Source organism: Myodes glareolus, chromosome 18, assembly GCF_982192425.1.
Source record: "Myodes glareolus chromosome 18, mMyoGla1.1, whole genome shotgun sequence".
Classification (NCBI taxonomy): domain Eukaryota; kingdom Metazoa; phylum Chordata; class Mammalia; order Rodentia; family Cricetidae; genus Myodes; species Myodes glareolus.
Window position 1 is genome coordinate 70,649,875 of NC_142043.1, and position 136,825 is coordinate 70,786,699.

General features: G+C 49.6%; 9 protein-coding genes and 5 long non-coding RNA genes across 22 annotated transcripts in view; 5 read left to right on the forward strand and 9 right to left on the reverse strand.

The window, feature by feature from the left end:
* Positions 1-3,464: 3,464 nt before the first annotated feature.
* Positions 3,465-15,497, reverse strand: Abcf1 (ATP binding cassette subfamily F member 1). 2 transcript variants are annotated; one of them, XM_087898601.1, is made up of 25 exons: positions 15,323-15,497; positions 11,757-11,803; positions 10,942-11,031; positions 10,716-10,842; positions 10,362-10,399; positions 10,175-10,282; positions 9,680-9,754; positions 9,485-9,601; positions 8,411-8,509; positions 8,123-8,245; positions 7,792-7,892; positions 7,634-7,719; positions 7,119-7,258; positions 6,882-7,030; positions 6,587-6,670; positions 6,357-6,481; positions 6,106-6,218; positions 5,849-6,020; positions 5,644-5,718; positions 5,490-5,560; positions 4,764-4,796; positions 4,513-4,681; positions 4,313-4,377; positions 4,148-4,220; positions 3,465-4,048 (listed from the first exon to the last, which is right to left on the reverse strand). In XM_087898601.1, the coding sequence occupies exons 1-25, from the start codon at positions 15,480-15,482 to the stop codon at positions 3,882-3,884; spliced, it is 2,607 nt and encodes an 868-aa protein (XP_087754727.1). In that variant the 5' UTR covers positions 15,483-15,497; the 3' UTR covers positions 3,465-3,881. The 2 variants fall into 2 exon arrangements, with proteins under 2 accessions (XP_087754727.1, XP_087754726.1); XM_087898600.1 differs by having other exon boundaries at positions 10,716-10,845.
* Positions 15,498-18,005: 2,508 nt separating this feature from the next.
* Prr3 (proline rich 3) lies at positions 18,006-23,353 on the reverse strand. 2 transcript variants are annotated; one of them, XM_085680027.2, is made up of 5 exons: positions 23,127-23,187; positions 22,707-22,784; positions 22,392-22,454; positions 19,655-19,945; positions 18,006-19,161 (listed from the first exon to the last, which is right to left on the reverse strand). In XM_085680027.2, exons 3-5 carry the CDS (start codon positions 22,423-22,425, stop codon positions 19,055-19,057), a joined length of 432 nt encoding a protein of 143 aa, XP_085536153.1. In that variant the 5' UTR covers positions 22,426-22,454; positions 22,707-22,784; positions 23,127-23,187; the 3' UTR covers positions 18,006-19,054. The 2 variants fall into 2 exon arrangements, with proteins under 2 accessions (XP_085536153.1, XP_085536152.1); XM_085680026.2 differs by lacking the exon at positions 22,707-22,784 and having other exon boundaries at positions 23,127-23,353.
* Positions 23,354-23,801: 448 nt separating this feature from the next.
* On the forward strand, positions 23,802-33,453 carry Gnl1 (G protein nucleolar 1). 2 transcript variants are annotated; one of them, XM_087898602.1, is made up of 12 exons: positions 23,802-24,240; positions 24,607-24,772; positions 25,089-25,225; positions 25,523-25,674; positions 25,783-25,854; positions 27,210-27,417; positions 27,908-28,003; positions 28,326-28,523; positions 32,198-32,376; positions 32,452-32,614; positions 32,791-32,931; positions 33,127-33,453. In XM_087898602.1, the coding sequence occupies exons 1-12, from the start codon at positions 24,168-24,170 to the stop codon at positions 33,366-33,368; spliced, it is 1,827 nt and encodes a 608-aa protein (XP_087754728.1). In that variant the 5' UTR covers positions 23,802-24,167; the 3' UTR covers positions 33,369-33,453. The 2 variants fall into 2 exon arrangements, with proteins under 2 accessions (XP_087754728.1, XP_087754729.1); XM_087898603.1 differs by having other exon boundaries at positions 28,329-28,523.
* Positions 33,454-38,975: 5,522 nt separating this feature from the next.
* LOC125404716 (uncharacterized) lies at positions 38,976-71,964 on the forward strand. The gene is made up of 2 exons (XR_007233345.2): positions 38,976-39,089; positions 71,295-71,964. It is a non-coding gene; the product is annotated as an uncharacterized LOC125404716 (long non-coding RNA).
* LOC125404704 (class I histocompatibility antigen, Non-RT1.A alpha-1 chain-like) lies at positions 49,462-57,144 on the reverse strand. 2 transcript variants are annotated; one of them, XM_048440819.3, is made up of 6 exons: positions 56,990-57,144; positions 53,779-54,054; positions 52,738-53,013; positions 51,665-51,940; positions 51,470-51,561; positions 49,462-50,665 (listed from the first exon to the last, which is right to left on the reverse strand). In XM_048440819.3, the coding sequence occupies exons 1-6, from the start codon at positions 57,039-57,041 to the stop codon at positions 50,609-50,611; spliced, it is 1,029 nt and encodes a 342-aa protein (XP_048296776.3). In that variant the 5' UTR covers positions 57,042-57,144; the 3' UTR covers positions 49,462-50,608. The 2 variants fall into 2 exon arrangements, with proteins under 2 accessions (XP_048296776.3, XP_085536154.2); XM_085680028.2 differs by lacking the exon at positions 51,665-51,940.
* On the reverse strand, positions 61,360-61,820 carry LOC148119237 (uncharacterized). The gene is made up of 2 exons (XR_015735525.1): positions 61,717-61,820; positions 61,360-61,653 (listed from the first exon to the last, which is right to left on the reverse strand). It is a non-coding gene; the product is annotated as an uncharacterized LOC148119237 (long non-coding RNA).
* Positions 71,965-78,813: 6,849 nt separating the features above from the next.
* LOC148119238 (H-2 class I histocompatibility antigen, D-37 alpha chain-like) lies at positions 78,814-82,710 on the reverse strand. Its single transcript, XM_087898613.1, is given in 9 exon segments — positions 78,814-79,313; positions 79,650-79,682; positions 79,863-79,913; positions 79,915-79,976; positions 80,107-80,382; positions 80,916-81,191; positions 81,410-81,679; positions 81,860-82,128; positions 82,419-82,710. Coding segments are annotated over 6 exon segments (975 nt in total). The 5' UTR covers positions 81,921-82,128; positions 82,419-82,710; the 3' UTR covers positions 78,814-79,313; positions 79,650-79,682; positions 79,863-79,883.
* Positions 82,711-88,542: 5,832 nt separating this feature from the next.
* On the forward strand, positions 88,543-93,588 carry LOC148119239 (uncharacterized). 2 transcript variants are annotated; one of them, XR_015735527.1, is made up of 4 exons: positions 88,543-90,795; positions 91,945-92,220; positions 93,003-93,050; positions 93,198-93,588. It is a non-coding gene; the product is annotated as an uncharacterized LOC148119239 (long non-coding RNA). The 2 variants fall into 2 exon arrangements; XR_015735526.1 differs by having other exon boundaries at positions 88,544-90,795; positions 93,003-93,588.
* Positions 93,589-103,181: 9,593 nt separating this feature from the next.
* On the forward strand, positions 103,182-107,166 carry LOC148119240 (H-2 class I histocompatibility antigen, D-37 alpha chain-like). Of its 3 annotated transcripts, none has more exons than XM_087898608.1 (8): positions 103,183-103,464; positions 103,951-104,032; positions 104,194-104,463; positions 104,709-104,984; positions 105,693-105,968; positions 106,097-106,204; positions 106,384-106,416; positions 106,760-107,166. In XM_087898608.1, exons 2-8 carry the CDS (start codon positions 103,969-103,971, stop codon positions 106,762-106,764), a joined length of 1,032 nt encoding a protein of 343 aa, XP_087754734.1. In that variant the 5' UTR covers positions 103,183-103,464; positions 103,951-103,968; the 3' UTR covers positions 106,765-107,166. The 3 variants fall into 3 exon arrangements, with proteins under 3 accessions (XP_087754733.1, XP_087754734.1, XP_087754735.1); XM_087898609.1 differs by having other exon boundaries at positions 103,327-103,464; positions 103,795-104,032; XM_087898607.1 differs by lacking the exon at positions 103,951-104,032 and having other exon boundaries at positions 103,182-103,464.
* Positions 107,167-110,424: 3,258 nt separating this feature from the next.
* Positions 110,425-113,383, reverse strand: LOC148119241 (H-2 class I histocompatibility antigen, D-37 alpha chain-like). Its single transcript, XM_087898610.1, has 8 exons — positions 113,305-113,383; positions 112,883-113,218; positions 112,383-112,658; positions 111,595-111,870; positions 111,354-111,467; positions 111,140-111,172; positions 110,954-111,001; positions 110,425-110,809 (listed from the first exon to the last, which is right to left on the reverse strand). The coding sequence occupies exons 1-7, from the start codon at positions 113,366-113,368 to the stop codon at positions 110,958-110,960; spliced, it is 1,143 nt and encodes a 380-aa protein (XP_087754736.1). The 5' UTR covers positions 113,369-113,383; the 3' UTR covers positions 110,425-110,809; positions 110,954-110,957.
* A 150-nt stretch (positions 113,384-113,533) lies between these two features.
* LOC125404701 (H-2 class I histocompatibility antigen, D-37 alpha chain-like) lies at positions 113,534-115,866 on the reverse strand. Its single transcript, XM_087898612.1, has 5 exons — positions 115,661-115,866; positions 115,231-115,500; positions 114,730-115,005; positions 113,921-114,196; positions 113,534-113,793 (listed from the first exon to the last, which is right to left on the reverse strand). Exons 1-5 carry the CDS (start codon positions 115,719-115,721, stop codon positions 113,549-113,551), a joined length of 1,128 nt encoding a protein of 375 aa, XP_087754738.1. The 5' UTR covers positions 115,722-115,866; the 3' UTR covers positions 113,534-113,548.
* Positions 115,867-126,131: 10,265 nt separating this feature from the next.
* LOC148119242 (uncharacterized) lies at positions 126,132-127,086 on the forward strand. The gene is made up of 2 exons (XR_015735528.1): positions 126,132-126,548; positions 126,696-127,086. It is a non-coding gene; the product is annotated as an uncharacterized LOC148119242 (long non-coding RNA).
* A 987-nt stretch (positions 127,087-128,073) lies between these two features.
* Positions 128,074-128,922, reverse strand: LOC148119243 (uncharacterized). Its single transcript, XR_015735529.1, has 2 exons — positions 128,768-128,922; positions 128,074-128,358 (listed from the first exon to the last, which is right to left on the reverse strand). It is a non-coding gene; the product is annotated as an uncharacterized LOC148119243 (long non-coding RNA).
* Positions 128,923-135,900: 6,978 nt separating this feature from the next.
* The window catches only part of LOC148119244 (H-2 class I histocompatibility antigen, D-37 alpha chain-like), a 10,726-nt gene continuing 9,801 nt past the window's right edge, over positions 135,901-136,825 (reverse strand). For both annotated transcript variants that reach the window (XM_087898615.1, XM_087898614.1), the window contains one exon: positions 135,901-136,825. This exon is cut by the window's right edge and continues 6,391 nt beyond it. The gene's annotated coding sequence lies outside the window, so the exon portion shown is untranslated.

Here is a 136,825-nt window from a genome sequence, read left to right on the forward strand (position 1 = left end):
CAAGCTTTAATTTATTAAAATACAAATGAAATGTCACTACAAAGGAGGCGGGAACAGGATCAGCACTCCCATGGCCTCTGTTAGCTCCTGCCTGTTGGAGTCCTGCCCTATTTGAGTTCCTTCAGTGATGGACTAGGTACAGAAGTGTAAGCCAAGCAAACACTTTCCTCCTCAAGCTGCTTTTAGTTGTATTTCATCACAGCAGTAGAAATGCTCACTAGAACAATCAACCCTCTTCTGACCTCGACAGACACACGCATGTGTGTGATGCACACATACACAAGGAGATAAAACAGTCATATACATAGAGTCTAAAAAGAAGAAAAAGTTGTTTTGTCGAGTTTGAGCTCCATATGGTGGAAGTAGAGAATGGCTCCCGCAATTGTCCCCTAACCTCCATAGACTTGCTGTGGCATGTGTATGCACCATACATGATAGAACTTTTAGAGTTCAGGTATGACACACATCTTTAATTCCAATATGCAGGAGGCAGAATCCGGCAGATCTCTGAGCTTGCAACCATCCTGGTCTGCATAGAGTTTCAGGTCAGCCAAAGGTTCAGAGTGAGACTTTCAAAACCAAAAGTGTTCCCCAGGATGTCTAGCTGATGGAATAGGATTTGAAGAGAGGCAAAAGACCTTGAAGGATTAACTTTGAAGAGTTAAGGAAGGAGGAGAAACTGGGATGTAAGCAGCAGGAGAATGCTGGTCCTGAATGCTTGGTGTTCATCGGATCCCAACAGGATCCTAGGCACACAGGACAAACAGGTAGGAGGATCCTGAGACTGCAATCCTACCAAATTGGCAGGTGTCTTGACTGTTATTCTGTGTATTGGCCACATGAGGGCAGTGACCTCTTAGCCCTCACATAGCTAAAAATTATCCTCTTCCACCTTGAGGGGAACTAACCAGCCTATGGTCACAACTCTTCTTGTATCTCTTTCTTCAAGGCTACATCGCTTCTTCTCTTCATCTCCTACAAGCCCAAGATTCACTTTCTTTTTCTTCCTTCTGCCAGCCTTTCCTCCCTCCCTCCCACCTTTCCTCCTCTCTTTCTGCACCCATATCAGGTAACTCACAACTGCCTTGAATTCCAGCTCCAGAGAATCCAACACCCTCTTCTGGCCTTTGCACACCCTACACCCCTATCCCAACATATGCAAACTCATGTACAGATATGTAAGAATGAGAAAATTATAAATTAAAAAAAATCTAAGGGTGGTCACTAGTGCGGTAACTGACCCTAGAATTGTGAAGTTAGACACCCATATACACAAGATTGATTTTTTTTTTCTTTTTTCCCGTCACAAAGACAGGCTGAGCACATCAACTCCACCATCTTTTGGTCCAAGTGTGGTTTCTTGTTTTTTGTTGTTTTGGTTTTGGTGTTTTTTTTTCGAGACAGGGTTTCCCTCTGTAGCCCTGGCTGTCCTGGAACTCACAGAGATCCGCCTGCCTCTGCCTCCTGGGTTACAGTGTGTGCTCTGAATCACTGAGCTATCTCTCCAGCTGCCCTCCCCCCACACTTTAAAGATTTATTCTTTCATGCTGTTATCTACATGTAAGTGTACCACATGCATGGAAGCCAAAAGAAAGTGCTGGACCCCCTGTAACTGGAGTTAGCTGTGGTCTGCTATGTGGGTGCCAGGGCTGAACCTGGATCCCCTGTAACTGGAGTTAGCTGTGGTCTGCTATGTGGGTGCCAGGGCTGAACCTGGACCCCCTGTAACTGGAGTTAGCTGTGGTCTGCTATGTGGGTGCCAGGGCTGAACCTGGATCCTCTGAAAGAGCAGCAGGTGCCCCTAACCGTCTGCAAGTGCTGCAGTGGGCCCACAACATCAAGGTTGGCCTGAGCTACAGAGTTAATTGAGGCTAGCCTAGACTACAGAATGACTCCTTACTTCAAAGAACCCCAAAATTTCTGTGATGCTCATTATATGAAACATTTCCACATCCCCTGCAGGTGTCTAAAAGAAAAGCTGGGCACAGCGGCACACTGGTGGGAAGGGGTGCCGGTGCCGCAAAGGCAGACAGGTCTAGATAGCAAGTAACAGGCTAGCGAGACCCACACAGAGACCCTGTCTCAAACACTTAAATTCAGCTCATGAATAAACTATGACTGTTAACAAATTTTGTTTATTCAGACTCTCAGTGACTGTCTTTTTCTCTTCTGTTCCATTCCTGTTTATTTTTACTTTTTAACGATTTATTTTATGTGCATTGGTGTTAAGGTGTCAGATCCCCTGGAAGTGGATTTACAGTTGTGAGCTGCCATGTGGGTGCTGGGAATTGAACTCAGGTCCTCTGGAAGAGCAGTTAGTACTCTTAACCACCGAGCCACTTCTCCAGTCCATTTTTCTTTTTGAGGGACAATTTCCCACCCACATCTAAGGAAAGTCATTTCTAACTCCACACACACTGTTCATGGGGGAAACTGGTGGACAGCCTGGGCTTTGTGCAGCTGTCCAACTACACACCAAGTTTCTCTTTAGCTTTTCCAGACAAGGTTTTTCTGTGTAGTGTTACTTGCCTCTGCCTCCAGAGTACCAGACTCATACCCATGTTCTTAGCAATCACTAGGTAACCGTCATTTCTGCACGGTCTCATTTAGATGTGAGGGCATGTAGTGTTTTCCCCGGACAGCAGCTTAGGACTGACTACCACCTATACCTCAACAACCTCAAGAGGACACCAGCTCCACTGTCCAGATGGGTACCAGGTCAGTCAGGGTTTCCAGTCACCTGGCAAGCACTCCATGGTGGCTACACTGAAAATCCCTTCAAAGGGGCACAGCCCCCAGTCTCCACTGCGCCCTACTTCTGATTGGAAGACTTTTCTAAAGTGGACTACTGCTGTGGAAATGTTCCACTCCTCTCCCCAACACTGCACAGCTCACCACGCTGTCCACTTCTGGACTCCCCATGGTGACATCCTCTACAGCAGAAGCCTTCCTCTCTTCCCTTCGCTCCCAGCCATGCTTAAGTGAGTGAGTGGATGGATAAACCCCAGCAGCTGTTCCACACCACTGGATCTGCCCCTCTCAGGTGTGGACTGGCTTTGGTCCTCACTCCAGCCCCATGAGCTGTCACCAGATAACCCATCTCTGGGACTGTCCTTTCTCTGAACACATGGCAGTCAGTTGTATCATAAATGTCCTTAGTTTTCAAGTCTTCTCTAACCATTCACGGAAGCAGAGCCTTTCTCTTCCCCAGTCTTCCGCAGTGCCACAATTTTAAGGCATGACTCATGTAGCCAATGGGCCTCCCTGCACCCTCTGGGTGCTGGAGTTAGAGCTCTGTGTCCTGTGCCCACAGGGTCTGTTGGCCTTAGATCAGTGTTCTGGAGCCCTAAGCACAGGGTGGAGCACCACTTCATTCAAAGGGTGGGCTTGGTCATTTTCCCTTCCCTGAGGGTACAGCAGGCACACTGGCTGGGGAGGAGAGGAAACTCCACACAGGGACAGGGCACTGCACCCTCTCCTTTATTTCACCCCCTCTAGAAGGAGCTTCCAGTTCAGCAGCTCTCCTTTCCTGCCCAAGTCCCCACCAACAAGTGACCACAGGCCTCAGACGCTCGCCTCCAGCCGTCTGTGGTTCCGACTATGACAGTGAGTCAGGACCAGACCTCCTTTCAGAAGGACTGGACAGTGTCAGTTCTGAGTGGCAAGAGGGGACTCTACCACGGCAAAGGTCCCCTCAGCTACCTGAGGGGGCAGCCCTGCAGTGGGAAGGACACAATCCTCACAGCAAGTCAACACTCCACCTCCATGGCCCATGGGCTGCAGTCGGCAGCAGACACAGCAGGCTTCTAGGTGGATAGAAAGGGGGTGGGCAGAGATTCCAGTCACAGGAGCTTGTCTCAGCAGGCTTCCAGGAGGGGAGCTCAATCCCGAGGTCGATTGATCATGACTTCACCCAGGGCCTCCAACACCTCTCGCTTGTAGTCATCGAAGTCACCATCGATTTGACTGACACTCTGCTCCTCCACCACCCACAACTGGCAGTTGGTTTCTGTGATGAGTCGGGCATCGTGGCTAACAACGATCACAGCTTTGGAGAAAGATTGTAACAGAGGAGAGGGGACTCAGAATAGAAGAGGAGAGCCCAGTTCACACTTTTCGGCTGCTCCTCCCATCTGAGCAGACTTACCTCCTTTGTACTCATTGATGGCCTCCCCCAGGGCATCGATAGACTCTATGTCCAAGTTATTGGTCGGCTCATCCTGTGGAGAAGGAGCGTTCCATGGCCGAGCACTGCGGCCCTGTGTTTGCAGCGCTCACCCTCAAGCCCCCTTCCTGTAACCGGCCCACTTACCAAGATGAGGACATCAGGCTCCCGACAGGCCAGCTCTGCAAACACAACTCGGGCTTTCTGCCCACCTGCCACAAAAGGAAAGGTATTGAGACTCCCGTTATGTGCTTAGGACATGCGGGTTCCCCATTTGTGCGCCTCCTTCTACCAATCTCCAGGGAGTCGATGAGGTCACCTCCTTGGGCACCCAAGAGTAGTAGTACCGGAGAGTTTGCAGATCTGGATAGTGTGGGCGTGGCTCTCCAGGCCAAAGCGGCCCAAGCACTTCCGGGCATCCTGGTAGGGCAGGTTGAAGCTCCTCTGCAGGTACTCGGTGGGCGTCTCCTCCATGTGCAGCTGCTCGGCGTACTGCTGGTTAAAGAAGCCAATTTTCTGCCCAAGAGGAGAGGGAGGTAGTCAGTCGGAGTCCTGTTTCCTGCCAGACTTCCACACCTCAGTCCCAAGGCCAGCTTACCAGGCGATGGTTCTTTCTCATTTCCCCATTGGTCTGCAAGGAAAAAGCAAGAACAGGAAGGTAGAAGGGTTGTGACACCGTAGCCAGTTTTTCCTTTTTCCTTCCCTTCCCTCCTTCCCTTCCTTTTTGAGATGGCCTTATTCTGCAGCTCAGGCTAGCCTTGAATCCACCGCAATACCCCATCTCAGACTCCACAGAGCTACGTTTATGAGTGCGAGCCACCAGGTCTACCTCAATGTTTTCTTAAGAGAAACAAGTATCAGAGTTGGGCTGGGAATAAATGAACCCAAGAAGGTGAAAATGGGTGCAAGGGGGTGAGGAGGGCACTGAGGGAGACACCAGATTCCCCTGCAGTGACCCAGAGTCGAGCTGGATGGTGGCATCACTGCAATCCCAGCTACCTGAGAGACTAAGAAAGGACAGGGTAATTTAGCAAGACCGTATCTTAAAACAAGATGGAGGATACAGTGTGTCAGGGGTTCCAGGTTCACTCCCCAGCATTACAAACGGCAAAAACAGCCCTACTCTGGAGTGAGGATGCAGCCCTCAGCAGTGCAGAGAGGCAACAGGCAAAATACAGACTTGTTAAGCTGGAGGAAAACAACACACAGTTCCAAGATAAACGGGATGTCCCGGGACTGTGTGTTCCCCCAGCTTGCACACTTCTATCAGCCTACAAGGGTGAACACTGGGCCCTCTCCTCTCCCTTCTGGCTTTGGGACTCACTGGTGTCAGCTTGCCAGTCAGCAGCAGCAGCAGCGTGCTCTTCCCCACACCATTGGGGCCCACGATACAAACTGGAAGGAGACAGGCGGTCAGAGAAGCAGCCTCAGTCTTGAGACTCACGCTCCACATCCCATGTCACCCACGACCAACTCACTCCGCGAGTCCATGTCGATGCCAAAGTCCAGGTTCTTAAAGAGGGGCTTCTGCCCCTCATAGCCAAACGTCACACCTGAGAAAAAGCAGCCATTTATAACTTCCCAGTCGCCACAGGGGCCTGGCCTTGGAGGAAAGGGCCTGAGCTTCGGTACAAAGCTAAGGCTCGGGGCTCTGCTGTCCACATGGCAGCAGTGGTCACTCACCGTGCAGGCCGAGCACAGGTGGGCTGAGAGGTGGCGGGTCTGGGAAGGTGAAGCGCACGGTGTATTCCCTGGGGCGCTTCAGGAGCTCAGGGGGCTCCTGAGACTCCTCATCCTGGTTTTTCCGACGGCATTTCTGCTGTTTTCGAGTAAGGACTTCCTTTGTTTGCTTTTCCTGGATGAGGGAAGAAGGCAGCAGTCTATGCAGGCTCAGGCCCACAGGCTCTCCCACCCTGCTCTCCAGAAGCTTGGGCACGCACTGCCTGCTTGGTAGACTTGCCCCCAGCCTTCAGCTCCTTCAGCTTCTTCTCCTGCTTCTCGTATTGCTTTAGCAGTTCTTTCTGCTTCTGCTGGTACATCTTCTTGAAGGTCACTGGGGGCAGAGGACAATCAGGGACAGTTGAATTGGGGAGAGAAGCCATGTATGGAGGTTTGAAGACACAGCACATCGCCAACCCAGGGCCTGCTACTGAGGTCCTGCCCCCCCCCCCCCCCACGAGAGCTTCCTTACTGTAGTTGCCCCTGTAGTAATGGAGCCTCTGGGCATCGAGGTGGATGATATCAGTGCAGACGTCGTCCAGAAAGCCCTGGTCGTGCGAGACGATCAGCAGCGTCTTCCTCCAGCCCTGAAGGTAGCTGCAGTGTAGAAAAGGGTATGGGGGTGTTATAATAGGGGGCGGGAACAGGGAAAGCAGCCAATGGGAGCCAACAACACAAAGGTGGAGAACACAGGCCGCGCACTTATTGAGCCAGATGACGGCGTTGAGGTCCAGATGGTTAGTGGGCTCATCCAGCATCAGCAGTGTGGGTTCCATGAACAGTGCCCTAAGGAGGAATGGAGGGCAAGGTCAGCAGACCCAGAGCCCCTGGCTGGCAAAACTTAATGAGAACTTTCTATTAAACAGGGACCACAAGGGAGAACGCCCCGAGTGCTGCACAGTGGGGGCAGTGTGCCATGGCCTCTAACCTGCTTGCTAAGTGGCCTTGGAAGAAAGGAAAAGGAAAAAGAAACGGGCAGAGTAGCAGTAGGGCCCACCTGGCCAGGGAGACACGCATGCGCCAACCCCCAGAGAACTTCTGTGTGGGACGATTCTGCATCTCAGGGTCAAAGCCCAAGCCAGCCAGGATCCGCCTTGCCTTGGCCTCTGCAGCCGCTGCCCCAGTAGCCCTCAATTCCTCATAGACCTGGGAGGAGGGAGAAGAGAAGAGGACACATGTCCAAGGGTCCCAAGACCCCTGGGCTCACCCTGCATCCCCGTGGCAGCTCCTCTACCTTTTCCAGCCTCTCAGCGGCCGTGTCATCCCCCTGTTCCAGCTGCCCCTGAAGCTGCCGCTCTTCCTCCAGCAACTTGAGTCGTTTGGTGTCCGCACGAAGCACAGCCTGCACTGCTGGCGTTTCATCAGCCACCACCTCTAAGGAAGGGCAGGTCCAAATGTCAATGCCAGTCCCGGCCACCTGACTTAGGCAGCGCACCTAGCCCCCAGCCTCCCCTGCTCACCCCTCCCCCACACCCCTAGCCTCCCCCTACTCATCCCTCCCCAACACCCCTGGCCTCACCTTGCTCACCCCCACACCCCTTGCCTCACCCCCCACACTCCTCACTCCCAGCCTCACCCTGCTCACCCCCCACGCCCCATGCCCCCAGCCTCACCCTGCTCACCCCCCCACGCCCCATGCCCCCAGCCTCACCCTGCTCACCCCCCACACCCCATGCCCCCAGCCTCACCCTGCTCACCCCCTCACCCCTTGCCTCACCCTGCTCACCCCCCCCATGCCCCTCGCCTCACCTTGCTCGCACAGCAGCACATCAATGTTCGGGGGGATGCTCAGGGCACGGTTGGCAATGTGCTTCAGTAGTGTGGTCTTGCCTTTGCTGGAGAACAAGAACCATGAGGACCCACCCACCCAGAGCATCCTCCTTTCCCCGTCAGTCCCATCTTCTCACCCATTAGGTCCCACCAGCCCGTAGCGGCGGCCGGCGACGATGTACAGGTCAGCGTTGACAAACAGCTCCTTGCCATGGGCTGAGATGCTGAACTTTTCCAACTGTAGCCGACAGATTGGATGAACCCAGGACACACATGCACACAAACACACACATGAGAAATCTTTACTTTCCTCAGTGTGGCCAGCCTTCTACCGCTTCCCTCCAAGCACGGGTCCTCCCAGTGCATCCACTCTTTTACACACCTTCTGGAGCTACCAAGAGCCCGTAAGAAAGTGAGGACAGGCCTTTCCTGAAGTGAGTAAGTGGGGCAAAGGCCCACAGATCTCACCTTGATGTCAGATGCATTTTCTAGCATTGCCTGGCGGGAGGACACCTCTGCCTGGGACACTGAGAAGTCATTTTCTGCAGCATTAGCTGCTTTTAAAGACTCCACCTGGCGTTCATAATCCATCTGGGGAGGGAAAGGATGCTCATGTCACAACACAGTGCTCCACCCTGTCACGGCTGAGGGGCCGAGGGACACATCCCCCCCACCCCTTCAGCCACTCTGTGTCAAGCAGCTCTCCTCTTACCTGGCCTTACAAACCCACAGACACCATGAAGAGCAATGGCTGACCTGTTTCTTTAGCTTTTTCTTTTCCTTTTTGCTAAGGTGGGCATAGGGGTCATTTGCCTTCGACTCCCCCTCCTCCTCTTCTCTCTCCTCCTCTCCGCCCTGTGAGAGCGCGTGGTAATGAAGAAAAATCAGAAGCAGCAGCACACATCAAGGACTGATGTCCCAGAAAGCTGATTCTGGGTGTGGTGGCTGAGACAGTGGGTGCTACCTCCTGGTCTACAGAGTGAGATCCAAGACAGCTAGGACTACACAGCGAAATCTAGTCTTGAAAAACCAAATAAAAAAACAGTAACAAAAACAAAACAAAACAAAACAAAACAAAAAACCCAAACCCAGAAACAAACAAATAAACAAAAGCTCCCTTCGGGCCTGCCATGCATCCATGTGGGGCAGGGAGCTGACCTCTCCACCCAGCCCGGCCCAGCTCATGGTCCGCTCTCACTCATTCCAAGCCACTGTCTGCATACAGTCCTTGTTCAACACTGCCACCAGGAACCACCGGTGTGAAATGTGTGGTGAGTAATGAAAGGAAAGGCCTGTAACTAAAGAACTAACTTCCAAGTGTAACTGAGGGTGAGACAAACAAATTTCTGTCACTAATATGCAAAGAAAAGACCGCGGTGTGCAGCCTGAGGATGTCAGAGAGAGATGACAGCATCCAGACGCGATAACTGAGACCAGCACATGACAAGGCGTGTTCTAGATCACGGCCAGCGAATGACACACACAGAACCAAGATTATCAGAGGCAAACTCCAGGCCTTTTCCTCTTCCATCCAGTGCTGCAGTTCCAGCCTCTGGGCCAAACCTGACCCAATGCCTGTTTTCATGTGGCCCATGGGATAAAATGGCTGTCACTTTCCAAGAGTTGTAAAAAGATGAGACAGAGATACAAAACTAAAAACTACTTCAGTGCCCTTTTCTACAGTCCCGGCTGTGCTAAAACTCAGTTCTGCCTGTCTCCCGAGCACTGGGGTTAAAGGTAGGCTCCACTGCTCTGGGCATCACTGCCTCACAGGACAAAGTCAGCAACAGACTTCACTCCTCCCGCCCTGGGCCCCAGCAGAACACAGACCTGCTCTGCCTTCTTGGCTTTTTCTCTATCCTTCCCTTGCTTGGGAGGTTCCTTTTCTTTAGGTAATTCTTCACCATCTTCTCCTTCACTGTCTGGAGCAGCACATTTATTTTGAGGCTAACAAGGGAAAGACAGGCGTGAGGAAACGCTCCACTGACAGAGCCATCACCTGCAGCCGTCACCTGCAGCTCTCACCTTGGCCTTCCCTTTGGACTTCTCCTCCTTTCCCCGTCTGTTCTTGAGCCCAGGCTGCTGTTCCTCAGACACAGCCTGCAGGACACACACAGATGACTTTGCTACTCTGCCACTTACAAACACATTTCCAGAGAGGCCACCATGGTTCAAAAGGGCTGCGGGGGGACATGACACCCGGAAAGTGCCACTCAAGCCCGAGTAAACCAGACAAGAGCTGGAAGGCTAGGGGGGAGCAGCAGTAGCAGAGCGGGCAGCAAAGGCTTAAGCAAGGACGCAGCCAAACTGCTGCAATGCCATGGCAGAGTCCCAAGGGGAGAGGCAGGCGGAGGGTCTTTGTTTCAGATTTGGAGTTTTAACCTCTGAAGACTACGGCATGACAGACAACTCTAAAGATGAGTTCTGGCGGCACGACTGGGGCAAACTTAGGCGAGCTGGTTTACAAGCAGGAAACTGCACGCCTGTGAGGAGGCGCTGGGCTGTGGGGCCGCGCCTCACCTTGTTGATGCGATTCTTCTCCGGCTTGGCAGGCTTGGGAGCATGTTTTTCTTCCTCCTCCTCATCGTCACTGTCATCCTGAATCAGGGCTTCAAAAACATTCCCGCCCTGCAGGAAAAGGCCATAGAAGTCAGCGGGGCGGTGGTGCTTGCCCTTAAGAGTCTCTGCTCACCTACTGATGGCTCACCTTGGCCTTCTTCCCTCCTCGGGGAACCGGTGCAGGCACTGAAATGACAAGAAGAGGAAGTGGACAAGAAGATTCCAGTGTCTGGCTCCTTCACTTCACCAACGCAAAGACCTTGCAAGGAATGAGGCCTTACTCCCCACCAACCATAAATTTTGGATGCCTCCCTGCACCTCAGGTTCCTTTCCTTTTCTTTCTTTCTTTTTGAGAGAGTTCCTCTGTGTAACAGTCCTGGCTGTCTTGAACTTGCTTTGTAGACTAACCTGGCCTTGAACTCAGAGATCCCTGCCTCTGCCTCCCGAGTTTGGGGTTAAAGACGTGCGCCACCACCGCCTGGTGTCCCCTCCAGAAACTTACCCTCGTCCTCCTCATCACTGGCTGGCACCGAGAGCTGCTTAAGACGCTCCATGAGCTCCTTCTCCTCACCATCGTCGTCCACATCCTTCTTCCGTCGGCCTTTTCGGGTGTCTCGCTTTTTCTTCTGCTGCTGAAAGAATGTGGAGTTCGCTGAAGTCCTATCAGCCGAGGGCTCAGGGGCTGGTGGGTCCAAGATGTCCCGGGATTCCCAGCCCGCCATGGGTACCTGCTGCTGCTGCTGCTGCTGCTCCTTCTCCTTCTGGGTTTTCTCTTCTTCCCCAGCTTGTTTATCTTCTACTGCCAGTTCCTCAAAGAACTGTAATGGGGACACAGCAAGCCGCTCAGAGGCCGCCAGCTGTGTGCATGGAGGCCTCCTCTTGCTTCTCTCTCCTTTACAAAGTGCCAGTGGTCATCTCTCTCTTTTTTTTTTTTAAATCTGAATCCACCATGCCTAACTCTCACTCATGTTTGCTCTCCAAGAACGCCTGGCTTCCACTTTCGTACAAGGATGACACACGCGTGCCCACTGAAGCCATGAGCCCACTGACACTCCCCAACCTCCAGACCGTAAGACAGCAGTATTTGTTCTTTTATATTTTTTGTTTGTTTTTTCTAGACAGGGAGTTTCTGTAGCTGGAACTCGCTCTGTAAACCAGGGTGCCCATTTCTGCTTCTCGAGTGCTGGGATTAAAGACATGTGCTACCACTGTCTGGCCATTGATTTTTTTTTTCCTAGACAGGATTTCTGTGTAGCCCTGGCTGTCCTGGAACTTACCCTAGTGGACAGGTTGGCCTTGAACTCAGAGATTTGCCTGCTTCTGCCTCCTGAGTGCTAGGATTAAAGGCGTGCAACACCATCATCGCTGCCCAGCTCTTTCTGAATTCTTTGAGACTCTCCCAGGAGCCCATGTGCCTCCTGCTTCCCGAGTGACAAAACCACCCAGCGGCCCAGAGTCCCTTTCCCCCCTCAGACCTCACAGGTCCATTTATACACATGGAACACCCACAGCCACTTCTCTTCCTGGACCCTCATTTTCTCACCGTCTTTTTGGTCTTCTTGTCCTTTTTGCCTTTTTTCACTACTTTGTCTGGAAGGTGAAACAGAAACACAACATTAGGTTGTTATAAACACCCAGCGGCCTGAGCTACCGCGAGAAAACAGTCTCACAAACGCAACTGTCCGCTTTTGTTCGCTCATCCAAACACTGCCTCCCTAAAACATTTAAGCTGGGCAGAGGTGGTGCACACCATAATCCCTTTAAGGAGGCAGAGGTAGGTGGATCTGTGAGTTCAAGGCCAGCCTGCTCTACAGAGTTCCGGGAAAGGTTGGGCTGTTACTCAGAGAAACCATGTCTTGAAAAACAAAACAAAAGAGCAAGGGCCCTGAGAAAAGGTAGATTTTGGGGGGAAGAGGAGAGGATAGCTAGCCTCACGCCTAGTGCCACACACGGCTCCTATGGAGGAAGCTTAAAGGAGAAGGCACAAGTGGGTCACAGTGTCGTGTCTAGATCAGCTGTGAGAAGAAACACGCATGTGGAAACACGCGGGTCAAATGGGACATGGTCAGGCTGCAGGGAGGGCTTTAGTTGGCCGAGGAACAGTGCGTTATTGGTGTGACCTTTGGTACCTTCAAGCCTTGCGTTCACTTCAGAGTGGGGCAAGGATGGGAGGGAAAGTCTGCGGAGAGAATGCTACAGTATTTTCAGGGTGGTCTACTCTGGTGCTGGCAAGGGGAGGGACGGGCAGAACCCACAGGTGGAGAGCACGGAGAGGCAGAGAGACTTGCAGCATGAAGGACATTCAGGGAACAGCGGAAGAGAATGGCTTACCCCTACCCCACTGTACTGTGTGTGTGTGTGTGTGTGTGTGTGTGTGTTTGTGTGTGAAGGCTGCAGGCCATGACAATGACCATCTGTGGATGAACACCCGGGCTATGCTGAACCTACAGTGTAAAAGACAACTGGTCACTTTCCCATGCAGTCTTCCAGCCTAAAAAGTGACCCGAAAGACTATTTGTTTCTGAGGGCGCAAAGGAGTCTGAGTCCACTGCTCACTTCTGCCCACTGTTACACATGCAACCCTCCACTCTCCGTGCACAGAGGAAGGGTTAATCACAGGACTTCCCTCCATGGCTGGGCCACTACCATGGCTTCTGATGGCCACACTCACTCAGAGCCACCATCAGTCACCTGCTAGCTGTCATTGCTTCCTTTCTAAAAGAGGACTTATTTTAAGCACAGGGACATCAATCTGCACGTGTCTTTTTTTTTTTTAAAGATTTATTTATTATGTACACAGTGTTCAGCCTCCATGTATGTCTGCATGCCAGAAGAGGGCACCAGATCTCATTACTGATGGTTGTGAGCCACCATGTGGTTGCTGGGAATTGAATTCAGGACCTCCTGCATGTGTCTTTTCTTGTGTGCTTGGTGCTCAGGATGCCAGCAGAGGGCACCAGTTCTATGAGACTAGAGTGACACCTTGCTGTGGGTGGATGTATTCTTAACTGCTGAGTTCCAGCCCCACAGTAAGCAACACTGCATCCGAATTCCACGTGTTCCACACTCATTTATCAGAAAAGTCTTACTGAATATCTACTTTGCCAAAATAAAGAAACAAAACAGAACAAAAAAAAACCCCTGGAGATAATAAAAGACAGTCTCTATTTTATATAGTCTCAGAGGCTAACAGAAGCCCTACCCATCTTTCCTGCTTCCTGCCCCAGCTATGCTGTGGACTCTAATCCTCCCAGGTACCTCGTTAAGTCCAGACATAGAAACCTACGCTAGTCTCTGCTCTATGTGTCCTACCCAGAGCACTTTTCGAGCCTGAGCCTGGTACTCACTGGGTGACTGGAGCCCACAGGTCAGAGGTGTGCAAGGACCTCTACATGCCAGCCAGTCCATGGAGCCCAATCCCAATGACCTAGGGCCTCACACACACTAACTCGTCACAACTCAACTACATCTCAGTCCTTTATTTCCACCTTTAATTTTGAGACGGAGTCTCACTAAATTTCCCAGTCTGGCCTTCAGCTTTGGTCTCCCACATATTTGGAATTACAGACCTGAGCCACCAGGTTCTGTCTTCCCCCACATACACAGACATGCACAGACACACACACACACACAGACACCCTCTTCTGACACACGGTACGCTTTTATGTTCACACAGGCGAACTGTTCATACACAGCCAACAAGACACCAACACCGTCTTTGCATGTTTTCCATCCTACAGCCCAATACCACTCTCTCGCCTTCTTCCTTGTTAAAAACTTTATTTTCAATGGGTGGTGGTGCCACACACCTTTAATCCCAGAATGTGAGAAACAGAGGCAGAGGGATCACTGAGTTGATGACTACCGTGGTCTACAGAGTAAATTCCAGAATAGCCAGGGATACACAGAGAAATCCTGTCTCAAACAAACAATCCAACAAGCAAATTTGAAAACAAGTTTATTTTCAGGTCTGGAGAGATGGCTCAGCAGCTAAGAGCACTGACTGCTCTTCCAGAGGACCTGGATTCAATTCCCACCTAACAACTCTTTTAACTCCAGTTCCAGGAAACCCTCTTCTGGCTTCTGAAGGCACTGCATGCATGCAGTATAAAGGCAAAATACCCAACACATAAAGTAATTTTCACCAGCATTCAAGAGGCAGAGGTACAGGGATCTCTGTGAGCTCCAACCAGTCTGGTCTACATAGTGAGTTCTAGGCCAGTAAGGCTACAGTAAAGTGAGATCCTGGCTTAAAAAACAAAACACGAAAAAAAACAACAACTTTGAATTAGAAATATATTTTCTACGTACTACTGTCAACCAACATTCTGTCACCTCCTCCTCTAAGGCATCTGGATGAAGAGCGGAGCTCTGTCTTCACCTCTGTCTAGTCAGCCTCCAGGTCTGTGGACACTGAACTACTATTTCCTTGCCCCTTCTTACAGAAGCCACTGCCAGAACCTGGTATAAAAGGTGTTTTCGAGTCTATCTTGACCAAGGCCCTTCTCCCATTTTCCACTATTACCGTAATAAGCCGATCATAAGAGATTCAGGACAGTTTTGACTACTTAAGACTGAATTAAACTGAGGTGTGGCGTCGCACGCCTTTATTCCCGGCGATTGGGAGGCAGTGGCAGGGGGATTCTAGAGAACAGCACGATCTACAGAGTGAGTCCCAGGGCAGTTTGGGCTACGTAGAGAGACTGTTGTCTTTTAAAGAAAAAAGTTTGTTTTAACTAAAACAAATCAAATGTGAAATTACTGTAGTCTTTCGTGTCTATGATCTCCCCCAAAGTGACTTCAAGCCCCTTCTTGTTCCCTTCATTCCACACACACAGCACATCGCACAAGTACTAAAGTAATCCCTGACCACAGACCCTATTCTAACTCAAAAGCTAACACTCGGGCAGTCCCGTCCGACCGAGTCCCGGCTCTTGTCCTCTAGTCCCTCCCTCGGTGCCATATGCTCCGGCTTGCCTCCCGTCGGCCTCCCGGGGCTCTGGGACTGCCCCGTGCACGCGCGGCCTCTGCCTCCGGCGCACATGCGCAGGACCCACGTCCCACGGCGGCCGCCGTCGCCCCGGCCGTCCCCGCCTCCTCCCCGCTCACCCGCGGGGCTCGTGCCCTCGCCGTCCCCGATCCACTCGGGCTCGGGGGGCTGCTGCCTGGGACCCTTCGGCATCGCGGCGGCAGTTGTGAGTCCTCCGGAGGCGTCCGGTGCCGTTTCCGCTTCCGGCGGCGTGGGGCCGCCAGTGGGCGGGCTCTCCATTAGTCACCCGCCCCGCCCCCGGCGAGCCCACGCCCTGGGCTGGGGGTGTGGCCTGCGGTGGGCGGCGCCCTGTGATGGTCCCCACGCCTGAGCTGCTGATGGCGACGCGGTGACACCCGAGGAACGACATAATTTCTGGGTAGAGAGAAGAGGCTGAGGCATCTCTGATCTCACTGTGTCACCCTAGCTGGTCTGGAACTCGCTGTGTAGACCAGGGTGGCCTCCAACCCTGAGGTCCCTCTGCTTTTGGCTCTGGAGTGCTGAGTTGGTGGCCTGTGTCACCACATCCTGCTCTGAACCTTTTGGTTGTCGTTGAGACAAGGGCTCACTGTGTAGTACTTGTCTGGTAAACTCACAATGTAGACCAGGGTGGCCTGGAGCTCATAGAGCTCCGCTTGCCTCGGCCTCTGGGAGAGCTGGGATTACAGGTCTGCACTATTACGCACGAGGGGTTTCTTTACTAAAACATAACACCTCCAATCATTCCCCACTACTTTCTAATCTTTTATTTTAGACAGGGCTTCTCTGTGTAAGTCCTAGAACTCCCTTTTAGATCAGGCTGGCCTCAAACTCAGAGATCCAACTGTCTCCCCTGCCTCGGCCTCCCAAGTGCTTGGGATTAAAGGCGTGCACCACCACCACCAGGCCTCCACCCTCTTCTTTTTAATACTACATACTGCAAACTGTACTTAAAGACAATTTAATTAATTTAGGAAAAAGAAACTGCCTGGCCCTTGGAGGACAAGTCACAAAATACTCAGGTGTACAGATATAAGCAAGGAACTCCACCCCAACAACCAGAAACCACTGGAGTTTTTTGGGTGCAGGCGTGGGATCAGATTATTTTGCTGTAATTGGCCTACTATAATCGCACATCAATAAAACGGCAAGTGAGGAACACTTGGTAAGTTTCGAGAAGTATATACCTTTTCAGGGGGGAAAGGGGTTTTGACTTTGGCTGTCCTAGAACTGGCTCTGTACACCAGGCTGGTCTTGAACTCAGAGATCCACCTGTCTCTGCCTCCCAAGAAGCATATGCCTTTTAAACCACAATCAGGACTTAGCTGTGCTTCTAACTCTAAGGAATGGCAGGCATAGGAGCTTGAGGGAGGCATTTCTACAACTGGGTCAGCGCCCATCCTTCGGCATCCTTTATACAGTCCAGGCTTGCCTCAAGGCCATTAAGTAGCCAAAGAGGACATTGAATTGCCCCATTTTCTTGTCCCCATCTCCCAAGTATTGAGATCACACAAACATGTCTGATTCTTTTTTATGTGTATTGGGGTGTTTTGCTTGCATGTACGTCTGATCTCCTGGAAGTGGAGTAAGAGACGGGTGAGTTGCCATGTAGGTGTTGGAACTTGAACCCAGATCCTCTGGAGAGCAGCTGGTGCTCTTAACTGCTGAGCCATCTCTCCAGCCCCGATTTATGTTCTAAGAATTGCACCTAAGGTTTCATGCACACTATTCAAACACTCGACCACCTGGGCCACACCCCCAGCCCCCATGATGCTTCTGTCCCCATCAACTTTCTAATCTTTCTAATACCAACAGATCAGAAGAAGCCAATGCTGGCTTTGTCCTAATGACATAGTTGGGTCACTTTCCACTTTCCCTCCATTTCTCCGGAGACTTTTTTTTAGTGGAGTGGTCCTCCTCCCTCCCTGGCTCACCTCTGCTGCTGGGGTAGAGATGTTCTTCCAAGATGTTCTTCTTTGACATTCTTAAAAAAAAAAAAAAGCTTTTATGTGTGTTTTGCCTGCATGTGGGCACTGAGTGCATGCCTGGTGCTCTCAGGCCAGAAGAGGGCGCCAAATCCCCTGGAACAGGAGTTACCTGGAGTGGTGAGCTGTAGTGGGTTCTGAGCACGGAGCTCAGGTTCTCAAGAGCAAAGTCAGAGCTGTGCCTCCAGCCCCAGATGCTTTCGATTTGATTGCTCCACACACTGAAGTTCCTCCAACTATTCAGGTCTGTGCCACCATTTTACTAAGCGTTATTTTAATAACTTAAATACTCATTTCTGGGGCTGGAGACATTGCTCAGTGTTTAAGAGCACTTGTTGCTCTTGTAGAGGACCCTGGTTCAATTCCCAGCACCCACATGGTGGCTCACAACTGTCTGTAACCCCAGTCCCAGGGGATCTGATACCTTCTTCTGACTTCCAGGGGCACCAGGCACATAATCACACAGGCAAAATAGCTATACACATAAAATAATAAATTTTAAATTCTCGTTTTTTAAATCTCCATCTCCAAGTCTGATCCCCGACCCAAATGGACAGGCATGTCCAGTCTCTTCACAGTGAAACAGGAAGTCCTCACAGTCCGACATCATCAGACCCGGGTCTGAGGTCACTCTGCACTCTCCTTGGCCATTCCTGCTCCACCTGTGTCTCCTTCAGACTGCAATCCTTGTCATTACCTGATCTGCTCCCCATTTCCAGAGTGAACTACGCTGCTGCCTCTGATGAACTAAGTGGGGTGAGGGGACCCTGGTGACCGGAACACAGAAACAAGGGAAAAATACCGGTTTCCACTGTGTTTATTACTAATATAAAAGAAATTAAAAAGAAAAAAAAAGTCACTCTTAGTTCTCCAACAACTCTCGCCCTCCTGCCCACACCTCCTGACCCACTTCCTCAGGGCCAGCTCAAAACCAAACATGTTCACTGTCGTTTTCACAGAAAACAACCAGTGTCAGGGACGTAAGAGAGGAGGGTCAGAGGGGACAGTACTCACTGTCCAGGTGGAGAGTCACAGAGTTCAAATGAAAGGGCTGGTGGTCCCACAATGATAGCCAGGCAGGAGCTGGGTGGGGAGGCCTGCCTGAGGCTTTGCAGGACATCACTGGCTGTGTTAGACCCAGAATAACTGACACCAGGGGAAAGGGCACGACAGGAAGTCTCACGTTCTCCCATGCTGGGAGGTAGGTGAAATCTGGAGGGCACCAAGAGCCTCCCTCGATTTGGCCGAAAAACTTATCTAGTGTTGGGAAGTCACAAAAATGCCACAGACACTGAGAAAGGCAACAGGGGGATGCACAGTTTCACAAAGCACAGTGACCACAGGCCTCAGCGGTGGGGCTCATGCTACCGACAAGAAGCTAGGACGTCCAAAAGCAGGGGTAGGCTGTTCGGGGAGCAAGCCTGGACCAGTCACTCAAACCTGACCCCAAGTCCAGACAACCTGGTGCGCTTCTTGGGCAACTGCAAACACTGGGGCTTCCCGTCAAAGGACTGCAGGCTGCTCCAGGGTCCTTAGGAACTGAGGGCAATACCGGGGGACAGGCCGACAGATGCACAAGAAACAGCACCAAAGGTTTCCTGTTCAGCAGTCACTTGGCATGGGGGAAGATCCAGGAGGCAGTGGAAGGGAACAAGACGGGGTCCCAAAGGTCTCTGGAGCCTGGATCAGAAGACAGTGCACACTGCACACCAGTGACAACCACAACTCTGGACCCCAAACGGGGGAGGTGATGAATGGGGTGGACATGTCGATGACTGAAGGTGATAGAAGAGCCTTCAAGTAGCTATGATGGGGCCACAAGGTCAGCCTGTGTGGGAAGGCACAGTCTCACAGAGGAGGTCCATTGACGCCTGGATGGTAGAAGGCACAATGGTCTTCATATCGACAGTGGCCCTTTTTGGAAAAGTGTCGGCAGACAGGGCGGTCAGATTTGTCTGTGAACAAGGGAAAACAGCTTAACACCTGAACGAGTCCCCCAGCATTCAGGAGGCTGAGACAGGAAGACTGCCACGCGTTTAAGGTCAACCTGTCCACTACTCCAAAAAACAAAAACAGCCTTCCTTCCCTAACCCGCCAAAAACCCTAAGGAAGAAAATGAAATAGGATGCTGTGTCCAGTTCTCCACCACACACACTCCTTTCTAGTTCTGGTGTCAGGGGCAGAGCATGGAGCTCAGGGACGCTATGCAGCTTGCTCAATCACTGCCAGACTACCAAGTATTTTGGGAAGGCATTCTTTCTGAGGGAAGAAAGGTTTAGTGCTACAAGTATCCGCCAGCTAAGAGGCTTGCAGCTCAGTGGTAGAGGAATCCTTAACCTGGGAAAAGCCATGCATTAATTCTCAATGCTGCTCAGAGAGCCCAAAGGAGTAGAGACTGGAGCATGCCGGCATGCAGAACAGGCACAGGCATAACAAGGTGGGCCTTACCTTCCATCACCGAGGGAACGTCTGGAGGTGGGCAGGTGTTCTTGACAAGAGACCAGCTTTTGAGCCTTCGTGGATTTCTTGGCTCTTTGTAAAAGCTTTCCCTAGAGGGACCCCCATGGCCTGGCCCAGGAAAAGGAGGCTCAATATTGACACCCCACCAACCACGACCATACGGACTAGCTCTAGGACCAAGGCCTCCTCGAATAGGGCCTCTACCCCGTGGAGGAGGTGGGAGACTCAGCAGTGGTGGAATCATTGGTCCCCTTGATCCTGGAGGACCCCTGTGAAGAGCTACAGAGAGAAAGACAGGGAGGGTGATTGCTGAGCAGCTAACCCCTGACAAATGCCCCTCCCCAATCCATGGGGGCAAAGCATTCTGCCACACCACTTGAAGTGCACAAGCCAACTATCACAGCTCTACCTGGGCTTCCATTACCCAGGCAAAGAAACTAGTTTTCTTAGTGCTTCTTAACCCCATGCTGGGAATTGAACCCAGGACCCTGTGTATGCTAGGCAATTAATATACTACTGAGCTAAATCCTCAGCCCCAAAAAGAGCCATCCATCTATGTGCCCTTTCCTCTCAATGAAGGTAGCCACTATCCTGACCTTTTTTTCCCCCTCTGAGATAGGGTTTCTCTGTGTAGCTCTGGCTGGCCTGGAACTCAAGAGATCCTCCTGCCTCTGAGTTCCAACTGTTGGGACTAAAGGCTTAAAGGTTTGCACCACCACACCTGGCTTACATCAGCTACTTTTTAAGTATATGGTTCAATACTCTAAGTAAGTTCATGTGCCATGACACAGAATCCCAGAACCAGAACGGGTTCCTCGGAACAAGCCCTTTCCTTATATATCCAGCAGCCCCAGTAGCCCGCATTCTGCTCTTTCTATGAATCTGACTTTAGACAGCTCACGTACTTATCTTTCTGTGCCTGCTTTCTTAGTACTGTGTTCTCAAGGTTTGCCCATGCTGGGCCCTAACATTTCCTTCCTTTGTAAGGTGAAACAATATCCCATTGAACAGATACATACTGTTATGTATACAGCATATATATGTTATGTATACAGTATATATGCCATACAGATATGGCAGCCTGGGCTACATAGCAACCCTCTCAAAAACACCCAACCCCAAAAGACCACGCTTTTAATTCTTGTAAATATAAATCCTGAAATAAACTGTTGGCTTGTGTGGCAGTTCTGTACTTCTGCTTCCTTACACAGGGGTCTGTAGCTCAGGCTAGCCCCATAACTGCAATCCTCCTGACTCACCCTCCAAAGTGGTAGACATTCGCCACCACGTGTCTTATTTTTAGTTTTCTTTTTTTTTTTCTCTTAAAGATTACTTGTTAGGGGCTGGAGAGATGGCTCAGAGGTTAAGAGCACTGATTGCTCTTCCAGAGGTCCTGAGTTCAATTCCCAGCAACCAAATGGTGGCTCACAACCATCTGTAATGAGATCTGGTGCCCTCTTCTGGCCCACAGGCACACATACAGACAGAACACTTTAAACAAAATAAATAAATAAATCTTTAAAAAAAAATTACTTGTTAAGTATACAGTGTTCTGCCTGTATGCATACCTGCAGGCCAGAAGAGGGCACCAGGTCTTATTACAGATGGTTGTGAGCCACCATGTGGTTGCTGGGAATTGAACTCAGGACCTCTGGAAGAGCAGCCAGGGCTCTTAACCTCTGAGTCATCTCTCCAGCCCCATATTTTTAGCTTTGTAATAAATCTCTGTACTGCTTACACAGTAGTTATATGGTCTCAGGGCTAGCTTACAGTGTTATCTGATTAACAGAAATTCGTATTGTTTGATGCAACTCCTTTATGACTAGCATAACGTGTGTATGATAGAGGCCAGAGACTGGTAGGGTTTCCCTGAACCTGGCCCTCACTTCTTCAGCCACACTCACAGTCAACAAGCCCTGGAGCCCCCACCTCTGCCTCCTCACCACTGCACTGTACCCAGCTCCTGACATGGCTGCTGCGGTCTTACATCAGGTCTTGTGCGTGTGAAGCAAGCACTCTGTCAACTGGGCACCTCCCCAGTACGTCTCCTCCCCAGGGTCTCATGTAGACCAAGCGGATCCTCAACTCCTACCCCCTTTGCTGTCACTATGCTTGCCTGGTCTGGGTGTTGTTTACAAACTCTTTTATTTCATTCCTGTTTATTTTACAGTTTACTTAGACTTGATTTTTTATTTGGTATTTCTACAACGTCAAAGTTCATAGTTTTCCCTACACGTCCAACTGAGACATCATCAGTTACCGACAGAACCGCTTCCTTGGTTACATCTTTATACGTAAATGTTCATATATTAACAAGCCCCCGATTGTCTCAGACAGGGTCTCATGTATCCCATTTGCTGTGAAAGAGAGGCAGAAGCTCCTGCCTCAGTCTTTCAAGTATTACAAATTACAAAGAATGTCGATCATTCTATGAAATCCACAATGTCATAGCTACTATAGCTTTACACCAAATCTTCCTATGCCCTTCCATTTAAAGTCTATGTTTCCTTATAACGGAAGTTCATTTCTACACACGCGGAATAGACAGGCTGTGAAAAGCCTCAGACTTAGGAGTTAATTTGGAAAGAAACCGACACTTTGACAGCACCATGTTTCCAATTACACACACAATCACTCATTGAGGTACACATCCCTGGATTTTTGAAGACTTTGATGGGTTTTCTTTTTCCCCATCACACACACATCAGGGCCCGTTCCTCCTCACCTGACTTGGGGTCACCAGGCTTTCCATTAGCCATGGGGGGAGGGCCCAGAAGGCTGGGTGGTCCTAAGAGCAGACGTGAAAACACGGTCATCAGAGTGGTGAAAAGGACTGATCATCTCGTTCTTACGTGGTCTTTAACACTCATTTTTTTTAACCAATAAAGTCAGATATATCCACTCAGCAGTGCCGCAATCTCTCACCCCGTCCATCTGCCCGTCCCTCTGCAGAGTTGTCCGAGACTGAGCAAACAGTGGAGATTCCATCACAGCTGCATCCACAACATGCCCAGTGATTCCACAAACCCCAATCCCTCACCTTAACTGTTGGCCCATCATAGTTTTTTTCTCCTCTCCTTCCCTCGGGGGAGTAGTTCACAGAAGGCTGCACTTTCACCTAACCAGTGGAAGTGTGGTCACAAATTGTCTTCCCGGTCATCACAATCTGTAATAACGCTGCCGCCCCTCTCCCCCCCGCCATCCTGCGGCTGCGCAAGCCAGATCTTTAGCCGCCACCTCCCCTGCCTTCTCCGGAAAGGGTTAGGAGCCAGACTGAGGTGGAGGGTTCAAGCAAGCAAACTCCTCATTTAAGGTTCCCCCAGCAGCCTTCCTCTAGCCCGCCCCCGCCCCACCTCCACGCGTGCGCCCTTCCTCCTTCCGTTCGAGCCCCCTCCCCCGCACTGCAATCCTCGCCTAGCCCCCGGCCCGCTGCCAGGCGTGTGCACGCCCTCTCCCTCACCAAGGGGACTCTCGTCCTCTTCGTCTCCGGGATCTTCCCGGTCGGACAGTGAGGGATGCTGCGGTGGCTGCTGCTGCTGATTCTGCTTCTTTCGTTTAGGCATCGTGGCTGCGGCAATGGCTGCAGCAGGATTTGGAGGGCAGTGAGGAAGGGGCACACTAGGTTTGTTTCCGCTTCCGGGTGGGCGGTGGGCCGGGAGACCGAGGCTTTCGCCATGCCACTTCCGGCAGGTTGTGGATCCGCGGCAGCATCGTCCTACCCGGGGCCTCGCTCGCTCTGCCGCGCAGCGGGAGGCTTTGCTACCCCCCGTGTAGCCCCTCTTCGCTCGCGCACGTGGAAAAGCACCTCCGCCGCGTTACCGGGAGGCACTGGCCGGACTTCGGGCCTCTGGCGGCACGCGAGCGGCCCGTCGCACCCTGAGGCCGCCACATCCGGTCTCCCGGTTACCATGGCAACAGCTGCAGTCACAACTCGGCGCTCTCTGACCTCCTCTCCAAAGTCCTTGCCCCGCTTGCGTTTTCTCCTCTCCCGCCCGCGCTCGCACGCGTGGCCCGTCGGCCGCCTGCCTCTCGGCATCCTCCGCCGCCAGTCCGTGCGTCGCGGACGGCCAGCCCCGCGTCGGCTCCGCAGCTAGGGGCCATCCCGGTGGCTGCCGGGCAGTGAGGCGTGTCCGGCTCGGCTCTCCCGCCCTCCCGCCCACCCCCCGTCCGCCAGGTGAGTGGCAGCTCCGGGGGAGCTCCAGGCAGGCGGGGATGACACTCGTCCCCCCTCCCGCGACTGCCACTTGGTAGCGCCCGTGACGGAGACGGCCCGGGCCTCCCACGCGCGCCTCCAGCTCCGCGCCGCGCATCCCGGAGCCGCCGCCGCCGGCTCTCACGTGCAGATTGCAGCCCGGCCGCCCCGCTCCCCGCCGCCCGCCCGCCGCTGACGTCACCGCGGCCCCGCCTCCCCAGGGCCCGGGGCCGCCGGCGGGGGCTGCCCGGGGGAGTCAGTTGCGGCGGCGGGGAGCTCCGCGGAGGGCGGGCCGGGGACGCCGGGGCCATGCCGAGGAAGAAGCCCTTCAGCGTGAAGCAGAAGAAGAAGCAGCTGCAGGACAAGCGGGAGCGGAAGCGAGGTCAGGGAGGGGGCGGGGCCGCTGCGCAGCTCGGGAGGAGGGGTGTGCCGCCGCCGCCGCACCGCGGGCGTGAGGGGTGGGGGGGGGGAGTGGGCTCTCGCGGTACCGCGTGGGCTGCCACGGTGGGGGTTTCCCGCAGCGGCGCGGGTGTGTGCGGGGGCTGGTGAGGGGAAGCCCTGCCGCTGCCGCCGGGCGCGGTGACGATTTACAGGCCCATCCGGGAGGGAACTGGGGCGCGCGGTCCGGAGGATGGAGGAGCCTCTGGAGAAGTTGGGGCGGCTGAAGAAGGGCTTGTCCTACCGGCTCGGGGGACTTTGGGTATCCCGAGAAGCGGTCTACACTGGCGTCACCGGTCCCTCCCCTCAGGGCTTCAAGATGGGCTTCGCTCCAGTTCCAACAGCCGCAGCGGGAGTCGGGAGCGGCGGGAGGAGCAGACCGACACCTCGGATGGGGAATCCGTGACCCATCACATCCGCAGGCTCAATCAGCAACCTTCCCAGGGGCTGGGGCCAAGAAGCTACGATCCCAACCGGTGAGCGAAGGAGAAGGGCGCCGGCCCCCGATTCCCCCGTCCTGAGCCTTGAGGAAAGCTTCTGAGGAAGGCTGGAAAGTGGAGCTAGTGAGGCCGGAAGCCACGGTGGTTCTCCCAGGGATAGGCCACAGTCGTGCTTTCCAAGAGGGGCTGTCAAGAGTTTGTTTTCGGAGATGGGGGCCGGGGGGGGGGGAGGTTACGGAGAGATCTGAACAGCCAGGGGAGGAGGTTTTGTAAAGTTGTCTGTTCTGGTGAGGAGGCGACGAGATTATGGTCAGAGGAGTCCACTAGATGCGTGTGGTCCCTCTTCCCTCAGATACCGGCTGCATTTTGAAAGGGACAGCCGCGAGGAGGTGGAGCGGAGAAAGAGAGCAGCCAGAGAGCAAGTGTTGCAGCCTGTCAGTGCTGAAATGCTGGAGCTGGATATCCGGGAAGTCTATCAGCCTGGCTCAGGTGAGTGAGTGCCCTCAGCTTGGGGAGCTCGCTGGCCGAGAGGAGAACTGGGATCCGAGATGCACGATTGAGTTTAAAAAAAGACCTAGTCGTATGGTGGTGGCACATGCCTTTAGTCTCAGCAGAGGCAGGCAGATCTCTGAATTCGAGGCCAGCCTGGACTATGGAGTGAGATCCAGAACAGCCAAGGATACACAGAAACCCTGTCTTGAAAAACAAAACAGAGAGAGGGAGAGAGAAGGAGAAGAAGAAAGGAAAGAGTCCTCAGGTTTGTCCGCACTTTCTCTCATTTCCCAGTCTTGGACTTTCCCCGCCGTCCTCCGTGGAACTATGAGATGTCCAAGGAGCAGCTGATGAGCCAAGAGGAGCGGAGCTTCCAGGAATACCTTGGGAAGATACACGGCGCTTACGCTTCGGAGAAACTCAGCTACTTTGAGCACAATCTGGAGGTGAGGGTGGTGTGGGGACAGGGTTGACATATTGTGTGTGGTCCTGGATAGCGTTCTGGGCTCAGGCAAGAGAAGGACTCTAGGCCAAATTCCCTGTGATCTTTGCAGACGTGGAGGCAGCTGTGGCGGGTGTTGGAGATGTCTGACATCGTCCTGCTCATCACTGACATCCGACACCCGGTGAGTGCGTGGGAACCTCTGAGGAAGATCCTAGTGGGGGGTGCTCAAAGGCAGGAGTGGATGGAGGGGATGGTTTTCATTTTCCTGGTGAGTGTGTGTCCAGGTCTTGCCATCCCACTTGTAGCACATGTGCTTGGAGCTGTGAAGCCGGAGTCAGCCTTGGCTGTGGTCCTCAGACAGAGACGGTGGTGTCACCTTGTTTTGTGGGCCGGATCTCTTACTGGCCTGGAGCTCACCAGATAGCCCTGGGGATCCTCCTGGTTTCTTTTCCCGGTGTTGGGGTTACAACAGCTTTCTTCCTTTCTCATTTCATTTTAATGACTTGTTTTAAAGTCTTCAGTCAAAAGTGCCTTTTTCTTTTCCTTTTATTTTGTTCTGCTGAGGATGAAACCTTGGGCCTTGCATGTGCTAGGCCTGAGCTTTACCGCCGAGCTACACCCCCAGGTCAAGGAACTCGGTGTTATATTCGTCTCTTATAGTCTGCCATTCCCCTGCTGGCCAGCTTACACACACACACACACACACACACACACACACACACACACACACACAGGCTCGCATACCGTTTTTCTAGTTTACTAGAGCTAGACCAGTAGAAAGTCCCAGTACAAAGCTCCAGGGAGTTCGAAGGCAACCAGCGACTTCTTAGGCTCAGCCCAAAGGTGCCTTTCTTCCTCCTCTCCTTTCCCTAGCACACCATCGCCACAGATCAGCCAGCAGTGCTAGGGTAGTGGGTGGGCTGAAGCCTGCTGCTGGATAGCCCTACGAATCTGATTTCCTGACGACCACCTCACTGCTGTTTCCAGTGCAGAAGGGGAGGTCTGTGGGGACCTTTAGGTCAGAGATTTCGATGAATGCACACATGTGTACTGTTACAGCGTGCATGTGTGCATCCATATGAACCATCACATGCACATGTTACAGTCATACACCCTTAACACAAATATGTGCACATGCTTTTGTGCGTGTGGCTGTGCATCTGTGTGGCTGTGCACGTGTACACTTACACAGTTATGTGTACATAGAAGCATGTGTTGCTTCTTATCCAGTCTGCATGCCTGTTCCTGATCCAGTTGTTAACTCAGCGTGCCAGGTGTTGTCGTATTTCCCCTCCCTCCCTCCCTCCCCCTCCCTCCCCCCTCCCTTCTACCCCCCCCCTCATCATGACCTGCAGGAAGCGCCCTGAGACTTGCCTGGGTTGTCACTAACACCTGCTTTGCCTTGTGTGGTGTGGCTGGTTTACTGTTTTTGCCCTTACTCTGTCTACATCAGGCAGGGCCTTGCGTTTTTGCTGTACCTGGTGACAGGAGCTGGGGCTACATCTCATCACTCTGGCTCTTACCGTTGCATCACAGGTCGTGAACTTCCCTCCAGCACTGTATGAGTATGTAACTGGAGAACTGGGGCTGGCGCTGGTGCTGGTCCTGAACAAGGTGGACCTGGCCCCACCAGCTCTTGTGGTCGCCTGGAAGCATTATTTTCACCAGCACTACCCCCAACTCCACATTGTCCTGTTCACCTCCTTCCCTCGGGACACAAGAACTCCACAGGAGCCTGGCAGTGGTAAGAGGAGGGGGCTATGGGTGAGGGGAGTGGAGTGGAGGGGGCTGTGGGCGAGGGGAGTGGAGTGGAGGGGGGACGTGTCGAGGGGGCTATAGGTGAGGAGAGCGGAGTGGAGGGGGCCGTGGAGAGGGGGCTGTGGGTGAGGGGAGTAGAGGGGGCTGTGGAGAGGGGGCTGTGGGTGAGGGGAGTAGAGGGGACTGTGGGTGAGGGGAGTGGAGGGGGCCGTGGAGAGGGGGCTGTGGGTGAGGGGAGTAGAAGGGGCTGTGGGTGAGGGGAGTGGAGGAGGCCGTGGAGAGGGGGCTGTGGGTAAGGGGAGTAGAGGGGGCTGTGGAGAGGGGGCTGTGGGTGAGGGGAGTGGAGGGAGCTGTGGAGAGGGGGCTGTGGGTGAGCGGCACAGGTCAGTGAACAGAGAAGCTCGTTGACAAAGGAACCTGCTTTGGGGTTAAGGGTGGCAGAAGAAATGAGGTGCATCTTCACCTTCTTATCTCAGTCTTAAAGAAGAATCGAAGACGGGGGAGAGGATGGACTCGGGCGCTGGGGCCGGAGCAGTTGCTGAGAGCCTGCGAAGCCATCACTGCAGGGAAAGGTGTGTGGCCTTTGGAAGGGCCCCATGGAACAAGGGTCACTTCTCTGGATCTATTATACCTGTTTGGGAAAGTTGTGGAAGAAGGAGCAACCTCTGCTGGTGGGAAGGACAGCAGCAGGAGGTGGGCAGGAGCCTCCATGGTTTGGATTCCTGAGTCTTCTCAGATGCTTTGACAGAGAGATGAGGGGGTCCAGTGAGGACGGGGGAGTTTCCAGTCTGCTGTAGCGCCGTGATGTTTCGGAATGCTGGTGACATCAGCTGGGCATTATCCATAGTGGCCGGCCTGGGGGTGAGGGAAACCCGCTTTATTTTTTTCTTCAAGCAGTGGACTTAAGCAGCTGGCGTGAGAAGATTGCTAGGGATGTGGCTGGAGCCTCCTGGGGTAATGGCTCTGGGGAGGAAGAAGAGGAGGAAGACGGACCAGCAGTCCTGGTAGAGCAGCAGACGGACTCGGCGATGGAGCCCATGGGCCCCTCCAGGGAGCGCTACAAGGACGGAGTGGTGACCATCGGCTGTGTGGGTAAGGACTCAGAGGCGCCATAATGGCCTCCTCCTCACGCACTGTTTCAGTGTTTGTGGAGGAGGAGCTGGGCCTCCGTGGGCTCTGTGGGCTGTAGGTTCTCAAGGACAGAGCTCTGCTGTTGGTCCTGGGAACTGAAGGGCACCAGCTGCAGTGGCAGGCGTAGCCTGAGGCTGAGCCTCTCGGTGCCCAGTGCTTCTTAGGTATTGCTCTGAGTGACCAATAGATATGCCCTGGTTCAGCTGTTCCTCCGGCAGGATCCGTAAGTCATAGCAGGAGGGCAGTAAGTGTCCAGCTTGGGGTGATCTTCTTTATCCTAGAACATGGAGACAGAGGCGGACAAATCTCTGAGTTCAAGGCCAGCCTGTGCTACATAGTGAGCTCCCCAGCGAGCTGCACAGTAGGACCCTGTCTCAAAAAGGAAAAGGCTTTGTTCAGCGCCAGCAGAGCAGCTTTGCTCAGCCTGAGTCTCAACCCCTCGGGGTCCCATGTTTACATTGCAATCTGTAACAGTAGCAAAATTATAGCCATGAAGTAGCAATGAGAGCAGTGTTTTGTTTGGGGTCACAGCACAGGAGGAACTGGAGGAACTGTGTTAAGGGTCGCTGCCCCTGCAGCAGAGAAGTGTGATGTGTGGTTAGGTTAGAGTCTAAGGTTCCTTCTTATTGGACCCACGGGCTGAGAGGAGATCTTGGCGATTTAGTATCTTAGGCATTTGTGGGAGTTTATTTTGTTTTATATATTTTATTTTTTTATGTGTGTTAGTGTTTTACCTGCATGTATATATGTGCACTACTTGTGTGTCTGGTGCCCATAGAGGCCAGAAGAGGGCGCCAGATTCCCCTGGAGTTGGGGTTGTGGACTGTTGTGTTGTAAGCCGCTGTGTGGCTGCTGGGAACAGAACCCAGGTCCTGTAAGAGCAGTTACTTCCCTCAACACGGAGGCATCCCTCCAGCCCTGGCAGTTTGGATCTCAGCTTAAGTTCTGTGAGAAGCCAGTGGTGGATGACAGGATCTGGTTTCATTTAGAGGTTTGTTGTTTGTACTGACTGGAGGGAATGAGGGAGAAGGACAAGAAAGGAGAAGAAGATGCACAAAGGCTTCTCTTCGTCCAGGGGACTGCCCAGAGCTGCCGGGAGGAGCTGGGTGTGCTCAGCCTTTAGCCCCAGATTTGGGGAGGCCGAGGCACGAGGATTATGAGAGTTCAAGGTCAGCTTGGACTGTGTGCGGAGTTCCAGGCCAGCTTGGACCTTCACAAAAAAGAACAACCCCCTCCAAAGAGTTGGTCAGAGGAAGGTGATAGAGGTGATAGAGGCGCGTGTGTTGGGTGGGGAGACTGAGACATGATGTATTAGAAAGTGGAGAAAATGAGAATTCTGATGGCTTCACTTGGCACACAAGAGAAAGCAAAGGAATAAAGAAAGCTTTTTGCTTGTTGGTTTTAGAAAGTCTGAGCAGCTGGGACTGTTGAGCCAGGGAAGCTGGGAAAGGAGCAGGTTTGGAGGGCTGGAGAGCGGAAGGATAACTAGGGGTTGCCGTGGACTGCCACAAGTGCCGCAGTGGAGCAGGCTGTGGGCTAGGGGTCTGGAGGCTGGCATGTGGGAGGATTTCAACTTAAGGAGCCACTAAGGAGTATTTGGGGGCTGTAATGCCATGGCATGGGAGAAGGTAGGCGAAGAGAAAGCTGGAGACTGAGGCAGAGCAGTATTTAGTTTGGGCAAAGGGAAAAGAGAGTGGAAAACCCAGGGACAGTGTAGAAGTGAATACGGTGTACTCACATCTGTCGGGCAGGGCTGACGGCGGCCAGGAGAGGGAGGAGAGCTGCTTACCTGGTGTGATGGGAAGATCAGGTTTTCAGAGGCAGGGAGGAAAGAGAACCACATGAGGGCCACTTGAGAGAAAAGGTACAACAGCATCCTCTGCCTAGTTCCAGCCAGATGGAGTGCACAGGCTGATCGATGGTGCTGTCTTGTTCTGAAACCAGGGAGCATGGGTGAAAGCTCACCAGATGAGAACAAGCGCTGGGGTCTCCAAGACTTCTGTGTGTTTCTGTTTGTGTTCAAGTGTCCAGTCATGCCAGGCAGTGGCGCATACACCTTTAATCCCAGCACTTAGGAGGCAGAGGCAGTCAGATCTTTGAGTTCAAAGCCAGCCTGATCTACAGATAAAGTCTAAGACAGCCAGGGCTGCACAGAGAAACTGTCTTTCTCCCACCCCCCAAAAAAGTGTGCAGTCACGGGGATAACTTAGCCAATGGCGGCAGAACTAGATGAGCCTTTAGCCTTTTGCACTGGGATTGTGGGTTTGTTGTTTTACGTGGGGGTTTTGTTGTTTTTGAAGCAGTTTGCCCGTGCATTGTAGGCTGGCCTCAGAGACTCAGCAATCCTTCTGCCTCAGTCTTTGGAGTGCTGGGGTTGCAGCATGTGTCGCAGTTGGTGGGCTTTGTCTGGAGAGCTGGTGCCGGTGTCCTCCCTGCCTCTCCTTCGGAGGAGCCAGCCAGGCTGTGTATCTTTTCTCGGGTGTTGTGCGGGCAGTTGTGTTCCACAGGGCCAGGCTTTTGTCAGGTGACTGAGATACAGGAAAGCCAGGACCAGGAGTTTAAGGTCAGTGTCTAGACTTGTTAGAAAGCCAGATCCTGAACCCTGTGGTGAAGCAGAGAAGTAGGGTGTGCTGGGTGTTGCGTAGTGTCGTGGTTACTAAGGCGACTTATCAAAGAAGACATTTAATTGGGAGTGTAAGGTTTCAGAGGGTCAGTCAGTTCAGGGTCGTCATGGTGGGGAGCATGGCAGCAGGAGTAGCCGAGAACATCCATATGATCCACAAGCTGCAGGCATGGTGAAAAGCTGGGGCGAGGAGAGGGAGGGAGGGAGGGAGACAGACAGAGACTGGACCTGGTGTGGGATTTTGAATGCTCAAAGTCCACCCCCACTAACACGTCCTCCAAGAAGGTCATATCTCCTAGTTCAGTGGTTCTCAACCTCCGTGCATCTCGAACCCTTTCCAGTCTGCTTATCAGTTACCCTGCCTGTCAGATATTCGCATCACATTACAGGTATGAAGTAGCAGTGAAATAATTGTATGGTTGGGGTCACCACAACATGAGGAACTGTATTAAAGGGCACAGCACTAAGAAGGTTGAGAACCATTGTCCTAGTTCTTCCCAGAACGGCCCCAACATCTAGGGACCAAGCACGTGAGCTTATGGGGTCACTCATTCAACCACCAGTGTTGCCATGCTGGATTCGGGGTGCAGTAACTGGAATAAAGGGTGCGTGTCAAGCCAGCCTTGGGCAGCTCATACAGGGAGGAGTGAATGTGGGTCAGGCATTTAAGGTCTGAGTGGGGCCGAGAGGTCTGTGCAGATCCAGCACTTAGGCAAAAATAAGGTGGTGTAGCCACGAGGTGGGTGAGCCAGCAGGCATCTCCTTGGACACGTCATGATGGCTGTTCTAAGGTACAGTTGTGTCTGGTGTCTAAATCCTGACAGATGTGGAGGGAGGCATCTGTCCTGTAAAGGGAGGAATGAACCCCCAAGAGGCCAGGGGTTCTCCTGGGAACCCCAGCTGTGTCTGGTGTGGTGGCTGTGGTGCTTCCTTAACTTGAGCTGGTGCTCTCCTGACGGCCCCTCTGGCCCCAAGTCAGGGCCTTCCACAGTCCCTTGCATTGTCTTCCTAGGTTTCCCCAATGTGGGCAAGTCCTCGCTGATCAATGGGCTGGTGGGGCGGAAGGTGGTGAGTGTCTCCAGGACGCCAGGCCATACCCGGTATTTCCAGACCTACTTCCTCACGCCCTCTGTGAAGCTGTGTGACTGTCCGGGCCTTATCTTCCCCTCTCTGCTGCCCAGGCAGCTGCAGGTCTGTTGTGGTGGAGGGGGCTGTGGGAGGGAGGTGAGGGTGGGACTGAGGAGGCACTGAGTGCTGTTTCCACAGGTCCTGGCTGGCATCTACCCCATCGCCCAGATCCAGGAGCCCTACACTGCCGTGGGCTACCTGGCCTCGCGCATCCCTGTGCAGGCTCTGCTGCACCTGCGCCACCCAGAGGCCGAGGAGCCTTCAGCTGAGCACCCCTGGTGTGCCTGGGACATCTGCGAAGGTGGGCGTCCTACCCGAGCTACCGGATTCTGCCCTCAGCGGAAGGGACTGTCTACTTTCCCTAGACGACTTTGCCCTGCCACAGTCAAGACCTCGTGCCTGGACTGTGTGGGCGTGGGGCTGACAGGACCGGAACCTGTTTCACAGGCATCCCTTATTGACGTTTTCTTCCTTCAGCTTGGGCAGAGAAACGAGGTTATAAAACGGCCAAGGCAGCTCGCAATGATGTGTACAGGGCAGCCAACAGCCTCCTGCGCCTGGCAGTGGATGGCCGCCTCAGCCTGTGTTTCCACCCTCCTGGCTACAGTGGACAGAGAGGTGAGGCTAAGAGGGTGGGTGGACCTCTGGACTGACAGCTCTGAAGAGAGTTACTGATCTGCAAGTGTGTGTGCCTGGGATGGAGGACACTCTGCAGATAGGTGCTCCAGCAAAGGGTGCCTGCCGGCACTTGAGGAATTCTTTTGTCGCCTCCTACCCGTCTCTGTCGCTTACTGGCGCCTTTGTGTTCCTCAGGCTCCTGGGAGTCTCACGCAGAGACGGCTGAGCTGGTGGTGCTGCAGGGCAGGGTGGGGCCAGCAGGTGATGAGGAGGAGGAGGAAGAGGAAGAGCTGAGCAGCTCCTGTGAGGAGGAGGGAGAGGAGGACCGAGATGCGGATGAAGAGGGAGAAGGGGACGAGGACACCCCAACCTCGGGCTCCGGTTCCTGCCTAGCTGCCCGTAACCCGTACGCCCTGCTGGGCGAGGACGAGTGCTGAGCTTCCCTCGGTAGCTTTGCTTTTGGACTGAGCTGGAGGCCCCTGTTTGCAACTCTGATTGTGAATAAAGATTGTCTGCTTTGTAGCCGTTCCCCAGGCAGCCTGAATGACGGCCTGGTTATCTCAGGCCTGGTCCCCACATTCCCATGGGCTCCCCTGGAGTTAGTCCTCCTGCCTTTGAGCGCCCCTTGCTGCCTGACCTTGGTCATATCAGGGATGGGGGGGGAGTAACCATAGCTGTGTCTCCAAGAGAGAGCTCCAGACCTCATGGAACACAGGTTTTTGGATTAAGATGGGTGTGCCAGGTTCTCCAAATCCTGGGGGCGCACAGAGTACAATTCTGGAATTGACTGAGAGACATAAGTGTGGCAAAACATTTGTGAAAGTGTCAGTGAGTGTGTACAGGTGGAGACTCAGTTTCCAGTGAGCAACTGTGCACACTCTCAGTTTGAGCAGATCAGCCCTTTGAGTACAATGTCAAGTTTCATTAGGAGCCTGAGAGCTGGGCTGAAGAGATGGCTCAATGATTAAGAGCACTGGGTTCAATTCCCAGCACCCACATAGCAGCTCACAACTGTGTGTCTCCTGCCTCAAGGAATCTGGCACCCTCACATAGACATGCATGCAGGCAAAACACCAATGCATTAAAAACAAATCATAAAACCAAATAAAAGCTTGGGAGCGCGAATCGCTAGACAACACAGAACCATTTCCTGAGCTCCTTTTACTCTGGTTTGGGGGTGGAGCTCTGACTGTTTAACATCTCAGCTAGAAGTTGGTGGGTGGCTGAGGCCATCTTTAGTTCTCTGTTACTGCAGAGGTGAGAACCCTAGGCTGAATTCTTGGTGAAAAGGGAGGGGGCAACCACATTGTTGTCCAGGTAGGGTGGTGGCATGCACGGACCGCAGGCCTGGCTTTCCATTCGGGTCTGGGGGCAGCAGCATTTTCTCCAGTGTCAGCACTGATCTGTCAACCAAAGAGAAGAGAGCCTCCATCGAGAAGAGGCTGAGGCCTTGGGCCACGCTTCCTGGCTTAGTGGCTCAAACGTGGACCTGAGTCCTGGTGGCTGATACAGAGTTAGAACCAGAGCATGTATGCGCTCAGAATGTGCTAGAAAAGAGGAAAAGCCCAGCTAAAAAACCCAGTCTCCTATCTAGGACTCCTCAGTTTCACAGACAAAAGAACTAAACATCAGAATTCTGTTTGTACCCTTCCCCCTCGTTCCTGCTCGCTGTCTTCTCTTGGCTCCTAAGGTTCACTAGGGGCATTCGGGTGAGTTAGGCTGGAATGGAGTCGACATCGGGAGCTCGCTGGACTTGAACTGAAGACCTCTCAGGAGCCAGTACTGTCTTAACGGTTGGATCTCACTACATACTCCAGGGCTCGCTGTGTAGACCAGGCTGTCTTTTAACTCACATAGATCTAGAAGGAACTCAGTCCCAAAGAAACGTGGAACATGTGTCCTCGGTCACTATCAGTGACTTGCTCATTTTTATAGGAAAATCATACCAGGCAAAAAGCTGTCTTAGGGACGGCCAGGTAGGGAGAAGGGAAGACATGCCTTAGGTCAGCTGTTCAGTTTCCCTCCATGCTCAGATGCCTGGAGACTTCCTTGCTCCCTCTCACTTGAGCCCACCAAGTGGGGCCGTAGTGACCTGGGGCTCTGGCTTGCGGCTAGCCAGGCTGGCAGACTAATGGAGTCTCATTAATGCAAGACTTCGTTTACACAGCTCTCATTCTGAAGCAGCTGTGTGTTGCCCAGGTGAGGTCAGTTATCCAGCCTCAGAACCAATGATGCAATCAAGAAAAGTTGAAAACTATTTGCCAGAGGTTATGGGATGAAAAACTATTTTGAATAAGTGTTTTAACTCCAGCAGAACACAGAGCAACAAGACATCACTGCTAACAGCAGTTCCATGTGTCACGGAACTGTCAAAGCTAGGTGAAGAGTACTATGAACCTCGGGGTCGTTTACCCAGTGAATATTTTTGAGCAATCGGTGCCCGCCAATCACTGCTAGTTGGTAAGAAGGATAAAAACGGCCCTTTGTGGAATTTGTGGTTTATTGAGTGAAGAAAGCAGTAAAACACCACTTTAAAAAAAAAAAAAAGATTTATTTCTTTATGTATTGTGTTCTGCCTGCATGTACAGCTATAGGCCAGAAGAGGGCACCAGATCTCATTGCAGATGATTGTGAGCCACTGTGTGGTTGCTGTGAATTGAGCTCATGACCTCTGGAGGAGCAGCCAGTGCTCTTAAGCTTTGAGGCACCTCTCCAGCTCCTAAAACACAACTTTTCTTTCTTTCTCTCTCTCTCTCTCTCTCTCTCTCTCTCTCTCTCTCTCTCTCTCTCTCTTTCTTTTTTAAAATGTGGTAAATGCTTGGAGAAGAATGGTAGGAGACCCCCTGGGGTCCTGATCAGGAAGTGTTGGGACACCACAACTGACTCACCCTGGACTTGGAGCTCATTGATTGGCTAAAATGGGTGCCTACTGAGCTCCAGGGAGTCTCTAAAGTGCTACCTTTAACCCGCACCCTGCCACAGCTGGCTTTTTATAGAAGTGCTGGGGGTCTGAATCCAGTTCCTCCGGCTGGTGTGGTCATATCTGTGCTCTGAAAGCTGGGTCTTAAAGCACTCACACCAGGCTGAGAAAAGCCAGCTGTCCACGGTAAGGACCACTGTGGGAACTCCCTGGGGAGCGGTCAGGCTCCCCACATGGAACTGAAGAGGGCAGCCATTGATGCAACAGAGAGGGAGGAGAGTAAGACTCCATATAGTGTGGTGGGAACAGCAAAGCCGGGAGGTGAAGAAAATGGAGAAATTACAGAAGAGAAGGCAGGGTTCGGGGAGAGGAAAAGCCACCGTGTGCCCCGGTGTTGAAGGGCAAGGCCTATGACAACTTCAAAAGCCTCCTGGGGCAGCGAGTGCAAGGGAGGTGGGAAAGGTGGAGGTCTCCAACTACAGAAAAGATGCTTTCTAGCCCCTGGAGCTAGGTGTGATGGGGCAACCTTTCACTGTTTAATTGTGTCACTTAGAAAGCAGAGGAAAGAGGATCTCTGAGTTCTGGTCCAGCCAGAGCTTCACAATGAGACTCGGTTGAAAAAATAAATAACACAATTAAAATCTTTAACCTTTTGACTAAAAGGCAGAGAATTAATTGGCTTTAGACCACCGTGGTTTCAGCATAGACACTGATTTGGAAGGGGAGCCCGACCGGTAGGTTTTGCAGCCATCCTAGGAGGAAACTGAACCAGAACCAGTGGAAAGAAGGCAGTTAATTGTGAGCATGCTCAGGGGGTGGACGGGCAGGTTGTTGGCTTGTTCTGCGGTGTGCCTGTCTGTTTGGTGGCGGGGTGGGAGCGTAAGTCAAGACCGTACATCAGGCTTCTGACTTGGCCATGGGGGGGGGGGGGCGTGTATACAAAGGGAGCCTGGAAAATTGGTGTGGCTGGAGATATTTGGTACCAACGACAGAGAGGTGGGAGGAGAGGAGTAGGGTCACCTATAGTACAGTGTGAACCGAGAACCTGGCCAGGAAGAAAGTGGAAAAGAAACAGTCATTTTACTTCCCATAGAGAAAACCAGGAATGCCTTGGAGAGGGAAGAGAGAGTGACCAGAGAAAGATGTTGAAGATGATTTCACAGGCATGGGGGGAGGTTTCGGTGCAATGGATCCATTGGAGACGTGGGCTCAGAGGTCTGGATATCAGAAGACTACGTAATAATCCAGTGGATGGAGGTACAGGCATTGGAATAGGGATGTAACTGTCAAGGAATTTGACTGTGGGGCGGAGAGAAGGCCAGCAGTCCAGGGTTCCAGGTACCCACATACACAGTAACCGGCTGTGTGCGTCCAGCTCAGCCATGTGTTGAAATATTTGTGTATCAGTAAGTAGTGACGAGTAACTGCAACAGCAGGAAAAACACCAAGCTCTGACTGAACACTTGGAACTCCAGATCCCAGCAGCCTGGTCCTTCCGCCGCACCCGCGACTTTGCAGTGCCACCTGCTGGTGAAGGTGCGTCATGGCAGCGCAGAGGAAACACTAAAATCGAGTTTGTCCCAGTAGGGGTTGTGGTGTTTGCCTTTAAACCCAGCACTCCAGGCGAGACGAGAGGATTGCTGTGAATCTGTAGGCCATTCTGAGCTAAATAACAAGACCTTATCTCATAAAACAAATGAAAATTATCTTCAGGTCTTGGGTTGCTACTACTTGTAAACATTTAGCTCCATTCTTCTATTCGTAGCAGGTTTCAATGACTTGATTAAATATTAAAGCTGAACTTGAATGATAACATAACAAAGTTTGAGAAAATTAAAAAAAATTATCTTGGGGATAGAAAGAGGGGCTCAGTGGTTAAGTGGTTAAGAGTACTGGCTGCTCTTCCAGAGACCCTGGGTTTGATTCCCAGCACCTGGGTACAAGGTGGCTCACAACTGTCTGTAACCCCAGTTCAGATCCCTCTTGAAGTGTGAGAACCCCTTTGATTCTCAGGGAAAAAAATGACACCAATGAGCTAAAGCTCAGGATTCTTTTGTGGTAGTATAAAAATTAGAATAGTGTGGAAATTATTTCTAGTTTTTTGCTTGTTTTTGTTTTTTGAGACAGGGTTTCTCTGTAGCTTTGGAGCCTGTGCCACCGTGGCATGGCCTGTTTTTAGTTTTTAATTTTTAATTTTGAAGAATAGGGCTAGAGAGATGGCTCAGCAGTTAAGAGTGGGCTTACTTGTAGCTGGGTGGTGGTGGCACACACTTTTAATCCCAGCACTTGGGAGGTAGAGGCAGGTGGGTCTTTGTGAGTTCGAAGTCAGCCTGGTCTACAGAGTAAGTTCCAGGACAGCCAGGGCTATACAGAGAAACCTTGTCTGGAAAAACAAAAAAGCCAAAACCAAATGAAAACAAAACAAAACAAAAAAACCCAACCCAAACCAACCAAACAAAAAAAGGACCTGCTCTTGCAGAGGACCTGGGTCTGGTTCCCAACATTCAGGTCAGACAGCTCACAACTGCCTGTGACATCAACTCCAGAAGATCTAACTCCTTCTGGACTCCTGTGCAACTGCTCTCACACGCATGTACTTAAAGACACACACACACACACACACACACACACACATACAGGTAAAATAAAAAGCCAGGTGTGGTGGTACAGAGTAGGGGCAGTTAGATCTCTGGGAGTTTGAGGCTAGCCAGGTCTACCGAGCGAATTCCAGGTCAGCCAAGGCTATGTAGTGGCTGGAGAGATGCCTCGCAATTCCAGAGAACTGGAGTTCGGTTTGGTCCTTGTACCCCTGTTGGTTTATAACTGTCTGTGGTTCCATCTCCAGGGGACATAGATGGCCTCTGTGGGCAATTGCACTCACATGTACCCCACACAGACGTACATGCACGTGCATAGACCAGGCTGGCGTAGGACTCAGAGATCCCGCCAGTCTCTGCCTCCCGAGTGCTGGGATTGAAGGCGTGCGCCACCACCGCCCGGCTAGAGTTAATTTCTAATACCATCGAACAGTCTATCTTCCGAGTGAAATGGTCCCCACTAGGTTCACGTCTTTGGAACTTTGAGCCCGGCGGGTAGCCGTCTAGCGGAACCTTTAGTAGGTAGGTGGAGCCGCGCCGACGGAAGTGGGTCACTGGAAGGGAGGGTAGGGCCTCCATTTGAGACCAGCTTCGGTCTGGAATGGTGACCATGGCGAGCTCCCTGTGTCCCGTCTTAAACGGTAAGCCCAAACAAGCTTTAAAGTAGGTTCTTGTCAGGATCTTTGGTCATCTTAACCAGAAAGGAGTACAGACCTCAAAGCTTTCCAACTTGGAGCGTTTTCTCTAGTACTTTTGATTTTGTTTTCCCGGCCCAGGTTTTCATTTTCCCCAGCTTCCCTTATTTAGGTCTAATTGTCAGACTTGCACGTCTTTGAAGTATGTAACAAGGCGTTTTAGAGTACACTGTCTCGGGCGGCGGGGGCTGCTCGGTCGGTGAAGGGCTTGCCTCGTAGCTCAGCGCTTGGGAAGCCGATGGTAGAAATCACGTGAGGTAGCGGAGTGCGGTGGCTTGTGTTTGAAAACCCAGCTGAGAGAAGGAAGGGGCGGGCCGACTGCCGGGACCACTCGGCCGGCCCCTCTAGCTGCTTTAGACTGTGTGAAACTTGCTCAGAGCGGAGATGGAGGGCGCCTGCGGATCGCTGTGTTGAGGCTACGAGTTCCTTACCAGCCAGGGCTACATAGTAAGACCCTGTCTCAAAAACAACAACAAATAAACAAACAAAAAACCACAAAACAAACCAAAAAACCAAAACAAAACAAAAACCAACTTTTTAATCCCAGCACTTGGGAGGCAGAGCAGGTGTATCTCTGTGAGTTCGAAGCCAGCCTGGTCTACAAAGTGAGTTTCAGGACAGCCAGGACTGTTACACAGAGAAACCCTGTCTCAAGAGAAAAAATAAAAAAGAAGACGAAAGAAAAAAAAAAAATGAGAAGAGAGAGGTGATCAGTTGGCATGGGGCATGGCGGGGTGGATATGAACAAAAATACATTCTATGCATTGTGAAAAGATCCTAATTCAACCTATTTAACTGTGTAAAAATAGGAAAGGGAGGGACATTTTAAAAATGCAATGTGAAGAAATTTGTTTTTACTTTTTTTGTGTGTTTTGAGGCACGGTTTCTGTTTGTAGCCTTGGCTGCCCTGGAACTGGCTCTGTGGACCAGGATGGCCTCAAAGCTCACAGAGATCCACCTGTCTCTGCCTCCCAAGAGCCGGGATTAAGGTTGTGCGTGCACCACCACCAGGCTCCCTTCACCTTTTATGGCCCCTGGGCAGACACAGCTACGAGCTAGACCTGGGTTCTTACCTAGCAGTGCTGGTGTTGGAGTGCCTGTTAACTATGCCTTGTGCTGCTCTGCTAAGGAGACCGATGGAGAACCTGGCACGCTGCTCCCTCCCTCTCCTTTCAGGGAACATCTTGCTTTACAGGTGTTTATAGGCGTTAACTGTGCCAGGTCCATCCCCACACTTCTTTTTGCTGCTAGGCTGATAATGAGCCTTGGAAGGAGACGGCTACAGTAAAGAGTGGCAGGAATTTGCTCACCGTTCTCCACCCCTTCCCTGTTCCATGTCCCCTGTGTTCTCTGGTTGGAGAGAGAGGGACCAGCCCCCCTCCCACGACATCTGTCACCTCTAGGTGAGGCCATCCACTTTTAGGGTCAAAGTTCTTGTGTTTTTGTCCCCTCCCATGTGGTGATAGGACCCAGGCCCTGGCGTGCACGGGTGTATAGTTACAGCAGCCCAGAGTGTTTTCTGGTTGGATGCCCTGATAAAACGGTCGTTGCATCGAACATCTTGGTCGTTCCTCCTCATGACACTTCCCACCTGGCTTCCCAAGAGCTGGGAGAGAGTGGGGTCCACACCGTCCTGCGTTTTCTTATGGTTTATGGTGTTGGTTTTGCCACTGCAGTTGCTGATGGGGTTGAGTGATGGCACCCCACTAATTTTGTACCACTGGGGGGTGCCAGCAAGTCCAGCCTGTGGTGCAGGTTAACAAATCCAAACAGTCTGGTGCCACCCAGCAGCGTTCGCTGTACACTGTTCTTGACATTGGAACCCCAGGAGGTGGAGTCACAGTGAGTCTGGGGTGCAGGCAATGCCCTGTGCCACGGTGCCAGGGTGAACCACTATTAATAAAAACTCAGAGACAGGCCAGGCGGTGGTGGCACACTCCTTTAATCCCAGCCCTTGGGAGGCAGAGGCAGGCGGATCTCTGTGAGTTTGAGGCCAAGCCTGGTCTACAAGAGCGAGTTCCAGGACAGGCACCAAAGCTATAGAAAAGCCCTGTCTTGAAAAACAAACAAACAAACAAAAAAAAAACAACAAAACTTCAGAGACAGATATTGGGGTTCAACCTGAAGACAAGAAAAGCAAAGCAGCCAACCACTGGCTCTTAACCTCAACATTGATCCGAAAATGGTGATCCTGCCTCCAGGAAACCTCAGGATGAAATTGTGACTGAGAACTGTCTTCTCCCATTTTATAATCCTCTAGTTCTGGCATTCAGGGCATGTACCACTACCCCCTGGTTTCTATGGCATGCTAGTGTGGCTTCTGGGATTAAAGGTGTGTGCCGTTGCTGCCTGGTCTGTAAGGCTGGCCAGTGGAGTTGTTTGTTTTACTCTCTGATCCTCAGGCAGGCTCTAGTTATTAAAATGCGAGTGAAATGCCTCGTCAACAAGGTGACTGGAGTCAGCTGTAGCTTGAATAATGAGAGCCTGGGAAGCCTGCAGGGGACCCGCGGCCAAGGGTACTGAGAACCAAGTAGACCTGGCCCGGTTGAGTTCAACAGTGTGCCCGTTTTAGATATGGCTGAACACTGCCTGATGAGCCGATGAACTAAATCACCCCGTGTTTGTCTGTGGTGCAAAGACAGTGGTGTTAAAGCTGCAGCTCTGAGGTCGGGGAAGGAAAATCTCCCCCAGGGACAGAGCTTGGGCAATGTATCTACCTGTCCCCTCCAAATAGAAGAGACGGTTGCATGCTGAGGTGTCCCGATTTACCCACAGTTCTGTTGTCAGGGTGCTCAAGGGACTTTTAAAGATTGAGACTGTAAGGTTTGAAATCCCAGCCCTCAGCGGTGGATCTCTGAGTTTGAGGCCAACCTGGCCTACAGAGTGAGCTCCAGGACAGCCAATGCTGTGCAGAGAAACCTGTCTTAAACGCCAAAAAAGAAAAAGGAAAAAGTGCAAGAAGATAGTCTTGAGTTAGCAAAATGTCCACTAGAGGGCAGCCTCCGGCAGGGGCAGAAGCAGAGGCCAGGCGGGCGCCCCAGAGCACAGCCCTGTCCTCAGGAAGGCGCGGCAGGCCCTGTCACTCCCCAGCCTGCTGGGGGTGAAGGGTGAATCTGGCCAGAATTCTGGAGAGGAGCAACCAGTCTTTCACAGCTTTGATTTTATCTTTCTTTGAATTCGTCTTCAAGGATTAATGCCTGTATTGTGTCACTTGCTGTCTTAAATGGTTATTTCTACCAGAATTATCACTCATTCACCTTATAACTTAGGGTTATAACCACCGTCTTCCTGCCCAGCCCTCAGGGAACTGTGTTTATAGGGCTGCACCCCCACACCTACCCAGGGTTATAACCACCGTCTTCCTGCCCAGCCCTCAGGGAGCTGTGTTTATAGGGCTGCACCCCCACACCTACCCAGTCGACTAGCAGCAAACACTCAGAACCTCGGCTGTCTCACCCCACTTTGCTCTTCTCTGTCCTGGGGGGATTCTTTGTCTCTATTATCTCTTTGCAGATCATGTTCAGTCTCTGCAGTTTCGTTTTTCTTTAAGATTTATTTACTTATTGTGTACACCTGCAGGCTAGAAGAAGGCACCAGATCTCATTATAGATGGTTATGAGCCACCATGTAGTTGCTGGGAATTGAACTCAGGACCTCTGGAAGAGCAGCTGGTGCTCTTAACCTCTGAACCATCTTTCCAGCCCCGCCCCTGCAGTTTTTTCATCACATAAATGAGCAAATTTGGGGCCAAGCAGAGCAGATAGTTCAGTCAGTAAAAATGCTTTTTCTGTAATCATGAGGATCTGATTTCAGATTCCCAGATCCCATGTGAAAACCATGGCATGGAGGCCGCATGTAATCCCAGTGCTGGGGCGGCAGAGGCTTGAGGCTGCTGGGGCATCCGGGCCAGCCAGGCTTGCTGGATTAGCCGACTCCCTTGGGCTTGGGTTACAGGAGCTCTCTTCACTCTCTGCTTCCTGATTGACGATGATACCATAATGTGACTGCTGCTTTGCCTTCCCTGCTGTGATGGGCTGCACCTTCTCAGAGGGTGAGCCAGGAGGAACACTTCTTCCGCAGTGGATTTTTTTTTTAACCTTTCCTTGTTTTTCTGAGGTGCTTTGTGTCAGTACTTAGAAAAGTAATGGACACACTCATCGGTATTTTCCGACCTGTAATCTACTCATTTGGCTACATCACTCTGTGGTGGTTTGAGAAAGAATGGCCCATGGTTTCAGCTGCGCAGCTGAAGGCTTGGTGGACTGTTGGGAGGTGTGGCCTTGGAGAATGTGTGTCCCTAGGCTTTAGGGTTTCAAAAGTCCATGCCAGGCTCAGGCACAGTCTCTCTCCCCATCCTGCCTGTGGATAGTGATAAACTCTCAGCTACTCTTCAGCACCATGCCTGCCCGCACACACATCGCGGGATGATGGCCTCTCACCCCGAAACTGTAAGCAAGCCCCCAGTGAAGGGTGTTTTCTTTTTTTACGAGTTGCCTTGGTCGTGGTGTCTTCGCAGCAGTAGAACAGTGACTGAGCCACTCGGGAATTCCTGACTTAACCCACAAAGTTCACTGAAGTGTCACCATAGTCACAGTATCCTTTGCCTGGTACTGTTAGTAGTGGGAAACTTCAGCAGAGTGGGGGGAGAGGAGAGAGCGAGCTACTTGGGTTGTACAGGACTCAAAGTCTGCGTCACCGTGTCAGGATCCCCGGCAGGTGCAGAGGCAGCATGGGTGGACACCAGGACACCGTGATTGGCATCGTGAGTGGCATGGGGGGCCCCAAACACCTGTGAGGAGAGTCACATCTCTGCTCCTGATGTTTTTCCTTTTCTCTTTTGATACTAATTAATTCCCTAAATAGCTATATTGTAAACTATATTGTGCAGGGTCTCCACTGGGGAACAAGGGCTGGAGAAATCATTTAGTGGGCAAAGGGACGCATCACCAGTCTTGATGATATAAATTCAGTCTCGTGGGCCCACACTGTGGACAAGTTGTCATCTGCCTTCACGTGTGCACCTGGCACCTGTGTCAAATTCCTAGTAGATGTATCATCTGTACAAAGTAAAACAATGATCGACGTTCGCTCGCTATCTTAGTACTTTAGATAATAAACACATTTCTTCAGATTAATGACTTTAGTACACATGTCAGTGGCAGTAAGTCCACCATGTCCCTGTGTGACCATTCCCACCGTCTGTACCCATTAAACAGAAACCACTCGTTTCTGCCTCCCACCAGCATCTGACAGCCCTGTGTGAACCTCCCGAGTTGCAGATGTGTGCCAGCCTGCCTGACTTCTCCCATTTATTGTTAAGACTGAGTAATAATAGCATTAACACCCACATGTTTCTTTTTTGAAAATGACTGTCTTTAGTGTTTGCCTGTCTGTGTGTTCATGCGCGCGCGCCATGTACCTTACCTGCAGTGCCTGTGGAGGCCAGAAGATGCATTAGATTCTCTGGGACCAGAATTGCAGGCCTTTGTGAACTGCCCTTCATGAGTGCTGGGAACTGAACTCAGGTCTTTTGCAAGAGTAGCATTGCTCTTAATGGAGCCCATATCTGGGCCCCAGTTGTTTCTTGATCCAATCAAGCTGATAATTGGTATTTATTATGGCCACTCTGGGTCACTACCACACAGGTTACCGTATCTTTCCTTCCATGTTTTCTTCTAAAGACTTCATAGTCTTATTTCATTTGTCTGTTTGTCTGTCTGTCTGTCTGTCTGTCAAGACAGGGTTCTTCTGTGTGACAATCCTGGCTGTCTTGGAACTCACTATGTAGGCCAGGTCGGCTTTGAACTCACAGAGATCTGCCTATGGCTTTATAGTTTTACTTTTCTAGGTCTTTGATCCATTTTGAATTAGGTTGTAAGAATACAGCATACTCAAGCATTGTGACACTTGTCTTTAGTCCCAGCACTCAGGAGGCAGAGGTAGATTTGCACTCTGAGTTCGACGCCAGTCTGGTCTACATAGCGAGCTCCAGCATAGGGCTACAAGAGACTCTGTCTCAAAAACCAGAAGAAATAAAAACACAGTGTCAGGGTTCAGCTCTATCTTTCATGTGTAAATCCCTGGCTTTGCAGACTGCTGGCTGGTCTGAGCAGTCATGTATGTCTGAGTGTAATATTACGTGTGTCTGTGTGTGCACACGTGCTTCCCCCCAGGTGCATGTGTCTGAGTGTATTATTACATGTGTCTGTGTGTGCGTGTATGCACATGCTTCCCCCTGCAGGTGCATGTGTCTGAGTGTATTTCTTTTTCTTTTTTTTCTTCAAATATTTTATTTTATTTTATTTTATTTATTATGTATACAATATTCAGTCTGTGTGTTTTGCCTGCAGGCCAGAAGAGGGCACCAGATGGTTGTGAGCCACCATGTGGTTGCTGGGAATTGAACTCAGGACCTTTGGAAGAGCAGGCAATGCTCTTAACCTCTGAGCCGTCTCTCCAGCCCCATGTCTGAGTGTATTATTACGTGTGTGTGTGTGCGTGCGTATGTGCACGTGCTTCCTTCCTGATAGCCACCTCTTTTTGCCTCCCACCCTCACCCCAGCACTGGGGTTACGGTCTGTGCACAGCTTTTTGTAACAGGTTTGGCTGTCAGGAGCTGGGAGTTCTCTGTTAGGGTCTTTGGTGCTGCTGCTAGGGACTGAACCTGATGCTGGAATCCTCAGTTTCATTTGCATGCCAGACATCTCGTTTTTAAATGTTATTTCACTTAGTTCAGGCTAGAACTTCCGGGGCTACACTGACTAGAAGTGAAGCTGATGTCCTCGGTAGCTTTCCCTTGCTGTGAGAGTACCGTCACCAAAAGCATCTTGGGAGGAAAGGGTTTGCTTCCCATACACTTCTGACGTAATAGTCCATTACCAGGGGAAGTCAGGAAGAAGAGCTTGTCTCACATCCTCCCTTTATCAAGACTCACTTTCCATGACTTCCTATTTCCTGTGACCTCTAGCAGGGGGAATTCCACACTGCAGGGCGTTGCTTCCTGAAACCTCTTTGAAGGGCAGCATAGCTTATAGATATGTCAGTTCTTCACAAGTGGGAAGGGCAGCATAGCTTATTGAAATGTCAGGTCTTCACAAGTGGGAAGGGCAGCCTAGCTTATTGATATGTCAGTTCTTCACAAGTGGGAAGGGCAGCATAGCTTATTGAAATGTCAGGTCTTCACAAGTGGGAAGGGGAGCATAGCTTATTGAAATGTCAGGTCTTCACAAGTGGGCTCTGCTCAGCACCGTGTGCACCAGTGTGATAAGCCCATCCTCACCTCAAAGCCACAAAGGCCGTTACTCATTCCCCGTCTGTGACTAAGAGGTTCAGAGGTAGCAGCAAAGTCCCCGACGCTGTTTCATAGGCACAGTGTGGTACCCAGATGACTCCAGCCTGTATCAAGTTAACATAAAATGGGCCAGCACATATTACTTTTCATGGCAACTGGGATTTGCAGATGGAATTCTGGGTGTGAAGGGGACGGGTATCCTGTATCAACCAACAAGGACCCGGAAAAGGCAGGAGTAGGAGAGAGAGAGCATGCTAAGCTGTTGGCTTTGGTAGAGGCAGGGTCTCGAGCCAAGGAGTGTTGGAGCCACTAGCTCAGTGACTTAGGAGAGTCAGTCCCAGGATGTTTCTTTTGGCTGCCAGGACACGTGATGAAATCCAGAGCTCATGGTGCCTTGTTGTGGAAAGTTTTACTCTTTTGGCATTTTGAGGGGCTCGCCACCCAACTCCCAAATAAATCACACAGAGGCTTATTCTTTGTTATGAATGCCCAGCCTTAGCCTGGCTTGTTTCTTGCCAGCTTGTCTTATCTTAAATTATCCTGACTACCTTTTGCTTCTGGGCTTTTATCTTTCTTTATTTCTGTATACTTTTCTTTACTTCTTTCTCTGTGGCTTGCTGTGTAGCTGGGTGGCTGGGCCCGATGGCCTCATCTCTTTGTTCTCTTCCTGCTTTCTTCTCTCAGTTTTCTCCTGTTTGTCTTTGCCTGCCAGCCCCACCTATCTTTGCTCCTGCCTTGCTATCGGTTGTTCAGATCTTTATTATAACCATCAGGTGTTTGAGACAGGCACAGTAACACAGCTCCACAGAGTTAAACAGATGCAGCATAAACAAAAGCAACACCTGAAAATAACGCCCCCAACAGTGCCTGTTAGCATCAAAGCCCAGTGAGCGAGACCAGAGCTGTTAGGGGCGGGGGAAATGGTCAGACAAGCCAGGCGGACACTCTGACCTCTGGAACTGACGAGGGCAGCAGGCATGGTTAGAGCCACTTTTGTACTGCATGGTATGGGGCCCTTTAAAGAAAAAGTACAATTTTAGGGCTTGAAAAGATGGCGCAGTGGTCAAAAACTGTATATTTCTACCTTGTTAGTATGTAAAAATGCCTTTTTTTGTGTGTGTGTGTGTGTGTTTTCTCTGTGTGTAGCCCTGGTTGTCCTGAAGTTCTGTAGACCAGGCTGGCTTCAAACTCACAGAGGTCGGCCTGTCTCTGCCTCCTGAGTGCTGCGATTAAAGGCACATGCCACCTCCACCTGGTTGTGTGTATCTTCTTTTGTGCCTAAAAACTTTATCTGCAGGGCTGGAGAAATGGCTCAGCGGTTAAGAGCACTGACTGCTCTTCCAGAGGACCCAGGTTCAATTCCCAGCACCCACATGGCAGCTCACAACTGTCTGAAAATCCAGTTCCAGGGGATCTGACACTTTCACGCCAATGCACATAAAATAAAAGATAAATACATCATAAAATTAAAAAAAAAACCTTGATCTGCTTCTAGAATTCCCAAGTGTAATTATCATGAGCCAATATTCGGTTTAAGGTTCAATCTTCCATTGTATGTGAGCTGTGAACGTGTGAAACGTGTAAGTAAACGCTCCGGGTTCAGCCCTCACTTCCAGGCACACACTTTCTCCTTCCCTCGGGCCTCTGTGGAAAAGGAGCTGCTGGCTGTTTCCCCGGTTCTTCAGGGCCTTTACATCTCTTACAGGATGCACAGACATATTTTGGGATCTTGGTATATTTTCTCTTCTTGCTTTTACAAGGTAGTTTGTAGTAATGAGGAGCAGGCCACATCCCACCCGGCTCCCGGCCACCTGGCTAGCTTATGCCCGAAATAATCACACGGAGATCTGTATTAATTAAATTGCTGCCTGACTCATTAGCTCTAGCCTCTTATTGGCTAACTCTCGTATCTTGATTAACCCATTTCTATTAATCTATATTTTACCACGATGTGGTGGCTTACCGGGAAAGATTCAGCATGCCTGACCTGGCGGCTGGCTCTGTGGCAGCTCTCTCTGCCTCTTCCTTCTTCCTCCCAGGATTCAGTTCTGTCTCCCCGCCTATCTAAGTTTTGCCCTATCAAAAGGTCATGGCAGCTTCTTTATTTAACCAATGAAAGCAGCACATAGTAAGAAGACCCTCCTATACCAGTAGCTCACTCACTGTCAGGGTCCTAAGAGTCTGTCTTAGTTCTTATTGAAATGCAGTGTTCTCAGCTGTGCATGGTGGTCTGTGCCTGCTGCGTCTTTTCCTTCCATGTATCTCACTGCTGCTTATGTCTGCCCAGCTGGTGTCTGTCTGGCTTTTTGCCCGGACAACATCTCCCTTGTTCTGTCCTCTCTTCTTCTGGAGCCTAGATTCCTCTTCCTATTTATTCTGTCTGCCAGCCCTCCTATCCTTTCTCCTGTCTAGCTATTGGCTGTCCACCTTTTTATCAGGTGCCTTAGGCAGGTGAGGGGAAACAAATGCAACATATCTTTATATAGTTAAACACACATCCGTACATTGTTAGACAAATGCAGCCCATCTTCACATAGTTAAACACACATCCGTACATTATTAGACAAATGCAGCCCATCTTCACATAGTTAAACACACATCTGTTAAGCAAATGCAGCCCATCTTCACATAGTTAAACACACATCTGTTAAGCAAATGCAGCATAAGCAAATGTATTTGACACGTGTTTACACAGTTAAAATAATACCCTACAACAATGACAAGAAGCATGGCTGTGTGCAGGCAGACATGATGCTGGGGAAGGAGCTGAGAGTTTGTTTATTTATTTATTATGCAGTGTTCTGTCTGCATGTATACCTGTATGCAAGAAGGGGGCCCCAGGTCTCATTACAGATGGTTGTGAGCTGTCTGGATCTGGTGCTAGCCCAGACTCTAGATTGTTTTCTCTTGACCAGACCCCAACATAAACTATCTCTTTGGACCGGTATGGAGGCACGGGAATAAAGACACAACTCACATGGTTTTATCAGGAGGGACATTATCAGTGGTCCCTCATGAAATCCTGAGTTCACATCTGAAGAATTTTCTCATTTATTCTCCAAACAGTCTTTATACCAAAACTTAACTGAGGGGAAAATACATTAGCATTCTGTCTCCCAGGTGAATGGCTTTCAGTCAGGTCCACAACTACCTGTCTGCTGTTTATGCTAGCTTCAGGTAGGCTTGAATCAGCATCTCTATCAGGCATCCTCCAAATTACAAAGAAAGGAGCAACAACATCCTGACCTTTGTTAGGTTGCGACAGCCTGTCTGCAGGTCTACGTGACCCCCTCAGTACTGACTATGGCTTTAGAGCCTGGCTGCCACACCATATAGAAATATGGGCCTACAGTGATCCACCGTGTGGTTGCTGGGAATTGAACTCAGGACCTTTGGAAGGGCAGTCAGTGCTCTTAACCTCTGAGCCACCACTCCAGCTCAAGCTGAGAGCTCTTGTAAGGGAGTGTGAGTGTTACAGCTGCGGGGCTGCAAAGATAGTCTGAACCTAGAGCCTCAGCAGGACAGCTCAGCTGGTGTAGGAGGGCCTTCTGTTTGTGTGTTGCTTTCCCTGGTTAATGAATAAAGAAACTGCCTTGGCCTAGTTGATAAGACAGAACTGAATGCTGGGAGGAAGACAGGCGGAGGAGGAGGAGGAGGAGGAGGGAGCCGCCAGAGACAGACATGCCGAATCTTTCCCGGTAAGCCACTGCCACGTGGCAGTATACAGGTTAATAGGAATGTGTTAAATCAAGATGTGAAAGTTAGCCAATAAGAGGCTAGAAATAATGGGCCAAGCAGTGATTTAATTAATACAATTTCTGTGTGGTTATTTTGAGGCTAGGCTAGCCAGGCGGCCAGGACAAACAAGCAGGCCCTCTCTCCAGCAACTCTCAGCCCTGGAGGGAAAGGTGTCCTAACTTGCTGGGAAGCCAGCGACCTGAAGCTGGGGTGCAGTGGGAGATGGTCTCCCCACAGGATATAGCAGTCCGTCTCCTCTCCAGCAGCCCCTGCAGCTGAGCTCTGCTCTGTTCCCCTAAGGGAACGTCCTAGCAGAGCTGTCGGCTTCTGTGGCCCAAGATGTTACTTCTTGCAGAAATGTAGCCATCTTCTCCAGCTCCGGAGAAAAGTTGTTGCTTTTTCTGTCTAGTCTTGTTCACATCTCTAAGGGAACATCTCAATAAGGTTCTTCTGTTCTGTACCTCAAAGGGCAAATGTAGATCTTCTTCAAAAACTGTTTAGAGAAAGAGATTTGGGAAGAAGGAATCCAAGAGAGTGGTTGCCTCTGCCTCCAACAAAGCCACACTTAATCCAACAAGGTCACACCTCTCAATAATGCCAGGCCCTATGAGTGTATGATGCCATTTTAACTCAAAGTACTATAGAAATTAAGCTGTACTTGTGGCAAAGTATACATTAAGGGAAGAGTCCTATAAATGGTGGGCCAAGTCTCAGCTTGTGGCATGGAGGACTAGTTTCCTTCAGCCTCCACCCCAAGTGCCTTTCTTCCTAAAGAAGATAGCAGACAAACCCTTGCTTCTGACCTGTAGGAACAGCCAGCGTGAAGTTAACTGTGAGGATATCCGAGAGCAAAACGTGTATGCAATTCACGCTTATGGAAACAGATGCATATACACGCTTATGTAAACCGATGCACATACATGCATATCCCGTGCTTCTCTCAGATTCACTGATTCACTTGGGGGCCTGGCTGCTTTCTGTGTAATATCCTCTAAGAAATGCAGGCATTTGAGGGGGAGAGCCTGATACATTTCATCCCATGAGAAGCAGGCTCACTTCCCACGTACTTTGGGACTCTTTGTGATCCTGGAATCCCGAGAAGGCCATGGCAACAGCTGTCCTTGGTGCTGGCACCTTTGCCAGTGTCATGGTTGCAGTCTTACCTATCAGCCTTCAGCCAGGACCCTCCCAGCCTTTGCTATAGCATAGAGTGTGAGCATATTGGGCCCGTGGCAGGAGTTACAATTTGACTCTTGGCACTCCTTCCAACATAGACACCCACACCTCCTTTTCCTACCTTCAGTGTGCAGCAGGTGACAGCAAGTGTCATGAAAACAAAGATGAACACGGGGGCACTCCAGGGCACTGTGGTGGTGGGCCGAAGGGGCTCTGAAAAGGGAAAAGAAAGATGAAGGGCCTCGTCCTGCTCAGCGTCTCCAGGGGGCTTTTGCTCTCCCTGGCAATAGGCTCTGTGCCCCCATTCCCTCCTTACCCCATCTCCGGATCAGGGGCTCAGGCAGCCCCTCATGCTGCACATGGCATGTGTATTTCTGCTCCTCCCCAGAAGGCACCACCACAGCTGCCCACTTCTGGAAGGTTCTGTCCCCTGCAGGCCTGGTCTCTACAAACTCCATTTCCTGGATCAGATCCTCCCCATCCAGCTGCCAGGTCAGGGAGATCTCAGCTGGGTAGAAGCCCAGGGCCCAGCACCTCAGGGTGATGTCTCCTTCAGGTTTGGGATGGCGGGTTACTCTTATCTGGGGAGGGTCTGCAGTAAACAGATAGGTAGACGGTGGTGGGCACAGTTTCATGTCTCCAGTGGGAGAGGCAGAAGTGGGAGACGTCCGCAAGTATCTTTGGAATACGTTTAGAGAGTGGAGACCTCAGAGATGTGGTGAGAGGTGACCACATTCCAGGAGATTCATATCCCTGTGCCAGAGGTGCCGTGGGGGGTCCAGATAGACCACCTACATCCCTGTGCCGGAGGGGCCGTGGGGGGTCCAGATAGATCACCTACATCCCTGTGCCAGAGGGGCCGTGGGGGGGTCCAGATAGACCACCTACATCCCTGTGCCAGAGGGGCGTGGGGTCCAGATAGATCACTTACATCCCTGTGCTGGGGCCGTGGGGGGGTCCAGATAGACCACCTACATCCCTGTGCCGGAGGGGCCGTGGGGGGGTCCAGATAGACCACCTACATCCCTGTGCCGGAGGGGCCGTGGGGGGGTCCAGATAGACCACCTACATCCCTGTGCCAGAGGGGCCGTGGGGGGGTCCAGATAGATCACTTACATCCCTGTGCCGGAGGGGCCGTGGGGTCCAGATAGACCACCTACATCCCTGCCGGAGGGGCCGTGGGGTCCAGATAGACCATCTACATCCCTGTGCCGGAGGGGCCGTGGGGTCCAGATAGACCATCTACATCCCTGTGCCAGAGGGGCCGTGGGGTCCAGATAGACCATCTACATCCCTGTGCCGGAGGGGCCGTGGGAGCTCTGCACCAGCCACAGAGTGAGATTCACCCCGCTGGCCACGTGGAGGAGGACTGGGCTTGGGGGCGGTTACCAGTGCGGTTGAAGTTCTCTCCTCCCAGGGTCAAGTACTTGTCGAGCCACAGGAGGCACTCCTTCTCCAGGTAGCTCTTTTCTCTCTCCAGCCAGTACTCGTTGTTCTCCCACTTCCGCATGGTGTAGTCAGCGATGAAAGTGGCCGCTCTGTACCGCATGGAGTCTAGATCCAAGGTCAGGTAGTCCCCGCCGTCGTAGCCGTACTGCCAGTGTCCTGTGGAACTTCTGTCATCCCGCATCTCACAGCCGTACGTGAACTGGAGGGTGTGGGGGCCTAGACCCCGCCCCATGGCAAGCATGTCAGTGGCCAGAGAGGACTCCCCGGGCTTCCCTCTCCATTACGGCCCCTGTTGCCCTAGCACTGCCCATGGGCGTTCGCGGTCTAGATCATGTCGTCTGACCACTGATCCCTTCAGTGCTGACAGCTGTGTCGGGGCCAGGCCTGCACTGCTTCAGGTCACGGTAAAGAGCAGAGCCTTGGCTAGGGAGGGAGGACCCAGAGCACAGCCCGCAGGACTCCTGTGCTAGCAGCCCCGAGTCCAGGCGTCCCCTCCTGCGGACAGGAGCACGGAAGGACGCACCGTGCTCAGTGCTTCTCCGTGAGCACTGGCTGGCGGGTGAGGTGGGGGTACACACTTGGAGCCCCGCAAGCGGGAGGTGCTGGCAGGTCATCCTCAGGTAGTGAATTAGAGGCCAGTTTGGACTCCATGAGTCCTTGTCTCAAAAAAAAAACAAAACAAAAAACCCAACAAACAACAAAAACAAAACAAACTCAGCCAAACCAACCACTGACCAGCAAGAAAACAAGCTTTTATAAGAGCTACAGAATTCTCTAATGAATTTCAAAGTAAGCTGTCACTGAGGCTGCCTGTCTTGCAGTCACAAGACCCCCCCGCCCCCCATGAGTGCTTTCCCAGGGATGCTGCAAGCAAGCACTTTAAGAACAAATGCTCAGTACTGCATGTGAGCTTGTATATCTGTGACCCCAGACAGAGACTGTCACACAGATTGCGTCCCGCCAACCCCTCCAAGCACACACCTGCTCGCCCGCTCTGGGCCCCCGAGCTGTTGTAGTATTGCTCTATGTTTTTCAGGCTCAGCTGGAAAATCTTCATCCGGTTGGTGAAGACCTGAGTCTCATCAGCAAAGTAACTTGGATTTTCCCTCAGCCAGTCAGCAGAGGGCTCTGCCTTCATGTGGATGCTGTCATAGTGGATGAAGGGCTGGCCATCTACGAAGCCAGTGGCAAAAAATGCAGGGATTCCTGGACCCGGGTTACTCACAGCAGAGTACGCGTACAGCAGAGAATGTGATCCTGAGGTGGGAGTCAAGGTTTGGTGTAAGGTGGTGATTGAGGGTCAGGGCGTGAGTGGGCCCCACCAGCCAGGTGAACCAAATTCCACGCTGTACACTAGCGTAATTCTGAGAATTGATGAAGAAGTGTAAGGGGCTGGAGAGATGGCTCAGTGGTTAAGAGCATTGGTCACTCTTATAGAGGCCCTGAGCTCAATTCCCAGCGCCCACATGGCCCCTCAAACCATCTGTACCTCCAGCTCCAGGAGTTCTGACATCTTCTGGCCTCCCAGGGTGCTGTCTGCATGTGGTATGTGTCAGGAAATGCAGGATCTCCCCCCATCCCCGTTGGTTCTTCCCATATTAGAGATGTTTGTTTTAAATTAAAAACTTAGACTACAGAGTAATGGGTTTCATCTTAGTATCTGTGCGTATGGGCCATTATGTTTGGGTACAGGCTTCATTTTGTTTGCTAAGTGCTGGGGATTGAACTCTGGACTCCTATGCACTTGAGAGTTGGTCTCTCACTGATCTTTATCCCAAAACACTTTTTCTTTTTGTAAAGATTATTTTAGGAACTGAGAGATGGCACTTGTTGCTTTTGCAGAGGACCCAAATGTAGTTCCCAGCACCCACATGGCTGCTAACGACCATCTGGAACTCTAGTTCCGGGCGATCTGATGCCGGTGCAGGTACATCACGTCGGTGATGCACAGGCACCCACAGAGGCCAGAAGTGGGTGTCGGATCCCCTGGAAGTGGAGTTGCAGGTGGTTGTGAGCTGCTCCATGTGGGTGCTGGGGACTGAGCTCCTGTCTTTTGCAAGAGCAGTGTGTGCTCTTCACCAGTGAGCCGCCTCTGCAGCGCTGCCGCCAGACTTCTCCCTCGTCGCTCTGCCCTGCGTGCCTGCTCCTTCTCCAGCCCCGCTTTGCTCTCTCTCCTAGTTAAGTCAGTTTCTGCTGCTTGTTTTTTCCGTGTGATCTGCCTCACCGCCTCCTTGACTCCTTCCTTCCCTGTCACAATCTCCCCTTCTGTCTAGTTTTGCAATCCCCTCATAGAAAGGCACTTGCACACAGGTGTATATAATCTCATGTTTATTTTTTTAAATTGGATTTTCAGATATGAGAAAATATATAGTATTTGTCTTTCTGAGGCTTGTGTCTTAGTGTCCTGATTCCAGTTGTATCTGCTTCCCCACAATGCCGTAATTTCATCTTGCTTAAAGATGGCACGAGAGTCCACTAGATGACTGAGTAAGATTCGTTGTATTGTATCAAAGTCTGGGCATCTGAACGGCATTTTCTTTATTCAGTCATCTGGTGATGCACGTTCAGGCAGGATGTCTGGAACAGTGGTGGTTTCCTGATGTGGGATTCCCTTGTGTATATGTGTTGGTTAATGAATAAAGAAGCTGTTTTGGCCTGTGATGGGGGGAGCATGGACACGACTAAAGTGAATGCTGGGAGAAAGAAGGCGGAGTCAGTGCCAGAGACAGGCACCAGATGAAACTTCACCTGGTAAGCCACAGCCATGTGGTGATAAACAGATTAACGGAGATGGGTTAGTTTAGGATATAAAAGCTAGCTAAAATATGCGTAAGCCATTGGCCAAACAGTATTGCAAATAATATAGTTTCTGTATGATTATTTCGTGAGTTTGGGTGGCCGGGAAGTGAACAAGCAGCCTCCCCCAACAGTTTCCTAGCCACCCACACCCTGAGGTGTACATACCATAGTTGTTTTGTGTGTGTGTGTTGGGTGGGCAGAGTCTTATCCTACAGCCCCGGGTAGCCTAGAGCTCTGAGCAGTCCCACCTCAGACTCCCGATGCTGGGATTACAGGGTCATGGGTCACAGGGTCACAGGGGAGACACTGCTCTCGGCTCCACTCAGCTTCTTCTGTAGAGAAGAACGCTGATGGGAAGCCAGGCTGCCCCAACTCTAACATTCTAGAACCCGGAGCCGCTGGAGCTCCCTGGAGAGAGAAAGGCTCACCCTTGGAGCCACACCCAGGAGCCCTTTTTTGTCCCAACCTTTCTGTTTCTAATTCTTGTGGTGGGAGGTCTCAACCACAGGACCCGGACAGACACTCTTCCAGCTGAGCTACATTTCCAGCCTCCATTCTCTCCTCTCTTAGGACCCTTACCTCTTCAGCTACTTCAGCTACTGCGTGGTTCCCTATTGGAGCTGCACATGTCCTTTTGTGAACACCTCACTAAAGCATCCGGCATAGTCCTCTCTCTGTCTGTCTGCCTGACTTCCTCTCTCATGCCCCAACTTTCGAATGTTCTTCCCCTTATAAATCTGCTGTATATGGCGTGTTCTCTTGGCGGCATACCTCGGCAGGGTCTGCCACAGGTACCCACTTGGTCACTTTCTACCCTGTCATCACCGGCTAGCACCCAGATGGTGGAAGGAGAGAACTGATCCAAGCGGGCCCGACCTCCACATCTGCACAGATGTTAGCTATAATGTGGGCGATGCATACTTTATAAGTAAACATGAAGTTCAGAACTGCATGGTGGCTCAGCTGTTCAGGGCTCGCACTGCTCTCCCAGATATTCTCTCTCTCTCTCTCTCTCTCTCTCTCTCTCTCTCTCTCTCTCTCTCTCTGGTTTTGGTTTTTGAGATAGAAACTCTGTGTTGCTTCGGCTGTCTGTCCCGGAACTCGCTCTGTAAATCAGTCTGACTTTGAACTCACAGAGATCTCCTGGCTCTGCCTCCCAAGTGCTGGGACTACAAGTGTGTGCTGCCACCACCCTGCCTGAGCTTCAATTTAGGACCCAGTGTGGCCTCTAATTTGCCAAGTATCTGGTAGCCTTGAACTCCAGATCTCCCCACCTCCATTTCCCAAGTGCAGCCCTTCTGCAAAATAGTCCGAGGAGGTCGGGGTTGGGGTCATTCCTGCCTTGAATTTGCCCGGTGGAGTAGACACAAACCCCCTTCCCCACAGAACTCACGGGCTCCGCTGTCAGGGAGGCGACTCAGGAACCAGAGGATAAGAGCCCACATGGTGTCAGGCGCAGTCCACCGGAGGAATGGAGGAACGAGGAGGTCACAAACTTCCTGGTTTAACCAGGAAGGTGGGGGTGGGGTAGAGTGTTGGCAACTGAGAAGGGGCGGGCTTTAAGGGTGTGTCTATTTTCAGGGATCCTCGCAAGGCTTCCCACCAGGATGAGGACCTTGTCGCCTGGAGATGTGTCCCCCACAACCACCCCGGCTCTGAGCACCGCAGGCTAGCAGGCTAGTGGCTGCTGCAGTCGGTCCTTTGGTCAGTTTGAGCCCTCACTCTTGCCAGTGTCTCCAGCTTGTTTACTTTTGAGCTGCTTTGACCCCGCCCCCTCCTTGGCTAGGGTCCGCCACTGCTTTCAGAGCAGATAGGCTGGGTGGTGCAGCTCTTCAGCGTCTACTTCTTGGGTAGTTAATAGTCTCTGTCTCTATCTCTCCCTCCCTCCCTCCCTCCTCCTCCTTTCTTTTTCGAGATAGAATTTCTCTAAGTAGTCTATAGACCAGGCTGCCTGGAACTCACAGAGATCCGCCTGCCTCTGCCTCTCCCTCCCAAATGCATCTCCTGGCCCACTTCCTATTCTTATAGAGGGCCCAGGTTCAGGTCCTAGCACCTGCCTGATGGCACACAACCCTTTGTAACTCCAGGGGATCTGGTGCTCCCTTCTGGCCTCCATGGTTACTTCATTTATATGGAGTACATTTGTAGAGTAGGCTAATATACACATAAAACGAAAGCATAATCTGTTGTGCCCAGATTATGACCTGCAAAGAGAGACCACCAGAGCGGCCCAGACTATAATAAGCAAGGTTTAATCAGCATAATACAAACATGTTTGGAACCCCTGTCTCCAAATGACCCCCGTTACAGCGAGGTAGAGGGAGGAGTTATATCTCCTCTGTGGGGTAAGCTTTTAAAAGCACAACACAGAGAAGCTTTCTGAAGCCACTTTGGCACGGGTGTAAGGACTTCTCCTCCCATCCTGCTAGGTCAGCTTTCTCCTTGTTCTTAGAGCAAGGCCACTGTTCCTGAGTTAGGCCATCTTTATCAGCCTGTACCAGGTGGCTGGCTGGACCGAGCTAAGTGACCTTGTGCTCAGAATCTCCTGGGTGGGAGAGGGGAAGGCCACTATCTTCCTGGGAAAACATTCTGCTAGGAAATTTCTTCTCACCCCTTTGAGAATAAGGGGTGAGGGTCCTGCAAAATCTGATCTGAGAGGTGGCACAGTGGTTAAGAGCACCTAAGGACCTGAGTTGGTTCCTAACCCCATGGCAGGTGACTCACAGCTGTCTGTAACTCCGTTCTGGGGGATATGCTCCCCATCTCTGAGGGTTCCATATGCACACACAAGACACCCACATAATCATAAATAAAAAACAAAGCAAAACAATAATCTTTAAAACCATTGCATATGAAGTTGGACTTGGTGCTAATATGCCTTTAATTCCACTACTTCGAAGGCAGAAGCAGGTCTCTGTGAGTTCCAGACCAGCTGGGGCTACACAGTGAGACCCAGGCTCAAAAAAGGGAATTACATAGAGAGGAAATGTGTGTCTTAACACAGTAAAGTGCATGTGGGAAAACTCGTGATCAACATCTTACTGAACGGGAAGAAGACAGTTCAGTTTCCAGAGCAGAGGGACAGCGTAAGGGATTGAACCACGGGGCCTCCATGTAACTGAGCTTCTGGAATGACATGGGTGTGCTGCGTGGGAGGCTGAAGGCAGTCAGGAAGCTGTTCCTCAGACCCCGCACAGGAGAGGGAAAGCAGAGACACGGAACCGCATGCAAGATGGCTGTGCAAAGCAAACCATATGTGGTCATCCTGGTCTCCAGGGCTAAGTAAGGATGGAACTCACAATGTCAATTGCAAATGGTTAAGGAACAAAAATCTGTGGAATTTTAATTTTAATGTCAGCACATAGGGAGGCTGTGCAACAGTCCACAGCAGAGAGAATCGGGCAGCCTCCTGCACCTGGGGGATGCGTGGTGGAGAAAGGACCCTGGGGGTGCCTGGCCTTAGAGACGGCATCTCATGTCATTCTCTGTGCCAAGAGAGTGACCTCATCACTGTAAGGCACAGCGTCCCGGGCGCCTACCTTCTACTTTATATGTCAGCTGCTTTTTCCTTCTCGCCAAGTATATTCATGTTTTTTTTAAAAAATATTTATTTATTTATTTATTATGTATACAAGATTCTGTCTGTGTGTATGTCTGCAAGCCAGAAGACGGCACCAGACCTCATTACAGATGGTTGTGAGCCACCATGTGGTTGCCGGAAATTGAACTCAGGACCTTTGGAAGAGCAGGCAATGCTCTTAACCACTGTGCCATCTCTCCAGCCCTCACGTTTGTTTTTTGAGACTGGGTTTCTCTGTGTAGCCCCTACTGTCCTAGAACTCACTTTGTAGACCAGGCTGGCCTCAAACTCAATGAGATTCACCTGTCTCTGCCTTCCAAGTGCTGAGATTAAAGGCGTGTGCCACCATGCTGGGCACTATTTTCTGTTTCTAAAAGATTTTATTTTTCCTCTTAGAAAAAATATTTTTAATTTGTGTGTGTGTGTGTGTGTGAGAGAGAGAGAGAGAGAGAGAGAGAGACAGAGAGACAGAGAGACAGAGAGACAGAGAGACAGCAGGGAGAGAGCATGCATGCCACATGTGGGTGTGTGCCCAAGAATGTGGCATTGAATGCCCTGGAGTGGAGTCACAGGTGATTGCTAGCGGCCTGACGTGGATGCTGGGAACTGAGCTCTGGTCCTCTGGAAGAGCAATGTGTGCCCTGTGCAAACATGAGGATCTGAATGCAAATCTCAAGCACCCATGTAAATAACCATGTCTGGCCGCATCAGTGCCGGTGAGCTCAGTGCTGTGGGCGGTGGAGAGAGACAAATCACGGTGGCCTGCTAGCTACCAGCCTCGCTCCAGAGTCAGCCAGAGCCCGTGTTTCGGGAAAGTGGCAAACACACTAGAACAGGAACCGAGTGCCCTCTTCTGGCCTTCAAGAGCACCCAGAGCCCTCATGCTGTTGTACCACACAAACCAGGGAGGATGGGTATGGAGGAATGGGGTAAGGAAAGCCAATATCATGATAAACACGCATGAAAATGGCACGGTTAAATCCAGGCTCTCATTGACCCGTCCTGCTAGCTGAAGGTAGGGGTCCTCCTGGTCTATCACCACGCCCATTGGCGGGTCAAGGTAGCCAGAAGGCCTGCAAGCTTAAGCAAGGTCTGTGATGTGAGGCAGGGAGCAGATGAAAGCCTCCAGGAGCCCTTCAGAAGGTGCCACACCCCATGACCCACTGCAGTGACTTATCAATCAGTCAGCTCCAGATGTCAGAAGAAAGTTAGAGACTAGATTTGGAGGTGGTGGCTGGGGATGTGTACAGTGGAAGGGGCAGTGCACAGGATAAGGAAATTAAAGAGAGCGGCACAAGAACTGGTGGACTAAGGTGCTGCCGGCTGCCAGCACAGAGCCGGATGAGGAGGAGCACAGGAGGAAGAGCAGTGGAGAAGGAGCAGTGGAGGAGGAGGAGGAGCAGTGGAGGAGGAGCACAGGAGGAGGAGGAGCACAGGAGGAGGAAGAAGAGCAGAGGAGGAGGAGCACAGGAGGAGGAGCACAGGAGGAGGAGGAGCACAGGAGGAGGAAGAGCAGAAGAGGAGGAGCAGTGGAGGAGAAGCACAGGAGGAGGAGCAGTGGAGGAGGAGCACAGGAGAAAGAGCAGTGGAAGAGGAGGAGCAGTAGAGGAGGAGGAGCATTGGAGGAGGAGCACAGGAGGAGGAGCAGTGGAGGAGGAGCACAGGAGAAAGAGCAGTGGAGGAGGAGGAGCATTGGAGGAGGAGCACAGGAGGAGGAGCAGTGGAGGAGGAGCATTGGAGGAGGAGCACAGGAGAAAGAGCAGTGGAGGAGGAGGAGCATTGGAGGAGGAGCACAGGAGGCGACTGTAACACCTGGCTGCTGGAGGGAAGGATGAGAAACTGAGAGTTAGCAAAGAAAGGCCCCACCCAGCTGGGAAAGAGTCAACATTTGGACTGTAAAGAGGAGGTAATGAGTGCCCCCACCCCTCCTCCAAGGCAGTTAGAGGCAACACTAAAGTCCTCAGCCAGCAGGCTTCCGACCACCATAGGGACAGACAGCGGGCCGGCTTTTGTGTCTCCTTCCCTCTGCCCTGTATAGGCTCAGGAATCACCCCTCCCAGATGGGGCTTCTCCTGTACAAAATCACGTTTGGTACCCCACCTCCCATCATTCTGAAAGACTCCCACGTGGGCGTCTTCCCTCGGGAAAGACCCCGTGCCCAAAGATCAGTCGAAAACACGCAGCCGGATGCAAACAGCAGGAGGTTTATTGGTGGATACGCAGGTACCTGGGCGACAAGTCTCTCGAAGAACTTGCGCGCCTAGGTTGGGGGTGAGGGGTTCTTATAGGGGAGCAAAAGCGCGGGTACAGAAGCAAAAAAAGCGTGGTTACAGGGATTCATTCCATTGGTCAATTTAAATAAGGCCAAGCTGAGTGGCGCATTCTTGACCTTTCATCTAAATACCAAGGGGGGGTGGTTGTCCAGGGACTTCCTGTCCTGGCTGGAGACCCACCTGGATAGGAGGGGTTTGTGCTACCTGTTTTTCTTATCTCTTCCTGCCTTCCTAGCTGGAGACTGTAAATATCCTGACTTGTGCTACCTGTTTTTCTTATCTCTTCCTGCCTTCCTAGCTGGAGACTGTAAATATCCTGACTCACATCCTGTCGCAGGACAAAAGGCTCCCTTCCCCTCCCTTACAGCAAGGGGGCTGAATTGTTTTATTTCTAAGCCCTGCATTCCAGCATCAAGAGTGATACTTATATATATTTTTTTTCCTTTACAATTCCCAACCTCCACACAGATTTGTTGGTGGAGTTGGATGGCCAAGATCTCTATGATGCTATATGTGTCTAATGGACACACAGGGAAGTTTTGGCCCAAGCTCAGGGCCCTCTCTGAATCTGGTGTTACCCCTGTACCCCACAGGTTCTGACTGGGGGGTTGGGTCTGTTTTAGGAGACACTGCCTGGGGTCACTGGAACCCATTTGGAAGGGACCATAGTCATCCTGCTCACCACACCCATGCCAGGCCTGTGATCCCTTCACGTTCAAGGAGGGCTACCAAGGTGAAAGATGGGAGGGGTCAAGGGACCCAGACAACCCCCTCAAACTCCGGGTGCAGCACAAGTGGTGCTATGGCTCCTATTGGAGACTGCACCCGTCGGCATCCTAGCTGCAGGAGATGCACGTGCCCCATGGAACCAAACGGGTAATTGTCAATACAGACAGAGGTATTATAGCCAATAGCGCTACTTCTGACCTCTTTGTGTGACCTGGCAGGAGAAGGATGGAACCCTCAGATCAGGAGCCTTTCCCTGGGTATGGGTGCAACTCCCCGGGGGGGTCATGGAGCCACCAGGTCCCTAGGGTTCTTTGTCTGCCCTGCTCACTTCCGCTCCAGGGCTCAACTAAACAAATGTGGGGGTTGGGAGGATGCCTATTGTGCCAGGTGGGGATGTGAGTCCACTGGGTGAACTGACTGGTCACCCCCTCCCCCCCGTCACTGGGGACATGAGAGCAGTGGGTAGCAGCCAAGTCGCCTGTGGACCCTACTACGATAAGGAACAGTTCCCCAGCCACCCCTGGGTGACTGCTAGAGACCACTGTAACCTACTAGTCACCAGTCTTACCGAGCGAGGCGGGCAAGAAGGCTGCTGACTTTCACCATCCACAGAATCCAATCACCCCTCAGAGCTGTGATAGGCTCAACCAGGTGATTAATCCCCCTGCACCGGCATCCAAGCCAAGCACCCCATGCTGACCATTGCACAGCCCCTGGGGACCTGGCTCAGCTCATCTGCGCTTGCAGTGACTCTGGACCCTCAGGCTAACTTGGTCTAGACAGAAGACCCACTCCTGACACTTCTAGTCCTGAACATCACCAAGCCTATCTGACTGTCACTTGCTGACTTTGCTATGATAGTTCTCCCCTCTGCCCCCCCACCCCCACCCCCACCCCCCCGTTATGAGGGGATTGCTGTCGTGGAGACCTATGTGGGGAATATTATTTTTTCAGGTTTGTGACTTTTGTTTCTGCTGCATTTGTTTAACTCTGAAGCTGTGTTACTGTGCCTGTCTAACACCTGGTAATCCTAATACAGAACTGAATGGCCAATAGCAAGGCAGGAGCAAGAATAGGCGAGCAGGCAGAGTATGAACAGAAGGAGGAAGGAGGAGGAGCAATAGAACAAGGCAGTGACGTCAGGGGCCAGGCACCCACCTATCCAGCAAGCCACAGGGAAAGAAGTAAAGAAAGATGAGTAGGAATAGCGAAAGAAAAGCCCAGAGGCAAAAGGTAGTTGGGGTGATTTAGATTAAGACAAGCTGGCCAGACACAAGCCAAGATAAGGTTGGGCATTCATAACTGAGAATGAGGCTCTGTGGGAGCTAGGTGGTGGCCTCCCCGAAGAATCCACAGAGCTTAACATCATGCAATAGACCTGTGCTCAGACCTCAGATTCTTTTTTAATTTTTTATTGATATTTATTGAGCTCTACATTTTTCTCTGCTCCCCTCCCTGCCTCTCCCCTCTCTCCTTCAATCCTCCTGCAAGGTTCCCATGCTCCCAATTTACTCAGATCTTGTCTTTTTCTACTTTCTACTTCCCATGTAGATTAGATCTATGTTAGTCTCTCTTAGTGTCCTCATTGTTGTCTAAGTTCTCTGGGATTGTGATTTGTAGGCTGGCTTTCTTTGCTTTATGTTTAAAAACCACCTATGAGTGAGTACATGTGATAATTGTCTTTCTGGGTCTGGGTTACCTCACTCAAAATAATGTTTTCTAGCTCCATCCATTTGCCTGCAAATTTCAAGCTTTACAGAAGCTTTTCAGTTCCATTTATTAATTGTTTCTCTCAGGGTCTGTGCTGTTGGGGTTATATTTAGGAAGTGGTTCTCTGTGCCAATGCATTCAAGTGTACTTCCTACTTTCTCTTCTATAAGGTTCAGTGTGGCTGGCTTTATGTTGAGGTCTTTGATCCATTTGGATTTGAGTTTTGTGCATGGCAGATCTCAGATTCTACCCAGTGCCACTGGAAATACAAGGCACAGCGGACCCTCCCGCAGATCACAGGCCTCTGTATAGGGAAGTTTCCCCTTGAATGACAGCCCCTCTGCAATTGGACCCTAATGCTCCCCACCTCCGAGGAATACCTGATTCCCCACAGTGACACCTGGTGGGCCTGGTCCACAGGACCGACACCCTGTGCCCGTGCATTGGTCCTGAACGAGATTAAGGGCTTCGGTGTGATGGGACGGCTGGTTCCAAGATTAATTTATCACGTGCAGGTCTTATATAGCAAATTGGAAGGGACCTCCCCCAAGGTTAAGAGAGAGCCTGTGACAGCCCTGACCCTGAGCTTACTGCTGGGAACTAGGTTAATAGGGGCGGGGCGGGGGCTGCCTCCCTGACCCCTCAGAATCAATACTACTCCCATCTGCGTGAAGCCACTGATTTAGATCTAGAGGTTAGAAACTCTACCTCCCACCTCCAAGAATCTATTGTGATGCAGAATAGATGGGGCCTAGACCTCATCTTTCTCCAGCAAGTGGGATTATGTGCAACCGTGGTGAAGAATGTTGAATGTTGTTTCTGTATTGACCATTCACGAGTAATCAAAGACTCCATGGCTAAAGTTAGAGGACAGGCCAAGCGCAATGAAGCACGGTTCAAGTTCTGGTCCATTCATTACCTTGACTGCCTTAATCCCTGCTGCTGGGACCATTCCTTGTCCTGCTTATGTTACTCACTTTTGGGTCTTGTACTTTAAACAAGTTAGTACAATTTATGAAACAGAGACTGGGAACCATCCAAATGATGGTGTTGCGAACTCACTATCGGCCCCTCCACCAAGAAATTATAGAACTTGAAAGAGTTCCATGATTGGACTTCTAGGGACCAGTCAGAGGGGAAAACTTGCTTAGTCTTGCAGCCTCTGTCTTGAAAATGGGCCTCCATCTTAAGGCTAAGTCTGTCTGGTGACGTGTGTGTGTGTGTGTGTGTGTGTGTGTGTGTGTGTGAACTCAGTTCCAGAAAAACAAAAAACCATGAATGTGCTTAGACAGTAAAAACCTGAGCCGACACCTTAGACACAGCCAGTCAGAAGACAGAGCACTGAACTTAGCAAGATCCAGATGTTCTTGCTGTACCCTGTCTGCAGTTTGTGGTTTTGCCCCAACAGACTGACCAACGATTTTAAAGATTTCCTTGCCCCATACCCCCACCCAATCCTGAACGGCCAAGACAAACTCCCTGCTTGCAGTTTTTTCCTTTAAAAACTCGCTGTCCCCTGAGTCCAGGGTCACATTCCCCCATCACCTGTGTCAGAGTGTGGCTGAGACCAAGGTCGAGCTTGACAATAGAGGCCTTGGTGTGTTTGCATCAGAAACCGGCTCCCTGGTAGTCTCGTTCCAGCCTCCGCAGCCATCTGCTTGTATGTGGTGCACATAACCTCACACAGTGGGCATGCATGTATGCACGCGCACATACACACACAAGAGTAAAATTTGCTTTACATTTTAATCACAAAATTAAAATCAACAAGAACATTAAAGAGGGGTCTTTTGCTGCTCTCTGGGCAGTGCATGGCCTGGCTCCATGCTGTGCAAGCATCGTTTCATCTGGAGAAAGCAGAGCATCTTTACCTGGTTTCCTCTGCTGATCTGCTGACCCTTGCCTTGCATTCAGACAGCAGCAGGTACCATTGTGTGACAGACAGCCCTCGTGTTCGTTGCACCTGGGCATGTCAAAAGCCAGGCCAGATCTGCCCTGCATCCATGGCAATCTACCGTGTTCCTTCTTCTGCTTGTCCCTGCTTGTCTCCCTAGGTTCCTTTCGTGGTGCCCAGACACTGAGACCTGTGCAACTTGGGACTGACCTGGGTTTGTAACCCAGCATTCAGGAGGCTGAGGCAAGAGGTTTGCTTTGAGTTCCAGGCCAGTCTGGGCTGCATAGTGAGTTCCAGAGCAGGGTAGGGTACAGATGAGACCTTGCGTCAGTTAAAGGGGTGATGGGATTGGAGACAGTGCCGCTGCTAGGAGTGTATGCTGCTCTTGCAGAGGACCGGAGTTTGGTCAGCAGTTCGTGACCACCTGTAGTTCCGCTCCTGATGTCCACTCAGTGGACTCTGGTCACCCACAGGGACAGATATACACAGAGTCACATGTGGAAACACATGCTTAAAAACAGTAAAAATATTTCTTTAACAATAATAAAATAAAATTGCACAATAAAAATGATCAAAGGATCCGCACAGACGTTTTGTAAAACAAGCATACGAAGAGCTGTCAAGAATCACTATCAGAGAAACACACTCAAAACCACAGGGACACACCCGCTTAGAATATCTGTTAGCAACAGCAGTAATGGGAGAAAACCGCTGGTGACCATGTGGGGGAAAGAATGTAAATGACCGTAGCCTTTTTGGGAAGCAACATGGACATTCCCCCCAAACTGAAAATATAACTCTTGTGGGACCCAGTTATCCACTAGCAGGTATTTATCAAAAGAAAGGGAGGGAGGGTCCCCAGAGAAGGTGCAGTAAAATACTTGTCATGCAAGCGTGAGGGCTAAGTTTAGATCCCTGGCCCTGGCCAGGTGAGTGAGCGGCCAGGTAAACAGACACAGCTCCCTGAGCTCACTGATAGCATGCGGAACTGAACAGATTCAGTGAAAGCCATTGCTTCAGCCTGAGGCCTCACATGCACGCATCCCTATACGCACATGCTCGTGCACGCATCCCTACACGCACATGCTCGTGCACGCATCCCTACACGCACATGCTCGTGCCTTCATGCATCCATCAAAAGTACCGTTTTGCCATGGAAAAGAATGGAGTCTTTCAATTTGTGGCAACACGGATGGAACCGCAGGACACAGAATGATGCAGGCTGTCTCTTACATGTGGGTACTTAGAGAAACACTGAAGATGGTTGCTTAAAAGAAATCCCACACGGGCTGGAGAGATGGCTCAGAGGTTAAGAGCACTGGCTGCACTTCTAAAGGTCCTGAGTTCAATTCCCAGCAAACTCATGGTGGCTCACAACCATCTGTAATGAAATATGCTGCCCTCTTCTGGCCTGCATGGACATATGCAGACAGACCACCGTATACTTAATAAATAAATAAATCTTTAAAAAAAAAAAAAAGAAATCCCACACTATCTCAGAATTGAGAAATAGATGGTTATTTATTTAGGGGTAAACTCACAAATCAGAATCCTCCGCTTGAATGAAGAACAGAAACTGAAATCTTGAATGGAGAACAGAAACTGAAATCCCCAATGGGAACAGAGAGAAGCCGGAAAAAGAGACCGGTTGCTAACTACACACACACACTCACACATATATGTATGTATATTATATATATATATATATATATATATATATATATATATATATATAGCACAAGAGGCCACGCCCCAGTGGGCGGGACACCACTAACTGTAAGACTTCCTACAGCAAAACACCCGGTGGAATCAGAGTCGGCTTTTGTTAGGATGAAGTACTGGTGGCAGCGTCATCTAAAGATAAGGTTTGTCTGTGCTCAGTTGGGGGCTTAGCACAGCAGCTTCATAAACTCAGGGTCAGTGAGGAGCTTGTGTGTGATGGATGACCGAGTCACCCGACGGCTCACCCACTGAGCCATGTCTCCCGGTTCCCTATTTTAATTTTTTTAACTAAAAATTTCAATTTTTGTCATTTTTTAATCAAGCATTTTTTCTTCTGTGCTTGTAAGAATTTGTACAGAGATTGTTTAGAGCAAGTAGGGCATTTTAAATACTTAGATATGTTTCATACTTTAAAATATTGAGGGCTGGAGAGATGGCTCAGAGGTTAAGAGCACTGACTGTTCTTCCAGAGGTCCTGAGTTCAATTCCCAGCAACCACATGGTGGCTCACAACCATCTGTAATGAGATCTGGTTCCCTCTTCTGGCCTGCAAGTATACATGCAAGCAGAACACTGTGTATGTAATAAATAAATCTTTAAAAAAAAATTGAGGGGCTAGGGAGATGGCTCAGTGTTAAAGTGTTTGCCGTGCCAGCATGGACACTGGAGCTGGATCTTCAGAACCCACATAGATGCTGGGTGGGTGTGTTGGTTGGCCTGCTCGTAATCCCAAACTCCAGCTGTTGGAGGTGGGGTTCCCCAGAGCAGGCTGGCCTGCCCTGTCAGTGGGCTTTGGGTTTGATTGAAAGACTCTTGTAATAAATGGACCTCACTGTCTTGTTCCTTGTGACTTAAATTAGGTTTTGGGCTCTTACCTGGCTATAGAGCGAGAACTAGCTAGGCTTATAAACGGTTTTGTTGCTGTTGGATTGGTGATGGGGCTGTGTTGCACGTGTGCTATGGCGTGTGTGTGTGTGTGTGTGTGTGTGTGTGTGTGTGGCTCTGTGCTGTGGTGTGTGCGTGTGTGTTGCACATGTGCTGTGGCATGTGCGTATGTGTGTTGCACGTATGCAGTGGTGTGTGTGGAGGTCAGGGCTCATCTGTAGAGTTGGTTCTCTCCTTCCACCTTTACTTGGTGAAATTCCAGGTCCTCAAAGAGGAGTTTGAAGAGGGCTCTTGGCCCTGGTCCTGCCTTTCTTGGCAGAGAGAAGAGACCAGGAGCTGTCCCAGCCTCCATCTGACCCCCCAGTCACCTTTGTATGCAGGGAGTTCTGTGACCTGTAGCAGCCTTCAGTTTGTTTGGTAGGGGAGGGAAACTCAGATCATCGCAGGGCTTCAAAGCCAGCACTTTTACCCACAGAACCGTCTCACAGGCCCCTGGTGGGTTCAAGCTGCTTTCGCTGGTACAGTCTCAGCTCCCAGACTGTGGGGAGACACCAATTCTGGACACTTCCTGCAGCCCACATGCTCTGAGGATCTGAACTTTCCAACTCTGGAACGTGCAGTTTTGCTGTTGACCGTCGCTGGGTCTAACTGGTATTCCGTAAGAATATTGAACAATGTGAACAGCAACTAAGGGGGTAATGTCACTTAACCCTTTAAACCTGTGATTGGTGATGTTTTCCAATCCTGTTAAGGGGCTGAGTGTGGGGTGGGAAGGAAGATATCTAAAGCGTGTACAGGAGGCCCTGAGATGGTTCTGAGGTGGTCAGGTGGGGAGGAACTTTTGCCACCAAACCTGACGACCTCAACCTCAGTTTGATTCCCAGAACTACATGTTGAAGGAGAGAACCAGCTCCCCAAACTTATCCTCTGATCTCTACACATATTCTATGTCATGCATGCATCTACATAATATTCATACAAAATAAATGCTTTAAAAAAAAGTCAGCTGTGATGGTGTGATGACTTTAATCCGAGCACACAGCAGGTAGAGAAAAATGAATCTCTGTGGGTTCGAGGCCAGCCTGGTCTATATAGCAAGTTCCAGGTCAACTGGATGTACATAGCAATACCCCCCCCCCCCCAGGAATAACCCCTTGAGCTGGCCAAATGACTCCGTGGGTGAAGCAGCTGCCCCCGAGCCTGATGCTGACTGTGATTCCTAAGGACCAAGTGCCCCACACAAACACATACACAAAACAAGTCAGAAAATGGCTAAAACCCTTGTGCACGAAAGTAGAAATGGGGCCATCTGGGGAAAGGAAGGAGACAGGGAAACGGGGACGGAAGGGGCAATGGCCATGGACATGGTTTGTTTAGATGAGAATGTCATTGTGAAGTCCTTCACATCATGATTGTGCCCTAACTTTAAAACCTTAAGAAAACTAAGAAAAGGAAGCAAAGAAGGAAGCAGACATTTAAAACCATGTGATATTGTATTTGAAATAACAGAGTGGACTTCAAGAGTTACAATATCAAGCCGGGCGTGGTGGGTCGGATTGTCTAAGCACTTGGATGTGATGATGGTGGCCGACTGTGCCAGCGGTGAGGCTGAGCCTGTCACCCAGCACGTGCCGTGGAGGTGGAGCCCAGACAGGAGGACTTGAGGCCAGCCAAAGCCACATGAAACCCTGTCTCAAAAACTCAAAAGCAAAACAAAAGCCCATTTAAAAAAAAAAAAAAAGCCATGAATGATGTCCCCAAATTTCAAAGGCATAATTAAGTAAAGTTAGCAGATGCACTTGAATTAATGAAATTGGGCTTTTTCCATTCGGGGACAGACCTGGCACAGTCACATAACTGTATTTTTGTGTCCACTTTGTTACGTAGCCAAACCTTTCCTTCACTTTGGTTATGATGTGAAATTTGAGTTTAGGTAACAGAAAGATAAAGGGAAGGCTGGACAGACGGCTCAGATGTTATGAGAGAGCACAGCTCTTGCAGGGGACCCAGGTTCAGTTCCCAGGACCCCTGCTAGGTAGCTCACAACCCGTGCGCATACTCCACAGCTCACAACCACCTGTGCACACACCCCCACAGCTCACAACCACTCGTGCACACCCCACAGCTCACAACCACTCGTGCACATATCCCACAGCTCACAACCACTCGTGCACACCCCCACCACCACCACAGTGAAGAAAGGTTTAAACATGCGGATGGAGCGGCTTTCCCTCCTTTCTCTGACTCACTGGGTGTCAGCTTGTTATTCCTCCCAACCCCCTCACTCTCAGACTTGGGCTCCCCCCCCCCCCCCCCCCCCCCCCGCTTTAGCTGCACGCAGATTTTGCAGCATAAGTAATCTCGGGAAACAGCTTGAACTGGTGTTTCTCTAGAGTTCTAGAGAGATCTGATTTGGAAAGTGGATCATTTCCTGGCAGCCTGTAGGGAAAAAGAAACTTAACCCAAGAAACGAGAGTGAAAGTGGAGGAGGCTGGAGGGGGCAGCTCTCTGAGGGAAGCTCTGCTGTTCTTGCACAGCGGGGGGCGCTATCTCAAAGCCTTTTCCTGTAACTGTGGGTGACAGCCTGGCCTGACCGCTGTCCCAGGGGCAGGGCTGAGACAGCCCCCCCCACTGAACCAGCTCTAGGGACAGCAGGGAGCCAGGGCCCAGCAAAGCTGGGCAGTGTGTGTCTTGCATGTCCTCCTCCCCCCTCCCCCCCAATGGGGAGTTTATCTTCAATCCTTGCAGGCTGATGAATTCCTAAGCCAAGCTTTCTCTCCTCCCCTTCTTCCTTCCTTCTTTGCCATGTGTGTGTGTCATGGATGAATTTTCTGGGTGTTGGTTTTTGGAGGGGGGAGGGACAGGCAAGGGCTGACATGTGTTTTTGTCACATGTTTGCACGCAGGTCCGCCAGAGACAGGACAGCAGGAGGAACACACGATGCTTACTCCGTGAGGTGACCAAGGAGATGCCAAGACTCACGTTTGTTTTCTCCATTTGGATCCAACCTGCACTTCAACTTTACACCTGAGTTCCCCAAGGAATCCCCACTGCTCTTGCCTTCCCGTTTGGTGCTACGTAGGGGTGACCACACGGACTGGCTGGCTCCCCAAACCTTTGTACGCTAGTTTCCCAAGTGAGTCCCCAAAGCCAAGGCTGTCTGATCACACCAGCAGGGAGTGGAGGAAATGAAATCATTGTGCAGTAATATCAAGAGGTGGGTGACTGGGACTGGAGAGATGGCTCAGTGGTTAGGAGCACTGACTGCTCTTCCACGGAATCTGAACTCGATTCCCAGCACCTTCATAGTGGCTCACAACCATCTGTAATGAGGTCTGGTGCCCTCTTCTGGCCTTCAGGCATACACACAGGCAGAGTATTGTATACATAATAAATAAATAAATAAATATTTTTTAAAAAAATTCTTAAAGGTGGATTTGGGAGAGCTGGTCCTCCAAGATTAGCCTGACCATCACCATCCTGGGACATGAGTTGCCATGGTGACTGAGCACAGACCCCAACTTGTGACTGGGACATAGCAGAACTTAAATAAAATTGAGGGGATGATAAATTGATACTGAGTCTGTTGATATTTTTCTCTTGGGAACACAGGAGAAAACTAGAAAACTGTCCTCGCAGAATTCATTAGCCACCACCCCTCCCTGCTTGCTGTCACAGACAGATAGCAAAGATTCTCTAAGTGCTTATGAAAGAAAACTGCTAACTGGGGGTGGGACTTGGGTGGTGCAACTGCCTAAAGTTGTGTCCAATAATCTGTACACTGCCTTGAGCTAAATCATTAGTCATGGCTGAACTTAGAAAAGTCATTCTTTGAGGGTTTGGTGTTGTCCAAATTTGGAGGTAGAGAGCTTCTTCCTTTCCCCAGGAAAGCCATGTGACACTGGGTATCTGATGATTGGTCTGCTGTGTGTGATGACAATGCCCTACTAGGTGTTGGGTACTTGGTTTTTTGTTTTTAATAAAATATCCTGACAAGAAGCAGCCTGCAGGAGAAAGGAATTCAAGGCTAGCCTGGTCTACAGAGTGAGTTCCAGGAGGAGAGCCACAACTACACAGAAAAACCCTGTCTTGAAAAACCAAGGGAAAAAAAAAATAAGATTATGGGGAAACTTGAATGCAGCTTATGGGAAACCCCAGTGGTGTCTGCAACGTGTGGGAGGGTGTGGTGTGAGCTGCAGTGCTGCAGAGGAGGGTAACGTGTCCCCAAACATCCCATGTTAAATGTCAACTGAGGAATTACCTACATCAGGCTGACCTGTGGCACTCCGTGGGGAATTTTTTTGATTGCTGATTGATGTAGGAGGGCTCAGCCCATTGTGGGAAGCACCGTTCCCTAGGAGGGAAGTCCAGGCTGTGCGAGAAAGCTGGCTGAGCATAGTAAACCATGCTTGCCAGGGAACATCTTTCATGGTCCCTGCCAACCTCTCTGGCTGGAAGGTGTGGAAGAGCATGCAGGCATCTTGGGCGCATGTTTCCCTCTGCCTTCACTGGTGGATGTGATGTGTGCAGCTGTCTCAAGCTGCTGCAGTGACTCCCCTAGTGGTGGACTGTGCCCAGGAACTGTAAGCCCGATAAACCTTCCAGGCCCTACGTTGTTTCTGGCTAAAGTGTTTTGTCATGGTGTCAGAAAGGAAACTAGGAAACACTGCCAGTGTGACTTACAGCAACGTGACGGAACCCAGCATGGAGACTCTTGGCTCTGCACTGTGTGACCAGTGCGGTGGGTCATGAGCATAGTAAGAGGTCTTGGAATGCACAAGGACCAAACTTAACTCGGTTTCAAAAGGTATAGTGTAGTTACAATGCTGCTGGCAGTGCAGGCTTGCCTTTGTCTCGGGACGTCACTGCAGCCTCTGTCCTGAGCACGCGATGCATACGATGTTGCTCTGTGTTCACGCCACTCTGCATACCAGGGAACAAGACTTAAAATTTCCCAGCTCGGGTCTGACGCTGCTGTATGTTAGGAATCGCGGTGTTTGATTGGACATAGTGTTTTGTGTTCTTACAGAGACATGGTTTGATTACAGAAGGTGCAGACAGCCGGGCGATGGTGGTGCACACCTTTAACCCCAGAACTCGGGAGGCAGAGGCAGGCGGATCTCTGTGAGTTCGAGGCCAGCCTGGTCTAGAAGAGCTAGTTCCAGGACAGGCTCCAAAGACACAGAGAAACCCTGTCTTGAAAAGAACAAACAAACAAAAAAAAAACCAAAAAAATACCAAAAAACAGGAGGTACAGACAGCATTTCCTCACGTCTAAGTGTATTGCGTTATATTAGAATGTTTGCTTTTAAAGTTCATATTGGAAAGGCTGAAGAGATGGCTCAGCAGTCGAGAGCACCGGCTGCTCTTGTTGAGGAACTGGATTCAGTCCCAGCACCTCTTGCCGGCTCACAAGTGCCTCTAATTCCAGTTCCAGGGATCTGATGCCCTCTCCTGGCCTCCAACGTTGGTGTGGTTTACGGATATACATGCAGGCACTCACACAAAATAGAAATAAAAATCTTCTTAAAACTTGGTATTTGAGTTGCTGACTTGAGTCTCATAAAACAAAACAAAAACTGCTCCAGTTTAGGATTTAGCCGGTTAGTAGTTTAGGATTTAGCCGGTTAGTAGTTTAGGATTTAGCCGGTTAGTAGTTTAGGATTTAGCCGGTTAGTAGTTTAGGATTTAGCCGGTTAGTAGTTTAGGATTTAGCCGGTTAGTAGTTTAGGATTTAGCCGGTTAGTAGTTTAGGATTTAGCCGGTTAGTAGAGCACTTGCCTAGAACACACGAAGCCCTGAATTTCGTGGTCAGCACTGCACGAAGCAGGGATTGCTACAGAGCAAGTTCAAGGCCAGCCCGGGCCACGTGAGACCCTGTTTCAAAAAAGAAGCACAACAAATTGTTGAATGGACTGAGGTTTGGGATTAGGTCACAGTTCCCAAAATGGCCTGGAGCATGCTTCTGTCATTCTGTGCCGTGGATTTATAGACGTGGCATCTTCAGTGTAGATGACAATAACATCAAACTCTCAGTAACTGAAAAACATTGAAGATGCTCTGTGTTCTTCAGGATCAAATACTTGGCTGAGACTCATCCCACCCTGTGTATGTTTTGAGAGGGGTATTCCAGGGTGGCCTTGAACTTGCTGTGTGGGTAAGGATGACCTTGAACTCCTGGTCCTTGTGTCTCCACTTGTCAATTACTAGGATTACAAGCATGGACCACCACACCTGACGAAGTATAATTCTTTGAAATAAGCATATTTATAGGCAAATTTGTTTGAATCCTTAATAAGTGGTAAAATTCTATATGTATACCAAGTAATTGGTTTTAAAATAAATTACTAATATTTTATTATCAGTAATTTGATTTGTATACCTGTTTTATACACCAAAAGCCCAAGGCCATATAAAAATATCCTGAGTGGGCCAGGTGATTAAAGTGCACACCTTTAATCCTAGCACTTGGGAGGCAGAGACAGGTGGATCTCTGAGTTCTAGGCCAGCCTGGTCTACATTATGTGCGTGTGTGTCCAGGAAGCCCAGAAGAGAGTATCAGGTCCCCTGGAGCTGGGGTTTCAGGTAGTTGTGAACCACTTTTGTGGCTGCTGAAGTTGAACTCGGGTCTCCTGAAAGAGCAGCGAACGCTCAACCACTGAGCTGTCTCTCCAGCCACCCCACACCCCTGTCCTTTAGTGACCTTGTGTGAGCAGTAAGGAAACTAGATGACTAGTGATAAACAGACACAGGTAAAGTCCCGGGACTGTTCATGCCGTCTCTTCAGCCCCTCTTCCCCTTTTAAGAAACAGCCTAAATTGACATAAGAGGGAGGGTGGGCTCATATACAGGAAGTAATTGGGAGGGACTTGGAATGTGGCAGTCTTTTTTGGTTTGGTGGAGCCAAAGCATGCTCTTTCTGAGACACCAGTGAAGAGGAAACATCAGTTAATAGTGCCGCAGTCTCTCAAAGCTAGCAAGTTTTCATCCCAACGTCTGATTCCTAAGTCTTTATTGGTAAATAAAGTGATAGATATAAACAGCACCTGTATTCCATAAAATTGGAAAGTACAAAAGAAATGGACAATTTTCCTGATAGCTACCACTTGCCAAAGTATAATCAAGATCACACAAACAGCTTAAGTAGACCTATAACCACTAAGGAAATAGCAGTCACTAAAGTCTTCCAACCAAAAAACCCTAGGGAACAAACAGTTTAGCACAGACTTTCAAAGAAGAGCTAATTCTGGTACTCCACAAAACAGAAACACAAGGAACATTGCCAAATTCATTTTGTGAGATCACAGTCACCCTGATACTCAAACTACACAAAGATTCAAAAAGAGTGAATTATGAACCAATTTCCCTTATGAACATAGATGCTTTTAAATATTCAACAAAATACTTGCAAACCAAATCTAAGAGCATCCACCATGATCAAGTAGGCTCCATCCCAGAGATTCAGGGATGGTTCAATATATATATGAAAATAAGTCAATATTATCCATCATATAAACAAACTGAGAGAAAAAAAACCACATGATCATCTCATTAGATGCTGAAAAAAGCCTTTGATAAAATCAAACATTCTTTCAAGTCTTGGAGAGACCAGAATACAGGCATACCTAAGCATAATAAAGGCATATACAGTAAACCTACAGCCAACATCTAATTAAATGCAGAGAAACTCAAAGCAATTCCACTAAAATCAGAAATAATACAAGGTTGTCCACTCTCCATAGCTATTCAGTGTTGGAGTGGAAGTTGTAGCTAGAGAAATAAGGCAACTAAAGGGGATCAAGGGGATACAAATTGGAAAGTAGGAAGTCAATAAATGATTTCTTAGGATGTTCAAACATTCCCCAAAAGTTATCCTCTGAATTAACACCACACTGAACACCTATTTAAACAGCATTCCTAGAGCTGGAGGGATGGTGGGGGCACTCCTAGCCCGTTCTGCTCCTGGGGAGAACCACCTTCAGTTCCCAGGACCCACACCCAGGGGCTCTGACACCCTCTTCTGACCCCCAGGACCACTGCACTCACCTGACCACACTCAGAAGGATGCCACACATCCACTGTGTCCTCATGGTCTTGGGTAGTTGAACTTTGTTACCTACTTGGTGGTGCTATTTGGGAGGTTGAGGTTTAAGAGGCATGGTCTTGCTGGAAAAAGTATATTGGGGGAGGCTGTGAGAGTAAAATTCCCATCTGATTCCATTTTGCCCTCTCCTCTTTGTTTGCCGCTGAGGATGTGAGCTCTCAGCTTCCTGCTCCAGTCACCATGCCTGCAACTCAGTGCACTGCTTGCCTGTCATAGTGCACTCCTATCCATTGGAGCTGCGGCCCAAACAAACTCTTCTCAGTGTTGCTTTGGCCGTGGTGATTATCCCAGCAACAGAAAAGTGGTTAACACACACACGATTAAAATATATTTTTGAAACATGTCAACATATAGAACAGGATGGCCATGAACTCACAGAGATTCACCTGCCGCTTCCTTTAGAGGGCTAGGAATAAAGGAATGTGCCAGCATGCCACACTAAAAAATATAATACATCTTAAAACAATAGCTCTCTACCTTGTTCTTCTCACCTACACTCTGGACACCTTCTGTTCTGCCCACCACCTCCTGAGACAACCTGTCCCTGTTTATTCCCTACACTGTATCACAGGCAGCTCCCACCAGAGCTTGCTCCAGGAACCAGCAACATTGTATTCCTTCCTAGTGTGTCTCAGAAACAGGACTTACATCTCACATCTGGAACAGACTGTGCAACAAGCAAAATGAACACAGCTATGTCCCCTGCTTGAGGAGCAGATTTCCCCTACCCAGATGGAGACAGTGACAGCAGACCAAGGAAGACATCTATCCACGGTCAGCTCGGTAAGCCCAGAGCTCACTGGTCCCTCACAGGAGCCTGGGTGAGTCGGGGATAACCACTGACAGCCCCCCACCACTCGCATGTCCGCTCACACAGCTGCACCACTGCAGTCCCCTGCACAGCTCCCAGCAGCTCCACTCCATGGTCTCCTCTCCCTCAGGAACTGCAGCTGGTTTAACCCTGAGAGGGAAGCGCTACATTGTGTCAGCTCCTTGAACCAGTAGCTTCTTGTGTTTCCTGAGCCTCATCAGCTCCTCCTGACTCCAGCAGGAATGTTTCAGTCCAGAGGAAAATTCACAGTCACCTCCCTGTTCTACAGAAGCTCCCGTTGTTAACACAACCTCAGGCCAAGTGCTGGGGTGTCACGTGCAGCCCCAGGTCCCCTCACACTGAGGTCACAGTCACCTGACCTTTTCCCTCAGCAAAGCATTCCCTCCCTCTCCCCACCTGCCCTTCACTCTGGGGTGCATGATCCTCTTTATGTTTATTTATTCATTAAACATTTATTGGCTATGAATGCTTGCTGGGTCCCAGGGATTGGAAGTCAGCATCCCTCAGAAGACAAAGATGGCAGTACCATGACAGAGTTAATCACCTTCTTGGTCTTCAGATGTCTCTGCTAAGGCTCCTAGAGCTCCTAACTCAAAGTCACAAAGCTAGAAGAGAAAACTGTGGGGGACGGAACCTCGAGCAGGAAATGGAGGAAATTTTATTTCTGGTGTTCTTACAATCTATTTCTTGAAAGATTTATTAATTAATGTCTATGTGTGTTATTCTTGCTTGTATGTATTTATACCATATGCCTATATGGTTCCCACAGGGGCATTGGATGCCCTGGAACAGAAGTTAAGGATGATTATGAGCCATCAGGTGGGTACTGGGGTCTGAACCTGGATCCTCTGCAAGAGCAGCAAGTGCTCTCAAGCCCTGAGCCATCTCTCCAGTCCCTGGATCATGTTTTTTAATAAACATAAATCTAAAGTAGACTCAGCCTGTAAATCCTTGAGTCTCCACTGAAGGCAGCACCAGGATTCCCAGAGGCAGAGAAGGAGAGGGAGAGGGGAACCTTGGGCAGAAAACAGATCCAAAAGACAGATCTGAGATGAGACCCTGTGGATTCATCCTCTCTGCATTTGGTTCTAAGTGACCAAGAGAACTGAGCCAGGAGGGGACGGAGTTGACAAGTGACCTTGTCACAGTCAACAACACACTGAGCTCCACCTGGGCACAGCCCTGTTCTCACTCAGATCCCACAGACTCATCCTGTCCCACTAGATGCACACAGCATAGTGAACACAGGTTCTGGGAGGTTCTCCATGTTGCCATTTATTTCCTCCATAAACTCTGTCTCAATCCTTTATTTTACCGCCAATCAACCTTGAGATCAAGGACATTAACAATTGTCAACTTCAAACTCAGCCACACTATTTCCTGCCTGGTCGCCCTGCCTATACTTCCTTCCTGGCTACTGGCCAATCAGCATATTATTAAAAACAATACAAGTGACAGGGTACAAGACCATTGTCCCACAGCAGAGTCTTCTTTTCTTTTTAATATTTATTTATTTATTAGATATACAATATTCTGTCTGCGTGTATGCCTGAAGGCCAGAAGAGGGCACGAGACCTCATTACAGATGGTTGTGAGCCACCATGTGGTTGCTGGGAACTGAACTAAGGACCTTTGGAAGAGCAGGCAATGCTCTTAACCACTGAGCCATCTCTCCAGCCCCGGATTCTTATTTTCAATGGGGAAGTCAGAGGCTGCAACTCAGGGCAGCATGGAGGAGACAGGGTGGAGATGTCCCCTCCTGTCTGCTGGAATAGGAAGGTTGGCTGTGGAAGGGAACAGGGCAGTGCAGGGACAGGGTCAGGTGTGCAGGGCTGGGTTGGGCTTCCCAGTTCTTCACATTGAGCCCATAGGATCACAGAGAACATCAGACACTATTGCTGAGAGTGAACTGAGGGGCTCTGGATGTCACAGGACAGACCTGAACACATCGTCTGTCACTCCGTCCATGCCAGGTAGCTGTCTTCACGCTATAGAACAAGAGTCATGAACAATCACTGTGAAGACAACATCCCAACAACCCACCACTCACTCAAAGGTGATTCTGGGAGTCCCTGAAACCCAATCATGTCCACTCTGCCCCTCCCCAAGTCAGGTCCCAGAGGGTCACTTTTACAGTCTGGGAGAGACACATCGGAGCTCTGGGCACTGTCCCTGCCTGAGGTAAAATCATATATTAATGGAAAGGTAAAAACAGGGACCCCAGAATATTTTGGTGGCACTATTATGGATTTCCAGAGCTCCCCAAAAAATCCAGCTTCAACCCAAAGGCTTCAGCGACAATCCTGTTCATTCCTCACACTTACTTGGAGCTGGAGCATAGTTCCCTCCTTTTCCACCTGTGAGAAGAAAATCTGTGAGAGACCAGGGAAGTCCCTGACCCTAGGAAGTTTCCAGAACTAGTAACAACCCAGGGTAGAGACAGCAGCTATGAGGGTTGTGGATGTGTTTCCCATTAATGAGGCAGAGCACACTTCTAAAAGGGGCAGAGAGAGAACTCAGACCCTGCCCTTTTCTACCTGTGTTTCTCCTCCTCTTCCTCACAACAGCCACCACAGCTCCAATGACCACAGCTCCAAGGAGAAGCAGACCAGCAATGACTGCCATGATGGGGACCATGGACTGAGGAGGCTCTGGGAAGGAAAGAAGGACAGGAAGGGAAGGTGAGGGTCATGACCCCAGCTCTCAGCCCTGACCCTGCTCAGGGTCTGCAGAAGGCTCCTGCTTTCCCTGATCCCAGCTCTGCACCTACTCCCTCCTTACCCCATCTCAGGGTGAGGGGCTCAGCCAGTCCCTCATGGTGCACATGGCATGTGTATTTGTGCTCCTCCCCAGAAGGCACCACCAGAGATGCCCACTTCTGGAAGGTTCCATCCCCAGAAGGTCTGGTCTCCACCAGCTCCATGTCCTGAGTCTGTTCCTCCTCCTCCCTCTGCCAGGTCAGGGTGATGTCAGCAGGGTAGAAGCCCAGGGCCCAGCACCTCAGGGTGACATCACCATTAGATCCAGGATGATGGGTTACATGTGCCTTAGGGGGGTCTGAGAGAAAGGGTTTTGAAGATTAGACATCTTGCTTTCTTCTGGGGACTCAGCAGTGTTCATGTGACCATTCTGGGAATGGACAGGGAAACTGGGGTGGAATTAGGGTGTCCTGATATTAATAGACCCCAGCTAGAGTTCAGGCCCCGGGGTCTTGTGCTCTTCAGGATGCTCTAAGATGTGAGTGACAGTTTGGGGTAGGAGGCTTCAGGGCTCTGCAGACCGATGGAGGGGAAGGGATTCTGGTCCTGAGCTGAGTGAGGACCAGGAGACTCTGAAAAGCTGGAGTCAGACTCCAGAGACACCGAGGGTGACCACAGAGGAGGCCTGAGAGAAAAAGCTCCTGTGGGTCCAGGGCCATCGTCAAGACTGACCTGCTGTAAAAGGGCTAGTCTCCCAATGGGAAAAGCAGCCTGGCGTCTCCCTGTCCTTATTCCTCAGCTCGGTGCCTGCTGGACAGTATTCTTCCTCTGAGTATGCCCAGAGCCTTTCCCCACACTACCTAGGAAAAGCGAGGGTGAGTCTCCAGGTACCTGAGCGCAGCAGGGTCGCGTTCCCCAGCTGCAGATATCTATGGAGCCAGTCTATGCAGGGGCCCTGCAGGTAAGCTCTCTGGTGGTCGGCCTCGTCTACCTTCTCTGATTTGCGCTTAGAGATCTGAGAGGCTGCATCATTTGCGGTCCAGGAGCTCAGGTCCTCGTTCAGGGAGATATAATCCCGGCCATCGTAGGCCTCCTGACAGTACCCGCGGAGCAGGCGTCCATCTGGACCCATGTCACAGCCATACATCCACTGCAGAGTGTGAGGTTCTGGTAGGGACACAATGGTAAGCGCCACCTTGTGGCCATCCTGCCCCCTGTCCTTAACCCGACCTTTCAGAAACGAAAAGTGCAACCGAAACCTAAGCCAAACTCTGCGGGGTCCTTCCTGTTAGAGGGTCTGGGCAGGTGTTTGGATGAAGATGACCCAAGTCCGTCCCAGGGGAGATGGAGGGGTCGTGTCTGTGATCGGGGCCACAGTCACTCACCGTCGTCACTCTGATTGTAGTAGCCGCGCAGGGTCTGGAGATTCAATTTGAAATGCTTCCCTGTGTTCCTGGCTTTCCGTGTCTCCCTCTCCCAATACTCCGGCCCCTCCTGTCCCATCCACGGCGCCCCCGGTCCCATCATAGGAGTCTCCGCGTCACTGTCGAAGCGCACGAACTGCGTGTCGTCCACGTAGCCGACGACGATGAACCGCGGCTCCCGGAGGCCAGGTCGGGACACGGCGGTGTGGAAATACCGCAGGGAGTGCGAGCCTGGGGACAACGCACCGTGAGACCCCGACCTCCTCCAGGGATCAGGGTCCCAGGTGAAGGCAGGGGAGACACGGGCTAGGGCAGTAAGTATGCCATAAACTTAGGGCAGTAAGTTTATGGCATACTGCCCCCACCCGGCTCCCTGCTCCTTCCCGCCGAGTCTCCCCACCCCTTACTCACTAGCCTCTGTCTGGACCAGGACTATGGTGCTTGCCAACAGCTTGAGCCAGTAAGAAGACATTTTCCTCAGTACAGGGGCCAGTGAAGGGTGTAGATACGATTCCTGTCAACTGCTATACTTGGAACCTCTGTGTCACAGATTGGTTTCTCTAGAAACTCGGTGTCCAATGAACTGTGAGTGCATCATTTGTGTCCGGAGAGAGGAACCCGATGGGAGTTGAAAGTGGAACTGTGTGTACGGAAAACAGTGCCGGGCATTGTTCTGGCGTCTTTAATACAGAAAACGTTGTCAAAAGTCACTGCATGACCTAGGAGTTTAACCGGACCCACGTCCTCTTCACTCTGGGGCAGCAGTGAGTGTCCTGGATAGTGTGGGCACCTGACCCCGTACCCAGCCTGGCAAACCCGATACCGCCCACCCGCAGGAACAGTCCCCAAAACAAAGCAAAACTCAGACACCCACAGCCTCCTTTGGAATCTCGAACACTGGTATCAGGGGAGTTCAGGACCCTGCCCTAGGTCTTGAGTGGTTGTGATCCCTGACGCGGTAGTCACTCACCCTCCTGACTCTGGATGTAGAGGTGGAGCAGGTTCTGGAGGCAGGTTTGGAAATTCTGTCTGTGCTCCTGTGGGTCCCCAGTGCTCCAGCTCCTTCCGCTGGCTCCACTGTCTGCTCTCAGGGCTCAACGCGTTTGAACTCCATTGTTGTCCGTGTAGCCTGAAGCAATAAAAGCGCCGGAGGGGGCAGGATGGCAGGACACAGCTGTGGCAAAATAGGGAAGCAGAGACTGGGAGCAGCGTGCAGTGAGATCCCGACCATCCTCGCTAGACAAACCTGGAAGAGAGAGCAAGATTGAAATCACTAGGTTTTTATACTTCCCAAACCAAACCACACCTTTATGCTCTCAGAACCTGAAAGCCACTTCTGAGGACTTGGGACTTTGTCCTCACTCAATAAAGCTAGGTCTCTCTCTCTCTCTCTCTCTCTCTCTCTCTCTCTCTTTCTCTCTCTCTCATTGAGTTTTATTGAGCTCTACAGTTTCCTCTGCTCCCCTCCCTGCCTCTCCCCTCGCTTTCAACACTCTCCCAAGGTTCCCATGCTCCCAATTTACTCAGGAGATCTTGTCCTTTTCTACTTCCCATGTAGATTAGATCTGTGTAAGTCTCTTAGTGTCCACATTGTTGTCTAAGTTCTCTGGTATTGTGATTTCTAGGCTGGTTTACTTTGCTTTATGTTTAAAAACCTCCTATAAGTGAGTACATGTGATAATTGTCTGTGTCTGGGTTACCTCACTCAAAATAATGTTCTCCAGCTCCATCCATTTACCTGCAAATTTCAAGCTGTCGTTATTTTTTTCTGCTGTGTAGTACTCCATGTGAAAATATACCACATTTTTCTTATCCATCCCTTTGGTCGAGGGACATTTAGGTTGTTTCCAGGTTCTGGCTATGACAAACAAGGCTGCTATGAACATAGTTGAGCACATGTCCTTGTGGCACAATTGAACATCCTTTGGATATATACCCAAATAGGTATTGTTGGGTCTTGACGAAGGTTGTTTCTTAATTTTCTGAGAAATCACTACACTGACATCCAAAGGGGCTGTACCAGCTTGCATTACCCACAGCAATGCAGAAGTGTTCCTTTTACTCCACTGTAGGAACCTGTTCCTCCAAGGTCAGCTAGAGTCTCTGGATAGGGAATCCTCGAGGCCAAAGAAAACTCAGAAGAAACAGAAGACAGGATAGAATCGGGAGGTCTGTCTGGTCATGCCAAAGCAGCCAAACAGCCCAGAGTTTATTTCAGAACTTGCTTATATACAAAAGCAGAACAAAGCACAGCACAGATGGTCAGTCAGTATCTAACCACAAGATCATTGTTGTCCTTGAGGGAGCAGCCTCCTCTCCAACAGGTTCTTGCTGCTAGAAAGCAACCTTACATTCTGTCTTGATGTTCCTGAGGTTTGCCATTGGTAGTATACCATCTGTTAGATAGAGTGTTCTTTTCTCATGAGCTAAATCAGAAGTCTCTCATAACCCTCAAGGTTATAAGAAAAATTAGAGCAGGCAAGCTTGAACTCAAGTTCAAGTAAGTTTAAGTAAGAAATGATTCAAGATGGAAACACATGATCTCCCATATCCTACATCCTCTCCAGCATAAGTTGTCATCAGTGTTTTTGATCTTGGCCATTCTTACAGGTGTAAGATGGAATCTCAGCGTTGTTTTGATTTGCATTTCTCTGATGACTAAGGATGTTGAACATTTCCTTAAGTGTCTTTCAGCCATTTTAGATTCTTCTGTTGAGAGTTCTCTGTTTAGGTCTGTACTTCATTTTTTATTGGATTATTTGTTCTTTTAACAACCAGTTTCTTGAGTTCTTTGTATATTTTGGAGATCAGACCTCTGTCTCATGTGGGGTTGGTGAAGATCTTTTCCCATTCTGTAGGCTGTCGTTTTGTCTTGTTGAACATGTTCTTTGCTTTACAGAAGCTTTTCAGTTTCAGGAGGTCCCATTTATTAATTGTTTCTCTCAGTTTCTATGCTACTGGGGTTATATTTTGGAAGTGTTCTCCTGTGCTAATGAATGTGTTCAAGTGTGCTTCCCACTTTCTCTTCTATGAGAGTCAGTGTAGCTGGCTTTATGTTGAGGTCTTTGATCCATTTGGACTTGAGTCTTGTGCATGGTCATAGATATGGTCTATTTTCATTCTTCTACATGTTGGTATCCAGTTATGCCAGCACCATTTGATAAATATTCTTTCTTTTTTCCATTTGATATTTTTTGTTTCTTTGTTAAAAATAAGGTGTTCGAAGGTATGTGGATTAATATCAGGTTCTTTGATTCAGTTCCATTGATCCTCCTGTCTGTTTTTATGCCAATACCAGGCTGTTTTCAGTCCTGTAGCTCTGTAGTAGAGTTTGGAGTCAGGGATTGTGATGCCTCCAGAAGTTCTTTTATTGTACTGGATTGTTTTGGCTATCCTGGGTTTTTTGCTTTTCCATATAAAGCTGAGTACTGTTCTTTCGAGGTCTTTGAAATATAAAACTGGGTCTCTGTATGATTACGTAATGCATGATTTAAAGACGAAAAAACTAAATCAAGGGATAATTAACTGGGATTGACATATTACTATTCATCATTTTGATAGTCCTTGTTGTTTTTATAATTCTTGGTTTATCTCTTAAAAAGTTGTTTGGTATGACTAACAAGATACAGGCCCTGGAAAAACTTAATAAAACAGATCATAGAGATATTCAGATTCAGACAAAGGAATTTAATGGAGAACCAATTTCAGCATTGCATTATAAGGCAAGAGAAGAACAGACTAAGTTTTAAACAACCAACCTTAATATATCCAGTAACCTTGCAGGAATTGCCAAATGATAGAGGCTCTGTAAGAACTGATTGGACTCCTGTGTCCCTGTTAGACTTAAGGAGATTCAAGAAAGCAGGGATGGTGCAGTTCCCTGAGTGACTGCAGTAGGTCAGGAGGAGAGAAAGACAGATGGGAATGCCATGACACCACCTGGCAGGTCTCCAAAGGCGGCTGGTCCCCAGCAGGGAGAAAGGTGGTGGCAGGCAAGAATCAGAGACGTGGATAGGCACACCATTCAGAGTGAGGTTGTATATTTATTTGGTGGGTTATCGAGGGGAAAGGAAGAAGAGGAGGAGAAGAAGAGAGAGAGAGAGGGAGAGAGAGAGAGAGGGAGGGGGAGAGAGAAAAAACAGAAGGGGAAAAGGGGAGAAGTGGGGAGAATGGAGTGAGGCAGAAGCTGACTCTTCAGGGGACAGACAGAAAAGGGAAAAGGAAGAGACTCAGGTTGCAAGCAGGAAGATCTGCCTGCCTCAGTGGATGTGGCTTGTCTCTTAAAGAGACAGGATAGACCACTACAGCATGTATTCATCTTTTGTGAAGCAACTGTTAAACTCGTGATCAGTTTGTAATATAATTATCTCTAAAGACTGGACAAACTTGGTTAAAGCTGATTTAGAGCCTGATCCACAATCACAGAGGAGAACCTGCTTCAGAGAAGAGGCTAAGATTACTGAACAACAGAGTAAAGCAAGAAGTAGGGAAATCTCCCAAGACCCACTTCCTGGAGAAGGAGGCTGTGCTGCTATAGAACAGCAATCTTTCTAGGATGACCATGCTCTGGCTTTGTGCCACGCAGCAGCTTTGAATGCTTGGGACAGAACTGGAGAAGTAGGAAAGAAAACTGAGTTCTCACCAGAACCCTAATCTGAGGTTGTGGTCCTGGTGGCTCACAGAAGGCATGTGTGGTTCCTAGAGCTGGGAACAGGCTGGGCAGGTGAATGGGAGGGAGTCAGCCTGGCAGGTCCCACTACTGGATCTTCAACCTGCAGGTATCAGATGGGGCCCTGGAACAAAACCCCTGCTTTATTCATCCACCAAGAAACCATGGCGGAATGAAGACCTGTGCTCCCTGGGCAGTGGTTTTAGTGCCTTAGTCCATGGTTTTCGTGACCTTTAGTTACCTGAGGCCTGAAGATAACAAGTCACACATTACAGTCATAAAATATATTGCATTTTATGTTTTGACCTTTCTGCCTACTGACATCTAATCTGCTCTCTAGTTTATGCCACCTGGCACAGGCATCATCCTCTGTCCATGTCCACCCCGTCCACACTGCAGAGGGCAGAGGAACTCAGGGGCCAACTCAGTTTGAGATCTACTGTCCACACCAGGTCCCGTCCACCTCCCTCCTCTCATCAGCTCCTGAGTCTTCTCTCCTTACTAACAGTGTGACTGCAGGACGGCCAGTGTTGGGGTGTGGGGTTCATGCTTCGGGAAATTGTTCACTGCTTAATGTGCCTGATCTATTAGTTAAACTGGATCATAGGAGAGTCTGAACAGTAACACATGGAATGTGGGCATCCTTCACTGCTGGGCTGCATCCAGGCTCCTGCAGGGTAGGAGACAGCTGCCTTGAAGCTATGTTCTGGCTTCACACAACCTTAGGCTGTGGAAGGAAGGTCTTTGTAACACACAACAGCTGGGGCCAGGGATGCACCATCTGGGACAAACACTAGGAGACTGTGGGTCTAGCACATGGCTGTTTTTACCCATTCATTCACATAAGAAGAACACAGATTCTTGAGCTGTCAGGCTTGGCAGTGTGAGCTGCCCACTGCAGGCAAACACAGGAGCCTGGGCTCTGTGGGAGTCTGTGTGGTGCTTGCAGGTCAGCGTCCCTGCTTTATAGAGAAACCATCTCTGCACTGTGTTCCTGACCAGCTCAGACTTCATGGGGATTTGGGGGTGGGGTGGGAAAGAGCAAACAGCTGTAGTTATCCAGTGGTTTCCCCTTGGAATACCATCAGGAGAATTCTGGGCCAGGGATCAAGAAGGGGATGTTCCACACAGACCTCCGTGCAGAGGATGGAGTCACGACAAATCCCAAGTCCTCAGAAGTGGCTTTTATGTTCTGAGGACTGAAGGTGGACTTTGAGCTGGGAAATGTAGACAAGTGGTTTCAATGTTGCTCTTTCTTGCTGCCAGGTTCCTCCCCACAACTACAGTAATTTCACCTCACACTCCAGGAACTCCACTGGGTGTGGGTTCCTGGATAACATAATAAAAATTGCTATGATTGCAAGTTACAAAGTCTGTCTGACTTTGTGTGTCTCTGCTTTGATTCTATCTAGGCCTGAGCACTTGGACTTCCAAGCCCTGCGCTCTCCTGGGGCTGGTGGCAGCACTGGCCTCGGTGGTTAAGTGCGGGGAGTCGGGAGGGAAACAGGCTCTGTGGGGAGGGCGGGGGCGGCACCGGAGAAGCCGAGTCCCCGCGTGGCCCAGCCGGACCCTTCTGCCCCTTCTCCACTCGCGTCCCGAACCCCGCACTCTGGGGTCCCGGGAGCAGGGTCGGGGTCTCAGGGCGCGCCGCCCCCACGCTAGCCCTCTATGCGGTATTTCTACACCACCGTGTCCCGGCCCGGCCTCGAGGAAGCCCCGTTTATGGAAGTCGGCTACGAGGACGACACGCAGTTCGTGCGCTTCGACAGCGACACGGAGACTCCGAGGATGGAGGCGCGGGCGTCGTGGGTAGAGCGGCCTTAGTTTTGGGAGAGGAAGGGACTGATCGCAAAGACCAGCTAGGAGATTTTCTGAGTGAACCTGGGGAACCTGTTCTGCTACTACAACCAGGGGGAGGGTGGAGAGTGATTGCGGTTGGAGGATGCGACCCATCACGGATCAGTTTAAAATTGATCCCATGTGCCAGATTCTTCCTGGAGATTTCGGACCCGCAGAGATGCTGGACAGGCGATGACCTGGACCCACTTTCACTTTCAGTTTAGAGAAGTCGTCGGAGTGCAGGTGACAGGGGCGAGGCAGGTGGGCGGGGCTGACCGCGAGTCCCTGCAGGTTCTCACTACCGCCAGCCCCAGCCAGTGTAGAGCGGTGAGGTGGAGTTGGACGAGGTGGGGTTGGAGGGCTGTCTCCTCCTCCCGTATTATCAGTTAGCCTAAGAAGGCCGCGATTACGTCGCCGTGAACAAGGACCTGACAACAGGGACGGCGGCACAAGCCGGAGCAGGATGGTTTTGTAGAGAGAGACTGGATCTACCAGGAGAGCCCAGTGTGGAAAGTCTCTGTGCAGACACCTGGAGAACGGAAAGGACGCTCTGCTGCGCACAGGTCCAGGGGCCACGGGCAACTCCTCCCTCTGCCCTCGGTCTGGGCTCAGTCCTGAGGAAGAGGAAACCCTTAGCTGGTGTCATGCCCCTATCTCTTCTTGTTTTTAATTTTTTTTAAAAAAAGGTTATTACAAAAAAAATCACACACTGAAATTAACCAGAACAAAGGCTATACAGCTCAGTAAATTTCTATACAGTTACAATAGTCCTTATGAACTTGTAGAGATTCTCTTTGGATTTTACACATTCGTTATCAAATATAATTCATGCACTTATCCAGCACCTATATGCAAAAAAGAAAGAAAAGAGAAAAGAAGGAGAAATCCATGACAGATTTATAACTAGAAAACAATTAACTTTGTATCCTGCCTCATAACTCAAGTCCATTGCCTGCATTCAGTCCTGCCGTATCTCTGATATTTACGCGTTCATGCTATACTGTACACCGGTGTGCACTTGTCTACACATAACCGTCTATTGGTGGCTATATCCCACATATGGGGAAAACCAACACAGTTTTTTTATAAGATTGTGCGACCTCGATTAATAATATGCATGCTAAGTCCATCCATTTTCCTGAATATTTTGCAATTACACTGGTTAGAGCCGAACAGTATTCCATCGTATCTGTATACCATATTTCCATTATCTATTCATCTGTTAATGGACACCTGGGTTAAATCCAATTCTTTGCTCTCATCAATAAAGCAGTAATAAACGTGGGATGTAAATATCTGCCCAGGAGTAAAATAGCTGAGTCGTATGGTAGTTCTATTTGAATTTTTTGAGTAATGTCCAAAATGACGGTATTAATTTACAAACACACACACACACACACACACACACACACACACACACACGAGCAAGGACTCCCCTCCCTCCACTTCCTCTCCAACATTTGCTGTCAGATTTGCTGATGACAGCCTTTCTGACTGGGGTGAAGTCCTGTCTCCAAGCAGTTTTATCATTTTTATTTCACTCTTTCATGTGGCTGAGGGTTTGGTCTGCATGTGTGCATGTGCACCACGTGTGTGCCTGGTGTCTGGACTCAGAAGAGGGTGTCAGGTCCCTGGGGCTGGAGTTACACACAGTGCATCTAGCCCAAGTCCTCTGCAGAGCATCAAGTGCCTTCACCTCTGAGCCAACTCTCCAGCCCCTCAAAGAAGTTTAATCTGCATTTCATGAAGGGTAGAGATACTGCACACTAACCATAGCTAGTGGCCACTTGTGTGTTTTTCTTTTATTAAGACAACTATCTGTTCAGTTTCTTCACCCATTAGTTGATTGCAAGGTTGGTTCCTTGCTATTTAGTTTCTGCAGTTCTTCCTAAATTGAGACTCTAGTCCCTGCCTGCAGTCCAGCTGGTACAGGTCTCCTTCTTCTGGTCTCTCTGCTGGTTGTGTCCTATGCTGTGGAGAGAATTTATTTTCATGTTGATGCGTCGCTTCATTTTCACTGTCTTATTTTTAAGTTTTTGCCCAATCCAATATCTGGAAGAAAATCCCTGTTTTCTTCTTGAACTTTGGGTTTTTCAGGTTTTAACATTTCCAAGTTGACTTTTGAACAAGGAAAAAGGTGAGCATCTGAATTCATCTTCTCGGGTAGGAAAACGATGTTGCAGCATCGTGTGTAGAATGGGCTCTCTTCACTGTGTGCTTTGCATTTTTCATGGAGAACTGAGTGTGCAAAGCTTTGTCATTTTATTTCCAGGGTCTCAATTCCAGGCCCTCGATTTTCCTGTCTAGTTTATGTCAGTTCCAGGCTGTCTCTGTCACTGCAGCTTTGCAGTAAAATGTGAGGTTGGGAGTGGAGCAGCTGCAGGGTGTTTGGCAGCTCATGGTTTTGTCATTGCATGTAAGTTCTTGTCGTTCTTCCTCAAACGACGGAATATGTCAGAGTCTTCATAGTATTGCATTAAATCTGAACATTAAGTTTGATAGTATGGGCTTTTTACAATATTAACTCTGCCAGTTCAGGAGCATGGATTGTCTCCCCATCCTCTAACACCCTCTACTGTGATTTCCTGTGTCAGTGTCGTGGTGTTTTCATTGCAGACTTCTTTCTTTCTTTGGTTACATGTATCTCTAGACACTTGATTCTGGTGGAATCACGTTGATTGTCGTACATTTCCTAAGATACACTGCTGGCACAAATGAAGACTACTTTTTAAATATTGATGTTGTATCTGGAAACCACAGGTGTTTATTAGGTCTCAGAGTTTTCCTATGGACTCAACAGGATCTTCTAAGTAAAGAATCGTGTTGTCTGGAAATAGAAGTAGTGTTACTTCTTCCTTTTCTGTTTTCATTCCGTTTATGTGTATTTTCTGTCTATCTCTGGTAGCTTATATAAATCATCACTATATTAGATAGGATGGTGGAGACTGCACTCCCTTGTCTCCTCCTGGCTTTAGAGGAAACTCAGGCTGTCTCTCCTGACATCATATCCATCTGTCCCCTGTCTCTCCCATGTGGGAGGTGGAAAGTTCTTTTTGACCTCCTTACCTTTAGCTTAGACTGACTCTCCCAGGGCTCACCCTTCTCTCAGGACAATTCAGAGTGTGTCTCCAGAGGGAAGGGGAGAAGGTCCTGAAATGACCAAGGCAGTTGACCTTCAGTCTGCAGTCCTGAGGGCCACAGCATGCCACACGCCCAGTTCTCAGCTCACACACAGGGTCTCTTGAGTCATCAGTGAGGCTGAATCCCTCAGCTCCACCCGGTCAGGAGCAGAAGGCCATTTTTCCTGATGTTAAACCCAGAGTTCTATGACCCTGGGCCACCGTCCTCTGGTTTAATGGTTGCTGCCTTTGAAACCGCCATAGTCAACAACGGCAACTCTGCCTCTACAAGCAGCAGCTGGGCCACAAGAGCCGCAGCCTGAGGAAATTCTGTTCCCTCAGGCACCGACTCTTTCAAAGCTACTAAGAGAACTTATCTAGATCTCTGCTCCACTAAAGAACTCAGGATTCAAAGGCTGAGGTAGAATCCTCTTCCCAGGGAGGCTGAATAGCAAGCAGCTCACCTAGCTCACCTCTCACCTCCCAGAAGCCCTCCTGCTGCTTCTGGCCCCTCCTTACAACCCCTTCTCCACCTGGCACCTCCTCACAACTTCCTGTCAGCTGGTAGCCGACCCAGCCTCTGGTGAATACAGGTGAATTGTATTTAATCAGACTCATCCTTGTGTCATTAAGCAAATGACCCAGGGCATAAACAAAAACCCTTAAAATAATTTCTACAACACTGGGCTCTTTCACCTACATATAAAAGTTCCTTGAGATGAGATTATCCAGAACCCTGTGTCTAAGTTACAGTTGATTTTCACCCCTCCTTCACCCAATTTCTGACCCTTCCTAGGAAGGTCTCATGGACCCTCTGCTGTCTCCAGGAGGAATGCAAAACACCTGACATTTCCAACTTTCCTCCTCAGATCTTCCAGAGACACATGTAACCCACCATCCTGGATATAAAGGTGATATCACCCTGAGGTGCTGGATCCTGGGATTCTACCCTGCTGACATCACCCTGACCTGGCAGAGGGAGGAGGAGGAACAGACTCAGGACATGGAGCTGGTGGAGACCAGGCCTGCAGAGGATGGAACCTTCCAGAAGTGGGCATCTCTGGTGGTGCCTTCTGGGGAGGAGCACAAATACACATGCCATGTTCACCATGAGGGGCTGCCTGAGCCCCTCACCATGAGATGGGGTAAGGAGGGAGTGGGTGCAGAGCTTGGGTCAGGGAAAGCTGGAGCCTTCTACAGACACTCAGCAGGGTGAGGCATCATAGCTTCAGCCCTGACCCTCACCTTCTCTTGCCTTCCCTCCTAGATCCTCCCCAGTCCACCATCACCATCATGACTATTGTTGGTGCTGTCCTTGGAGCTGTGGTCTTAGGTTTTATCATTGGTGTGATGATGTGGATGAGGAGTAACACAGGGTCTGCATTTGTTTATTTTCTGTTTTTGCATTCAGCACATTCAAGAAGGGTGCACACTCACACAACACACACACACACACACAACACACACACACACACACTCACACAACACACACACACACACACACACACCACCCATGCCCATCTCTGGGTGTGTATGCTGACAGTCACCTTACTGTAGGGAAATGTTCATAACCCTGGTGCTGGAGGTGATGGGGACCTGATCCTCAGAGGTCAGAGGGGAAGGTCCCTGCTGAGCACAGACCTCCAGCCTGGCATTGGCTCTCTCCCTGCACACCTCCTTCTCCTGCCTGCTGACCCTTCCCTGGTCTGCAGTCAGAATTCTGAAAACTCTCTGGGGACCAGGCCTTCCCTGGTCTCTCACAGCTTTTCCTCTCACAGGGGGAAAAGGAGGCAACTTTGCTCCTGCTGCAGGTCAGTGTGTCAGGGAAGAATCCTCCCTGAGGAACTGGAGTGGAGGCTGAGCTGATGGTTTCTCCTCCAGCCCCACCTGTCAATCTCCCGACTGTGTCTGTTTATTTCTACTGCAGGCAGGGACAGTGTTCAGAGCTCTGTCTTGTCTCTGGAGGCTTGAAAAGGTGACACCTTGGGGCCTGGGGTCGGGGCTGAGGCAAGGAGGAGAGGACTGGGTCTCAGGGCCTCTCAGACTTAGACTTCTCTGAGTGGTGGCCTTTGGGAGGTCCTTATAATGACTTTCATGACTCTTTTTCTTTATCTTGGAACAGCTGCCTCGTGGGCCTGAGAAACCAGTTCTGACTTAAGGACAAACAAATTCTCTGTGGACAGCAATGTCTGAGGGTTTCTGCTTTTCCTGTGCACACAATGAGAAAAGCTGGGGGCCAATCCCAGCCCTGTCCAGCAGGACCCTGCCCCTGCCCTTTCCTTGTTCCCTTCCTCAGCCAACCATCCTGGCCCACCACAGGCAGGAGGGGACATCTCTATTTCTGTCACCTCCTGCTGCCCTGAGTTCCAGCCCTCGTGTTCCCCACTGAACATAAAAATCAAATGTGAACTTGATGGTTCATGTCCTTAACTGAGACTGGCAGTCAAATTAAAGGAGAGAATTCTGCAAGTGTGATGTAGAAATTAAATGGCAGCAAGGAGAACCTTCCAGAATCTGTGTTTTTTGTGCTTCATGTCAAGATGGGCACAGGAGGAGTCTGTGGGAGCTGAGTGAGGATGGGTCTGTGCTGGGTAGAGAGCTCTGTCCATTTGGGCTTCGTGCTCACTCTTTAGCTAAGTCCTCCCTGTTTCTTCTGTGTCACTTAGTATAAGAACATGCTGAGACACTCTGATCACAGGAATACAGTGGTGTCCCCAGCCTCTCCTGTGTCCAGGATGAGAGCAGCCAGGGCTGCAGTGTGAGGCCTGCCTGGGCTCAGTCCTATCTCCAGCCTTTTCCCCATCCTGTTTACTTCTTCTATATTAGCTTGTGTGGAGGAGCCTCCCTGGGATCATTCGTGTGAGTGCTGCCTGTCTCTTTCTCCTTTGAGTGTGACCACAGTAGGACCTGTTTTTCCTGTCCTTGTCCCAGCCTGGCCCCTGCTCTCAGGAGGTGGTCTTCAGCCTCCTGAGCTCCTGCCCCCTTCAGGAGCTGTTGTCTGGAGTTTCTCCCCCTCTCCCAATTTTTCAGAACCTTACCCTTGTGTGTAGGATCAGCAGAAAGGACTGATCCACAGGGTCTCATCTTAGATCCGGTCTCATTAGTACTGTGTTCTGCTCTGCTCCACTGCCTCTACCTCCCTGGCTCTGGGAATCCTGGTGCTGCCTTTGAGGGTAACTCAAACTCATAGGCAGATTCCACTAGTGTGTGCAGCTAGGAAATTGATGAGGATCACAGTAACTTTGGTAATATTGGCATCAGCAGGCAAAGCCTTTGTGTGATGAAGCTTTCCATGTAGCACATCTCAGTGCAGCCAAGAAGTTTCCTTTAACAGTGAAGAATTTGTTGGGCAGAGCTGGTGAACACAGGTAAACCCAGCATTCCCAAAACCGAGGCAGGCAAATCACTGAGATCGAGGCCAGTCTGATTCAGGACTGTCAGGGTTACACAGAGAAACCCTGTCTGGAAAAATAAAATCAAAAAACAAGCAAAAAAATTGAAGAAAATATAAATGCTTACTCACAGGAGAATCAGTTCATTTCAAACAAATGATACAAAATCAACAGTGAGTGACCTGTTCATTGGGTCTGTTTTAAACATTTTTAACGATCTGGATCTAGCGTTTTATGTGTGTGTAGCTTTATAATTGCTGTAACTTGGGCTGGAGTGATGTCTAGGAGGTTAATAGAACCCTGCTCTTTCAGAGGTTCTGAGTCCCTGCATCTGGTGCTCTCTTCTGGTATCCTTCTGTCTTCCTCTCTCTCTCTCTCTCTCTCTCTCTCTCTCTCTCTCTCTCTCTCTCTCTCTCTCTCTCTCTCTGACACTCTAATTCCAAGCCCACATACAGTGCCTCAGGCAAGTGTCCTTATCATGTCTGAAAACACATTAATAAAAAGTGTTAGTTTAATCGATGAGAACACCTCCTCTTCCCTCCTCTCCTGTCTCCTGGACAAGACTGCACCTCCTCTCAACAAGCTCCGCACAGCCTTCTCCCAGTCACCAGCAGTGTTTCCTAATAGATTCCTCAAGGGCTCCATCTGCACTGGGAATAACAGTCCTGCTCCAGGGCACCAGATTCTTGGATTCCTGATATTTCCTTCATGCCGCAGCTTCCTCCCTTGTCAGTGTGACTTCCTGCCCTGTCCCCTAACTCCTTAGGAACCTTCTTCCTGTGTGGATCTAATGCCTGCCTGTCTGCTGAGATGTGAGAAGATGTTTTCACCACTGAGCTCATAAGTCCTGATCTAACGTGCCTGGAGCAACCAACTCCCCTTCCTGCTGTGCTGTTCATTTCCTCAGGTCTTTTAACATTTAGAGCTGTCCATCCATACAGATCTTAGTCTTCTTATGCTTTTTATGCACGCACACACACACACATATACACACACATACACACACACACACTCACACACACACACACACACACACACACACACACATCCTTGCTGGCTTCCCTTTCTCACCTCTTTGCTTCCTGTGGTCTATGACTCTGTGAGCCTGGCTGTTTCTTTCCTCTGAGCTCCCCAGCAGGGCTCATATCATGGTTTCAACAGCTGCTCAATTTTATTCTGCCTTTCCCAGGATGGGTTTGGTTGTTGCTCTAATACACCCAGAAGACTCTGTCACTGTCAGGCACCCCTATAGTCCCCATCAACACAGAGATGTCTGAGGCCAGCCTGGGATCCCCCTTAGAACCCACACCCACACTGGAGTCAACTCTCTAATGGCTGGTGTCTTGTCCACTGCAGAGGTTACTGTACAAACTCAAGACCTCTGGAGCCCCAGGCTACTGCTCTGAAAAACTAAGGACAGAATTCACAGAACTCCAGGGAGTGAGCATTTCACTCAGGCAGTGTTGCATGCCGGGAGCTGCGGGAGCAGCAGGGTTGGAGCACAGGCAGAACACAGAAAGACCATGTCCTGGTCGGGGCTGAGGTGACCAACTCCTGACTTCTGGGGCACTGTCCTCTCCTCTCCCTGACTGTCCTCAGAGGTGGGGACGGCCAGCAACCTTCCTCCCGCTGCAGCACCTGCTTTACCATCTGCAGAGCTGCTGAGCATGAAGTCACTGCTCACACCAACAGGCCGCCTCTCACACAGGAGCCTCTCTTTGGATTCCAGGGCCCAGAGCCAGCTCAGGGCAGCAGCATGGGCCACAGCATCCAGAGCAGTCATGGGCTCTCCTGGGCAACTGGGGCCACTGAGAGCTGGGAGTTGGAAGGGGAAAGGCACCCAGAGGGCAGCCAGGATGACAAGGGGTGAAGTCCTCCCTGCTGTCAGCCTTGACCTCAGCTGCTGCCTCCTTGTCCTCTGGGACAGCCCCAGGCATCAGAGTCTCCTGGGCTCCTGCAGCTGGATGCCCTGGGGAGACTCAGCACCCTGCAGCCTGCACTGCACAGTGTGGCCGTTCATGGCCTTTGGCTGATGTAGTGTGGAGGCACCAAGGACATCTCAGCTCCCATGGGCTCTCAAACTCAGAGCCAACTGTGCCACCTGCTGCTGCTGTGTGCTGTGTGCTGTGGATCCCAGGTTCCCCCAGAGCCCAGGGAGCACAGTTCTTCATTCCGCCATGATTTCTTGGTGGATGACTAAAGCAGGGGGTTTGCTCCAGGGCCCCAATCTGAGGCCTGCAGGTTTAAGATCCAGTAGTGGGACCTGCCATGCTGGCCCCCTCCCATTCACCTGCCCAGCCTGTGCCCAGCTCTAGAAACCACACATGCCTTCTGTGAGCCACCAGGACCACGGCCTCAGATTGGAGTTCTGGTGAGAACTCAGTTTTCTTTCTTACTTCTCCAGTTCTGTCCCAAGCATTCAAAGCTGCTGCGCGGCACAAAGCCAGAGCATGGTCATCCTAGAAAGATTGCCTTTCTATAGCAGCACAGCCTCCTTCTCCAGGAAGTGGGTCTTGGGAGATTTCCAAACCATACCTCTAGCTTTACTCTGTTGTTCAGTAACCTTAGCCTCTTCTCTGAACCGGGTTCTCCTCTGTGATTGTGGACCAGGCTCTAAAACAGCTTTAACCAAGTTTGTCCAGTCTTTAGAGATAATTCTATTACAAACTGATCACAAGTTTAACAGCTGCTTCACAAAAGGTGAACACATGCCATAGGAAACCACTGCTTTGTTGAATCTCCTTCAATCTGACATTGGCACAGGTGTCCAGTCAGTTCTTACAGAGCCTCTATCACTTCGCAATTCCTGTAAGGTTACTGGATTTATTAAGGTTGGTTGTTTGAAAACCTGAGTCTGTTCTTCTCTAACCATAGAATGCAATACTGAAATTGGTTCTCCATTAAATTCCTCTGGGTTAATCTGAATATCTCTGTGGTCTGTTTTATTAAGTTTTTCTAAGGTCTGTATCTTGGCAGTCAAATCAAACAACTTTTTAAGAGATAAACCAAGAATTATCAAAACATCAAAAGGATTATCAAAATGATGAATAATGGTACATCAATCCCAGTTAATTATCCCTCCATTTATTTGTTCCATTTTTAAGTCATGCATTACATAATCATGCAGAGACCTAGCTTTATTGTAATTGTGTTCCCCATTTTCTAACATGGGAAAAAACTCTCCGTTTTAACTAATTCGTCCCTTAGGAATTCCCAATTTTAAACCTGGCAGTTGGTGGTGGCGCACACCTTTAATCCCAGCACTCAGGAGGCAGAGACATGCGGATCTCTGTGAATTAGAGGCCAGCCTGGTCTATAAGACTTAGTTCCAGGACTGGCTCCAAAGCTACAGAGGAGCCTTGTCTCAAAACACCAAACAAAAAACAAAACAGAATCCCCAAATTTCTCACTAAATCTGTCACTGATAATGATGGAGAGGTGAGTCTTCTTGCTACTGCATAGAACAGTAAAAGTCTGACCGAATTTCAAGGCAGCTGCCCAGTTTGGTGGCAGTCCAAGAAGGGAGTTCAGGAAAAGCCCACCAGGTGAGAAGAAAGGAACACCAAGCCGGTAGGGCAGTGACTCTGGCTGCATGTAGCTCTGGTCTCTGTTGGTGGTGGCAAAGCCACAGGCAAATGACTTTTTTTTGTGTGTGTGTGTGTGAATTCGTACCCAAAAAGTTTCTCACCAGATGTAGATGAATAATGGAAACCCAGAGACAGATATCAGTGTTCAAGATAAAGATCAGAAAAGCAAAGCAACCATCACCAGAGTTCTTACCTCTACCAAGGCTGGGTGACCCTGTTCTCAGCATGACTGCAGGCTGAGACCCTGAGCTCCTGTCTCCTCCCATTTTATATTCCTCTCTAGTGCTGGGATTAAAGGCCTCTATCAGCACCACCTGGCCACTATGGCTAACTAGTGTGGTTGCTGGGATTAACAGTGTCTTCCACCACTGCCTGGCCTGTATGGCTTAGTAGTATGGCTAGTTTTGAATTCTGATCTTCACAAAAGCTTTATTTTATAAAACACAAATAAAATATCACTACAGAGGTACTCAGGGGCCAAGTGAGATTTCAGATCCACTGCCCACACCAGGCCCTGCCCACCTCCTCCTCTCATCAGCTCCTGAGTCCTCGCTCCTTAGTAACAGTGTGAGTGCAGGGCGGCCGGTTTGGGAGGAGGGGTATTGCCTGCTTTGTGAAACTGTTCACTTCATTTTTAAATAATTTATTTATTTCTATGTGCACTGGTGTGAGGGTGTTGGGTCCCCTGGAACTGGGGTTACAGACAGATGTGAACTGGGGTTACAGGCAGATGTGAACTGCTGTGTGGACTGGGAATTGAACTCCAGTCCTCTGGAAGAGCAGCCAGTGCTCTTAACTGCTGAGCCTTCTCTCCAAGGCCAGTTGTTAATGTGCCTGATTTATTAATTATTCCGTACCATAGGAGTGTCTATACAGTGCCACATGGAATGTGGGCAGCATTCACTGCCGATTTCATTCAGGCACCTGCAGCAAAGGGTGACAGCTGCATTGAAGCAATGTTCTGACTTCACACAAACTTAGGCTTTGGAATGAAGATCATTGTAAAAACACAGGGTACTGGATATATTAAGGTGGGTTGTTTGAAAATCTTAGGCTGTTTCTCTCTAAACTTACAATGCAATGCTGAAATTACATTCCTCTGTTTGGATTTGAATATCTCTGTGATTTGTTTAATTAAGTTTTTCTAAGGCCTGTATCTTGGCAGCCATACCAAACAACTTTTTAAGAGATAAACCAAGAATTATAAAAACAACAACAAGGATTGTCAAAATGATGAATAATAGTATGTCAATCCCAGTTAATTATTCCTTCATTTATTTGTCCCATTTTTGAGTCATACATACATACATACATACATTTCAACTCATGCATTTTTGAGTCATACATAAAGAGACCTAGCTTTATTTTTCAAAGAACTTGAAAGAATGGTACTCATATGGAAAAGCAAAAAACCCAGGATATCCAAAACAATCCTGGACAATAAAAGAACTTCTGGAGGCATCACAATCCCTGACTTCAAACTCTACTACAGAGCTACAGGACTGAAAACAGCCTGGTATTGGCATAAGATCAGACAGGAGGACCAAGAGTACTGGATTGAAGACGTAGATATTAATCCACATACCTTCGAACACCTGCTTTTGACAAAGAAGCAAAAAATATCAAATGGAAAAAAAGAAAGCATATTTAACAAATGGTGTTGGTAAAACTGGATATCAACATGTAGAAGAATGAAAATAGACCATATCTATCACCATGCACAAAACTCAAGTCCAAATGGATCAAAGACCTTAACATAAAGCCAGCCACACTGAACCTCATAGAAGAGAAAGTGGGAAGTACACTTGAACACATTGGCACAGGAGATCACTTCCTAAATAGAACCCCAGCAGCACAGACACTGAGAGAAACAATTAATAAATGGGACCTCCTGAAACTGAAAAGCTTCTGTAAAGCAAAGAACATGCTCAACAAGACAAAATGACAGCCTACAGAATGGAAAAGATCTTCATTAACCCCACATCAGACAGAGGTCTGATCTCCGAAATATACAAAGAACTCAAGAAATTGGTCATCAAAACAACAAATAATCCAATAAAAATTAGAGTACAGACCTAAACAGAGAACTCTCAACAGAAGAATCTAAAATGGCTGAAAGACACTTAAAAAAATGTTCAACATCCTTAGTCATCAGAGAAATCAAATCAAAACAACTCTGAGATTCCATCTTACACCTGTAAGAATGACCAAGATCAAAAACACTGATGACAACTTATGCTGGAGATGTTGTGGGGAAAAGGGAACACTCCTGCACTGCTGTTTGGAATGCAAGCTGGTACAGCCCCTTTAGATATCACTATGGTGATTTCTCAGAAAATTAGGAAACAATCTTCCTCAAGATCCAGTAATACCACTTTTGGGTATATATCCAAAGGATGCTCAATCATACCACAAGGACATGTGCTCAACTATGTTCGTAGCAGCTTTGTTTATCATAGCCAGAACCTGGAAACAACCTAAATGCCCTTCGACTGAAGAATGGATAAGGAAAATGTGGTACATTTACACAATGGAATACTACACAGCAGAAAAAAAATAATGACATCTTGAATTTTGCAGGCAAATGAATGGAGCTAGAAAACACTGTTTTGAGTGAGGTAACCTGCTGCAGCCAGCGCAGCCTGGGTAGAGCCAAGACTGGTGTGTGTGTGGGGGGGGGGGTGTGTGTGCCGGGATTGAGATACAAGGCTTCTTTTCAGGTGGAAGAACAGCAACCTTTATTTTGCCCAGTAACCTTTTATACCTCTACTCCTTCTGTGGAGACCCACCGGCCAGAAAGAACACAACCATCCTTTTCAATTACAGACCACAAGGAAGTTTCCCTGCTGGTCAGGGGGAGTGAGGGCAGCTGGATCAAACAATGCCCCCATTTTATTTTATAATACCTTGCCTGTCATAGGGAATAGCCCTCGAATATTCCCTGTCTTAGGTAGCATCCTGCCCCCAAAGTATTGCTGGTTCGTGGCTACCCAGACACATAGCCCTAAACCAAGTATCCACAGGACTGACAGCGCCAAGGAGCCAGACCAGCGCTGCAACCATCTAGCATACACTAACTGGGTGGTAAAATTAACAAAGCAGTATTCCACACCCCTCTCATATGACGGTTGAGTTCCATAACAGTAGCAGAAGCATGCAATACAGTGCCATGAGTAACACACATAACATGATTAACTGTTGAAAAGTCCAAAGATAGTCCACTTGCTCCTGAACCAGAGCTACTTGCTGGTTCAAGGTCAATATGCCCAACTGAGTATGTCCAAAGCATTGCTGACTCTTTTCAGCAAGCTGGTTGACAGTCTCAGCCGTCTGCACAGTCTGTCCGGCAGCAGTAGCTGTGGTGGCAAAGCTCTGCTCCAGCCGCACTCACTCTGGATCCAAATTCCTGCATGGAGTGGAACAGAACTCAGGGAAGCAGGCTTGCTGTTCCTGCTCTGGAACCATTGAAGGGACCCCACTTTAACAATCTTTTAGGGAGTTTGGGCGTCCTCAACCTGTCTGGCTACTTCCTGTTGAGTGGGGGTGCTGCATTCTTGGGGGGATATTTTACATCAACATTTCAGGGGTCTCGGTGATTCAAACCACAGAAATTTGCAATAAATCCATAGGTTCTCATCCTCTGTGGAGACAAAAGCAGAACCTCTTTTTCAAAGCATCAAATCCTGAGGCCTGTATTTTAAAGTCAAAATACCTTTCTTAGCAGTTCCCAGAATAAAATGTCTTTCTCCAGTCCAGAACACAAAGGACAACACAATCAACACAATAACATATATCTCTACACATTCTATCTTTTGAGGCCTCAATTCACCTTCCTGCCTCCTTTTTATTACTTCCCTACTGGCCAATCTTCCAGAGGTCATTCCTCAGAGCATCTCTGGGGATGAAAAAACACATACTCATTTTAATCTGACTTGACTTGTTCCCAGTCTGGAACATTTAAACCTCCTCCTGTACAAAATCTTTGGCTGTCTTCCTTGTTACTTCCGTACCTTGTTGTTGTAAGAGTTCTAATTACTTTTTGAGGCCTTTCAATTCACCCTCCCGCCTCTTTATACTTGCTTATCTTTTGGAGGATGTCCTTCAGAGTTATCTCTGGGGATGAAAAATAAAAACACTTTACCTTCCCCAATACGCTCCTCGTTTTAGCCGGTGGTTGGAGCGACCCTGTTCACATATCCCCACTTTCCAGATCTCTGAGGGACCTCCACTTGCTGCAGCCAGTGCAGCCTGAATAGCCAAGACTGCAGGGATTGAGACAGGGAGGCGTCTTTTCAGGCGGAAGAACAGCAACCTTTATTTTGCCAAGCAACCTTTTATACCTCTATTCCTTCTGTGGCGACCCACCAGTCAGAAAGAACACAAACATCCTTGTCAATTACAGACCACAAGGAAATTCCCCTGCCAGTCTGGGGGAGTGAGGGCAGCTGGATCACAACCCAGTAATACCACTTTTGGGTATATATCCAAAGGATGTTCAATCTTGCCTAAAGGACATGTGCTCAACTATGTTCATAGCAGCTTTGTTTGTCATAGCCAGAACCTGGAAACAACCTAAATGCCCCTCGAACAAACAATGGATAAGGAAAATGTGGTACATTTACACAATGGAGTACTACACAGCAGAAAAAAATGACATCTTGAATTTTGCAGGAAAATGGATGGAGCTAGAAAACATTATTTTGAGTGAGGTAACCCAGATCCAGAAAGACAATTATCACATGTACTCACTCATAGGTGGTTTTTAAACATAAAGAAAATAAAACCAGCCTACAAATCACAATCCTATAGAACCTAGACAACAATGAGGACCCTAAGAGAGACTTACGTAGATCTAATCTACACGGGAAGTAGAAAAAGACAAGATCTCCTTAGTAAATTGGGAGCATGGGGACCTTGGGGAAGGGTTGAAAGGGAGGGGAGAGGCAGGGAAGGGAGCAGAGAAAAATGTAGAGCTCAATAAAAATCAATGAGAGAAAGAGAAAAAGAAAGAGAGAGACCAACCTAGGTTTATTGAGTCTGGACAAAGTCCCAAGTCCTCAGAAATGGCTTTCAGTTTCTGAGAGCATAAGGGTGTGGTTTGGATTGGGAAGTTTAAACTGTTGCTGGTTTCAATCTTGCTCTGACTTGCTTCCAGGTTTGTCTCTGTGAGGAGTGTTGGGATCTCACTGCGCTCTGATTCCCTATTTTGCCACCACTACATCCTGCTGTCCTGCCCCCTCCAGCCCTGTTCATTACTGTGGGCTACGTGGACAACAGAAGTTCATGTGGTTTGAACCCGAATTATGGAGGGTAAAGAGTGCAGAAGGAGCACTGGGGACCCACAGGGGCACTGACAATTTCCAAAGCTGCCATCAGAACCTGCTCCACCTCTACAACCAGAGTCAGGACGGTGAGTGACTTCCAGGTCGGGGGTCAAGACGCCTCATGCCCCCAACAAAGGTCCGGAACTCGGCTGATCACAGTGTTTGAGATTCCTCAGGAGGTTGTGGGTGGCAGAGTTTTGTTTTAGGTTTGGGGACTGTTCCTGCGGGTGGGCAGTATCGGGTTGGCCGGGCTGGGTAAGGGCCAGGTGCCCACACTATCCAGAACATTCACGGCTGCCCCAAAGTGAAGAGGATGTGGGTCAGATTAAAGACCTAGGTCATGCAGTGATTTTTGACAGCATTTTCTGTATTAAAGACGAGAGAACAATGTCCGGCAATGTTTTCCGTACACACAGTTCCACTTTCAACTCCCACCGGGCTCCTCTCTCCGGACACAAAAGATGCATGCACTCACAGTTCTCATTGGACACCGAGTTTCTAGAGAAACCAATCAGTGACACAGAGGTTCCGAGTAGAACAGTTTACGGGAATCGCTTCTACACCCTTCACAGGCCCCTGTACTGAGGACCATGTCTTCTTCTTACTGGCTCAAGCTGTTAGCAAGCACCATAGTCCTGGTCCAGACACAGGCTAGTGAGTAAGGGGTGGGGAGACTCTGCGGGAAGGAGCAGGGAGCCGGGTGGGGGCAGTACCCCGTAAACGTATCTTACTGCCCAGGCCCGAGTCTCCCCTGCCTTCGCCTGGGACCCTGGTCCTGGGATGAGGGTCGGTGTCTCACTGCTGACCTCACCCAGGCTTGCACTCCCTGCGGTATTTCTACACCGCCGTGTCCCGACCCGGTCTCGGGGAGCCCCGGTTCATCGCGGTCGGCTACGTGGACGACACGCAGTTCGTGCGCTACGACAGCGACGCGGAAACTCCGAGGATGGAGCCGCGGTCGCTGTGGATGAAACAGGAGGAGCCGGAGTATTGGGAGAGGGAGACCGTGAAAGCCGGGAACACAGGGAAGAACTTCAAATGGAATCTACAGACCCTGCGTGGCTACTACAATCAGAGTGACGACGGTGAGTGACCGCGGCCCCGATCACAGACACGACCCCTCCATCTCCCCTGAGAGAGGCTAGGGTCATCTTCACCGCTGAGTTGAAGTTTCATCCAAACACCTGCCCAGACCCTCAAACAGGAAAGACCCCGCAGAGATTGGCTCAGGTTTCGGTTTCATTTTTGATTCTAAAAGGTCGGGTTGTGGAAGCACAGATAGGGGTCACGGGTGCCACAAGGTGGCGCTAACCACTGTGTCCCCCACCAGAACCTCACACTCTGCAGTGGATGTATGGCTGTGACATGGGTCCAGATGGGCGTCTGCTCCGTGGGTACTGTCAGGAGGCCTACGATGGCCGGGATTATATCTTCCTGAACGAAGACCTGCACTCCTGGACCGCAACTGACGCGGCCTCTCAGATCTCTAAGCGCAAGTCAGAGGACATGGACGAGGCCGACCACCAGAGAGCTTACCTGCAGGGCCCCTGCATAGACTGGCTCCAGAGATACCTGCAACTGGGGAAGGCAACCCTGCTGCGCTCAGGTACCTGGAGTCCCATCCTTGCTTTTCCTCAGTATTGAGGTATAAAGGCTCTGGGCATACTCAGAGGAACAACACTGTCCAGCAGACACTGGGCTAAGGAATAAGGAGAGGGAGACTCCAGGCTGGTTTTCCCATTGGGAGACTAACTCTTTTACAGCAGGTCAGTCTTGACTATGACCCTGGACCCACAGGAGCTTTTTCTCTCAGGCCTCCTTCTGTGCCCCACACTCGGTGTCTCTGGAGTCTGACTCCAGCCTTCCTGAGTCTCCTGGCCCTCACTCAGGGCCTCACTCCTTCTCCTCCATCAGTCTGCTGAGCCCTGAAGCCTCCTACCCCAAACTGTCACTCACATCTTAGAGCATCCCTAGAGCACATGACTCCGGGGCCTGAACTCTAGCTGGGGTCTATTAATATCAGGACACCCTAATCCCACACCAGTTTCTGTAGTGAGGGGCTGCGGGCAGGCCTGCTTTTCATCCTGCCCGGCTCCCGCACAGCTAGCTTAGCCCCAGAAATAATAACACTTAAGTTGTATTCATTTAAATACTGCCTGGCCCATTATCTCTATAGAGTTAGTTACTGGCTAACTCTCACATCTTGATTAACCCATTTCTAATAATCTGTATCACACCACGAGGGCGTGTATCACACCACGAGGAGTTCCCTGTCCATTCCCAGAATGGTCACATGAACAACTCTTTTCCTCAGACCCCCCAAAGGCACATGTGACCCATCATCCTGGACCTAAAGGTGATGTCACCCTGAGGTGCTGGGCCCTGGGCTTCTACCCTGCCTTCATCACCCTGACCTGGCAGAGGGAGGAGGAGGAACAGACTCAGGACATGGAGCTGGTGGAAACCAGGCCTTCTGGGGATGGAACCTTCCAGAAGTGGGCATCTCTGGTGGTGCCTTCTGGAGAGGAGCACAAATACACATGCCATGTGGACCATAAGGGGCTGCCTGAGCCCCTGACCCTGAGATGGGGTAAGGAGGGAGTGGGTGCAGAGCTGGGGTCAGGGAAAAGCTGGAGCCTTCTGCAGACCCTGAGCAGGGTCAGGGTTGAGAACTGGGGTCATGACCCTCACCTTCCCTCCCTGTCCTTCCTTTCTCAGAGCCTCCTGGGTCCACGGTTCCCATCATGGCAGTCATTGCTGGTCTGGTTCTCCTTGGAGCTGTGGTGGCTGTGGTGGCTGTTGTGAGGAAGAGGAGGAGAAACACAGGTAGGAAAGGGCAGAGTCTGAGTTCTCTCTCTGACCAATTTGGAAGTGTGTTCTGCCTCATTATTGGGAAAAACATCCACAGCCCTCATTGCTCCTGTCTCTATATTGGGTCTGCTGTCAGTTCTGGAAACTTCCTAGGGTCGGGGACTTCCCTGGTCTCACAGCTTTTTTTCTCACAGGTGAAGAAGGAGGGGACTATGCTCCAGCTCCAAGTAAGTGTGAGGAATGAACAGGATTGTCCCTGAAGCCTTTGGGTTGAAGCTGGATTTTTTGGGGAGCCCTGGAAATCCATAATAGCTCCACCAAAATATTCTGGGGTCCCTGTTTTTACCTTTCCATTAATACATAATTTTACCCTAGGCAGGAACAGTTCCCAGAGAGTCACAGTTCCCAGTGTCTCTCCCCGATTGTAAAGGTGACACTCTGAGACCTGACTTGGGGAGGGGCAGAATGGACATAAATGAGTTTCAGGGACCTCCAGAATCTCCTCTGAGTGAGTGGTAGGTTGTTGGGATGTTGTTTTCACAGTGATTGTTCATGACTCTTGTTCTATAGGGTGAAGACAGCTGCCTAGAGTGGATGGAGTGACAGACGATGTGTTCAGGTCTCTCCTGTGACATCCAGAGCCCCTCAGTTCACTCTCAGCAATAGTGTATGATGTTCCCTGTGATCCTAGGGGCTCAATGTGAAGAACTGGGGAGCGCACACCAGGTCCTGTTGGGTCCCTAGAGGACAGGCCTTCACACCCCCACTTGATCTGTTTTGCACTCTTGCACTTGGTTGAAAACAGGAACAAAAACGGGAACAAGTTGTTATATTTAGCAATGTTTCTAAGGATGTTTACCTCTAAGACATTGAGTTACTGTGATGAGCTTCCTGCTTTTGCTGTCTTGGCCTCCCCTGCTGAGGGCTATTTATACTGTGTAGGAAAGTGGAATAAAGGCATGTCTGCAGAACCTGAAGCTGTGCTGCGTGTTAATCCTGACGTCCCTTGCTCAGAAGAAGGACAGTTGCTGTGCTGGTGCGGCACATGAGCTCTCTTTTTAAAAACAGAAATATAATTGTTGCATTTAATGTTATTTTATTGAAAACCAAATCATTAAATTCTCTTATGCTGCACCAAACAAAGTCAGTTCAACGTATAGAAGATGTATGTCAAGAGCAGCTGACAACAGAATTAAGGAGGATGTAAAGCCTACCTACAACTTGTCTAATTTATGTCGTTATCATGGAGAGCTGAGCCTTTGTTTCCTGGACCTCAGAGTAACATGTCACGATGAACACAGAACACTGCTAGAATTGTTCTGTAATCCTGCGTGCTGAGTGAAAGCGTGAGAGATAGCACAGTGCTTCTCTGTCGTAAAATTATTCAGTTTGCAGTGCTAACTTGAGAGATACTGGTCTGGTATATTCCACTTGACATAACTTCTCTATAGCAAACAATTGTCTTATATCAGGACTGTGTTGAAGAACACAACTTTCTCATTATCTTTGTGTTTGAAGTTTAGGTTACTAACATTTTCATGTATTGTGGGAGAATTCTGACTTCCTAGATGGCTCATAAATGAGTTAAGATAGGACCCAGGTTTGTATCCTGAAAAAGCTCTTAAATCCATACAAGTGTTTGCCCTGCAGGTTGAGCACCAAGGTCCAATTTTAAAACATCAAGGTCCAGCAATCAAAATTCCTTATTTGGCTACACTGACAAACATCCAATCAGGACTTAAGCAGTTCATTCCAACACAGCCCCACCCCGCTTAAAAACCACTTCTGCTGCTGTTTTTGTTCCACCCAGAGGTAGCAAACCCCCTCTCCCTTGTCCCTCTTGGGCAATCTCCTTTGTGCTGAGAATTTCCTGTCTGGGTGCTTTGTGTGCCAACTCTGAGGCCACTTCAAGTCCATCAGCAGGGATGCTGCCCACGGGAGACAAAAGAGCCTACAAATCCTGTAGTTCATTTAATCACAACGCACATTTATGATGAAATTGTAGTAAAACGTTGTTTAAACAAAGTATCAGTTGTGTGAAAATCATGGTATAGCTTGTAAAGTTTATTTAGGAAGTTCACGGTCTCTAACAGCACAGGGTCTTGTGACAGTCTGGGAACATGATTGCAAGTTTACTGAGGACAGGGCAGAATTCACAGAGAGGCTGAGGATGCTCTCCTTGTTATGCCCAAATCCACGAGGTCACCCCGACCCCCCCTACCCCACCCCGCTCCCCCCATCCCTGCACGAACCAACAAGGAAACTGAGTTCCATATGTAAAAGAGCCTTTATTTTAATCAAGTTTACAAACTCTGTCTCTCCGTGTGTCCAACATATTGGAATAACCAAGAGCCCCAAGCTCAAGTAGAAATGGATTTTTATAGTAGTAAAGGTGGGGGTGTCCTGGTCAATTGTGCTCTGGCAGGCTTGGAATCCCAGGCATTTCCTTTGAATGGTCTGTTTTTGGGTGGGGTCAGGTAATCTCAGTTTGTGGTTTCTCCTACAACCAGGTATTGCCTCAGGTTCAACTACTGAGACTCAGACTTCTTATTAAATTTATTGAGGGCCCAGTTCTACTCTGTCAGGTGATAATGGTTGGAAATAAAGAACTTCCTTTGGGTGACCTGTCCATACTCTGCTTATCATGGCTGCCCCCATCATCACTAAGTGCCTTAAGAACTGGACTCTGTGGGAATTGCTACCCCGAGTTATATTTCCCTGCCCCCATTTGAGGTGCTTATCTGCAAAGAATCTTAACTTCCCTCTGCTCCTGGAGTTGGATGAGGAAGTTTGAGTGCATGTGATTATTCCTTGATCCCTGCTGGGGTCAGGTGACAGTCCCTACTGGGGACAGGTGAATGTGGGGTGCACGTGATCAGTCCTTGATCCCTACTGGGGTCAGGTGACAGTCCCTTCGCAGCCCCCTCCCCATTTGTTGCCATGGTATGAAAGCTAGCCCCAGCAGAACAATAAAAGAGCTGCAGTTTCACCTAAACCTCCTGCTCTGTGGATTTCATTCAACCTGGACACCCGCCGAGACTCATGGTTCCAGACCGTGCTGGCGCGGTAGGACTCCTCATTATCAAGACTCTGGTTTCCCAGTGTGTCTGCTGATCACTTACATCCCCAATAACTTAACTGGCAGAGACCTCAATGCAAACACCAGTGTCCCTACAGGCCAATTAAAATGAGAGATGTCCACAGCTTTATCTCCATTTTCACAGGCAGAAGAAAAAAATCTGTATTTTTACAGTTAAAATTCATACAAAAGCCAAGTCCCAAACTATCTTCCCCAAGATAAAAGTTCTAATATTCAACTCTGTTAAAAGGGTGGAGGGTGGAGTTAGGGTGTGGAAATAGTTTTGCTTACAGAATTTGAACCTGGCACCTCTCAGCTCATGACTGCAGCTGAGCCTTCTGCATCTAGCTTGACCTTCCACAGGAGATGGGGTCAATGCTGGAAAGTCTTCAGCAAGTGTTGGTGTGAGAGGAAGAATTCAACACAAAGTCACCATGTAACTGTTTGTCCTCAAGGGCCAGAAGCTTGAGACTGTAACGCTGTGAACCTGCCAAGCATGTTTTCTGAGCGTGTGTGTGTGTGTGTGTGTGTGGTGTGGTAAAGTGGAGCACAGCAGAACGCAGTTCCACAGGACCAGATCCATGTTGAGAACCTGTGGATCAGTCCTCTCTGCTGATCCTACAGACAGGAGTTGGATTCTCAAAGATGGGGAGGGGAGAACCTCCAGACAACAACCATGGAAGGAGGCAGGAGCTCAGGAGGCTGAAGCTCATCTCCTCAGCCCACAGGCTCTTGAGTGCGGGGGGGGCCTAGTTGGGCCTTGAGTTGAGGGGACAGGGATGGAAAACACCTCCTACTGCTGTCACTCAGGGACCCCACAGGATAATGAGGCAGACACCACTCACAGGAACAAGAACAGGCCTAGTCCTCCATACTAACTAAAAAGGCGAGATATAAACTCATAAGACAAGGGGGAAGAGCCACAGCCAGCACTGAGTTCAGGGTAACCTGTTAGAGCAGCCCTGTGTCCCTGTGACCAGACTCTGTCACGTGTGGTTATACTAAGTGACAAGGACAGAGAGCCAAGGAGGACATAGCTGAGGAGTGAGCACACCACATGACTGAGCACCACCTGACACAGCCCCACCCTCACTCAGCTCCCACAGATTCCTCCTGTCCCCCACCCTGACACTCAGCACAGCAAACACAGTTCCTGGAAGGTTCTCCATGCTGACATTTATTTTCTCCACCACACTCTCAGAATTCTCTCCTTTAGGTTGATCTGCTAATCTCCCATGTCAAGGACACATGAAGAATCAAGTTCACATTCAGATTCTTATTTTCAGTGGGGAGGTCAGGGGCTGCAGCTCAGGGCAGCAGGGAGGTGACAATGGGGATGTGCCCTCCTGCCTGGCTGGACAAGGAATTTGGCTGGGAAGAGAGCACAGGGCAGTACAGGGACGGGATCCAGGTATAGAGCCTCACCAGGTGGGCTCCCCAGTTCTTCACATTGTTCCCACAGGAGAAAGCAGACAGCTTCAGACGTTTGTTGATTTTTGAGTCAGAACATGTCTCCATGAGGCAGCAGTCTGAACTAGGAACTGAGAGACATGAGCAGTCAATATAAAGACATCTCAAAGGCCTGCAGTGACTCATTCAAATGTCGGAATCCTGAGAATCCCTGGATCCCAGTCCTCTCCTCTTTACCTCACCCCAGCCCCAATCCCAGGCCCCCAGGGTGTCACCTTTTCAAGCCTCCAGAGACAAGACAGAGCTCTGGGCACTGTTACTGCCTGCAGGAGAAGAAAGGACAAGGCACATTCAGGAGACTGAGAGGCTGTGGCTGGAGGAGGATATGGAGCTGGCTGGGTTCCCCACAAGCTCAACTCCATCCCAAGGGTCTCAGGGACAATCCTGCTCCCCAAACTTACCTAAAACATGAGCATAGTCCCCTCCTTTTCCACCTGTGACAAGAAAAACTGTGAGTGACCAGGAAAGACTGCAACCCAAGAATGTTTTCAGAACTGACAGCAGATCTAGGCTAGAGACAAGGGCAATGATGGGTGTAAACTTGTTTCCCATTAATGAGACAGAGCACACTTCTAAAAGGGGCTGAGAGAGAACTCAGACCCTGCCCTTTCCTACCTGTGTTTCTCCTCCTCTTCCTCACAACAGCCACCACAGCTGCAATGATCACAGCTCCAAGGAGAACCAGACCAGCAATGACTGCCGCGATGGGGACCGTGGACTGAGGAGGCTCTGGGAAGGGATGTACAGGAAGGGAAGGTCAGGGCCATGACCCCAGCTCTCAGCCCTGACCCTGCTCAAGGTCTGCAGAAGGCTCCAGCTTTCCCTGACCCCAGCTCTGCACCCACTCCCTCCTTACCCCATCTCAGGGTGAGGGGCTCAGGCAGCCCCTCATGGTGCACATGGCATGTGTATTTGTGCTCCTCCCCAGAAGGCACCACCAGAGATGCCCACTTCTGGAAGGTTCCATCCCCAGAAGGTCTGGTCTCCACCAGCTCCATGTCCTGAGTCTGTTCCTCCTCCTCCCTCTGCCAGGTCAGGGTGATGTCAGCAGGGTAGAAGCCCAGGGCCCAGCACCTCAGGGTGATGTCACCTTTAGGTCCAGGATGATGGGTCACATGTGCCTTTGGGGGGTCTGAGGAAAAGAGTTGTGAAGATGAGACATCTTGCTTTCTTCTGGGGACTCAGCAGTGTTCATGTGACCATTCTGGGAATGGACAGGGGACCTGGGGTGGGATTAGGGTGTCCTGATATTAATAGACCCCAGCCAGAGCACAGGCCCTGAGGTCATGTGCTCTAGGGATGCTCTAAGATGTGAGTGACAGTTTGGGGTAGGAGGCTTCAGGGCTCTGCAGACTGATGGAGGGGAAGGGATTCTGGTCCTGAGCTGAGTGAGGGCCAGGAGACTCAGAAAAGCTGGAGTCAGACTCCACAGACACCGAGGGTGACCACAGAAGGAGGCCTGAGAGAAAAAGGTCCTGTGGGTCCAGGGCCATCGTCAAGGCTGACCTGCTGTAAAAGGATTAGTCCTTATTCCCTGTCCTTATTCCTCAGCTCGGTGCCTGCTGGACAGGGTTCTTTCTCTGAGGATTCCCCAAACATTTCTCCCACACGACCTAGGAAAATTGAGGATGGGACTCCAGGTACCTGAGCGCAGCAGGGTTGCCTTCCCCAGTTGCAGGTATCTCTGGAGCCAGTCTATGCAGGGGCCCTGTAGGTAAGCTCTCTGGTGGTCGGCCTCTTCTGGGTCCTCTGACTTGCGCTTAGAGATCTGAGAGGCCGTGTCAGTTGCGGTCCAGGAGCGCAGGTCCTCATTCAGGGAGATATAATCCCGGCCATCGTAGGCCTCCTGACAGTACCCGCGGAGCAGGCTCCCATCTGGACTCAGGTCACAACCATAAATCCACTGCAGAGTGTGAGTTTCTGGCGGGGACACAGTGGTTAGCGCCACCTTGCGGCCACCCTGTCCCCTGTCACTGCATCCTTAACCCGACCTTTCAGAACAAAAGGGCAACCTAAACCTGAGCCAAACTCTGTGGGGTCCTTCCTGTTAGAGGGTCTGGGCAGGTGTTTGGATGAGGATGACCCAAGTCTATCTCAGGGGAAATGGAGGGGTCATCTCTGTGATCGGGGCCGCGGTCACTCACCGTCGTCACTCTGATTGTAGTAGCCACGCAGGGTCTTGAGATTCCATTTGAAGTTCTTCCCTGTGTTCCTGGCTTTCAGTGTCTCCCTCTCCCAATACTCCGTCCCCTCCTGCTCTATCCGTGGCGTCCTCGGCTCCATCCTCGGAGTCTCCTCGTTGCTCTCATAAACTGCGTGTCGTCCACGTAGCCGACCGCGATGAACCACGGCCCCCCTGAGGCCGGGCCGGACATGGCGGTGTAGAAATACTGCAGCGAGTGGGATCCTGGGGGCGGCCAGCAGTGAGACCCCGACCTTCCCGGGACCACAGTCCCGAGTGAAAGCAGGGGAAACATGGGCTAGGGCAGGAAAATGCGTTAATGGGGTACTGCCCCCACCCGGCTCCCTGCTCCTTCCTGCATAATCGTCACCACCCCTTACTCACTAGCCTGTGTCTGGACCAGAACTATGAAGCATGCCAATAGCTTGACTGGGGAAGCAGAAGTCATTTTCCTCAGTACAGGAGCCTGTGAAGGGTGTAGATACGCTTCCTGTAAACTAATTTATTTTGGAGCCTCTGTGCCACTGATTGGTTTCTCTAAAAACTTGGTGTCCAATGAGAACTGTGTCCAGGGTAAGGAACTCGATTGGACTTGGAAGTGGAACTGTGTATATGGAAGTCCCTAGCCCTAGGAAGTTTCCAGAACTAGCAGCAGACCCAACACAGAGACAGGAGCAATGAGGTTGTGGATGTGTTTCTCATTAATGAGGCAGAGCACACTTCTAAAAGGAGCTGAGAGAGAACTCGGACCCTGCCCTTTCCTACCTGTGTTTCTCTTCCTCTTCCTCACAACAGCCACCACAGCCATCACAGCTCCAAGGAGAACCAGACCAGCAATGACTGCCATGATGAGGACCGTGGACCCAGGAGGCTCTGAGAAAGGAAGGACAGGGAGGTAAGGTGAGGGTCATGACCCCAGCTCTCAGCCCTGACCCTGCTCAAGGTCTGCAGAAGGCTCCAGCTTTCCCTGACCCCAGCTCTGCACCCACTCCCTCCTTACCCCATCTCAGGGTCAGGGGCTCAGGCAGCCCTTCATGGTGCACATGGCATGTGTATTTGTGCTCCTCCCCAGAAGGCACCACCATGGCTGCCCACTTCTGGAAGGTTCCATCGCCAGAAAGTCTGGTCTCCACCAGCTCCGTGTCCTGTGTCTGTTCCACCTCCTCCCTCTGTCCGGTCAGTGTGATGTCAGCAGGATAGAAGCCCAGGGCCCAGCACCTCAGGGTGACAACACCTTTAGGTCCAGGATGATGGGTCACATGTGCCTTTGGGGGGTCTGAGGAAAAGAGTTGTGAAGATGTGACATCTTGCTTTCTTCTGGGAACTCAGCAGTATTCATGTGAGCATTCTGGGAATGGACAGGGAAACTGGAGTGGGATTAGGGTGTCCTGATATTAATAGACCCCAGCTAGAGTTCAGGCCCCGGGGTCTTGTGCTCTTCAGGATGCTCTAAGATGTGAGTGACAGTTTGGGGTAGGAGGCTTCAGGGCTCTGCAGACCGATGGAGGGGAAGGGATTCTGGTCCTGAGCTGAGTGAGGGCCAGGAGACTCAGGAAAGCTGGAGTCAGACTCCAGAGACACCGAGGGTGACCACAGAGGAGGCCTGAGAGAAAAAGCTCCTGTGGGTCCAGGGCCATCGTCAAGACTGACCTGCTGTAAAAGGGCTAGTCTCCCAATGGGAAAAGCAGCCTGGAGTCTCCCGGTCCATATTCCTCAGCTCGGTGACTGATGAACAGTGTTCTTCCTCTGAGTATGCCCAGAGCCTTTCCCCACACTACAGATGAAAAGCGAGGGTGAGTCTCCAGGTACCTGAGCGCAGCAGGGTCGCGTTCCCCAACTGCAAGTATCTCTGGAGCCAGCCTATGCAGGGGCCCTGCAGGTAAGCTCTCTGGTGGTCGGCCTCGTCTACCTTCTCTAATTTGTGCTTAGAGATCTGAGAGGCTGCATCATTTGCGGTCCAGGAGCTCAGGTCCTCGTTCAGGAAGATATAATCCCGGCCATCGTAGGCCTCCTGACAGTACCCGCGGAGGAGGCGTCCATCTGGACCCATGTCACAGCCATACATCCACTGCAGAGTGTGAGGTTCTGGTAGGGACACAGTGGTAAGCGCCACCTTGTGGCACCCGTGCCCCCTGTTAGTGCGTCCTTAATCCGACCTTTCAGAAACGAAAAGTGCAACCAAACCTAAGCCAAACTCTGTGAGGTCTTTCCTGTTAGAGGGTCTGGGCAGGTGTTTGGATGAAGATGACCCAAGTCCGTCCCAGGGGAGATGGAGGGGTCGTGTCTGTGATCGGGGCCACGGTCACTCACCGTCGTCACTCTGATTGTAGTAGCCGCGCAGGGTCTGGAGATTCAATTTGAAGTGCTTCCCTGTCTTCCTGGCTTTCCGTGTCTCCCTCTCCCAATACTCCGGCCCCTCCTGTCCCATCCACGGCGCCCCCGGTCCCATCATAGGAGTCTCCGTGTCACTGTCGAAGCGCACGAACTGCGTGTCGTCCACGTAGCCGACGACGATGAACCGCGGCTCCCGGAGGCCAGGTCGGGACACGGCGGTGTGGAAATACCGCAGGGAGTGCGAGCCTGGGGACAATGCACCGTGAGACCCCGACCTCCTCCAGGGATCAGGGTCCCAGGTGAAGGCAGGGGAGACACGGACTAGGGCAGTAAGATGCGTTTATGGCATACTGTCCCCACCCGGCTCCCTGCTCCTTCCCGCAGAGTCTCCCCACCCCTTACTCACTAGCCTGTGTCTGGACCAGGACTATGGTGCTTGCCAACAGCTTGAGCCAGTAAGAAGACATTTTCCTCAGTACAGGGGCCAGTGAAGGGTGTAGATACGATTCCTGTCAACTGCTATACTTGGAACCTCTGTGTCACTGATTGGTTTCTCTAGAAACTCGGTGTCCAATGAACTGTGAGTGCATCATTTGTGTCCGGAGAGAGGAACCCGGTGGGAGTTGAAAGTGGAATTGTGTGTACGGAAAACAGTGCCGGGCATTGTTCTGGCGTCTTTAATACAGAAAACGTTGTCAAAAGTCACTGCATGACCTAGGAGTTTAACCGGACCCACGTCCTCTTCACTCTGGGGCAGCAGTGAGTGTCCTGGATAGTGTGGGCACCTGACCCCGTACCCAGCCCGGCAAACCCGATACCGCCCACCCGCAGGAACAGTCCCCAAAACAAAGCAAAACTCAGACACCCACAGCCTCCTGTGGAATCTCAAACACTGGTATCAGGGGAGTTCAGGACCCTGCCCTAGGTCTTGAGTGGTTGTGATCCCTGACGCGGTAGTCACTCACCCTTTTGACTCTGGATGTAGAGGTGGAGCAGGTTCTGGAGGCAGGTTTGGAAATTCTGTCTGTGCTCCTGTGGGTCCCCAGTGCTCCAGCTCCTTCCGCTGGCTCCACTGTCTGCTCTCAGGGCTCAACGCGTTTGAACTCCATTGTTGTCCGTGTAGCCTGAAGCAATAAAAGCGCCGGAGGGGGCAGGATGGCAGGACACAGCTGTGGCAAAATAGGGAAGCAGAGCCTGGGAAAAGCGTGCAGTGAGATCCCGACCATCCTCGCTAGACAAACCTGGAAGAGAGAGCAAGATTGAAATCACTAGGTTTTTATACTTCCCAAACCAAACCACACCTTTATGCGCTCAGAACCTGAAAGCCACTTCTGAGGACTTGGGATTTTGTCCTCACTCAATAAAGCTAGATCTCTCTCTCTCTCTCTCTCTCTCTCTCTCTCTCTCTCTCTCTCTCTCTCTCTCTCTCTTTATCTTTCTCTTATTGAGTTTTATTGAGCTCTACAATCTCCTCTGCTCCCCTTCCTGACTCTTCCCTCCCTTTCAGCCCTCTCCCAAGGTTCCCATGCTCCCAATTTACTCAGGAGATCTTGTCCTTTTCTACTTCCCATGTAGATTAGATCTATGTAAGTCTCTCTTAGTGTCCACATTATTGTCTAAGTTCTCTGGTATTGTGATTTCTAGGCTGGTTTACTTTGCTTTATGTTTAAAAACCTCCTATGAGTGAGTACATGTGATAATTGTCTGTGTCTGGGTTACCTCACTCAAAATAATGTTCTCCAGCTCCATCCATTTACCTGCAAATTTCAAGATGTCGTTATTTTTTTCTGCTGTGTAGTACTCCATGTGAAAATATACCACATTTTTCTTATCCATCCCTTTGGTCGAGGGACATTTAGGTTGTTTCCAGGTTCTGGCTATGACAAACAAGGCTGCTATGAACATAGTTGAGCACATGTCCTTGTGGCACAATTGAACATCCTTTGGATATATACCCAAATAGGTATTGTTGGGTCTTGACGAAGGTTGTTTCTTAATTTTCTGAGAAATCACTACACTGACATCCAAAGGGGTTGTACCAGCTTGCATTACCCCCAGCAATGCAGAAGTGTTCCTTTTACTCCACTGTAGGAACCTGTTCCTCCAAGGTCAGCTAGAGTCTCTGGATAGGGAATCCTCGAGGTCAAAGAAAACTCAGAAGAAACAGAAGACAGGATAGAATCGGGAGGTCTGTCTGGTCATGCCAAAGCAGCCAAACATCCCAGAGTTTATTTCAGAACTTGCTTATTTACAAAAGCAGAACAAAGCACAGCACAGATGTCAGTTCGTATCTAACCACAAGACCATTGCTGTCCCTGATTGAGCAGCCTCCTCTCCAACAGGTGCTTGCTGCTTGGAAGCAACCTTACATTCTGTCTTGATGTTCCTGAGGTTTGCCATTGGTAGTATACCATCTGTTAGATAGAGTGTTCTTTTCTCATGAGCTAAATCAGAAGTCTCTCATAGCCCTCAAGGTTATAAGAAAAATTAGAGCAGGCAAGCTTGAACTCAAGTTCAAGTAAGTTTAAGTAAGAAATGACTCTAGATGGAAACACATGGTCTCCCATATCCTACATCCTCTCCAGCATAAGCTGTCATCAGTGTTTTTAATCTTGGCCATTCTTACAGGTGTAAGATGGAATCTCAGAGTTGTTTTGATTTGCATTTCTCTGATGACTAAGGATGTTGAACATTTCCTTAAGTGTCTTTCAGCCATTTTAGATTCTTCTGTTGAGAGTTCTCTGTTTAGGTCTGTACTTCATTTTTTATTGGATTATTTATTCTTTTAACAACCAGTTTCTTGAGTTCTTTGTATATTTTGGAGATCAGACCTCTGTCTCATGTGGGGTTGGTGAAGATTTTTTCCCATTCTGTAGGCTGTCGTTTTGTCTTGTTGAACATGTTCTTTGCTTTACAGAAACTTTTCAGTTTCAGGAGGTCCCATTTATTAATTGTTTCTCTCAGTTTCTATGCTACTGGGGTTATATTTTGGAAGTGTTCTCCTGTGCTAATGAATGTGTTCAAGTGTGCTTCCCACTTTCTCTTCTATGAGAGTCAGTGTAGCTGGCTTTATGTTGAGGTCTTTGATCCATTTGGACTTGAGTCTTGTGCATGGTGATAGATATGGTCTATTTTCATTCTTCTACATGTTGGTATCCAGTTATGCCAGCACCATTTGATAAATATTCTTTCTTTTTTCCATTTGATATTTTTTGTTTCTTTGTCAAAAATAGGGTGTTCGAAGGTATGTGGATTAATATCAGGTTCTTTGATTCAGTTCCATTGATCCTCCTGTCTGTTTTTATGCCAATACCAGGCTGTTTTCAGTCCTGTAGCTCTGTAGTAGAGTTTGGAGTCAGGGATTGTGATGCCTCCAGAAGTTCTTTTATTGTACTGGATTGTTTTGGCTATCCTGGGTTTTTTGCTTTTCCATATAAAGCTGAGTACTGTTCTTTCGAGGTCTTTGAAATATAAAACTGGGTCTCTGTATGATTACGTAATGCATGATTTAAAGACGAAAAAACTAAATCAAGGGATAATTAACTGGGATTGACATATTATTAGTCATCATTTTGATAGTCCTTGTTGTTTTTATAATTCTTGGTTTATCTCTTAAAAAGTTGTTTGGTATGACTAACAAGATACAGGCCCTGGAAAAACTTAATAAAACAGATCATAGAGATATTCAGATTCAGACAAAGGAATTTAATGGAGAACCAATTTCAGCATTGCATTATAAGGCAAGAGAAGAACAGATTAAGTTTTAAACAACCAACCTTAATATATCCAGTAACCTTGCAGGAATTGCCAAATGATAGAGGCTCTGTAAGAACTGATTGGACTCCTGTGTCCTTGTTAGACTTAAGGAGATTCAAGAAAGCAGGGATGGTGCAGTTCCCTGAGTGGCTGCAGTAGGCCAGGAGGAGAGAAAGACAGATGGGAATGCCATGACACCACCTGGCAGGTCTCCAAAGGCGGCTGGTCCCCGGCAGGGAGAAAGGTGGTGGCAGGCAAGAATCAGAGACGTGGATAGGCACACCATTCAGAGTGAGGTTGTATATTTATTCGGTGGGTTATCAAGGGGAAAGGAAGAAGAGGAGAAGAAGAGAGAGACAGAGGGAGAGAGAGAGAGAGAGAGAGAGAGGGAGGGGGAGAGAGAAAAAAACAGAAGGGGAGAAGGGGAGAAGTGGGGAGAATGGAGTGAGGCAGAAGCTGACTCTTCAGGGGACAGACAGAAAAGGGAAAAGGAAGAGACTCAGGTTGCAAGCAGGAAGATCTGCCTGCCTCAGTGGATGTGGCTTGTCTCTTAAAGAGACAGGATAGACCATTACAGCATGTATTCACCTTTTGTGAAGCAGCTGTTAAACTTGTGATCGGTTTGTAATAGAATTATCTCTAAAGACTGGACAAACTTGGTTAAAGCTGTTTTAGAGCCTGGTCCACAATCACAGAGGAGAACCTGGTTCAGAGAAGAGGCTAAGGTTACTGAACAACAGAGTAAAGCTAGAGGTATGGTATGGAAATCTGCCAAGACCCACTTCCTGGAGAAGGAGGCTGTGCTACTATAGAAAGGCAATCTTTCTAGGATGACCATGCTCTGGCTTTGTGCCACGCAGCAGCTTTGAATGCTTGGGACAGAACTGGAGAAGTAGGAAAGAAAACTGAGTTCTCACCAGAACCCCAGTCTGAGGTTGTGGTCCTGGTGGCTCACAGAAGGCATGTGTGGTTCCTAGAGCTGGGGACAGGCTGGGCAGGTGAATGGGAGGGGGTCAGCCTGGCAGGTCCCACTACTGGATCTTCAACCTGCAGGTATCAGATGGGGCCCTGGAACAAAACCCCTGCTTTATTCATCCACCAAGAAACCATGGCGGAATGAAGAATTGTGCTCCCTGGGCAGTGGTTTTAGTGCCTTAGTCCATGGTTTTCGTGACCTTTAGTTACCTGAGGCCTGAAGATAACAAGTCACACATTACAGTCATAAAATATATTGCATTTTATGTTTTGACCTTTCTGCCTACTGACATCTAATCTGCTCTCTAGTTTATGCCACCTGGCACAGGCATCATCCTCTGTCCATGTCCACCCCGTGAACACTGAAGAGGGCAGAGGAACTCAGGGGTCAACTCAGTTTCAGATCCACTGTCCACACCAGGCCCCGTCCACCTCCCTCCTCTCATCAGCTCCTGAGTCCTCTCTCCTTACTAACATTGTGAGTGCAGGGCGGCCAGTGTTGGGGTGTGGGGTTCATGCTTCGGGAAATTGTTCACTGCTTAATGTGCCTAATCTATTAGTTAAACTGGATCATGGGAGAGTCTGAACAGAAACACATGGAATGTGGGCATCCTTCACTGCTGGGGTTGCATCCAGGCACCTGCAGGGTAGGCAGACAGCTGCCTTGAAGCTATGTTCTGGCTTCACACAAACTTGGGCTGTGGAAGGAAGGTCTTTGTCACACACAACAGCTGGGGCCAGGGATGCACCATCTGGGACAAACACTAGGAGACTGTGGGTCTAGCACATGGCTGTTTTTACCCATTCATTCACATAAGAAGAACACAGATTCCTGAGCTGTCAGGCTTGGCAGTGTGAGCTGCCCACTGCAGGCGAACACAGGAGCCTGGGCTCTGTGGGAGTCTGTGTGGTGCTTGCAGGTCAGCGCCCCTGCTTTAAAGAGAAACCATCTCTGCACTGTGTTCCTGACCAGCTCAGACATCATGGGGATTTGGGGGTGGGGTGGGAAAGAGCAAACAGCTGTAGTTATCCAGTGGTTTCCCCTTGGAATACCATCAGGAGAATTCTGGGCCAGGGATCAAGAAGGGGATGTTCCACACAGACCTCCATGCAGAGGGTGGAGACATGACAAAATCCTAAGTCCTCAGAAGTGGCTTTTATGTTCTGAGGACTGAAGGTGGACTTTGGGCTGGGAAATGTAGACAAGTGGTTTCAATGTTGCTCTTTCTTGCTGCCAGGTTCCTCCTCACAACTACAGTAATTTCACCTCACACTCCAGGAACTCCACTGGGCATGGGTTCCTGGATAACATAATAAAAATTGCTGTGATTGCAACTTACAAAGTCTGCCTGACTTTGAGTGGCTCTGCTTTGATTCTATCTAGGCCTGAGCACTTGGACTCCGGAGCCATGCGCTCTGCTGGGGCTGGTGGCAGCACTGGCCGCAGCGGTAAGTGCTGGGGGGGGGGGGGGGGTCGGGAGGGAAACGGGCTTTGTGGGGAGGGCGGGGGCGGCACCGGAGAAGCCGAGTCCCCGCGTGGCCCAGCCGGACCCTTCTGCCCCTTCTCCACCCGCGTCCCGAACCCCGCACTCTGGGGTCCCGGGAGCAGGGTCGGGGTCTCAGGGCGCGCCGCCCCCACGCTAGCCCTCTATGCGGTATTTCTACACCACCGTGTCCCGGCCCGGCCTCGAGGAACCCCCGTTTATGGAAGTCGGCTACGAGGACGACACGCAGTTCGTGCGCTTCGACAGCGACACGGAGACTCCGAGGATGGAGGCGCGGGCGTCGTGGGTAGAGCGGCCATAGTTTTGGGAGAGGAAGGGACTGATCGCAAAGACCAGCTAGGAGATTTTCTGAGTGAACCTGGGGAACCTGTTCTGCTACTACAACCAGGGGGAGGGTGGTGAGTGATTGCGGTTGGAGGATGCGACCCATCACGGATCAGTTTAAAATTGATCCCATGTGCCAGATTCTTCCTGGAGATTTCGGACCGCAGAGATGCTGGACAGGCAATGACCTGGACCCACTTTCACTTTCAGTTTAGAGGAGTCCCGGGAGTGCAGGTGACGGTTCGGGGCAGGTGGGCGGGGTTGACCGCGAGTTCCTGCAGGTTCTCACTCCCGCCATCCCCAGCCGATGTAGAGAGGTGAGGTGGAGTTGGACGAGGTGGGGTTGGAGGGCTGTCTCCTCCTCCCGTATTATCAATTAGCCTAAGAAGGCCGCGATTACGTCGCCATGAACAAGGACCTGACGTCGCCATGAACAAGGACCTGACGACAGGGACGGCGGCACAAGCCGAAGCAGGATGGTTTTGAAGAGAGAGACTGGATCTACCAGGAGAGCCCAGTGTGGAAAGTCTCTGTGCAGACACCTGGAGAACGGAAAGGACGCGCTGTTGCGCACAGCTCCAGGGGCCACGGGCAACTCCTCCCTCTGCCCTCGATTAATAATATGCATGCTAAGTCCATCCATTTTCCTGAATATTTTGTGATTACATTGGTTAGAGCCGAACAGTATTCCATCTTATCTGTATACCAAATTTCCATTATCTATTCATCTGTTAATGGACACCTGGGTTAAATCCAATTCTTTGCTCTCAGCAATAAAGCAGTAATAAACGTGGGATGTAAATATCTGCCCAGGAGTAAAATAGCTGAGTCGTATGGCAGATCTATTTGAATGTTTTGAGTAATGTCCAAAATGACGGTATTAATTTACACACACACACACACACACACACACACACACACACACACACAGGAGCAAGGACTCCCCTCCCTCCACATCCTCTCCAACATTTGCTTTCAGATTTGCTGATGACAGCCTTTCTGACTGGGGTGAAGTGCTGTCTCTAAGCAGTTTTATCATTTTTATTTCACTCTTTCATGTGGCTGAGGGTTTGGTCTGCATGTGTGCATGTGCACCACGTGTGTGCCTGGTGTCTGGGCTCAGAAGAGGGTGTCAGGTCCCTGGGGCTGGAGTTACACACAGTGCATCTAACCCAGGTCCTCTGCAGAGCATAAGTGCCTTCATCTCTGAGCCAACTCTCCAGCCCCTCAAAGGAGTTTAATCTGCATTTCATGAAGGGTAGAGATACTGCACACTAACCATAGCTAGTGGCCACTTGTGTGTTTTTCTTTTATTAAGACAACTATCTGTTCAGTTTCCTCACCCATTAGTTGATTGGCAAGGTTGGTTCCTTGCTATTTAGTTACTGCAGTTCTTCCTAAATTGAGACTCTAGTCCCTGCCTGCAGTCCAGCTGGTACAGGTCTCCTCCTTCTGTTCTCTCTGCTGATTGTGTCCTATGCTGTGGAGAGAAAGCATTTTCATGTTGACGCGTGGCTTCATTTTCATTTTCTTATTTTTAAGTTTTGCCCAATCCAATATCTGGAAGAAAATCCCTGTTTTCTTCTTGAACTTTGGGTTTTTCAGATTTTAACGTTTCCAAGTTGACTTTTGTACAAGGAAAAAAGTGAGCATCTGAATTCATCTTCTCAGGTAGGAAAATGATGTTGTAGCATCGTGTGTAGAATGGGCTCTCTTCACTGTGTGCTTTGAATTCTTCGTGGAGAACTGAGTGTGCAAAGCTTTGCCATTTTATCTCCAGGGTCTCAATCCCTGGCCCTCGATTTTCCTGTTTAGTTTATGTCAGTTCCAGGCTGTCTTTGTCACTGCAGCTTTGCAGTGAAATGTGAGGTTGGGAGTGGAGCAGCTGCAGGGTGTTTGGCAGCTCATGGTTTTGTCATTGCATGTAAGTTCTTGTTCTTTCTCAAATGATGGAATATGTCAGAGTCTTCAAAGTATTGCATTAAATCTGAATATTAAGTTTGATAGTATGGGTTTTTTCCAATATTAACTCTGCCAGTTCAGGAACATGGATTGTCTCCACATCTTCTAACATCCTCTACTGTGATTTCCTGTGTCAGTGTCGTGGTGCTTTCATTGCAGACTTCTTTCTTTCTTTGGTTACATATATTTCTAGACACTTGATTCTGGTGGAGTCACGTTGATTGTCGTACATTTCCTAAGATACACTGCTGGCACAAATGAAGGCTACTTTTTAAATAGTGATGTTGTATCTGGAAACCACAGGTGTTTATTAGGTCCCAGACTTTTCCTGTGGACTCAACAGGATTTTCTAAGTAAAGAATCGTGTTGTCTGGAAATAGAGGTAGTGTGACTCCTTCCTTTTCTGTTTTCATCGCGTCTATGTCTATTTTCTGTGTAATTCTGTTAGCTTATATAAATCATCACTGTATCAGATAGGATGGTGGAGACTACACTCCCTTGTCTCCTCCTGGCTTTAGAGGAAACTCAGTCTGTCTCTCCTTCTGACATCATATCCACCTTTCCGCTGTCTCTCACATGTGGGAGGTGGAAAGTTCTTTTTGACCTCTGTGTAATTCTGGTAGCTTATATAAATCATCACTGTATCAGATAGAATGGTGGAGACTGTACTCCCTTGTCACCTCCTGGCTTTAGTCTCAGTCTAAACTCAGTCTGTTCTCCTCCTGACATCATATCCACCTCTCCCCCGTCTCTCACATGTGGGAGGTGGAAAGTTCTTTTTGACCTCCTTACTTTTAGCTTAGACTGACTCTCCCAGGACTCACCCTTCTCTCAGGACAATTCAGAGTGTGTCTCCAGAGGGAAGGGGAGAAGGTCCTGAAATGACCAAGGCAGTTGACCTTCAGTCTGCAGTCCTGTGGGCAACAGCATGCCACATGCCCAGTTCTCAGCTCACACACAGGGTCTCTCGAGTCATCAGTGAGGCTGAATCCCTCAGCTCCACCCGGTCAGGAGCAGAAGGCCATTTTTCCTGTTGTTAAACCCAGACTTCTCTGACCCTGGGCCGCTGTCCTCAAGTTTAATGGTTGCTGCCTTTGAAACCACCCTCCTCAGCAACTGCAACTCCGCCTCTACAAGCAGCGCTGGGCCACAAGAGCTGCAGCCTGAGGAAATTCTGTTCCCTCGGGCACCGACTCTTTCAAAGCTACTAAGAGAACTCATCTAGATCTCTGCTCCACTAAAGAACTCAGGATTCAAAGGCTGGGGTAGAATCCTCTTCCCAGGGAGGCTGAATAGCAAGCAGCTCACCTAGCTCACCTCTCACCTCCCAGAAGCCCTCCTGCTGCTTCTGGCCCCTCCTTACAACCCCTTCTCCACCTGGCTCCTCCTCACAACTTCCTGTCAGCTGGTAGCCGACCCAGCCTCTGGTGAATACAGGTGAATTGTATTTAATCAGACACATCTTTGCGTCATTAAGCAAATGTCCCAGAGCATAAACAAAAAACCTTAATTTCTACAACACTGGACTCTTTCACCCACATATAAAATTAACTTGAGATGAGATTATCCAGGACCCTGTGTCTAAGTTACAGGGGACTTTCACCCCTCCCTCACCCACTTTCTGGCCCTTCCCAGGAAGGTCTCATGGACACTGCTGGAGTCTCCAGGGAGAATGCAAAACACCTGACATTTCCAACTTTCCTCCTCAGATCTTCCAGAGATCCATGTGACCCATCATCCTGGATATAAAGGTGATATCACCCTGAGGTGCTGGGTCCTGGGATTCTACCCTGCTGACATCACCCTGACCTGGCAGAGGGAGGAGGAGGAACAGACTCAGGACATGGAGCTGGTGGAGACCAGGCCTGCAGGGGAAGGAATCTTCCAGAAATGGGCATCTCTGGTGGTGCCTTCTGGGAGGAGCACAAATACACATGCCATGTTCACCATGAAGGGCTGCCTGTGCCCCTCACCCTGAGATGGGGTCAGGGAAAGCTGGAGTCTTCTACAGACACTCAGCAGGCTGAGGCATCATAGCTTCAGCCCTGACCCTCACCTTCTCTTGCCTTCCCTCCTAGATCCCCACCCCCCGTCCACCATCACCATCATGACTATTGTTGGTGCTGTCCTTGGAGCTGTGGTCTTAGGTTTTATCATTGGTGTGATGATGTGGATGAGGAAGAACACAGGGTCTGCATTTGTTTATTTTCTGTTTTTGTATTCAGCACATTAAAGAAGGGTGCACACTCACACAACACACACACACACACACACACACACACACACACACACACACACACACAAAACACCCTGCCCATCTCTAGGTCTGTATGGTGACAATCACCTTACTGTAGGGAAATGTTCATAACCCTGGTGCTGGAGGTGATAGGGACCTGATCCTCAGAGGTCAGAGGGGAAGGTCCCTGCTGAGCACAGACCCCCAGCCTGGCATTGGCTCTCTCCCTGCACACCTCCTTCTCCTGCCTGCTTACCTTTCCCTGGTCTGCAGTCACAATTCTGAAAACTCTCTGGGGCCCAGGACTTCCCTGGTCTCTCACAGCTTTTCCTCTCACAGGGGGTAAAGGAGGCAACTTTGCTCCTGCTGCAGGTCAGTGTGTCAGGGAAGAATCCTCCCTGAGGAACTGGAGTGGAGGCTGAGCTGATGGTTTCTCCTCCAGCCCCACCTGTCAATCTCCCGACTTTGTCTGGTTATTTCTCCTGCAGGCAGGGACAGTGTTCAGAGCTCTGTCTTGTCTCTGGAGGCTTGAAAAGGTGACACCTTGGGGCCTGAGGTCGGGGCTGAGGCAAGGAGGAGAGGACTGGGTCTCAGGGCCTCTCAGACTTAGACTTCTCTGAGTGGAGGCCTTTGGGAGGTCTTTATAGTGACTTTCACGACTCTTTTTCTTTATCTTGGAACAGCTGCCTCGTGGGCCTGAGAAACCAGTTCTGACTTAAGGACAAACAAATTCTCTGTGGACAGCAATGTCTGAGGGTTTCTGCTTTTCCTGTGCACACAATGAGAAAAGCTGGGGACCAATCCCAGCCCTGTCCAGCAGGACCCTGCCCCTGCCCTTTCCCTGCTCCCTTCCTCAGCCAACCATCCTGGCCCACCACAGGCAGGAGGGGACATCTCTATTTCTGTCACCTCCTGCTGCCCTGAGTTCCAGCCCTCGTGTTCCCCACTGAACATAAAAATCAAATGTGAACTTGATGGTTCATGTCCTTAACTGAGACTGGCAGTCAAATTAAAGGAGAGAATTCTGCAAGTGTGATGTAGAAATTAAATGGCAGCAAGGAGAACCTTCCAGAATCTGTGTTTTTTGTGCTTCGTGTCAAGATGGGCACAGGAGGAGTCTGTGGGAGCTGAGTGAGGATGGGTCTGTGCTGGGTAGAGAGCTCTGTCCATTTGGGCTTCGTGCTCACTCTTTAGCTAAGTCCTCCCTGTTTCTTCTGTGTCACTTAGTATAAGAACATGCTGAGACACTCTGATCACAGGAATACAGTGATATCCCCAGCCCTGTCCTGTGTCCAGGATGAGAGCAGCCAGGGCTGCAGTGTGAGGCCTGCCTGGGCCCAGTCCTGGCTGTAGCCCTTTCCCCATCCATCCTGTTTACTTCTTCCATATTAGCTTGTGTGGAGGAGCCGCCCTGGGGTCATTCCTGTGTGTGCTGCCTGTCTCTTTCTCCTGTGAATGTGACCACAGTAGGAGCTGTTTTTCCTGTCCTTGTCCCAACCTGGCCCCTGCTCTCAGGAGGTGGTCTTCAGCCTCCTGAGCTCCTGCCTCCTTCCAGAGGTATTGCCTGGAGTCCCTCCCCCTCCCCCAATTTCTCAGAACCTAACCCTTGTGTGTAGGATCAGCAGAAAGGACTGATCCACAGGGTCTCAACTTAGATCCAGTCTTGTTGGTACTGTGTTCTGCTCTGCTCCACTGCCTCTACCTCCCCGGCTCTGGGAATCCTGGTGCTGCCTCTGAGGGTAACTCTAAAACTCATAGGCAGATTCCACTAGTGTGTGCAGCTAGGAAACTGATGAGGATCACAGTAACGTTGGTAATATTGGCATCAGCAGGCAAAGCCTTTGTGTGGCAAAGCTTTCCATGTAGCACGTCTCAATGCAGCCAAGAAGTTTACGTTAACAGGGAAGAATTTGTTGGGCAGAGCTGGTAAACACATATAACCCCAGCATTCCAAAAACAGAGGCAGGCAAATTACTTAGATGCAGGCCAGTCTGGTTCAGGACTGTCAGGGTTACACAGAGAAACCCTGTCTGGAAAAATAAAATCAAAAACCAACCAAAAAAAATTGAAGAAATTTTAATGCTTACTCACAGGAGAATTAGTTCATTTTAAAGAAATGATACAAATCAGCAGTGAGTGACTGTTGGGTCTGTTTTAAACTTTTTTTTATCGATCTGGATCTGGCCTTTTCTGTGTGTGTAACTTTAAAATTGCAGTAACTTGGGCTGGAGTGATGTCTAGGAGGTTAAGAGCACCCCTGCTCTTTCAGAGGTCCTGAGTTCAATTCCCGGCATCTGGTGCCCTCTTCTGGTGCTCAAGCACACGTGCAGGCTGAACACTGTAAACCTAATAAATAAAGATTTGTTTTTTGTATTACTTTAAAAAAATACCAATCCAAATTCCCACTCCCTCCCTCCTTCCCATTCCCTCCACACACCCTCCCACCCTACCCCCTTTATTCCCAAGAGAGGGTAAGGCACTTTGCTTTGTGGAAAGTCCAAGGCTCTCCCTACTATATCTAGGCTGAGCAAGGTATACATCCAAAGAAAATGGATCCCAAGAAGCCAGTACATGCAGTAGAGACAAATCCCAGTGCCACTGTCAGTGGCCCCTCAGTCTGCCCCAGCTTCAATCATATTCAGAGGGACTAGTTTGATCCCATGATTGTTCACTCTGTGTTCAGCTGGAGTTGGTGAGCTCCCATCAGCTCAGGCAAACTGTCTCAGTGGATGAACCAACCACTCATGGTTTTGACCTCCTTGCTCATATTCTCACTCCTTCCCCTCTTCAGTAGACCTTGGGAGCTCAGTCCAGTGCTCTGATGTGGGTCTGTGCTTCTGTTTCCATCTGTTGTTGGACGAAGGTTCTCTAGTGATATTCAAGATAACCATCAGTCTGACCACTGGGCAAGGCCAGTTGGGGCCCCCTCTCCTCTATTGCTTAGGGTCTTAGCTGGGTTCTTCTTTGTGGATTCCTGGGAATTTTTCTAGAGCCGGATTTCTTGCTAACCCTGTAATGGCTCCCTCAGTCAGGATTTCTCTTTCCTTGCTCTCATGTCTGTCCTGTGTGCAAATGCATGGCATTAGGAAACACTATCCTGAGTGAGGGAACCCAGACCCCCCACAAATGAATATAGTGTATACTCACTCATAAGTCGATACTAGCCATAAACAAAGGACATTTAGTCTATAGTTCATGATCCTAGAGAAGCTAAGTAATAAGGTGAACCCAAAGAAAAACATATATAGACACACCTGGAAATTGGAAACAGACAAGATCTCCTGACAAAATTGGGAGCTGGGAGCAGCAGGTAGAAGGAAGGGGAGAAGGGGAGGGAGGGCTGAGGAGAACTGGAGGGAATGGGATAGTAGAGATGAAAAAAGATTTATTCTTAAAAAAATGCTAAAAACCCTGTGTTGCTGTTCAGACTGGAGCTACCACCATATCTGTGTCCTCTTCGCAACTGTGAACTTCACCTTTTTCAGCTTCGTCTCCGACACTTGTCATCAGCTTCCCTGGGCCTTTGTCCCTGAGGAACATCCAGTGTCTGCCACTGCTCACCTGAGCAAGGTGATGCTTCATTAATGCAAAAGGGGCTGTGGCCAAGTTCTGTTAAATCCTCCCAGTCCTGTTTGGACTAACAGCATGTGCTTTTGCTCACTTCCTAGGATTCATGAAAGCCCTGATTGCAGATTTCTCTGTTACATATTGTATCACTCTGTTACATATTGTGTCACCCTGTTACATATTGTATCACTCTGTTACATATTGTATCACTCTGTTACATATTGTATCACTCTTCTTTGACTCAAAGGTCTGATGTTGATGTTGTGTCTCTGAGTAAAAAAGAATTCCACTATTCCAGAGGTAAAAACTCTGTGATAAAATCAGATTTTTGTGGAATGATTAATAGTGTAACCCATATGGCACTTAATAGTATCATTGTATGTCTGCTAATGTGTTATATAAACTTCACCATGGGATGGGACCACACTGGAAGAACATTTGACTCCCATGCATGAAGCTTGAGGTGCAGTTTCCAGCAAAAATACAAACTAACCCCTGAAAATGAAGTTCTTTGATTGTATCTGCTTTCCCCTAGTGAGAAACTTAACCAGTAAGATCCTGTGTGTTCTGTCTGTGTCTTAACGGTGGCCCTGTGGTGTTAAGAAGGTAACAGTGCAGCCACCTGGCAGGGTCTGTGGTCATCAGAACATCGGAGCTCAACTGACTAAAACCCCATCTGCCTGCCACACAGTGTGTTCTGAAGGGAGCCTGCTTTGTAACCTTGATTGAAGGATTTTGGGGATAGTTGCCTAAACTATATAAAAGAATGAAAGTTTAAAATAATGTAATTTGATTTTCAAGTTAAACTATCAGCATTAAGGAATAATCAAACAAAACATTATGAAACTTGGACTGGACAGATGTCTCAGAGGTTAAGAGCACTGACTGCTCTTCCAGAGGTCCTGAGTTCAATTCCTAACACCTTCATGGTGGCTCACAGTCATCTGTAATGAGATCTGATGCCCTCTTCTGACCTGCAGGCAGAACACTGTGTACATAAGAAATAAATAAATGCAAATAAACCAATAAATACAACTTTTTAAAAATTATGAAACTTAACTACCCCAAATTCCATTATCTGCAAAAGTATTGTAAAAGAGCTCATTAGCACTTGATTTTGGCAAGAATATAAATTACCTAATAATGTATTTTTCTTTTACTTCATATGATTAATTTTTAAATGGCCAGTATATTATGAACAAAATCCTTGGGCAACTGCTACTATTTTAGGTATAACAGAAAAAAGTATTTAGATAATGTGTTTGGTGGCGATGAAGTCAGCAGGCTTCACTGTAACAAGACTTCACTTCTGGTTGCCACTTCATGGTGACACACTCCCTTAATCCCAGAATTTGGGAGACAGGTGGGAGGATCTCTGTGGCTTTCAGAACAGCTTGGCTGTGTAAAGAGACCCAGTATTAAACAACAAAACAAACCAAACTTCACAATTGAGAGATCTTATAGAAGAGAGAAGGCATCTTTCAATCGGGAGTCACTGGAATCTTTGATGTTTGAATTGTCTAAACTGTGAGGTGTCCATATTCACCCCAACATGAGGTAACATAATAGATAATTGTCTGGCCCAGGGTCTCAGGGTCTCAGTGGCAGTCTGAGTCCACACCTGGGGATTGTGAACCTTTTCAGGGACTCCAGGACATCAGGACAGGGAGGAGAGCCACTGTTCCACCTCATCCTGAGTGGATGCCCTGAAAAGAATACACTGACCCATAAAATTAAGAGCCCTGTGGGTAGTGAGCCCTACACAGGCCTCCTGAAGTGCATACAGTGTCTTAAAACCCCAGGAGGGAAGCCCCCTCTTTGTATTAAAAGTGCACATTCATCCTGTGTGTAAAAAGAGTCTGTTAATCTTGGGGCCTCTCAATACAAAATGTTCTACACTGCCTGGGTACACTGGAAGAGTGTGGTACTGACCACACCTGTATGTACACACACACACACACACACACACACACAAATACACACACACACATACAAATACACACACTACACACACATACACATTCACACACACTACACACACATACACACCACACACACACATACCACACACACATACACATACACACAACACACACACACACAATGACAGGTCTCCAGTGGACTGGGGACTAGCATGCCAACCACTCAGAGGACAGTCACTGGAATGAGGCCGCCTGTAGCTGCGAGGCTGCAGAGTGGAGAAGGCAAGCAGAGCGACTGTCAGTGTCTCCCTTCAGGAATGGGGTGTGGGGGTGCTGCTCCAGGGCTGTGTAGCTGGCTGGTCAGGGTCTTAGGACATGGGGAAACAAAACAAAAAGTGCATTCAAGGAGAGAATTTGTCACCATTAACAGAGGAACATTTAAATATCTGAACACATCAGTGTTGGAATCTAAGGACCCAGGTTCCCAGAGGACCAAGGAGGGAGACTTCACAGAGAGCTCTGTCAGCCTGTTCAGCCTGGACCACTGCAGCAGGGCTCAGGGAAGGAGTCACCTCAGGGCTGCAGGGGAGAAGCAGCCACACTCTCCCGCAATGGCCCCACAGCCACACTCTCCTGTGTCTGTGCCAGCCTCACCCCCATGCCAGCCGCACTCCAGGCTCACCAGGGCACATCACAGCTGGAGGTTCTCAGTGTCAGTGGTCACCACAGTTACAACAGGTCACACACCCTCAACCAGAACACACACAGTGCGGGTTCCTGTCTTCCCCTTCCTGTAACAGCTGTGGTCCTGAGGGCAAGCATCTGGCTGGGTCCAGAGATGCAGTGACTCTGTGCTGAGGTCTTCCTCTCACACCACCACCTGATAGGGGCCTCCAGCCTGGACACCCAGTCTGCACAGCCGGGCTCTCCAGTGACATCAGTGTGGAAGGTCCAGCTGCTTTGTGAGCTAAGTGCTGCAGGGGCTCAAATTCCCTAAGTAACAATCCCTCCACACATCACCACCTCCCTCATTTCTTTAAGAGAGTTTTAACTCTACAACTTTTCTCTTGGGGAAAAATACTTCAGTGATTGAATTTTGCCCCAAATTTAACCCAAAAATACAGATTCATCTTTTGCCCATGAAAATGGAGATGGAAGCTGTGGGCACCTATTTTAATTGGGCTGTAGGGACACTGGTGTTTGCATTGAGGTCTCTTCTAGTTAAGCTATTGGTGATGTAGGTGATCAGCAGACATACTGGGAAACCAGAGTCTTGGTTATGAGGAGTCCCAAGTGGTTCGTTCTTAGCCTCAGTTCCTAAGACACTCAGTGACAAGAGCATCATCCACCCCACTGTGAATTCTGCTCTGTCCTCAGTAAATCCAAGATCATGTTCTCAAGCTGTCACAAGACACTGTGCTGTTGGGGACCGTGAATTTTCTAACTGAATTGTACATGCTATAACATGACTTAACATGAATGATACTTTGTTTAAACAACAATGTTTTACTACAACTTCCTCATAAATGTGTGTTGTGATTAAATGAACTACAGGATTTGTAGGCTTTTTTGTCTCCCGTGGGCAGCCCCCCTGCTGATGGACTTGAAGTGGCCTCAGAGTTGGCACAGAAAACACCCAGACAGGAAATTCTCAGCACAAAATTGCCCAAGAAGGACAAGGTAGAGGGGGTTTGCTACCTCTGAGTGGAACAAAGACAGCAGCAGGAGTGGGTTTTAGGCGGGGTGGGGGGCTGCCTTAGAATGAACTGCTTAAGTCCTGATTGAATGTTTGTCAGTGTAGCCAAATAAGGAATTTTGATTGCTGGCCCTTGATGTTTTAAAATTGGACCTTGGTGATCAACCTGCAGGGCAAACACTTGTATGGATTTAAGAGTTTTTTCAAGATACAAACCTAGATCCTATCTTAACTTATTTATGAGCCATCTAGGAAGTCAGAATTCTCCCACAATACCTGAAAATATAAGTAACCCAAATAAAACACAAAGATAATGAGAAAGTTGTGTTCTTCAACACATTCCTGATATAAGACAATTGTTTGCTGCAGAGAAGTTATATCAAGTGGAATATACCAGACCAGTATCTCTCAACCTAGCATTACAAACTGGATCATTTTATGACAGAGAAACACTGTGCTATCTTTCATGCTTTCACTCAGCACGCAAGATTACAGAATAATTCTAGTAGTGTTCTGTGTCCATCCTGGCATGCTACTCTGAAATCTGGAAAACAAAGGCTCAGCTCTCCATGATAACGACATAAATTAGACAAGTTGTAGGTAGGCTTTATACCCTCTTCAATTCTGTCGTCTGATGTGCGATTCCCCTCTGTGTGCAGTGATTACCATTAATGACTAAGGAAACTACTTTGACCTATAGCAAGGCAGAACTTAGTGAGGCAGGGAAAAGTAAACTGAATGCTGGGAGAAAGAAGGGTGGAGTCAGAGAGAAGCCATGGAGTTGCCAGAGACAGAATCTGGGAACTTTACCCGGTAAACCACAGCCACTTGTTGATATACAGATTAATTAAAATGGGTGAAATTAAGATGTAAGAATTAGCCAAAAGGAAGCTAGAGCTAATAGGCCAAGCAGTGATTTAATTAATGTGGTTATTTCGGGGGTAAGGGGCTGAGAACAAACTAGCAGTCCCCTTCTACAGTTGTCAGCTGCTGTTGACACACAATTGCTAAGCTTGAACTGACAATGTTTGGTGCAGCATTAAGGAATTTGATGATATGGGTTTCAAGAAAATAACATTAAATACAACAATTATATCTATGTTTTTAAAAAGAGAGCTCATGGAGTTCTCACTAGACCAGCAGCACACTCGATTTGAATACGTTGTTTTTAAATTATTTGAAAAAGAAGTTTTTCCTTTGCTCATTCTTTCTTTTTGCCTTTATAAGGCTATTTTCATTTTTAAAATAAAATATGCAACTAATGCTAATTTGATTTTTAACATCAAAGTTCATTTAGTGACCATGGACCTTCTGTAATGCAATTGGAGTAAAATACTGATGTTTAAACAAAGTATCATTCATGTAAAAGTCATGTCATAGCATGTACAATTCAGCTAGAAAATTCACAGTCCCCAAAAGCACAGTGCCTTATGACAGCTTGGGAACATGGTCTCAGGTTTACTGAGGACAGAGCAGAATTCACAGCAAGGCTGAAGACGCTCTTGTCACTAAGTGCCTTAGGGACTGATGCTGAGAACCAACTACTGGGACTCCTCATAACCAAGACTCTGGTTTCCCAGTGTGTCTGCTGACCACTTACTTCACTAATAGCTTAACTGTCAGAGAAGTCAATGCAAACACCAGTGTCCCCACAGGCCAATTAAAATGAGAGGTGCCTGCAGCTTCCATCTCCATTTTCATGGGCAAAAGATAAATCTGTATTTTACACTTAAAATTTATGCAAAAGCGAAGTCCTGAAGTGTCTTCCTGAAGATCAAAGTTCGAATATTCAACTCTGTTAAAAGGGTGGAGGGTGGAGTTAGCATGTGGAAGTAATTTTACTCACAGATTTTGAACCTTGCACCTCTCAGCTCATGACTGCAGTTGAACCTTCTACATCTACCATGACCTTCTACTGGAGATGGGGTCAATGCTGGAAAGTCTTCAGCAAGTGTTGGTGTGAGAGGAAGAATTCAATACAAAATCACCACATAACTTTTTGTCCTCAGGGCCAGAAGCTTGAGATTGATTCTAACGTGAACCTGCCAGGCATGTTTTCTGAGTGTGTGTGTGTGTGTGTGTGTGGTGTTGTAAAGTGGAGCAGAGCAGAATGCAGTCCCACAGTCTCCTGAGTATGGGGGCCTAGTTGGGCCTTGAGGGGACAGGGATGGAAACACCTCTTACTGCTGTCATTCAGGAACCCCACAGGATAATGAGACAGGCACCACTCACAGGAACAAGAATGGGCCTGGTCCTCCATGCTAACGAAAAAGACAAGAAATAAACACAGAAGAAAGGGGGAAAGAACTACAGCCGCACTGAGTTCAGGGTAACCTGTCAGAACAGCCCTAGTTGCTCATAATCCTGGACACAGGACAGGGCTATGCCCATCCCAGTGTCTCTGTGACCAGACTTTGTCACCATGTGGTTATATTAAGTGACTAGGACAGACAGCCAAGGAGGACATAGCTGAGGAGTGAGCACACCACATGACTGAGCTCCACCTGGCACAGCCCCACCCTCACTCAGCTCCCACAGACTCCTCCTGTCCCCCACCCTGACACTCAGCACAGCAAACACAGATCCTGGAAGGTTCTCCATGCTGCCATTTATTTTCTCCATCTGAAAGACCTCCGGAGCACGGAGACTCCCACTCAAGTCTCTGGATAGCACGACCCCCGAGGAACTCACGAGAGACCCTCCTTGCAGCAATCACACGAGGTTTATTGACAGGATAGGAGCCAGTGCACTGGGGCCGAAGCTCATTTCCCACGCAGGGGTAGAGAGTTCGACCCCGAGTAGCTGGGAGAAGGGGTATTTAAGGGAAAAAAAACACAACCCAGTAATCCAAAGGGGGGTAGGGAGGGCGTCATTGGAAAATTCCAAAAATACCAGTGATCATCGAAAAATTCTGAAAATACAAGTGATAATCACGGGGGACAATTCCCTGTTTCTCAAGATCATAATCTAACTTTACCTTCAGCTAGTTCCTGAAACAAAGTCACTGAACTGGTTAATCTAGATTTTTGATGGTTCTCTCCCTGCTTAGATTTTTGGCTCTATTTTTTCTGCTAGAGGGGTATGGATTTATCCAGGCCTTTCTTTTCCCCACTATTTTTTCTAGTGCCTAGTTCTAATCATAGAACTAGATTTCAGTATCTTTTTAACCTTGTAAAGCACTATATCTGAACAGCACTTATTCTTTCTCTAATGAAGGTAATTAGTTTTAATTCATTAAAGTACTGAGGGGCCTGTATTAGGGCAGCTACCCCGAGGCCCAGGATTACTGCTAGTGTCAGAGAAATAGGTTCTCGTTGAAAGTGAGTTGGGTGCTTGTCAAACTCATCTTCAAGCGTGTTAGCTGGATGATAAAAGACCCTAGGTACCAGTTGTACAAGCACACAGTAGTCTTTAGTGTCATTAAAAACCGATGTCGACACGCAAGGTGTCAGGCTTCTACTACAAGCTCACCATTTATCTAAACCGGGAACCAAGAACCTGGTGTCAGGAGTCTTAGGGTTCTTAAGAGTCTTGTTACATAACCTCAGAAAGAGTTAGCCTATGATTAGTCCCCCAAACACAGGCCTCCTGACTGGTGGTGTTGTTAAAAGCCCCAGATACTGCAGTT

Bases quoted from the DNA above. Each gene is read 5' to 3' on its own strand.
- Abcf1 (XM_087898600.1), bottom strand. From the start codon at position 15,482: ATGGAGAGCCCGCCCACTGGCGGCCCCACGCCGCCGGAAGCGGAAACG. The intron at 10,283-10,361 runs GTGAGCCATCAG...CTTTTCCTGCAG, and splicing joins GAGGAGGGAAGAAGGCCAAG to GGCGGGAATGTTTTTGAAGC. The intron at 8,510-9,484 runs GTCTGTGTTCTG...GCGCTCTCACAG, and splicing joins AAGCCAAGAAGGCAGAGCAG to GGCGGAGAGGAGGAGAGAGA.
- Prr3 (XM_085680026.2), bottom strand. From the start codon at position 23,229: ATGCCTAAACGAAAGAAGCAGAATCAGCAGCAGCAGCCACCGCAGCAT. The intron at 19,946-22,391 runs GTGAGGAGGAAC...TTCTCTCTGTAG, and splicing joins GCCTGGTGACCCCAAGTCAG to CTCTTCACAGGGGTCCTCCA. The intron at 19,162-19,654 runs GTAAGGCCCACC...CCTTGTTCACAG, and splicing joins CGTTCCCTCGGTGATGGAAG to ACAAATCTGACCGCCCTGTC.
- Gnl1 (XM_087898602.1), top strand. From the start codon at position 24,168: ATGCCGAGGAAGAAGCCCTTCAGCGTGAAGCAGAAGAAGAAGCAGCTG. The intron at 24,241-24,606 runs GTCAGGGAGGGG...CCCTCCCCTCAG, and splicing joins CAAGCGGGAGCGGAAGCGAG to GGCTTCAAGATGGGCTTCGC. The intron at 32,377-32,451 runs GTCTGTTGTGGT...CTGTTTCCACAG, and splicing joins TGCTGCCCAGGCAGCTGCAG to GTCCTGGCTGGCATCTACCC.
- LOC125404704 (XM_048440819.3), bottom strand. From the start codon at position 57,041: ATGTGGGCTCTTATCCTCTGGTTCCTGAGTCGCCTCCCTGACAGCGGA. The intron at 51,941-52,737 runs GTAACCGCCCCC...TGTTTACTGCAG, and splicing joins AGAGAACTTCAACCGCACTG to ACCCTCCCCAGATAAGAGTA. The intron at 50,666-51,469 runs GTAGGAAAAGGA...TTCTCTAAACAG, and splicing joins TCACCTGCTGCACACTGAAG to TTTTTGAAGAAGATCTACAT.
- LOC148119240 (XM_087898607.1), top strand. From the start codon at position 103,338: ATGTGGTTTGAACCCGAATTATGGAGGGTAAAGAGTGCAGAAGGAGCA. The intron at 103,465-104,193 runs GTGAGTGACTTC...GACCTCACCCAG, and splicing joins CTACAACCAGAGTCAGGACG to GCTTGCACTCCCTGCGGTAT. The intron at 105,969-106,096 runs GTAAGGAGGGAG...TTCCTTTCTCAG, and splicing joins GCCCCTGACCCTGAGATGGG to AGCCTCCTGGGTCCACGGTT.
- LOC148119241 (XM_087898610.1), bottom strand. From the start codon at position 113,368: ATGACTTCTGCTTCCCCAGTCAAGCTATTGGCATGCTTCATAGTTCTG. The intron at 112,659-112,882 runs GTGAGTGACCGC...TGTCCCCGCCAG, and splicing joins CTACAATCAGAGTGACGACG to AAACTCACACTCTGCAGTGG. The intron at 111,468-111,594 runs GTAAGGAGGGAG...ATCCCTTCCCAG, and splicing joins GCCCCTCACCCTGAGATGGG to AGCCTCCTCAGTCCACGGTC.
- LOC125404701 (XM_087898612.1), bottom strand. From the start codon at position 115,721: ATGTCTTCTTACTGGCTCAAGCTGTTGGCAAGCACCATAGTCCTGGTC. The intron at 115,501-115,660 runs GTGAGTAAGGGG...CATTGTCCCCAG, and splicing joins CCTGGTCCAGACACAGGCTA to GCTCGCACTCCCTGCGGTAT. The intron at 113,794-113,920 runs GTAAGGAGGGAG...TTCCTTTCTCAG, and splicing joins GCCCCTGACCCTGAGATGGG to AGCCTCCTGGGTCCACGGTC.